The 121990-nt window shown below is 38.4% G+C and overlaps 1 protein-coding gene across 2 annotated transcripts; it reads left to right on the top strand.

Moving 5' to 3' along the window:
* The first annotated feature begins 14359 nt into the window (after nt 1–14359).
* On the top strand, nt 14360–97662 carry Spata6 (spermatogenesis associated 6). 2 transcript variants are annotated; one of them, NM_134392.2, is given in 13 exon segments: nt 14360–14615; nt 33199–33336; nt 34712–34760; nt 50146–50187; nt 51225–51349; nt 55757–55837; nt 59979–60272; nt 63109–63196; nt 65786–65826; nt 75524–75708; nt 81889–81988; nt 94081–94172; nt 96767–97662. In NM_134392.2, coding segments are annotated over 13 exon segments (1467 nt in total). In that variant the 5' UTR covers nt 14360–14564; the 3' UTR covers nt 96948–97662.
* The last annotated feature ends 24328 nt before the right edge of the window (nt 97663–121990 follow it).

A 121990-nucleotide genomic window follows, 5' to 3' on the forward strand; every position in this document is an offset into this window, starting at 1 on the left:
TGATAAAAGTAAGCAAAGGGTAAAAGATTAGAAATGGTTCTACTTTAAGGTGCATGGAGTTACCAACTTAGATGACAGAAACGTGCTTTCCACAATAGAATTCTATTCAAGTACAAGATAATAAAATCATTTGTACAACATCTGTCCTGTGATAATAATAATAATACAATAATGACTGCAGTCACCATGAGTATGTGGTGTATTTTGTCTCACTTAATTGACACATTTGTTACTGATAATACTAAAATATACAATACTGCATCACTGTGCTATAGCGAACTGAGGACTGTCTTTGAACCAAGACAGTTGCTCTGCCAGCTACTGCCTATGGTCTGGGCAAGCTGATTTGTTTGAACTTTGCTTCCCGCTTTGTTAAATGGGAACACTGAACCCTTACTGAATCATGTGTGATATGTCATCATGTTCCTAATGCGCCTTGCACAGCACCTGATACACAACACCATTGAACAGAGACGATGCCTGTCAATATTGTTTTTACTAATGAAGACAATTGTCGTTACAGCTTAGTTCCCTTATGGATACTGAACACGAAGAATGAGTGTCAGTCACCAACAGAGGTGTTTAAAAATGTCCCCTTGTCTGGCTACTCTGAATTATCATCCTCATTTCAAATAAATGCAGAGTAGAGGGTATAAAAAGAAACTTCTCTCAAAGTGTTCCTTAAATGAGGGAGTGAGGTTAGGATTCACACTTTCCACTGGACTTGCTTCCTAGAAAGTTTCATGCAGTGAAAAAGGAGAAGTTCTGAAGCTGTGCCGTGTCTGTCTTAGTGTTGCCTGCACTAAATCTTCCAGAGGTGTCACTACTAAAAGTACTGCCTCTCACACTGACTCTTTTCCCAAAATTCTATGCTCAGGGTTTGGGGACTAGCACCTGCCTTAAATGCAGTCACAAGAGACAAGTGCTAAAGACCTGGAATCAGTCACAACAAGGGGACAAGAGTGACACACAAAGCCAACTCTGGGCTGAGGCAGGGATGCTCCTGTCCTTGGCTGAAGGCTGACTCAAAGAATTCAAACTGAACCTGGTGGCCTTCAGAAGACTTCTGACCTGGATGGTGCTGACCTGAGAATAGAAAGGAGATGTTTTGCCCATGTTGTCTGTCCTGAGGCTGCTGTTTCCTGCTGTCACGGACATGGTACTTTTCATTTGACATGTGAGGTGGGTTGAATATAGTGAATGAGTGTGAAGCCAGGTAAGGCTGGCCGGTGGCAAAGGTAGTAACAGTCCCATGTTAGGTTGAATTTAAGGGCCGAAGTTTAAGAGGACCATGGGAATCAAAGACCCCACTCAAAAGTCTGCTGACTCAACACATTTGCAATTCAGCACATTTTGCATGCAAACTTTTTCAATACAAACAAAACAAAAAGAAAGCTAAGTTTCCACTGCTACCCAGTAGGCATTTATAATCTTGGGACAAGATCTAGGCCAAGTTAACTTGATCTCTAAGTGCATTTTCTCTTCCTCTGAACTGTAAAGCAAGACAATTAGACTATTTTGAAACATCAGAAGATTTTTCTCCTCTATGAATATGTTTAAAAGACTATATTGTAAGTAAAATTCCTGTAAAAAAATAACACAATAAAGCATTTAACTCACACTTCAATTAACAGGGAAGTTCTTTTTGCTGTTTAGTGCTTGATTTAACCTTACATAAATCCCATGAGCTAAGCATGGTTATGGTGCCCATTTCACAGTGAGGAAAGTGAGTCCTAAGGAGTGAAGTGATCCAATTAGAGTAGACTTAGAGTCAATAGAATATCACAGCAGAGGTAGAAAACCAAGTCTCCAGAGAGCTACCCCACACCTCTTTCTTATACATTGTTGTTCTAGTTATATATACTTTTGTTGCTGAGGATACATCCTCAAAAACAACTTAGAGAAAGGGCTTGTTTTAGCTCAAAAATCTGGGTTACTATCCATCATTGATAGTCACTGAAGTAAAGATGGCAACTTTAAGTAGCTAACGTTATCCATCCTTAACCAAGAGCAGGGAGAATGAATGTACACATCAAGGCAGTTCAGATCCTTTTTGCTCTCGATATAACTCAGGATCCAAGTCCTAAGGGATGGTGGTGCCCACTTTCAGGCTAGGTCTACCCACATCAACTAACATGATCAAGACAGTTGCCTACAGATATGCCAATTGGCCACAATGTTGCAGACAGTCACTCACTGAGACTCTTCCCATGAGATTCCAAACTGTGTCAAGTAGCCATCACAAACACAACGTGAATTCAGGGTTTTTGGGCCAAGTATCACCATGAACAGAGCAGGAGTTTAATCTTTTAAAATCTTTATTTAGTTTGTTAGGGTTTCACTATGTAGCCCAGTGTGGCCTTGAACTCAAGATCCTCTTGACTCTCTCTCCTGACTGCTGGTATTTAAGGCCTACACCATCATGCTTAGCAAAAGGGACATTTGTGAATTTTAGAAATAATTTGATTTCTTTTATTATGTGGTACAACTTGAATGAAACCTTTTATAGATTTCTTTGATCTCCAAAGCTAGGTGATCAATTGCAAAAAAAGAGGTTAGTGAAGGGTTAAAAAAAATCTAAGCCTAACCATTTAGAGATGCTTAACAGTGTGAATTCTTAGTGTGCTTTATAGCATGCATTACCAAGACAGATTTAACTTAAACACTGGTTTTAAACTTCTGTCTGAAACATGCCACTCATTTAATTTTTAAAAGTTGCCTGTGACCATGTACGCAGGTAAAAGATCTTTAATATAAAGTGAAAATGTTTCTCGTATTTTGCTATCACTCCTCAGACTCAAATAACTGGGATCAGATTAGCTCCCCTGCTTTAAATAATTGTAAACTTAGAAGAAATACACAGAGTGACTGGTCTCGAACACTGGATGACAGGTAGCACAAATATGATCACAACGTGAGTCTTTCTGAGCTGTGGTATGTGTAGAGAGCTGGTATCCAAGCACTACACTCTGGCCCCATTGAGCTGAGGAGGCAAGGTCAGGTTGGTAGTTTGGGATATTGTAATCTTTAGTTCAATGAATCTGAAAAAAAAAAACGAACTGTGAGAGAGAACCCCAGAAAGCTATGAGGGGTGTCCTTGAACACTCAAGGCACGGGGATAAATTTGGTTTCCACAGAGTGGGGCCTTTTGGGGCTTTTCAGGTAGAGGCTGTTACAGGATTGAGATAGCCTAGACATACTTAGAATCAGCTGTGCTAGGGCACAATGGAACTCCAAACAGACAGACTGCCCCCCCAATAATTTGTAAATGTAGAGTTCTTAGGTTTACACAAACCCAACCTTTACAATCCAATGAGACAGATCATTCATAGAAGACACCAGGCAAAGCAAGCTTATTGCGAGTAGATGGGCAGGAAGTATAAGCAGAAATAATCTGGGTCCAGCTTGTCCTCCAGGACCCAGGAAAGTTGCAGCAGAGAGGACGAGGTCTTGCCTATGTGCACCTCACCAAATGATACAGCTTCATCATCCCAGAGTACTCAGCTGGAGTGTTGGGTCATTCTGCTGGAGTCCCTGGCCTCCCCAAGAGCAGGTGGTCTAGGAGAAGAGAAGATATGGCCTAGATTATGAGAATACTTGCCCTTTGTCCAGCATATGGGTCTCTCTTCTGCCCAAGGATTACAAGAAAACTAGGCTAGCCAAGACCATCTATGTAGACCTGTGGTTACTACTACTGGCTAGTAAGCCAAGAAAGCTGGCTTCAGCAATGGAAATCATGTTCCAACACAGTATGGTACACAGTGGACTCATCTCAGGACAGCCTGTAAATAAGCCTGACAAATCCAGAGAAGAACATGACTCAGAAACTAAGTTAATCCTATGAGAGTTAGTGGGGGCTTTCACAATACCATAGGCTCTTCATTAGTAAAGTCAACCATTATACCTACTCGGCTTTAAAATATGCATCCAGTAATTAAACTGCCTGCTAACATAAGAATCAACACTTCAAAGAAAGCAGAGCTCAGTGTTAAACAGTGTGTTATTAAAATATTCAGGAGCCAGTGAGATGACTGATCAGGTAAAAGCACATGTTGTGTAAGGCTGATGACCCATTTGACTTCTGGGACCCATGTAAAGGTAGAAAGAGGCAGGTAAAGGACTCTACATAATTGCCCACTGAACACCATATATATATGGCTTAACACACAAACATGAGAACATGCGTTCAAATCCCCAGCACCCAAGTAAAGGCTGGATGTGGTTGTGTAACTTCTGTATAGACTGAAGAGGTAGGTGGATCCTATGGGCTCACTAACCAGGCAGTGTAGCTGAACAGAGGGCTCCAGATTTAGAGAGAGACCTTGTCTTATAAAACAAGCTGGATAATCATTTGCACTCTACGTATTCCTGGATGGTTGAGCACCAACACATATGAATGCAACACACACACACACACACACACACACACACACACACACACACACACAGAGAGAGAGAGAGAGAGAGAGAGAGAGAGAGAGAGAAAGAGAGAGAGAGAAAGAGAACTTTAAAGCTGTATCTTTTATAATCATGTTTGAGAAATAAAGGTTTTCATTTCATTTTATTTTATTTTTTAGAAATGGGTTCGCTATATAGCCCTGACTGGCCTGTAACTTGCTACCTACACTAGTCTGACCTGGAACTCACAGAGATCCAAGTGCCTGTGCCTCAGCCTCCTGAGTTCTAGGATGAACAGTGTGTACCACCATGCCTGACGTGTTTGAGAATTTAAGAGAAAATACGTTCTGTAGAATAGAAGGGGAAAAAGTTAAAGGATGATGAAAGAATGTTTGCCTCAGGTAGCTGGGGGTTGCACATGGTTGCATCCTTATTTGATCAGACAGGTATAATCTAGAGTCTACAGTCAGGAAGGAGATATGAGAGGAGCACACAGGTGCGTCTGCTTAATACAAATGTGTAAAATCCTAGATTAAACATTGGCCAATATACGTAGCATAAAACAAACTTATAAAATAGAATATTATAGGGGCTATAAGAAATGTATACCATTAGAAAAATAAACGAATGCAATTTACTTCATAAATGGCTACAGCTGGTTATGTGATCACGTCAATAATCTACATAAAGGGTATTTGAATCCACTCAGCATTTGTGTGTGTATATGTCCATCTTTTTGTCTTTCTGTCTGTATGTGTTTGTGTGTGAGTCTACAAGAGTGTACTTGTTCATGGGCTCTACCCACCAGAGATTAATCTTTATTTCTTAAACTTTATTTAAAAAAAAAACAAAACTTGCAAATAAAATAAACACCGTACATCAAAACTGACCATACCCACACTTTATACCTAACAATGAACTTTTATATAGTTAGAATAGGCATTCTGGGAGCTGGAGAGATGGCTCAGTGGTAAAGAGCACTGACTGTTCTTCCAGAGGTCCTGAGTTCAAATCCCAGCAACAACATGGTGGTTCACAACTGTCTGTAATGAGATCTGATGCCCTCTTCTGGTGTGTCTGAAGACAGCAAGTAAGCCTTTTTTAAAACAAGAATAGGGATTCTGAATCTGTAGAGCCTCCCAGTGGATTTTACACATTCACTATTGAACATATTTTACATACTTATCTACCATTAAAAATGAAAAAATAATCCAATATAATTATAACTAGAGAAACAATTAACTTTATGTCCTCTTACAGAACTCAGATCCATCACCTGTATTTAGTCATTCCTTACCCCCCAATATTTAGTCTTTCTTGTTCTTTTTATATGTTATACTGTGCACACGAATATATTATATATACATATTTTATTGTCTAGATTCTGCCAATAATCTCCCCATGTCTTACCCTATCGCTCTCTACCTTGTTTTTGGGGACAAGATCTCTCACTGAATCTGGAACTTGCCACAGAAGCCAGGCTGACTGGCCAACAGGCTGTTTCTGTTCCCTCAGCACTGGGAGTGTAGGAACCACCACAGATGACTTTGTGAGTGCGTGCTGGGGATCCAAACTCAGGGCATCACTTTCCTGACTCAGCAATCTTCTTGGCCATATCTGTTACCTTTTGTATGTTTTAATGTAAGACAAGTCAGAGTAGAAATACAAACAAACAAAACAAACAAACAGACAAACAAACAAACAAACAAAACAGCAGTGTGTGGAGCCCCCACTCATCTCTGGCTGATCTTCAGTCATCACATATTTAGATAATACCTGTCTTTCTACCTTTCCATCAACTGCCATCTCCCATTTTACTGGAGTATTTTATTCTCATTTGCCTCTCTTATTTCTTAGAGAATTTCATATATTCGTTCAAATATCACCCCAACTCTGTCTTTTCCAGTTCCTCTCATATCCCCCATAGTATTTTCACTCATAAATACTTCAAAGTCTGTCACTCTTGAATTCCTGAATAAGGGTTATTTAAAAAAATACTTTAAAAAACATTTTTTGGGGGTCTTAATTATCTGTCTCTGTGTGCGTCTGTGTAAAGATATGTGTATACAACTGCAGGTATCTGTAGAAGCCAGAAGAAGGCATCAGATTCACCGGTGCTGAAGTTACAGGCAGTTTTGAGCCACACCTCGTGAGTGTTGGGAATTGAACTCAGGTTGGGATGAAGAGAAGCAAACACTTGTAACTGCCAGGCTAAAAACTAGCCAGAGCTAAAAAAAAAACAACCAACCAACAACAAACAAGTAAACAAACAAACAAACAAACAAACAAAGCATTGCAACTCCTTGGCTTTTTAAAGACAGCTTTCTCTATTCTTTCTTCACAGGTCAGTTGTTGAAGTCATACTGTGTTTTAACTCTGCTGCTGACATACCTGTGCCTTTGTCTGTCAAGTTATTTTGAATGCTGTTTCCTGTACATTGTTGGCAGATTCAGGTGCTTGGTCAGATGATAGCTTTTGGCATTAAAAGCACCACTCACTCCAAATTTCACCAATTCAGAAGGGACACTCTGTGCAATGTCTCTCCTTTTATGCCAACCTTGAAGTTGTATTCAGTATCAGATTCATCCATCCACTTTGTCATTCTCTATCCTTGATTTAGTTACTTTTCTGTTGCTGTGCTAAAACACCATAGCCAAGGCAACTTACATAAAGAAGGGTTTATCTTAGGTAAACTTCAGCATCCATTACGGTGGGGGAGCATGGCAGCCAACACAGGCATGGTGGAAGGAAGAACTGAGGGCTCACATCTTGAACTTCAAGCAGGAAACAGGAAGAGCAAACTTGAATGGTACAAGTTTTTAAACTGGAAGCCTGTCCTAGTGATATACTGCTAGCAAGGCCATACCCCCTTGGTCTCTCCCAACAGCCAACTGGGGATTAAGTATGCAATGTAGGAGACAACTCTTTCAAACCACAAGAGTCAGCATCTCCATACTTGTTTAGCAGTAATGAATATCCTAATTCTTGATTCCTACCAACAGCTGGGAGTTTTCTATAAAGAAATTTCCCTTGTCAACTTTTTGGTAACTCTGAAGTTTACTGCAAACAAAGCATTCAGGATGAATTCCTCCTTTTATTTGTGACTCTTCGAAACAGATTATTTCTTAAAGTCATCCAGAGCTGACCCACGCTTTCCCTCCCATCCCCGCTTTGAGTCACATTTCCAATGCGAAATTACAACATAATTGATGTGTTTCAGGGCAATTCAGTCACTGTTCTTTTTGGTGTTTGTGCCAGCAGAACAATATCGTGTTCTAAACAGGGTGCTCTAGTTTGCTTTCTAGTGGTAGATAAAATGCCATAACCCAAAGGAACTTGTAGTTTATTTGATCTACAGTGCAGTGTAATGGGGTGCTAAGGTAGGAACTCAAGGCACAAACCTGGAGGCAGGAACTAAAGTAGACACCATGAAAGAACAGTTTCCTGGCTTACTCCTTATGGCTTGCTCAGTCATATATATATATATATATATATATATATATATATATATATATATATATATATATCCCAATTATATCCCTGGGGATGGTATTTCCCACAGTGGGCTGGTTCCTCCCATATCAATCCTTAATCAAGAAAATATTGCTATAGATTAGCTATAGGATAATCTGATGGAGGGATTTTCTCAATTCAGGTCCTGGGGTGACTCTAGTTTGTGTCAAATTGGCAAAAAACTAACCAACACACCAGGATCTGTATATGTCATTTTACATGGACAAGCAAAAATTTGCGTTACAGATTGATTATCTTGCTTGCCGAGATCGAATATAACAAGGTTCTGTGTGTGGGGCAATGGACTGTGCCAGGACCGTGTAGGGTTGAGTGTGTTGGAAGCCCTGTAACCAGAAAAACTTCACCTGCTTCTGACCAGGCCCCTGTCATATCACCACACTCCCTATATAGGAAAGTGACCTACGGTCATATAGATCAGAACAGAGTTCTCAATGCTAATCAGGTATCTAAAGATCCTGAGAGTTAGTCAATAAGCGTCCCTTCCCAAACATTCCTTTCTGCAAAAGGTATTTAATCTCTGGTCCACCCAGAGGTGATATGCACCCATTTTCCATGATGAACAATCAATAAACAGTTTGGAACAGAAGACTGTCCCTCACCAAGAACTATCATGGGGAGCATGGAGGATGCCTTCAGCTACAGAGCAAAGCCATTTAAGTCTCCTGTAGAAGATCCTTCCATGCTTGCTCCCAATCACCACTAAGCTAAGGACAATCACTGATGAGCTAAGCTGGAGTCCAGCCCCACTCTCCTGTTCCTTAGCCCAACTCCGTTCCCAACTTCTTTGTAGCCCAGCTGCATCTGGATGTCCACAGGATCTTCATCCCAGGCCAGTAGATCACTGATCCTCCATTCCAGACTCCTTTGCATGATTTCCAGCAGTGATTGGATGCCCAGGAGTCAGGGAAACCCAGTTTCAGCTTCCTATGTCTTAGGCTGTGCCCCCCCCCCCAATCTCTCTCTCTCTCTCTCTCTCTCTCTCTCTCTCTCTCTCTCTCTCTCTCTCTCTCTCTGTGTGTGTGTGTGTGTGTGTTTGAATTTACTCCCTTTTCTTCTCTCTAATCACTGGCTGCCTTTGTCAGTACTACAGCACCAACACTTGTCATTTGCCATCAGCCCTGAGCCTCATTATGGCTGCCTGCCTCAGTTTATCCTTTGTTGTCAAAGCTGGTCTTTGGCATGTTAGTATCTAGTATCATTACAGATATGTTAATTCCCTGAAATAGCAAGCAAGTTTAATTTATTACAATCAAAATTCCAACTGGACTATCTGAGGAACTCAATACAATAGTTTGCAATAAAAAGAAGTAATAAAATCCACAGATAACTAAATCAAAGCCAGACATCAGGAAGCCAGAGCAGTGAAGCTGCAGACTCAGGACAGGACCTGGGCTGCTGCTCATAACCTTGCTCAGATGTGCTTCTTTTTGCAGTGGGCTACAGTCAATGCAGAAACATATGCATGGTCAACATGCTCAGAAGAAGTGAAATGTTCAGTCTTAAATGGGACATCTTTATTACATACACCCTCCTCCAGGGATCAGGGAAAAGCAAAGCAGAAAAAAAAAAATAAGGGCCTGATGTCAGGGAAGAGTGCCGTGAATGACTCTCTTTAGGACAAGACATGGCTGCCATGTTTGTTAGCTCACAACAGCTTTAGGTAGTTACAAAAGTCTTAATAGCTACCCAAATTCTCTTATAGATGAGCTGATGACTTCCAAGGCCACATGGAATGTGCTATTAGCTGGAATGTGTTACTCCTAGTGAGTTATTAGCAGTTCACAGCTACTGGAAAAGGTAGTATCATTCTTCTCCAAGGAAGTGGCCAATGGTAGGGTTCTTATGATTCAAGGTTTCTCCCCAAATCCATGCATATAAGTTACTTATTGGGATTAGTGAGTTATCAAAACAAACAAAGTGGAGACATGACCTTCTTCAGGAGAGGGGGGAACTGAGGGGGCTATGGAAGGCGTTTCAGGGAAGACGTTGGGGTGTATATGATCACCTTATTGCATACACGTGTGAATTTCTCAAAGAATAAAAATGTAGATTGTTGTCTTTATGCAGGTGAGGGCTGGCACAGGATGAGGCAGGGCCTGTGATTGGGCAGTGAGAAAGTGGGGTGGGGACAGAGTTTTGGTAAGGGGAGAGAGAGGAGAAAGAGGAGGAGAACCCAGATGGAGGCAGAGAAGGACAACCTGAATCTGTGTGGCCTTCAATGGCCACAGTAGTTATGAATATTTCTTAAGGGATGGGTTTTTATAGGTCAATTTAATTTATCTTATCTACGTGGGTGGTTTATATCATTCTCAATTGGTTGTGAGTTTATCGTGTGGACATTTTATGGAGTGTAAATTTACTGAGATAAATCTGATTGCTAAATTACAAGCTTATTGAGTTTTGATTTTAACGGGTTACCAAGACTTGAGACTATGACCACAGGGGGTAGATGCTGGGAATGTGAGCAGAGCTCAGCTGCAGAGAGCCAAGAGGATGGCCACTGCTGGGACAAGAGAAAAGCTAGAGGTAGCTGACTTGGTGCCATAGAACTGGCCACTGCTGAGATGAATATACCCTGCTAATGCCATATGGCTTGACGATGCTGGCTAGTGAGGGAGTGTGGTTATTTGTAATATTTACCGCAACGTAAAAGTACATTAGAAAATAGAACAATCAACAATATATTTTAATGAGTACTGTTTAAACCTTGTGAATAAATACTTTTAATTTAAAATTGAATTAAATAATATATTTAAGTTAAAAAATGAAACCACCACAATAGAAACAAGAATAATAATTCAGTATGGTGCTTTAAAGAGTAACCAGTGTGACACCACAACAGAATATGAAACTCGAAGCTCAAATTTGAGTAGTTAATATATGACAAGGTGGTTTCACCAAGCATGAGGGGGCACTGGACATTTAGTAGGTCCTGTCAGGTGATGCAATTTAGTCTGGTCAGGGAAGAAATTGGATTATGGCTTACTTTAACATTATGTATAAGAAACAAGTTTTGATGTATTCAGTATCAAAATGTGAAAGTAAAATTATGTTTGTGGGAAAAACATATTACATTAAAAAAAAACCCTATGACTGTTGTTTCCTTAAAATGTGAGAAGCTCAAACACCAACTGTGATGGTTTGAAAGCAAAACCCAACAGGCTCATGTTTCTATACTTGGTCACAAGTTAGTGCAACTGTTTTGGAAAAATTAGGAGGCATGTCCTTGTTGGAGGAGGTATGTTCTGCTGGTAGGCTTTGGAGTTTTAAAAGATTCATGCCATTTCTTCACTGTCTGTCTCTGTCTCTGTCTCTGTCTCTGTCTGCCTCTGTATGTCTCTTTCTGTTTCTGTCTCTTTCTCTTTGTCTCTCTTTCTCTTTCTCTCTCTCCTACCTGAGGATATGAGCTCTCACCTGTTTCTGTGGCCATGCCTTTGGTCCACCATAATGATCTTTAAGCCTCTGAAGCCATAAGCCTCAATTAAACACTTCCTTTTATTCACTGCCTTGGTCATGGAGTTTTATCACATCAATAGAAATTAACTAAGAGACACAGATATTGGGCAAAAATGACTTCTAGATTGGTGATAATGAATTTAGATGCTTCTTTCTACCATTAATTAAGAAATATGGGCAAAGCTTATAATTCTATGACAAAGAGACATTTGCAATGTCACAAATGAAATTTATTAATTAATCAGATACACAGAATTACTATGATAAAAATGACCCAATTTTAAAAAATAGAGTACATGAGCAATTTACAGTAAAGATAGAAGAAATTCTTGTACTGATAAAATTATGTGCTAAGACTGATCACTGGTAACCTGACGACATCAAAAGCAAGATGATATCGTCCATGTTGCGACAATCAAGAGAGTTCAACAATGCAATGCTGGGAGGAATGTGGGGCTCTGACCTTTAGATGTCAGTGGAATGGTTCATTTACACTTCAATACTTAATCACTTTTCTGCTCATTACACACACATACACATATTTGCACATGTGAAATTGAGGCTGTGTTCTTCCTCCTAACCTCATGCTTCCAATAATAAGACTTAGACTCAAAATATATTTACAAACACCTTGGCCATATAGCTAGACTCTTCTCTGACTAGATCATAAAGAAAATAACCTGATTATTTTAACCTACATTCTGCCACATGGCTGGTTAGCTGTGCTCAGGTACATGTGTCAATTTCATTATATCTTCTTGGGAAAATCTTCTGGTACCTTGCTCTATCCCAGAATCCCTTTTGCCTCCTGGATATTCCACCCTCTATTTCCTGCCTAAGCCATAGGCCATAGGTTTTTTAAATTGTGAGGTGATGTATCCATATAATACACAAGATATTCTCTCTATATGCACACGAGAAATTAGAGATCAAGCACAAAGAAGGAAGTATGTTTACAACACAGAGAATAGACAAAACAATTATCTGAACATATAAAATTAAAAGGGAAACAGAGAGAGAAACAATTGAATCAAAATGGTTATTGTAGCTACTAGACAGTTTCCAGAGAGTGGATTGCTAATGGAACCATGCACAGGTACTCAAACCCAACAGTAATCAGAGATGCAAAACTAAAGCATAATGAAATACCAGCAATACAAAGCTTAAAAATGCAAACATCCATGGTGGAAAAAACGAACAAGAGCAGTCATATTTTTCTCGATGAAGCAGGAATTGGTGCAGCTTTTGAAGATACTGCTTATTACTCTGCAGATCCCACATTCACAAAGCCTCCACAGGGTCCATTCCAACTCAACACACATATATTAATAGACATATTCTAAAGGTTTAAAAATTCCTTATCTCTGTGTTCCTGTATATGTACACACTTCTTCTGGTAAGAAGTCACACCAAACCTCCTGTAGCTGGAGTTACAGGTAGTTGTAAGCTGCCCAAAGTGGGTACTGGAAATTGACTCCAGTCCTATGGAAGAGCAAGTGCTTTCAATTGCTCACACATGTCTCAAGTGCTAACATTTCAGAACGTTCATAACAGTTTTGTTAATGAGAGCTCAAGTATGAATACAAGTGCTCATCAAAATACATAGGATAAGAAGGTACATTTATAAGTCAATGTACATTTCTGTATTGTAATATTGTCTAATAATGGAAGAAACTTCCAAATACTTGACATCAATATTGGACAGCTCCCATAGCATAACGAGATAAACAAATCCCAGAAGAACATATAAGTATTAAATCTATTTAACATAAAACAAGACACATGGAACAGTAATGTAGTTTAGAAATGCATACAAGACTTACAGTAATGAATGTCATTGTGTCATTGCAGGTTTTCTTTTTCTTTTATTGGATAACCTTTTATTTACATTTCAAATGTTATTCCCTTTCCAGGTTTCCTGGACATAAGCCCCCTATCCTATCCCCCTCTCCTTCTTCTCTAAGGGTGTTCCCCTCCCCATCCATCCCTGCTTCCTGCCCCCCTACCCCGACATTCCCCTACCCTGGGAGTCCAACTTTGGCAGGACCAAGGGTTTCTTCTTCCCTTGGTGCCCTACAAGGCCATCCTCTGCTACATATGCAGCTGGAGCCATGGGTCAGTCCATGTATAGTCTTTGGGTAGTGGTTTAGTCCCTGGGAGCTCTACTTGGTTGGCACTGTTGTTCCTATGGGGTTATTGCAGGGTTTACTACCAGAGAAAAGTCGGTAAGGCAATGCTCAGGGCTTTTTTTTTTTTTTTTTTGGCTCAATAACATCCTGTTTCTCAACTGGGTGATAAAATCGCAGGTACTTTCCCGTCACTACTCTACTCTATAGTTGATGTATTAAAATAACTTTAACATGGACTTTAACTAGACAGTCTTTAAGGTTCTTATCTTTGAAGATCTATGGCTAGGGTCCTCTTTTCTGTGTCTGTTATTGGGAGTTCAGTTTGTGCAACAGGCACTGAGATTCGTGTAGTGGTGACCTAGACAGGAAGTCGTTAAGGGAAATAAGGGCACACGGACAGAGAATCACAAGTGACTAATAAGAGGACCATACTGCTGATTCCAGAGGCATCTAGAATTTTACTTCAGAGATCCCGGGTTCCAGCCCTACGTTTGCCTTTATCTTGGGCAATAATTCCCTATTTCTTATACTGGTTTTGTAAACTGTATCAAAAAATTCAAACTCAAGGAAGATTGCTAATTATAGAATAGTTAGGAAAGCTGAAGTCAAAGGCTGACGCCAGTTGTTCATGGTGCCATCACCGCTTTGGAAGCCAGGGTTCCCAGTTCTCAGCTGAGGCCCATAGCACAGCTTTTACCTTTCCTACAGTTTGCACTCACAGCTTGACATCACAGAAGAGCCGCCCCATCCCACCCACCCGGTCTGTCACACTTCAGGCCCCGCCCACTGTCTCTCGCTCTGGCTAGTCCCGCCTCGGCGTGGCTCTTCCGGCCCCGCCCCTCCAGGCTGCCATGACAACGTGTCCGCGCCCCGCGCTCAGCTGCTGTTCGGGCGGGACCCAGGCTGGACCGCGGGCCCCGGCCTGGGGGCCACAGCTGCCACCTCCGCCGCCACCTCATCTCCTCCCCGTCTCCGTCCCGCCCCGAGTCTTCCCGCCGTAGTCGGGCCGGAGGCCGGGGTCCCTCCCCGCCGTGCCACCCTGCGCGGATGCCGAAGGTGAAGGCGCTGCAATGCGCCCTGGCGCTGGAGATCCGCTCTGTGAGTACCGGCCTTGTCCAGCCTCCGCCTCCAAGTCCGCCGCCCACCCCCAGCCCTGGGGACCTCTCCCACTGCAGCCTCGTGGGGGCCTCACCCCAACTTCCAGTTGGGGTACTTTCGGATCTCTTCCACAACACTTCGGAGTTCCGCTACCGGGGCAGTCGTTCCCTTTGAATTCCGCTTTACTCCTCTGGTGAGGGACTCCTGAACCCTTGCTCCAGTCTGGGGGTGTGTGGCATTTCCGCCATAGCGCTTCGGACTTTCAGAACCTTTCCCAAGCTTCCAGTTAGAGTAGGAACGCCTTTTCAGTTATGGTGGTGGAGTCTGTAACTCCAAAAACAACTTACTTGTGACGTCGTTGCACAAAGTTTTCCTAGTTTCTCCTCTCAGAAAAAACCCAACTCCTCAGAAGCCACTAAAACTCTGCCCTCAAAGACTTCTGACTTTGCATCCTTCAATCCTCCCTAGAAGGATCTGTCAGCTTTTCCGGACAGCTGCTACTTCGAGTTTGTAACTGCACTCAGTTACTCTCAACATTCTTAGAAGGGGACTCTGTCCAGCCTCCTTCAGTAAATCTAGCTGAGGCGGGGAGCCCCACCTGCCCTCCAGTGAGGGGCTGAGGTCTTTCCCAGTGTTGAGAAGCCCCTGCTCCCTTTGATAACTGCAGAGTCTCCTTTTGAGATTTTCGAAGTCCTTCAATGTCATTTCCAAGAGACCCCTCTTTTCCCCTCAGAGGGGAACTCCGCATTCTAGGAGAACCTCTTCAATTTCTTATTCCTCTGCTTTTCACGCCTTTATCCTTGAAGTGCCCTCATTAAGACTCAGCCTACTTGTTGGTGTCACAGCATTAGTAGGGATAGCAGTACATACTCCCTGTCATTTTCTGGGCCTGCCCCAAGGGACCCTCTGGCATTTTATTTTTCACTGTTAGCTTCCAAACTAAGTTTTTCTCTGCACTTACCCCAGGATTGCAGCACTCCTCTCTGGCCTCCCTTTCTTCTCCTTGAGGCTGCAGCAGCACTGAACTTAAACCAGCATAAAAGTCACAAAATCCTTTCGAATCTTTTCTTCAGTCTTAAGGAGAAGCTTGGGTGGGACAGAGTGCTGCAGGGGTGGAGGGCTAGCGAGTTTCAGGGACTCAAACTTCTATTCCAGACTCAGGGACTTTTATTCAGAAACTATACTGTCCCTAGCAGTCTGTGTTTGCATCACAGGTTGGCTTTCTGGGAATTTTTTTTTTTTTTTGCAAAGTAAGATTAATTTACCAAAATAATGCATAATGGTTTCTAAATAATCTAAACTCAGAGCAGTTAGTAAAACAATGAACTCCAGTCTATAACTTTGTTATTGGCTGCTGCTTCCTTTCTTTGTAACCAATGGCTTTGCAGTTTGACAGACTGCAGTTGCCTAACAGGCTGCTTGCCAATCCTTTGCTAAGAGGAAGTACTCTGTTGTGATTGGAGCCGGAGGGAGTCAGAGACATTTCATTTCACTATGCTGCTTTCTTAGTATACAGTTTACTGAAGACAATGGATAACTAGATCTCTGGAAAGTCATGCTACAAATATTCCTACTTTTATAAACATTCGAGTTATAATATTTTATAGTTCCTCAAATCTTCCAAGACATTCCATTTCATCTCTTTAACTATTCTTTGTGCTATGTTTTCTAACCAGCAAGAGCTCTTTAAATGCTTCTCATGCTCAGGAACAAAAAGGACCATTGAAAAGCACACAAGTTAAACAAGATTAATTTGGTTTTAATTGAAGAGAGAAGTCAAATATTGTAAATATCTTTTTAGTTGTAATTTTATGTTTAAATGTTTTATACATTTACATTATATAAAGGTCAAAACTGTAATATGAGAAGCTCTATGTTAACCAGTTTTTCACCTTTACTCATAACTATAGGTAACCATTACTGTTGTCTGGATATAAACAGATATGCACACACTTATTCATGGCTCTCAGTAACCATTGTCTTATACAAACAGATACACACTCTTAAACATAACATATATTTGTTTTCTTGCACATTAGGCAATATATTGCAAAAAATAAACTGTATGCATCCTGGAGATCACCTCTGCATCTGTGAAGAGTACTATCTTGCTTTCTCCCTGGCTATTTAAATTTGGAATTTCAATCATACAGAGTAATTGGAAGACTACTTTAATGAGTAACTCTTGCTTATGACCTGTGTACATTCATTTAGTGTGTCTGTGTATATGTGCATGTGTATTTGTAAAATAGGTTGCATTAAAAATTTGAAAGTAAATTTCTGACACCATGATACCCCTAAATATTTCAACATACATACTCTATGAGGGTACTGTCCATAACCACAATTTTATGATTAACGTTGGGGTAATTAATGGTAATCTTAATATTGTGTACATATTTAGATTTTCTGAGTTATCACAAAGATAATTTTTATAGTTAACTTTTCAAGCCATGATCCAAAATTTATGTAATAAAATTGACTACTTGATCGTTAGTGTTATAGTTCATTTGACTATAGAAAAGCCTTTATTTCTATTATTTTTTTCCTACCAGTGGATTTTGGTAATTTCACATATTCATGTTATCATTGCCCAGATCAATAATTAGAAATGTATATCAATCACTGTATGAAGTTCTTCCATGTCCCTCATTGGAAAGAAACTGATATTCTGATTTCTCAGTTGATCAGTTTGTCGGCACTGGAACTTCATATTGGAGAGATACTGTAACATTTTATGTCAGGTGTCTTTTGCTGATCATGACTTTGCAATTCAATAATGTTGCATGTTTTAGTGGGTTGTTTTTCTAAATTGTAGAGTAATATTCTCTTAAATATGTATATGACAACATTCTCTTGTTTTAAAATGGCAAATAAAAACACGTATGTTCACAGTGTATGAAGTGGTTGTAGTTTATCTTTTTGCTATGACCTGACAGAAGCAGTTAAGAGAGTAGAGAAGTGTATTAGGTGCTTTTGTGATGCTGTGATAAATAAAATACCCTGCTCAAAAACAATGTAAGGGGCAGAGAGTTTATGGCTAGGCAGGGATGGAACCTATCATGGTGGTAAAGGCATGGCTACAGTCAAGGATAGCATGGTGGCAGGAGCAGGAAAATGGCTGAGCCATCTATGAGCATGAAGCAGAGAGAGGAGGAAATGGGATGAGCCTATAAGCCCCTAATGTCTGCCCTAGTGATGTACTTCCTCTGGTAAGGCTTCATCTCAAGGTTCTACCACCCATCCACTCCTAGGCATTGCCACAATTAGAGACCAAATATTTAAACATATGAGGTTATAGAGATGGTTTTTCTTTTAAACCACCCCAAAAGGTTTACTTTGGCTCACAGTTCAGGGGTATAGAAGTCCACCACGGTGAGTAAGGCATGGGAGTAGAGGTGGCTTTGCCCATGATACGGGGACTTTACTTGAGAGCAATTCACATCTTGGCAGATCAAGAAGCAGACAGAGGATCAGAGGCAGGGTCAGACTATAACTCGCACATAATGGCCTATATCTGCTAGCCAAAGCTTGTGTCCTAGAGGTCCTATAACCTACAAAACAACATTGCCGAGTGGAAACCAAGGGTTCAGACACATAAGCAAGTAGGAACATTTCTTACTTAAGCCATAACAATGATGTTTTGATATATGTATACTTTATGAAGTGATTAGATCAAGCAGTTTAACAAATCTATCACATTGCATAATTTTGTGTTGAGAACATTTCAGATTTTTTTTTTGTTAGGAAATTTCAAATTTACAACACATATTTATTAACTGGAATTACCATGCCATGTGCTGTATCCCCAGAGCTTACTTATCCTGCTGAAACTTGGTTTCTTTTAACCAACGTCTCTGTGTTCCCATTCATCATTCCCAGGTCCCTGACAACCAGCATTGCGCTTTGTGTTTATGTGAGTTGACTTTTTAAGATTGTATTTACAAGTGAGACCGTACACACAGTGTTTGTCTTTCTGTGCCTGGTTTATTACGGTTAGTAAAACCCCTCCAGAGTCATACATATTTTGCAAAGCCTAGGTTTTCCTTCATTTTAACCATGTCTCAAATGTTTAGTTCAGTTTAAAAACAATGTTCATCCAGTGATGGACACTTAGGTTGATTCTCTGTCTCCTTGACTTGGAATAATGTTGCAATGAATATGGATGTGCAGACTTGTCTTTCATATACAGATTTTATTCTTTTAGGGTATATATCTGGGAGTGGGGACATATGGTACTTATTATGGTTATTTATTGTATCCTGTTTGTGATTGTCATGGATAATGGTATGAAGAGTCATTCTTATTAAACTCCCTTGCCCGTCTCTTCTGCTCATGTCTACTGTTCACTGCAGCCTGGTGTTAGGGGTGACCTGGGAGGTGTGACGTGTAATACTGTGGTTAGGACTAGAGCAAAACACAGAAGGCAGGAAAGATTGGACTATATCACACAGCATTTTGTGTTGTTCAACAAAGCCACATGACTTGTGAGAAAATATATTGCTAGGAGAAAAATCATGACTTTCTTAAGAACTATTTCAGGAATGACATGCTATGCCAAGTCACATGTTTTAAAAGACCACCTAAAGAATTGTATCCTCTAAGGTTTTTTTTTTTTACATTTTTAGTATTGGATACTTAACTTTGATTGCAAAGGGATACTTTTTCAGTTTCTACTTTGTGATTTTTATTCAATGTTTGTATTTTTTAATAAGAAAGGAAGAAAATAATGCAGAGCTGAAATAAATGATCAAGGAAAGTAGAGAATCTTTTTACTGATAGTTTTGGTTAATTTTATGTAATTCTGACTTTTCATCTCTATATTTACTTCCCCTCATTCCCTAACTCAAGCTAATGACAGCATATAGCAAACAGTGTTGGGTCTTTCTAGGCTCTGCCCATCTAGACACTTCACATTTGTAATTTTTACCCAATCAGACACTGTCATGTTACCATTAGAAACTTTTAATTACAAAATGTTTGAGACTAACAGAAAAAATGTAAGTAGAACACAATATGATTCCTCTCTTCTGCAGTTCTGCGTATTTTCTTGATTGTAATGTCTGCCTAAGGCATTTAACTTGTGAGGCCTGCCTGCCTTTTCAAAAATATTGATAGTACCATTTTTAAATTATTTGGCTTCAAATAGTTGATAATTTTTGTTTTGTTTTCTAATAGTTTATGATCTATTTACGAGTAATTTCCAAATGCATATATTTATATGTCTGTGTGTTATTCATAACTTTCTACTCTACTTCTCACATACATGCAATCCTACATGCATGCTTACATGTACACATACATGCTAGTATTAATTTTTGAGACAGGGTCTCATTATGCAGCTCTTGCAACCTGAACTCACTAGGTAGACCAGGCTAGTCATGAGCTCACAGATTAGCTTTTCTGGACCTGGACTCACTGTTCTAGACCAGGCTGGCTGTGAGCTCCCAGAGTTACTGCTTCTAACTTGCATGAGCTGGGATTAGAGTGAGAATGCACTTGCACATTTGATATAATTCTCTAAACCACCTAGAAATGTAATAGTTTCAGAGAAGAAGGGAAGTATTATTGAAAAGAAGCAATGCATATACCATATACCATATACCATATACCATGTTTGGAAGACATGTCAGGAGTTATCCAGGTTTCACCAAGTGTGTGGACCATAATTGCTTAGCCCAGTGTATTCTCACCTATCAACCCTCCATATTCCACACCCTGATCAAGGAGCAGCAGAACATGAGCTTCCCTGGCAAACCCCTCATGTGCCCAAAACTTTCAACTTGTTTTTCTTCTGGCCAGTCTGCAAACTTTCCAAACCCTTGTGTTTAATTTTTGCTCCCAGTTCTAATAGTAAATCTAGCATAGGGCAACCAGCAATAACCATGCCTTAGTTTGAGAATTTGGTGCCTAGAGATTTCCTTTGCCAAATTAATCTGTTAACTTTGAACTTGACCACCCACAAAAATCTTAAGACATTGAGAAAATGTTGACAATTTCTCTGGATGAATATAACACAGATGACTTCTAGTCCAATTCCCCGTCAAGTCTTTGTTCTCCTCTAAAAGCCTCATGAGTTCTGTCTGTCTTTACTGTCTTGCACCGTGTTCCCATCTTCTGAACTTCCAGAATAATCACCTGTTAAACTCTGCTTATAGAGTGTAAAGCTTTTTCTAGTCTATTTCTCCAAACTTCCAAGTTATTGAATAGACCTCAGTCTACAAAGTCAGACTTAATTGTAAACATGGTTCTGCTTCTCTGTATCCATATGCTTGGCTGTATTAGTTACCTTAGCATCACTGTGACCAAAGATCTGATGGAAACTGGAGACAACTTAAAAGGAGAAATCTTTATTTGGGCTCCTAGGTTCAGAGGATATAGTTCATGGTCAGTCAGCACCATGCTTCTAGACTTGTCTTGTAGAATATCAGAGTGGTGGAAGTATGACCTGGAGGTGCTTCTTCATAGCTTCAATGAATCCAAGGAGAACATTGACCCTAGGCTGGCTTTCACCTTTCAATCTTTTATTGTATCTGTGCCTACAACACAGAGGAGTGGTATTGTCCATTGAAGTGTGGTCTTTCTCCTTAGCAATCAGTCTTCCCTAGAAATTTACCTGCACTATTGTCTCAACAACCTTCTATCTGATTCTAAATCTAGTCAAGTTGACAAAGAAGATTGACCATCACAGGTAGTTTGGTTTTTTGATGCTATTATAAGTGATATTAAAAACCCTCTTAAGTGTAGGTTCATAGAAATACAACTGATTTGAATAAAATGGCCTTATATCCTTTGTCTTCATTCAACTTATTTATTATTTCAAAGCTTATTTTTAATTGAGCAAATTAATGATTTATGTTGTCCTTAATATAGTATTTTATTTCTTTGAACTTGTTTTTTCTTCCATCTAAAATGCCTCTTTTGTTTGTTTGTTTTGTTGTTGTTTCTGTTTCTGTTCTATTGCACTGGATGGGACCTAGAGAGAACCTTGTAATATTTACAGTGGATATTGTCAACTTTTTGCTGATAATGGGCTGTTTGTTGTTAAATTTAGGTTTCCTGATAGATATTTTTATCAGTATGGAAATTCTTTCATTTCCTAGTTTCCTGAGAGCTTTTAGAGGAGTGAGGCTTACATTTTGTTCAGGGCTTCCTGGTAGTAGAAAATGAATTGAAGGAAAATTCCTAATATTCAGCACTACAACATGTCTTTTAGGTACAAATAATAATCTGTTGTGTGGATACTACACTTGCTTATACATTTATTGGTTGACAAATACTTGAATGTATCTACTGTTTGTATATTGCAAACACTATAATGGGGTATACATTTTGATGTGGGATTAAGCTTGCAGTGGGCATGAGAATCCATGAAGCTGATTGCTGGACATTATGCTTAGCTTGTTTGGTTCTTCTGAGGGATGTTCAAACATTTGATTTTTCATAGTAGTTTATGATTTTAATGTGTATTGTTAGCCTATAAAAGTTACAATTTCTTGTTATTGTCCATATTTTATTTTAGCTATCCTACTAACTGGAGGAGACAACCACATTGTGGTTTGTAGGTCTTTTCCTAATCTCAACCAATGTCGAACATGCTTTCAGATTTGCTGATTTACTTTGGAGATGTTCACCTGCATACTTTCCATTATTTACTGCTCTGTTCTATTTGATTATGCTTTCTGTGTCATCTTGATATATTTCTTACTATATCTCTAACTGTTATATAATTAACTGTCTTTCTTTGTCTCTAGTAACAATCTTTGTTCTTTTGGGTATTTGTTTATTAGTGTGGTCAGTATGACTGTGTTTTGGTTATAGTTGGATTGCTATATATTTTCTATCTTTTTATGGCCAATTGTGGCTTTGAGTCTAAATGTTTTTTATATAGATTTATATAACTGGGTAGTAATAGCTTTGTTTTCTATAAACTTTATCATTAAAAAGCTTGCAAAAATATCACACACCAAAATCCAGTACTCCTGAAATCTATACAAATAATGAACTTATATACAGTTAATGGAATCTGTGAAGTTTCATATTAAATTACATAGCTTTAGTAACAAATACATTTTATGTTATTAACTACCCAAACGAAAAAATCTGTAGCAGAATTAGAGGTAGAAAACCAATTAGCTGTATAGCCTCTTTCATAATTTATGTTCATTATTTGCATTTACACTATCTCAGACACAAATAAACCACATGTTCTCTCTAATCAGAATATCTCAGAATAGATAATTATATATGTATATATGTAACCAACTATGCATGTGGATACAGGATAACAAAGAAATGAGAACAAGATAGGCTAAATTTTAGAGGATGCAGAAGGACTAAATGCAGAAAGTGCCTTTTATGTCAGACAGTTTTCTTGTTATATAAAGGAGGAATGTATCAAAGGAGTGTGAGAACTTATAGATTAACATAATTAAATTTATTTGCCCTATTTTACCACTGGGAAAGGGAGAATTGAGAAGTACAGAGAAACAGTTTAAAAATGTATGGGAACTCAGTTGACTTGGAGAATATACAGAGTCCTTGTGAGAATTCTGTTTGGCTCATAGAACAGATGGATTGTAAAGGGGCCTTTCTGGTACTGGTATTAGTTTCTTTAGTGCTGCTGTGACCAAAATACCCGACAGGAACAATTTAATCAAGAAAAGATTTATTTTGGCTTACAGTTTCACATAATTATGACAGGCAAGAAACACATGACAATGTTCATGGCAGTGGGAACAGGATTCCTCACATTGTAGCAGAACAGAAACTGGCAGCTAGATGGGAGCTTAAAGTGGGAATCCCCTTCAGTGGCTTGCTCCACAGGCCCATATCGGAGGTTCTGTAACCTCTTCCAAAACATCACAAGTGCTCAACAGGAAATCAAGTACTGAAAACAGGAAGCTGTAGAGGATAGTCTAGATCTAAAACATGACATCGCATTGAAAGGTCATATGGTCTCATAATGAAAAATATGCTCAGTTAAAGTGTAAGTGTCACCATAGTCTTAACATTGTTCAGACTCAAGGTATTGTGGTTTTCTGCTGTTGTGATAAGAAAATGATGAAAAGCAACTAGGGGGGATGATTTATTTTATCTTACACTTCCAGATCGAAGTTATCTTTCAAGGAAGAGAGATCAGAACTCAAGTCAGGAACCAGAAAGTAGGACCCAGTGAGCAATGCTACTTGCTGCCCATTCTTGTCTTGCTACCCTACCTTTCTTAAACAGTCCAGGCTCACCTGCCTCAGGTAACAACACTTGCTGTGGCTGAGTCCCTCTAAATCAATTAGCAATCAAGACGATATTCCCACTGGCCGACCTCCAACTGGGACTACCTCAGATGTCAAGTTGACAGTTCCATTCCTTGTTAACTTGCCACACCAATATGTCCCTCAAATCATGACTTTTCCTTTTCTTTTTGTCTTCTCCAAATCTCATATTAATATATAGTATTAAAGTCCCATTTCTTAAAAAAGGTTCCAATGAGTTCATGCTATCCTAACTGCTGTGACTCTGTAAAGCTAAAAAACAAACAAACAAACAAACAAACAAAAAAACAATAAAAGCCTGAGAGAGAAGAACCATGTCAGTTGCAGTAAAAACAGCAAAACAAAACAAAACAAAACAAAAAACAAAAAACAAAAAACAAAAAACCCACAATGTACATAGCTCAATGTTTAGGCCTTGAGGTTTAGGACACAATCATGATCTGCTGGGTACCAAAGGGCTTGGATCACTCTTGGATCACTGTCTTCCATTTACAGTACACCTAGCTTGTCTCATAGGCTCGAGTCCTCTCCACACCTGCTTTTGACTTTGCAGATGTCAATCTCAATGATGTTGACATTTTATTGATTACAGCTAATTTTTCATCCTCAGGTAACCAGTATTGTCGTACTCAAGCATAGAGAGTTTTACTTCCAGATTCTTTTTTTTTTTTTAACATTTATTTATTATGTATACATCATACAGCTTTCTGCCTGCATGTATGCAACTACAGGCCAGAAGAGGGCACCAGACTTGATTATAGGTGGTTGTGAGCCACCATGTGGTTGCTGGGAATTAAACTCAGGACCTCTGGAAGAGCAGTCAGTGCTCTTAACCTCTGAGCCATCTCTCCAGCCCTATTTCCAGATTCTTAATTCAAATATATTACTTGAATCACCTTGGTGGAATCTTTGAAGTCAAACTTTCCTCTGAAACTTCACTGCTAGGACACATTTCTATTGCAGTTTTCCTTTTTGTGGCTATCATAGACAACATGACCAAATGAATCTGGAGAGGAAAAAGGGTTTATTTAATATTAAACTTCCAGGTCAAAGTCCATTGAGGGAAATTGGGCAGGAATGTGGAGGTAGGAACCATGGAGGAATTCTATTTACTGTCTAGCTACCTCTGTCTTGCTCAATTAGCTTTCTTTTATATCTCTGTTGTACTTGTCTAGGCACCACCCACAGTGGGATAAGCTTTCCATCAATTGGCAACCAAGAAAAGTCCCACATATATAGTTTTATAGGCCAGATAGATGGAGGCAGTTCCACAATTGGGACTCCCTCAGATACCCAGGGTTGCATCATGTTGACAGCTGAAGCTCACTAGGATACAAGATAATTTTTTTTAAAAAGCGGGCACCCATTTGATATCAAAAGCAAGTTACACATTGTTCATACATAAAGTTACTGGGCAAACATTCCCATTTTTCAAAGGAGGAAATGTATTATAGTAGGAGACCATGAAATCAAAGAAATACCAGAACCAAGCAGGGCTGACATTAAAACTTAGACTCCATGTCCAGCACTGGGGCATGCGCTAGCACCATCTATTGCTCCTGTGGGCTTGGTTATTATTATTATTTTTTTAATATTTAAGAAGCTTAACTTTATTTTATTTTTTTAAAATATTTTTTGTATTGGATTTTTAAATTTACATTTCAAATGTTATCCCCTTTCTTAGTTTCATGTCCATAAACCGCCATACTATCCTCCCTCCCCCTGCTTGTAGAGAGTGTTCCCCCACCCACCCTTTCCTGCCTCTCCACCCTGACATTCCCCTAAACTGGGGCATTGAGCCTTGGCAGGACCAAGGGCTTCTCCTCCCATTGATGCCCAACAAGGCCATTTTCTGCTACATATGCAACTGGAGCCATGGGTCTGTCCATGTGTACTCTTTGGATGGTGGATTAGTCCCTGTGAGCTCTGGTTGTTGGTATTGTTGTTCCTATGGGCTTGCAAACCCCTTCAGCTCCTTCAGTCCTTTCTCTAACTCCTCCAATGGGGACCCCGTTCTCAGTTCAATGGTTGGCTGCAGTCATCCTCCTCTGTATTTGTCATGCTCTGGAAGAGCGTTTCAGGCTATATCAGGTTCCTATAAGTATGCACTTCTTGGCATCAGCAATATGATCTGGGTTTGGTGGCTGTATATGGGCTGAATCCCTATGTGGGCAGTCCCTGGATGGCCATTCCTTCAGTCTCTGCTTAAAACTTTGTCTCCACATTTCCTTTTATGAATATTTTTGTTCCCCCTTTTAAGAAGGACTGAAGCATCCACACTTTGGTCGTTCTTCTTCTGGAGCTTCATGTGGTCTGTAGATTGTATTTTGGGTAATTTGAGCTTTTGGGCTAATATTCACTTCTTAGTGAGTACATACAATGTGTGGTTTTGTGTGTGTGTGTGTGTGTGTGTGTGTGTGTGATTGGGTTATTTCACTCAGGATGATATTTTCTAGTTCAATCCATTTGCTTATGAATTTCATTAAGTCATTGTTTTTAATAATTGAGTAGTACTTCATTGTGTAGATGTACCACATTTTCTGTATCCATTCCTCTGTTGAGGGACATCTGGGTTCTTTCCAGCTTCTGGCTATTATAAATAAGGCTGCTATGAACATAGTGGAGCACGTGTCTTTTTATATGTTGGAGCATCTTCTAGGTATATGCCCAGGAGTGGTATAGCTAGGTCTTCAGGTAGTACTATGTTCAATTTTCTGAGGAACCTCTAGACTGATTTCCAGACTGGTTGTACCAGTTTGCAATCCCACCAACAATGGAGGAGTGTTCCTCTTTCTTCACATCCTCACTAGCATCTGTTGTCACCTGAGTTTTTGATCTTAGCCATTTGACTGGTGTAAGGTGGGAATTCAGGGTTGTTTTGATTTGCAGTTCCCTGATGACTAAGGGAGTTGAACATTTCTTTAGGTGCTTCTTAGCCATTCAATATTCCTTATTTGAGAATTCTTTGTTTAACTCTGTACCCCATTTTTAATAGGGTTAATTGAGTTCTTTGCATATATTGGTATTAGATCTCTCTCAGATGTAGGATTGGTAAAGATAATCAATCTTTTGGTTGCCATTTTGTCTTAATGACAGTGTCCTTTGCCTTACAGAAGCTTTGCAATTTTATGAAGTTCCATTTGTTGAGTCTTGATCTTAGAGCATAAGCCATTGGTGTTCTGTTCAGGAAAATTTCCCCAGTGTCCATGTGTTGGAGGCTCTTCCCCACTTTTTTTCTATTAGTTTGAGTGTATCTGGTTTTATATGGAGGTCCTTTATCTACTTGGACTTGTGCTTTGTACCGGGCTATAAGAATGGATCAACTTGCATTCTTCTACATGCTGACTGCTAGTTGTCAAGAAAGAAAAATTATGGGAACTAAGTCTAAAGTAAGTTGTAGGGCTTTTAATTTTCTTTAGATTAAAATTCTCCATAATATTTCTTGTAGTTCAAAATGCTTTTGTAGTATCATTACACGATCCCAGCAGTAGTCCTTATGTCTTCTATCATTGAGCATGGTTCTATTGAAATCTGTCCATGTTCCACATTTTTCATTTTTTCCTTACTACTGAAATATGTTCTAGAATAGAGACTTTATACCTCATTATAATATTATGATACTTGGTGTCTACCTTTTTCTCTGTGCCCTGTACATATAATCAGAAAAAATAGAAATAGAATTGAGTTTAAACAGTAGAATAGAGGCCATATATAGTTGGATTTTGACATCAGGCCCAAATCACTACTTTCTGGCCCCCAACCTATTCGTGAGTGAGTGAGTGTGTGTGTGTGTGTGTGTGTGTGTGTGTGTGTGTGTGTGTGTGTGTGTGTATACTACGCATGTGGGCGTGTCTGTGGAGGCGATAAGAGTGCTTGGATCTCCTGGTGCTGGAGTTAGAAGTAGACGTGAGCCACCTATGGTAACTGCTGGGAACTGAACTGGAAGAGTGGTATGTGTTCTTCACCACACAGCATCTCTCCAGTCCCTCTGGAGATGTTCGAAGGAGGAATACCTGGAGTGGTGATGCAGTTTCACATGGTGTGAAGAAACTAGTGCTTAGTATATGCTTTCAGGGGTCTGGGTGGTGTGTCTTCCCTCCATCCCCAGGATTTGCTCTAGAACTTCAGAATATGCTTGGATTTACTTCCTTTTGTTTTTCTGTGTGGTTCTTAAACTGCTGTAGTCTTGGGCTTGTATTCATTCATGAGGCTGTTTCTGTAAGTCTGGATCTGCCTAGGGGTTCTTACTGAGCAAGGTGCTATATCTTCCATGTTTCACGGTGAACTGAGTTAATATTGCCTGAGGACCTTCAGTAATTATTGCTGGGAAGGGTCTTGGAGTCTGACATCTTTTAATCAGTGCTTCTGTTTGTTTACCTTCAGTCACAGAAAGCTGGGTGAGAAGTTTGTGGTTTTTTTTTTTTTTTGTTTTGTTTTTTTGTTTTTGTTTTTGTTTTTTCTGGAGCTGAGGACCCAACCCAGGGCCTTGTGCTTGCTAAGCAAGCACTTTACCACTGAGCTAAGTCCCCAGTGCTTGGTTGATAGTTTTTAATTCATCAAGCCTATACCTTTTTACTGGTGTGCCTAGTGAGTTTTTGGTTAATGTACTTGTAGGAAAGACAGAATTACTTCTGCCATTTTGCTACTTCTCTGTGCCTGAGGACTTTGCTTTTTTCCATCATTGCCTTTGTCTTAGTCAAGGTTCTAATGCTGTGAAGAGACACCATGACCATTACAACTCTAATAAAGGGAAGCATTTCACTGGGGCTCACTTACAGTTTCAGAGGTTTAGTCCATTATCTTCACGGTGGCAAGCACAGTGGCACCGAGGCAGACATGGTCCTGGAGAGAGGTAGCTGAGACTTCTACATCTAGATCCTACAAGCAGCAGAGAGAGAGAGAGAACTACTGGGCCAGGCTTGAGCTTTGATACCTCAGAGCCCACCCAGCAGGCAGTGAAATCCTTCCTTCAGCAAGGCCACAAATCCATTCTAATTCTCTCAAATGTGCCACTACCTATGAGCCTAGGGGACCATTTCCATTCAAACCACTATACTGTCCTCCTTTTGTGATATTAGGTTCACAATTAACATTTTAAAAAACTATTTCTTACTGAAAACATTTTATATAATATGTTCTGATCACTCCCTATCCCCAGTTTCTTCCTCTCCTCCTCCTCACCCACCTCCATGCTCTTTCTTTTAGAAACAAACAGGCAAACAAACATCCCCCTCAAATCTCAACAAAAAATACACAAAACAAAATAATACAAACCCTCCCATAAAAACACTAAATCGGAAACTATAATATATAATATTCTTATCTTAAAATTACATCTTTGCTATGTAAAACTTACTTGAGAATTTCATATATGAACACATTAGATTTTGGTCACATTTACCCCCTGTGATTCCTGTTTCCCCTAGCTCCTCCCAGATCTACCCCACCTCCCCAACCCCTCTGAACTTGGCATCTTCGTTTTCTTTAAAAAGAGGTCTTTTCCCACAGCGGTCTATTTGTAGCTGTTTTGTAACTGTTACTTTATGGGATTTTCTCTTCTTGTTTGTTTGTTTTCCGGTTGGTACTGGAGATTGAAATTAGGGCCTCATGCATTGTAGGCAATCGCTCTATCACAAAGCTACTACTGTCCAAGGCTTGCCATTGTTTTGAAATAGGTAGGATTCAAAATGGCAGAAACAAAACAAAACAAAACACCATTCGGCTCTGCTGATCTATATCTTCATGTAGATAGGAGTTCCTGGTTAGTATCCTTTCATGTCTACCTGAAGGACTTTTACTGTTGTGCCAGAGCTCTGTTAGCGATGAGTTATTACCCTTGTTTTTATTGGACAATCTCTTACTTCCCTTCCTTTGTGAAGAACAGTTTTTCTGCTTATTATATTATTTTTGAAAGTTTTCTTCTTTAAGCTAAGCTATTCTACTTATTTTCTAGTTTCATGTTATCTTTTTCTCCTTTTGCTTTTTAAGGTTTGTCTTGAATGTCTAGTGGCTTTTTTTTTTTTCTGAAAATTTGGTTATGGTGATTATACTTTGGATCAAATTCAGGTCAACAGGCTTCTCTCCCCATGAGCCTTGTTGGCTACCACTTTTGTGTATGTTACAAATTGGAAAGGGACTCTAATGAGGACAATATGACAAATTTAGTTTTAATCAGAGTAGGAAATGAAACTAACAGAATGAAATTTGCTGAGAAACTTGATTTTCATGATCAGTTGTTGTTGCTGTAAAATTATAAAAAATGCTGTCTTTTATTCCGCTCTAGGTCTGGCACCATAGTGCTCCAAGATATCTGGTAGACATCTTCATCTCAGTCAGCAAAGCGTCTCACCTACTTTGCTCTGTCCCATATCACACCGCAGATGGCTACTCTCTGAGCCTAGAAACAATCTCTCTACCCATCTAGTTCCCAAGGCAGGTTGCCACCATGCCAGACATATACATCCCAATTCTGCAGTGGCCTAGTGCCTCCAGCAACCACATACTCTCTTGAATTCAATTAAATTACCACATGAAAGAACATACAACACAATAACCTCTGATCCAATTGATAAGATATAATTGCCCACCTAACCATACAAAGCCCTGTATATATCCATCTCTTAAGAACATTCATAACAACCTGTAAATGTGCAGAGAGGAATCTTAACATCAGCCTCCATGTTTTCTCAGCTGTTCCCCTCTCTCACTCTCCTCCTCCTCTCCAAAACTTTTCTCCCACCCATCCTTCCTTCTCGTCCAATGACAGGCCTTGTTCTATCTTGTTCCTGCCTATACCTGCATAATGACATCATCCTACAATTTGTGAATTATTAAGGGAAAAGTAAAGAAATGGAATAGTAGAGAAGAAAAGAGTCAAAATAGCTGGCACAAAAGTATTCTCAACTTTTGTGTACCAAGGCGCATGAGGTTTCAATTGTCTGTTCAGTGTCATCCTTAATGTTGACATGGCAAACTGACAGGGTTTCTTCTTGACTAAGAATGGTATTAGTAACCTTCTCTCCTTGTGGTCTGAAGGAGATAGGAACTACATAGGAAAACCAACAGAGTCAACTAACCTGGACCCTTGGGGCTCTCAGAGTCTGAACCACCAACCAAAGAACATACATGGGCTGAACCTAGGCCTCCCCACACATATGTAGCAGATTTGAAGTTTGGTCTTCATGAGGGTCCTGAGCAATTGGAGCAGGCACTATCCCAAAAACTGTTGCCTGTGTGTAGGTATGTTCTACTAGCTGGGCTACCCTGTCTGTCCTTAATAGAGAGAATATGCCTAGCCTTACAGAGACTTGATGTGCCAGGGTGGGGGATACTAGGAGTGCCCCTACTTGCTCAGAGGAGAAAGGGAGGGGGCTAAGGGAGGGATTGTGAAAGGGGGTGACTGAGAGGGGAACAGTGAGTGGAATGTAGAGTAAATAAGTAAAAAAGAATGGTATTGGTGACTACATTGATGAACTGTCAGGCACTATCCCGAGGGCTATAAATGTACTGACTGAATTTTATCAATCATTTCTTGTGACATTGTTAGTAATCACCTTAACTTTCTTGGGATTCTGATGTTTTCATATATAAAATATCTGCTACTGTAGTAAATAACTTACAGTTTTTAATCCTGAAAATTCATGTTTTTGGCATTAATGATGAGGAAAACAAAAATCTCTGTCAGGGAATTTATAATCAGATTAAAGAGATGAGACATCCATTCCGCTTCCTTAGATATACACAGATAATAGTTTCATTGTAAGAGAATCATACAGGGTTGTTAGAATTTAAATCACATGTGTCTACTATTAGCATTTATAGCACCAGATGTTTGAATGAAATTGAATTATCCTAACTGGTGAGTTAAGATGCTTTGGGTAGGAGATGACAGTTACGTATGACTTGGTGGTGGCAGAAGTAAATGCACATGAGATGGAACAGAAGAGCAAGGAGCCGAATTCCTGTTTCTTACTTTCTATCAAAATTTTATTATGTAAGCAGGAAGAATGTGGGTAAGAAATTGATGTGTATGTTTGGAAAAAAGTAAAAATATCTTCTTTCTTGAGAGAGGGTCTTATTATGTAGCCCAGAATATCCTTGAATTTGTGATCTTCCTGCATCAGTGCTTTGAGTATTAGGATTACTAAAACTTGCTCCTTATATTCTAAGTATAGCGTTGGGGAAGTATTAAATAATATTAAAATGTTGGATTCATGTCTTAAAGATCTTTAATATCCTCTTAATGATATGGCTGAAACATCATACTGGATTCTGTCAGGGGTTGAAGAGACTGGTGTGTGCTGTTTAGAAACTCACTATTTTTCCAATATACTTGGTCTATCATAATGAGTGTTGTGATTTGGTGAGAATGGTCTCCACAGGCTCATACATTTGAATACTTGGGCTCATCCATTGGAATATTTAGGAAGGATTAGGAGGCATGTGACCTTGTTGGAGCAGAGGGCTGGGCTTTAGGTTTCACTGGCCTGAGGGGAGAAGATGAGCAGAGGCAGAGAGCAGGGCTCTTAGGGCTTTAAGTAGGGACATGGATGGGATGACCTCCCCCGATTGCTGCAGGGAGACAAGTCTACTTTATTGTTTTAGAGAAAGTGTATAGAAGGGCATTTTTAGGGTATTGGCTAAATGATCATGACACCAAGTGGACAGAAAGGGCTCATTGGTTTTAGTATAATACCTAATTATCCCGCAGGCAGGAAACCAGGTTGGGATTTACATGCTGAGTTATGCAGCCTTACAGAGAGGTGTACAAAGTCACTTTTCAGACAAGACCAGCCGCCTGTGTCCAGGGACACTTTCCAGACAAAGGCACCCTCCAGACAGAGTCAGAGTCAGAGGCAGGGAAGCCCTGCTAAGAAAGGGAACCCCCCATTTTGCTCTGAGCTCCGAAAGCCATCAGGTCATAGGGACTGCTACCTTAACAGCAAGGTTCCCCAATATGAACCATTCCCACTTACCTTTTTCTGTTTTGTGTTTGTGGATCAAGATGTAATGATTAAGTGGTGTCAAATAGGTTTGTAAGTTTATGTCAGCACTCAGCAGAAAAGGAGAACTAAAGACTGTTTAAAATGATTAAAGTATTAGGGCCTGTCCCCCAAACCAGGATATAGAGTTTTAAATGCGGCACAAATAATCAAATAGAAAATGATAGATTTCAAAGGGGGAAGGAAATGTAAAGGAATCTCACTGAACTCTGTGAGCCTTCCTGGTGAGCAGTGGTTGTTTGCCAGCACACTGGTGGGATAGCTCAGTGAATTACAATGCCTTATAGCCATTTATCTAATTGCTTTCAGGTAACTTGTCCAGGAGTGGTGCTGAAAGACAAGGAGGACATCTATCTTAGTATCTGTGTGTTTGGCCAATACAAAAAGACACAATGTGTCCCAGCCACTTTTCCCCTGGTCTTCAATGCCAGAATGGTGTTTGAAAAGGTGAGTTCAAAAATCAGATCAAATATTTACCAACAAACTTCAGAGTGATTTTGGCTTTGAATAAAATCTGGCAACATAAACTATCATTTCTGACTATGTGCTTTGGTTTAATTCAAAAGGGAAGTTGTAACAAATTTAGACTTTTGAAAATATTCCTTATATTATGCATTGAATCAAGTTTAATTGAATCAAAACACCTTAGTGGGATTCTGTAAAGCATGGCATCTTGACTGCTAAGTAGCAGCTTCTGTAGAAAATGCGGCACAATAGGTAAGCATATGCTGAGCTCTACTTAGGAATGTCTTGTGCTTTTCTGTTTCGCCAAGCCTCCCTCTCTGTTTTCCTTCTAAGGGCCGGCATTATCATTCATATTCCCCTTTCTGTCAGACTTACCTTATCCTTACAGGGTAGTCTCCCCTCCCTCCCTCCCTCCCTCCCTCCCTCCCTCCCTCCCTCTCTTCCTCCGTACCTCCTTTCCTTTTTCTTCCCTACTTTTCCCTTGTCTTCTTTCCTTTGTTCACAAATAAAATAGCCCACTTTCATCTCTGTTCTATGGACTGATTTAGATACTGACATATGATAAGGTAAAACTATTTCTTCCTGTAGCTTAATGCATGTAAATAAAATGAAGGAAGGGTGAGAAAATAGGAGAGATATTTTTTAATTTTCTAAGAAGGCAATACTATTTAAACCAAGCTTGAATGAGACTACTAGTTGTTTGGGGGTCTTGGGGGACAGAATTCTTTTTTTTTTCTTTTTTTTCGGAGCTGGGGACCGAACCCAGGGCCTTGCGCTTGCTAGGCAAGCGCTCTACCACTGAGCTAAATCCCCAACCCGGGGGGGCGGGGGCAGAATTCTAAATAGAGAGTTAATAAAGATAAAGGCTTCCCTTAAGGAGTTAGCTTGCTGCATTGGAACACTAAGGTTGTTGACAGGATCATCCTGAGGAGCACAGGTAAGAGCCCTAGTGGGTGATGTTGGAGAGGGAGGCAGATCCAGTTAGAAATGTATTTGTGAAATCACAGGAAACTGAGAGAAACTGGCCCTTCTCAGTATTGTTGAAGGTTTGTTTGGAGGATTGGTATGGTGATTTATTCCTGCAACTCCAGGATTTGAGGGGCTTTGACAGAAAGATTGAGAGTTCAAAACCAACCTGGGCTATATAATGAATCTTTTTCTCCAAAACCAAACCAAACCAAACCAAACCAAACCAAACCAAACCAAACCAAACCAAACCAAGATTTTTCTTTGGTTGGGCAAGGAAAGACATTTTGGGAAGTGATGGGAAGAGAGACTTACATCCCTCTGCTCTGGCTTCCTCTTCCTGAACTGCCCCTGCTCTGCCCTCACCTGCCCTCTCACCCTCTCACCACAGGTGTTCCCGGAAGCAGTAGACCCTGGAGATGTGGTTGCACAGCTTGAGTGTGAGTTTTTAATTTTTAATTACTACTGAAAACATTTCAGAAATACCATCCTTATTATAATTTGATTTGGGGTTAAATAAAAGTTTAAAAGATCTAGTAGGATTTAAAAATGTGGAGCTGAGACATTTTCATAATTTTTAGAGTTCCAAAGTCGTCCTGAAACGGTTTAAAGCATGTATCTTTTTGCTGTAGATGAACTGAAACCTTTTCCTCTTTCCGTTTTGGTCTATGGCAAATAAAGAATTACTTAGATATTAGTTGGTCAAGGTGTTTTGGAGTGTTCTGATGGAGGGTCATGATAGAACTTCGTCCTGCAAACAAAACTGTTCAGTGTGAGACTCAGGAATGTCAACAGACTCACAAAAACTCAAGGAAGTCTGGCTGGAAACCCAGTGCCTTCACCTCAGTAGGTGTCCATTATTCTGCAGTGCTGGGGTGACTGGGTACTTTCTGTACAGGCCTCAGCTGGAAAAAGCTACACTGACAGCAGCGCTAGGTATACACTTGGGTAAGGTCCATTCAGGACCTGGTAGTGAAAAGGAAGGCTAACGTTTATGCTTAAAAGTAGAAAAGATGGGGGACTATGAAGGGTCACTTGCTCAGAGTAGAAGCGGGGGGTGGTATGGAGAAGGATTCGGGGAGAGGATAACCATGACGGGGACAGTGAGCAGGATGTAAAGTGAGTAAGTTAAAAATAAAATAAACATTTTAAAAATGGGGGAAAAAAGTAAAAACGTCTGAAATTACAGACTAATGTTTACATCTCAAAAGGCCAGCTGTGCAGTGTTGGGCAGTGCCCATGTCTCCTAATGTCCCCCTAACTCCCTGCCCCATGGCACTCCAGCAACTTAGAAACATGGAAACTGGCACTGAGCTTAAATCTGAGGGTTTAAGAGGGTGGGAACGAGCCTGCCTGCTTGTTTTCATGGGAATTGTGGCTTACTGACTTATTTAGAGAATGCTTTGCACCAGGGCCCAGTATCCTGTTATTTCATTTCTGCTCTAGGACCTGACATTATATTTTCCAGTGTGGTAGACAAGTTTAGTGATGATTGTTGCCTATAGGCCTACACACTTAATATTTCCTGAACGTCTTGTTCATTATCTGGGAAACCATATATTAGAAGCATTGGAGATGACCATTTCTCTCATTTTCAATTTTTGAGAGAAAATTAGTGTTTTCCCCACTATTTGGTTAGAAATTTTAGGGTTTCAGATTACTAGTCACTGATGATTGTTATTTGAAAAGTGTCTTGATTTCCCTGACTCACTTTTTTTTGAGCCTCCACTCATAAAGTGGTATTCTGCTTTCTAACACCCCTTTCAGAGTTACCATCTCCCAAATTGTCAAGCAGTGGTATTCTATTGTTCATATCTCTGTACTTTACTTTGCTCTCTTCTTATAGCATAGAATTTGGCTTTGTGTGCTGCTTCTCAGATGACTTTCACAGCAGTCTTGTCCACAAACTCTTTTCTTTTGATTTTCCTTCTTGTTGTTCAGTGTTCTTTGTTCCCTAATGATTTCATATGGAAAATGAAAAATCAGTGGTGAGAATTCTCAGTGGAGCAATGGCTGCCCGGAGGCCTATCACCTGGAGCCAGTAGGCTTTGAGGTTTCATTAATCATAGCCCATGGTCTTGCTGGCCCCTTGCAATATAGTGGACAGTCTAAATGCATATTTTATGTATTGTGTCATTGTGCTACAGATGCATAACAGATGCAGGCTCTATAAAAGAATAGTCACTGTGCTCCTCAATAAAGTCATTTACTTTAGTCCTTCTTCTCATTTCCTCATCTGTCCCCCAAATGTCTTTTTAAAATTAATTTCTTACAATGAGGGTCTTCTCAGGCTTCAGTACTACATTATATGGCTATTTATTTCTTTAGTTTCTTTTTATCTGTAATGGTGTTCTACATTTTCCTGTTTGTTTTTAATGCTGGGAATGAGAAAATGAGATCCTTCACAATGTCCTGTCTCTTATATTGGCTAATTGTGTCCTTACCAAAGCTCTGTTTGGCTTGTTATGCTCGTTTTATATATGCTGCTAATTAGAATGGGAGGAGTTTAGATTCAGGGTATTTCACTTGATTTTGTTATTTTGCAGGAGTTCTTGATAGTTTTTTTATAGTTTTTGATAGTATTTATGCTTATTCTATCATGCCAGGTGACATGAATATCTTGTCCTTAGCAATGTAGAGGTTGGCCATTTTTTGTGTCTAGGCAACAGCATCCTGAAACCTCCCTCATAATTCTCTGATCAGCTAAGAGCGATCTTTTTCATTAGGGGCTAGCAAATAGTTATCTATATAATAAGTCACTCTTTTGTCTTTACTAACTAGAGAGCATGAGACAGAGAGGGGGGAAGGGAGGGAGGAAGGGAGAGAGGAAAGGAGGGAGGGAGGGAGGGAGGGAGGAAAGGAGGGAGGGAGGGAGGGAGGGAGGGAGGGAGGGAGAGAGAGAGAGAGAGAGAGAGAGAGAGAGAGAGAGAGAGAGAGAGAGAGAGAGAAATATGTAGGCTAAAGTATGTATCTGGTATCTTTGGTATCTTCTTGGACCACTCTCCACCTTATATGTTGAGACAGGGTCCCTCACTATATTGAACCTGGAGCTTGCCCTTTAGGCTGATCTGCTAGCCAGCTTGCTTTGGGGGTCTCATGCTGAGATTATAGGCAGAAACCCCCATTCCCATTCCCACAGGCATTTTCCTGGGTTCTGAGTTAACTGCTCTTTAGCTTGTGTGAGAAGTGCTTTGTCTGGTGAACCATCTCTCCAGAGCCTATAAGTTTTCTTTCTTTTTATTTTTTAATTGAAAATATTTTTCTCTACAATATATGCCGATCATAGTTTCCTCTCCAAGTTTCCTCTCCAATTCCTTCCAGCTTTTCCCAACCTTTCCACCAACTCTAAGCATTTAATAAGAAGCACCTCCCCTGCAAAAACAAAACAAAACAAATCAGCAGCAGCAGCAACAGAATAAAAGCAAAAGAAAAAGCAGAAGCACACACACTCCTCTGATGCCTAGAAACAGTCTTTACCTGAGATCCTGTAATTTTTTATCAGTGGTTTAGCAATTTTGAGATACAGTCCCCTAGAGAAGAGGCAGGGCAATGTCTTCTGTTCATTCTTGTTAAATGGCTTCAGCAAAACCCACACATCATAAAATTAATCCCTTGTAACTGCAGTTAAGCTATTTTCAGAGTATTTGTGCAAATGTGAGACACCACCACTATCTGATTTAGTATATTTCTGTCATCCTCAAACAATTCCTGAGGTATATTTATAGTTAACCCCATGTCTGCCCCCACTTTGCAGTAACCACTTGTCTATTTCACTATAGATTGGTCCTCTCTCTCTCTGTCTTCCCCTCCTTCCCCTTTCCTTTCCTTCTCCTCCTCTAGCCTCTTAATTTAGAAAAATGCTTTTGAGACGCATTCATAGTTTTCCACATACAAGATATTTATTCCTTTTTATTGCCAACCATTATTCTGTTATAAATATCATTTAGACTGTTTGGCTATTGTAAATAAATAACAAATCGATGAGTATCTGCTCAATCTTAGGCTAAGTATATGTTTAAAATTTGAATATGTAATCAACATGTTCATAAAAGTCATTATACCAGTTTACACTCTTTCAAGCTCATGAAGGTTTGTTTTTCCATATTGTTCCTGAGACTCAGTATTGTTAGCATTTTGGGACATAGGGTGTATAGACAAATCCAATTAATTGTATTCCAAATTTGCACTTAAATACTAGTGATTTTGAACATCATTTTATATGCTTATTAGCCATTCAGATTTTTCTTGTAAAATACTTATTCAAATATTTTTCCTGTTTTTGAATTGTTTGCTTTCAAAATAAAATATATGGGTTTTAATTTTTAATATTCCAAATGCAAGCCCTATATCAAGTGGACAGTCTTTAAATCCAGAAATCCGTGATTTTTCTCATTATCATAATTGTGTCTTTTGAGGAATGTAGTAAGCTCATTGTGTCATTTTTTTCTTTTCTTTTTATGCTGTTGGTATTCTTTCTATGACATTTTGGTCAACCCAGTGTCATAAAAAATTTCCCTATGCTCTTGAAATTTTACAGTTTTAAGTTCTGAATTTTAGAGCTGTGATACATTCTGAGTTTTGAGATACAGTGTGATGAAGTTAGAGTATACCCTCTTGCCTTTTCTTTCTATGGTTGAATATCCAGTTGCCCCACTGGTTATAACATTATCCTTTCCTGCATTAAATTGATTTTTCTACCTTACTTAAAAGCCGGTTGATTGAGGATGTGAAGATTCCTTTGAACTCTCTGGTCTGTTCCATTCATTCACATATTTATCCTTAAATGAATATTACTATCTCCCTCACTTTAGCCTTACAGAAGCTTTGAAGCAAGACTGTGTAAGTCTTTTGACTTATTTTAGCTATTTTTGTGTTTTTTGCATACTATGTGAGTCAGTGTCAGTTTGACAGTTGTACAAAGCTGAAAGTGGAGCTCATCTGGACATAAACAAGAACAGTTTGGTGGACACAATGCATTGACTTGTTTTTAAATTCTTTCATAACTGTCTATTCTTCACCTTTTCTTTCTGACATGCTCACATTTATTTAGACAGACAGACAGACAGACAGACACACACACACACACACACACATGCACACATCTCCCATACGCCCCATGGATATACAGGCACAAGCACACAGATACACAGACATAGGTAACATGGCTATGACAATTGTACTGCATGAAAATTGCTTCCTACACTAGTTTTTGGTCACAGGTCAAATTTGTCATTATAATCAGACAGGACTTCTTTCCCAGCCTATAGAAGGGGATCCCCACACTTGCCAGTACTTAAGTCTTTGTGCTGTGACCTCATGTGCTGGCTGGGTTGATGCTAGGGTCACTACAGAGGTGGGAACCTCAACTGTGAAAAGGAAATAACCAAGCCTGTTGGTCCTAGGCTTTATGAGAAAGCAGGCTGATGAAGCCATGATGGGCAAGCCTGTAACCAGCACTTCCTGCTTCTGGGTTCCTGCTGAGTTTGAGTTCTCATTCTCACTTTCTTTGATGATGAACAGTGCCAGTGAAGTATAAGCCACAGTTTCCTCCCCAGGCTGCTTAGATCATGATGTTTTATCATAACCCTAACTAGGACACCTTTGAGGCATATTTTTCTACTCTAGAATATTGTAGGAGTGAAAGTTATGGAAATAGTTTGCACCTTTAATACCATACACAAAGTGCCTAGGTCTGTGTTAAAGTCTTGATTTCCAGTGTAACGCTATTGAGAGGCATGCAATATTTAGAAGGAGGGTTGGTCCTACAGGAAGTTCTTAGGTTAATAGTGGTATGGCCTTGAAAGGAATTGTAGGAACTTGGTCTCTTTCCTTGTTCTTCTGCTTCTCAGCACCCAAGGCCATTGTTTTTGTTCTGCAATGATGTATTTTTTTTCCATATGCCCAAGCTAATGAAACTGCTGACCTTGGACTGGAAACTCCAGAATTAGGAACCCAAATAAAGCTTTTCTCTTTATATCTTTGTATTTAATTGCCTCAGTTATTTTGTTAACTAATGGGAGGCTGAATTTGTTGATATTAATTCCAAAGCAAAAAAAAATGTAAAAAGAACACTACTGTAGAAACAAAATACAACAAATGGTTTCTCTCTAGCACTAATATGTAGTTTTTGGTTGTTTTTTTAATAGAATGACAGTATTTTTTTCTTTTATTCTCACTGTGACTCTAGTGAATATAACTACATTCAAAACATACTAGACATTTGATACCTAAGGTATTAAATATAATATAAATACAGCATTTCTCTTTTACACTACTTTATAACTTCTGGAACCATCCTGTTGACCTGTTTGTGTGCTATGATCCTTTCTTCAGGAGAATGTTTTGTGTTTGAGAATTTAAAATAGAAGATCTGTTTCACTGCTAGTGCCTCCAACATTTGATAAAGAGAAGGTGTTACTTATATTTATATTTCAGTCGATTACTAGAACTCACTGAGTTCTGTTGCCTATAGAGAAAAGTAGCATGCTCGTTAGAGCTGGTACCTCTTAGTCTATGGGAACTAGGTGAGGACTTAGGGGCTGAGAATGAGTCCTTCAGAGTCTGTGAATGGGAGTGTCCCGAATTACTCCAAGAGGCTTGTGGCACTCAGGCTTAAATTATTTTTAACTCCACTATATTTGAAGTATACAAGTACATTCTAAAAATGTTGACACTTCTGCTTGATGTAGTTACTGCAGGTTTTTGATTTGCTACATGTGACTAGAATTTCTCCAGTATTGTGATATATTTAATTTGAAACACACACTAACGATATATGTGTAAATGAGAATTTTTAGAGTGGAAGTAGGAATATAGTTCTTAGTTATACAATAAAGGGAGGCTGTAAAATGAGACTAATTGTCCTGCATGTTCCAGGAGATATGTTTATATTAACTTACTGTTGGGCCTCCAGCTGATCATTTCTATATAAAGCTTTCCTTTAATAATTTAATATCTTTCTCCCCACAGTATTTTTAATTGTAATAAAATATATATAACATGAAATTTACCACTTTAATCATTTCATGTGTACAGTCTAGTGGTATTCAGTGCATTTATAATTTTGTGTGGCAATCACCACCATGCATTTCTCTAACTCCCTATTTTATCTCTCAAAACAATATATTCCCCCTTTTTTACTTTTTCTACTTTGTTTTTATGATCATGAAAAAGAAGTCTTTTATCAAAGGGAAACTGGTATTAGTCCTTTCTTTGGGACTGACTCACTTCATATGGAACACTTCAAAGATCATGAAATAGAACATTTGCCCGGTTCTTTGTTGATGGATACTTGGTTTGTTTCCAGCATTTCAATATTGTGAGTAATACTGCTATTACTTTCAGTTCTCCTTTGTATATTGCTTTAGCATTTTTGGAGGAATCAGTCTTTCCATATACCATCCTTACCTACTGCACAAGGGTCCTAATGGGTGTGAGAGCATGTTAGTTTTGATCTAAATTTCCCTAATTGTTAGTGATGTGGTAAAACTTTTAATGTATGTATTGATGATATGTGTGTCTCTTCTGGAAGAATGTTTATTCAAATCTTTTTTTTTCTTTTCTTTTTTTCGGAGCTGGGGACCGAACCCAGGGCCTTGCGCTTGCTAGGCAAGCGCTCTACCACTGAGCTAAATCCCCAACCCCTTCAAATCTTATGATAATTTAAAGTTATCATTATTGTTATTTGTCTATGGATGTTTTGCCTGTGGGTATGTCTGTGAACTACATGTATGCAGTGCCTATGGAGGCCAGATGAAGACACTGGGTTACTTGGGACTCGAATTACTGAGAGCCGAGTTGCTATTTGGGTGCTGGGAATCAAGCAAGGTTCTCAGGAAGAATAGCTAGTGCTTGTAACCATTGAGCCACCTCTCTAACCTCTTGGTCATGTTTTAGTTGAGTTGTTTGCTTTTAATTTTTAAATTATAGATGATTTCTATTTACCTGAAGAGTAAGCTCTTTCAAAAGATTTAATTTGCTAGCACTGCCTTTCTTGTTATTATGCTTAGGCATACAGAAAAATTTATGGTTACTAGCTTTTGTTGTTACCTGTTTCTTTGGAATTTTATCCAAGAAATCATCCCAGACCCAACGTCATGAAGCTCTTTTCTCTTATGATTTTTAACATTTTGAGGCTTACATTTAGTCTTTGGTCATTTTGAGTTGATTTTTTTTTCTTTTTTTCGGGGCTGGGGACCGAACCCAGGACCTTGCGCTTCCTAGGCAAGCACTCTACCACTGAGCCAAATCCCCAACCCCTTGAGTTGATTTTTATATGTGGTATTTTAGGTAGAGGTATGAAGTCATTCTCTTGCATATATGTACACTTTTCCCATTGCCATTTGTTGAAAGATTCTCTTTTCCTTCACTTTATGTTATGGGCACTTTATTAAAATTACTCATTTGGAAAGATTTATTTCTGAGTTCTTTATTCTATCTCACTGGTCTATATGCCTGCTTAAAAGCTAGGCTCACGCTGTGTGAGCACAGCTGACCTCGCTTTGCAGTTTGAACGCCTTTTGTATATTTTTATTGCTGCCTTGCTCTAGCTAGTACTTCTAGTTGAATAGATGTGACACGCGTCCTTGCTTTGTTGCTGCTTGTTTGTTTGTTTAGAAGAGGAGTGTTTAGTTTTTCATCATCGTGCAATGTTTATTACTGGTTTTCTATTAGTGCTTTTTATTATGGTGAGTTAGTTTACTTGTATTCCTAGTGCTTTCAGTTTTCTTCATGAAAGTTTGTTAAATGTTCTTTCTCATTTTCTTAATGAAGTATGTTGTGTTAATTACATTTCATATACTGAACTATCCTTGCCTTCCAGGGACACATCTCGTTTTGTTATTGCATTAGTTCTTTTCCTGTGGCTATGATGGAAGAGTACCCTGACTGATTATGAGACAAGGCTTTGTTTTGGCTTATAGGACTACAGGGGACACAGTCCACTATGGCAGTGAAGGCTTTCAGTAGAGCTTAAGGCTAGGCTGACTGTCAGGGAGCAGAGAGGTAGAGCAGGAAGTGGGGCCAGATTATATGTCCTCAAAGCCTATTCCCAATGATGTACTTCCTCCAGCAAGAAGCCATCTCCTACAGGTTCCGCAGGCTTTCCAAAGAGCACCAAGGGCTTAAATACACGAACTTATGGAGGATACGTCTCATTCAAACTCAGCATTCACTGTGTATAATACTTCTAACGTGTTGCTGAGTTCTGCTTCTAGTATTTAGAGATTTAACACTACAATATTTTTCTATAGATTTCTTGTTTGACTCTGGTTTTAAGGAAATATGTAACGAGTTACAAAATATCACCTCCTCTTCAACTTATTCTAACAAATTTGACAAAGATAGGTATTAATTCTTCAAAATTCCCTTGTGAAAATCAGGTCTTACACTTTATTTCTTGGGGAATTTCTGACCACTGTGAAGTCTTATTATTAGTCAGGAACAGATTTCTTGCTTTCCAAAAATTAGTTTTTATTTATTTGATTTTAAAATTTGTCAATTTTATTTAGGTAATACAGTTTTGCATCAGTTTTCATATTTAAAACCAGCAATAACAATTATATTTAAATATAAAATGTCTGAAAATTCTGTTGAGATTTAGAAAGACAGCTTTTGATTCTACTTATGTCTCCATTATTTTTCTGTTTTACCTTATATTTGTTCTAATATTTAATTTTATTTTTTCTCTAGGTTTGAGTTTAACTTATTCCTTATATGATTTCTTAAGCTGTAAAGCTGTTCATTTGAGATGACTTTTAATTTCTAAATTTACACATCCATAAGTTAGAAATTTCTACCATAGCATGTTGTGGCGTCATTTGTTGTGGTAAAAATAAAAAAGGGCAGAATGGTTCTCGCATGTACCCCTGCAATCTCTTTCTCAATAGTTCTGGCTGGAACTAGTGCTAATTTATCTCAGCAGCTCCACACTGCCCCAAGCATTCTGTGACCCAGGCAGCAATCTCTTTACCCATCTAGTTCCCAAGGCAGGTCGCTATGCCAGTTTCATATAGAGACTGCCTATCTCGAGGCTCTCTTACTGTGGACTCTGTTCACATTTCTAGCATCCACTTGGTCCCAGCCAGGTCTCTCCTCTCATAACTCTGTCGATGTTCTGTTTACATTCCCAACATCCACCCCCTAATAGTTATGGTACAAACTCCCAACAACCCATTAAAGTCAAGACTCAACAAACTGTAACCCAACAATCAGATTTATATGTTAAATTCTCAATCTACAATACATCCACACAATAAACTTGCAACCAATTGATAGGTATAAACCACCCACCTAGAGAAGATAAATTTGCCTACAGAAATTCATCCAACTACCTGGATTATTTAAGACCACCTGGATCTGGGTCATCCTTCTTCGTCTCCATCTTAATTCTCCTTCCTTCTTCCCTCCTGCCTTACAAAAGCTTTGTCTCTGCCTTATTTTTTTTTTTACTGTCCAATCATGGCCTTGACCTAAGTTGTGCCATCCCTCACCTGCATATAGACATCAACCTACAATAGCATTGTTTTTTGAGTCTCATAAGTTTTGATATTCTGTATCTTTCCATTCATCTCAATGTATTTTCAAACTTCCCTTATGATTTCTTGTTTAACTGATTGATTATCCAAGGATGGGCTTTTCCAGGTTATGTTTTGTTACCTGCGTCTGTCCTTCTAAATTTACTGATGCTTAATTTGTACCCTAACATATGGTCTAGCCAGGAAGATGTCCTGTGTGCTCTTAGAAGAACATATGCGCTGTTGTAGAGTGTTATATGGCTGTTTGACTGCTTGGCCTTTTCTTCTGCTTTTTATCATTTTTGTTGAGACAAGGCTCTATCTACTCTAGCCCAGGCTAGTTTAGAACCCATTCTGGCATTGAACTTGTAATTCTCCAATTCAGCCTTCTGAGTGACAAGGTATTAGGAGTGTGCTACCATGCACAGCCAGTAGAGTGTTTTATATGTCTGTTAATTCTCAGGTTTATTGCAGTTGAGTTCTAAGAATTTTTATCTTTTGTCTCATTGTTTTACCAAGTATTAAGAGTCGATCATTTAGTCTTCAGTTACTTTGTTGTACGCTCACTTCCCACTTCTACTAACACTTTTTGTTTCATATAATTTCACGGTCTGCAATTGGGTGTGTAAATGTTAATAACTTCGCTCGTCTTGTCGTGAACCTCTAATTCATGTATGTCCTGCATTGTCTTAAATTTTTTTTAAAGATTTATTTTTATGTATGTGAGTACACTGTAGCTGTCTTCACACACACCAGAAGAGGGCACCAGATCCCATTCAGATGGTTGTGAGCCACCATGTGGTTGCTGGGAATTGAACTCAGGACCTCTGGAAGAGCAGTCAGTGCTCTTAACCGCTGAGCCATCTCTCCAGCCCCTTAAATTTTTTATTTAAAGTATTTTGTTTAAAGTTAGCATAAGTGCTTGTAAATGTTTCTTGCATAGAATGTTTAGTGGTAACAAAATCCCTTAGCTTTTATTTGTCTGGGGACATTTTTCTTAATTAATGTATTCTTTGATAGTTTCACACATGTACACAATGTATACCAGTGACTCTTATTCCTACACTCTCCCATCTTCATACCACTCAGTCCAGTATGCTCTCTTCCTCTCTAACAGATCTCTTTTTCACATTCATGACTGTGTATGCCTGTGATGTGTTAATTTCTCTAATAGTTTCGAAAGACAGTTTTCAAAAACTGGATATGGAATTCTTAAGTGAGCATTTCTTTTAGCATTTTGTAAGTATTAGTATCTGTTCCCCTGGCCCCCAGACTTCCTAGTAACTCTGTTGCCAGAATATTTAAGAGATGCTTTCAAAGTGCTTAGTTGCTCTTCTCATGCTTCCTCAAAGACCCTTTCTTCTATTTCATTGAGCTCATTGGGCATTTATTTTAATGTCATTCATGAAATTTGGGAACCTGTAATATTCTCACTACCTCCTTTTGCTTATCCTCTAGCAGTTGTCTTCAGCAAAATGGTCTTATTGTTCCTATTTGCCTCTCTAAAGTGCCAGCAACTCTAGTAACCCAGCCTGTCCCGACCCTTCTATCCTTGTATTTTTTCCTCTTCTGATGTTCCTATTTTTATACATTACATCTGTTATAGTTGTCCCACAATTCTTAGATACTGTTTTTTGCTTTGTCTTGTTCTCTTTGATGATTTGAAGGTTGTTATTGTAACATCCTGAATCCTATGAGTGTTTTTTTTCCTAGCTATGTGCCACGTACCAGTAAGCCCACACAGGCATTCTTCATTTCAGTTGCAGTATTTTTGATCTATAGCATTTCTTTTTGTTCCTCTCTTAGAATTTCCATCTCTGCATATATGTACATGCATATACACAGACACATATGCATGTATACCTATTTATTTTTGTATACTGCTTACTTTTTATACTAGATCTCTTTGCATTTTATTGTTTTTAAAAATTGGGGAGATACTTTTAGTAATGGGAATTAAACTCAGGGTCTTATATGTGCTTGGCAAGTTTTCTACTCTATCCTATAGTCTCAGCTTAAACTTCTAAAAATTTTTGATTGTATCACTCCAATGTCTCCATTTGTGTGATCTCCACACTGCACTCTTGTTTTTTCCTGTTTAGTTTTCTATGCACCTTGTTGAAAGCCCCTCGGGATATTGAGGAAAGAACTGTGGCAGTTGGTAAAGTCTGAGGAGAAGGCCTTCTATCTTCACTGAGTATAGCTTCTCTTTGATGAGCCCATGCCCTGGCTTGGGAACTCTGCCAGTGTTTCGGGCCCTGTCTCTCCCTAGGACAGCATGGTTGGATAGTTGAGTATCTTCTTTCTCCCATATACAAAAGAGGTGGTGTTGTACTTGAGTATTCCACCTGTTCCCGATAGAAGCTTGGAGTTGGCCAGAATTGGGACTTCCCTTGTACCAGGTTGATTAGGCTCCTTTTATAGAATCTGGAAGATAGAACCTGAGGAAAAGCATTTTTTCCAGAGAGAAGGGCGTGCTACAAAGAATAGAATGATTCAGCATGCTTCCAAATGTTTCCTTTCCCCTGGAAACTACAAACTTTTCTCCAACATTCACAGTGAAGATCCCAAGGCAGAACTCAAAACTCCTCCCTCTGAAGCTGCCGTAGAGGCCTTTGCTTGTATATTTCTGCTCTTCTGTGATTCCGCTCATTCACCTGCTTTGTCTTCCTATGAGTTCACCTTATGTAGGTGTATTAGAGGGTTTGCTCACCCCTGAGTCTTAGGCTGGAATAAATTCTTCCAAACACCTTACATCCTAGATTGTAAGTCCTACAGCACATTTTAAACCTGTTTCTTAAATGATTTGATTAAATTTCTGTTGTAAGTGGCCTAAATGGCATCTTCTGTGTATATAGAATACTTGCTTTCTGGATCTGCTTTTTATTTTCTTAATTTTTAATCTCAATAATATATTTTTCTATATACCTAGAAAAATATTTTTCTAGGTTGATTTTTCTTAGATACCAAATGCTATAAAAGTATAGAAATAATTACTTGTATTATCTCAATTCAGAGTGGATTTGAGATATTTGGCTGTATTTTAGTTTTCCTTTACTTTTAGGTTTTTGTCTTAGTTACTTTTCTACTGCTGTGAAGAGACACCATGACCAAGGCAACTTATGAAAGAAAGCATTTAATTTGGGGCTTGCTTAGTACAGTTTCAGAGGGTGAGTCCTTGAGTATCATGGAAGGGAGCATAACTAGGGACAGACTAGCACTAGAGCAATAGCTGAGAGCTTCAGTTGAGACACCAATCAGGAAGCAGAGAGAGGGACAACTGTAATGGCACGAGCCTTTGAAATTTCAAAGCTCACACTCAGTCATCTATGTATTCCAATAAGGCCACACTTCCTAATCCTCAAATATCTATCTATCTATCTATCTATCTATCTGTCTGTCTGTCTGTCTGTCTGTCTGTCTGTCTATCCATCCATCCATCTGTCTATCTTCTATCTATCTATCTATCTATCTATCTATCTATCTATCTATCTATCTATCTATCTCTATGTATGTATGTATGTATGTATGTATGTATGTATGTATGTATGTATGATGGGTTGTTTCCTTCAAACCAGCACAGATTTAATCTCCTATGAAGAACCAAGCCTGTTCATCTGTCAGGCTACCAGGTCACTGATTTGATTTCCCAGCCTCCTCTTCTTGACTCCCCAAGGCCATGTTTTCCGATGGGACATTTCACTTTCCAAATTTGGCTAGGTTTTTTTTATAATATAGAATACAGTTTAATCAGGGGCTGGGGAGGGGAGTTGGTGGGGGAAGGGCTGAGGGTACAGAGCCGGAGCAGGAAGGTAAGAGCAAGAGAGAGCAAGAGAGCTTGGCTAGGTATTCTAAGGTTCATGTTGTGAGTTTACCAAAAGTCACTGATTAATATGCCTATATGCCTCTTAGCTGTCTGTCAGAATTGTCAGATACCAGAAAGAACGCAAGCAAGCAAGCAAAATAACAGTCCCTAAGGCCTGGCTCATCTCTGGAGTTCCTGTTTATACCAGGTTTCTGTTTTATACACTTTAGTGCTTAGAGTTAGCATTTATTTCCTTAGCTGTCTACCTTTTCCAGTTGATTTTAAAAGGATCCTTGTTCTTGGGTTACCTAGTCTTCTAGACTGTCTTGCTCTGCTGTATTATGGAATGAGACTCTACTCATGTAACACAGTTAAAGGAAGGAAGCAGCTATGCCCTTTAAAGGGCAGTTATGTTGGAAGGTGTTTTGTTGGGGCGAACACATGAAGGAGTGTTTTCCTAAAAGAGAACACAGGTAAGAGACTAAGACAGATTTGTGAAGGAACATTTAGCTAAAGTAGACACAAGAAAAAAGATGTTCTGCTAAAGCATACACATAGAAGGACACGTGAGGAAGGACTCTTTGCTAACAACATACATGTATTGGTCTGCCTTATATTTTGTTGGTGAGCTATATTTGTCACTACTCCATAAGGAGAATGCGCCAAACAGCTTTTGGTTGTGTGTCATAGTCTCTTGTTGCTATTGCAGACTTGGGCTGTTTGGCAGAGTGATGTCAGCTGAGGCAGATGTACACGCTGAGGCAAGACCCGTGAAGGGCAGGTGGAGTTTGGAGAGAGTATAAAAAGGCTCGTTAGACAGTGACAGAGGCAGAGCTTGGCTTGTTTATAAGGTAGCTGTATAGCGCTCGTGGCTCTCACATCTTTGTTGATCTTTGTTTCTCTAGAGAGAGACACAGCTGAGAACCTCTCTTGGTGTCCCTATGGGTCCCTTCTACTGACTTGTGTCGAGGCTGAGGCCTGGCCGTTTCTGCTAGGTTGTACCACTGCTACTGATTTTTGCTTGTTATCCTGACTCTATCAAGCTAGACTGTTGGTATATCGTGAAGTGTTTGAGTGGGTTGAGCTGTCGCTACTAATCTGTAAACTGAATTGTCAATTTCTTTACAAGATCGATAAGAGGTTTTTCTAAAGAGCCTTTTAAAACAGGTCTACTTCTCCATATCCTTTCTTTCCCACTACCTCTGGTGGGCTAAAAGGGATGTTAAAGCATTTAAAAACCATCATTAAAAATAGATTTAAAAAATTAGTTACTGGACCATATTTATTTTTCTCATTGTAGCCTTAATTTATGATGTAAGTAGAGAATTTAATATTTCTTCATAGTTGGAATACATGGGTGGAAGCTTGAAATGAGACTTCCATTCACAGACAGTAGCAGAAGTTAAATAAAGGAAGCAAGCAATTGTGTCTTTGTAATGAAGCAGATCAAAGCAACTTACTCTTACTGACTTTTCAACTTAAGGAAATTTTCCTTCTAACTTTCAGATGATACAGCAGTGTTTGAGTTGATACAGCTAGTTCCACCAGGTATTGTATTACTTATTGATATGTTGTATTACTTATTGATAAGATGACTCTTAATGGCAACTTATCCCAGCAAAATACTTCTAAATATCTCCATTCCCCTCTTCTTACAAATTAACAGCAATGCTTATTTCTTACATAACTGATTCACTATGTATATGACAAAACAGTATATACAGAGAGGTTCATATAAATGCCAATTGACGGCATTGCTCTGAAATTAAATGTGTTAAAATAATTGAAAGTAGAAATAACATCTTTATAATTTTAGAATATTATGTGACATTAATATAAATTGATTTTTTTCAATGTTTGATATTTTATGAATGAAATGACATATTTTTGTTAACTGAGCAGGGGTTTTGTTTTTGTTTTTGTGTGTTGACTACTATTGGGAATGAAGTCGATGGTAGCCTTACCTATACAAAGTGAACACTGGTTACTGAGGAAAGATGTTATCTATTAAAATATAAACACTAGTTTTATTGCTGATACTGATTTATAAGATTATCAAAAAACCTTAGTTAAATCATTATTTTATAGAGCAGATACCTGTATTTTATTAAATGTAAGTGATCCCAGAATTTTCAGTATTAGACATATAAGTCTACAAAATACCTCAATTATTTTTACTGTCCAATTTTATACTCCATGACAGAAGACAGAAAAGACAGAAGACAGGGAACATGCTAAAGATGGTATTTAGCTTTAGATGTATAAATTTAATGCAACTTTATATTTTTAAAGAACTTCCTTTTCTAATAGTTTCTAGGATCTTACTGAGTATATATGAATATATCATTCTTCAAAGGTGTAAGACAGATAATTAGTAATGTATAATGTATTTCTGAAAAATAAAAAAATGTATTAAAGTACTTAATGCATTCCTTATCTTAATTTTCCTTTTATAGAAGATAAGCATTGACTTCAAGCAGGCATACAATAAGGCATCAGGCATTATATATATATTATACTTGATGATTTTGTTTCTAAATAGAATGTTTTGTTATAATTTGAATCATAGGATATCTTTCTTATAGTGGGAGAAACACTGTCTACCTATGATGAAAATACGAGAGATTTCATGTTCCCGGGTCCAAACCAAATTTCTGGACACCATGATTCAAACCGCCAGGTTACCATGAGGAGGATTTCTGGTCTAAGAGTAAGTGTCATCAGTTTTTCAAGTCAGCGCTTACTGCGGGCTCGTGGGTGAGAGCTAGAATGCAGGTCTCTGTACCTTGTATGTAAAACTAACTCAAATTCAACTTGGTTTCAAACTTGTTTTATATAATCATCTTATTTTAAGCATCCTGAATGTTATAAAAGTAATTTAGCAAAACTTTTAAGACATTTATCATCAAAACTAACACAGCTCATATTGGCTGATTCTCATCAGGACTTGCAACTCCTTTCTCCTCTGCATTGTCTGTTCTCACCCCTCTCACCCCCACTCCTGGTCTCTTTGTCACTTTTCTCTGTTTCTGTTTAGGGAAGGTTCAGTGTAACAGTTGAACAATAGCTAGTTTTAACATTTAGGGAAACCAACATTTAAAAAATATTTATTGGGACATAGATGATTTATTGGAAAATATTAACAAATATTATTTACAAATTGAAAACTTTTGTATGCTTGCTGTGTGGATATAAGCTACAAAAAATCAAAACAAAATTATTTAATAAAGACCAAAATTTCTAGTATTTTATCTTCTAGGTGTGGGTCTTAAAATATTCTTACTGGAATACCAAGAGCTCTCTTTCATTGTTTTTACCCATGGTGCTAGAGAGAGAACCTAGGGTCTTCCATCAGCTGACCACTGACCCACACCCTCAGATTGAGATGTTTTTCTTACAGTGTTAAGAGTGATTAAAAAAATAGAAATAACTGAAACATCCAGGACGGATAAAGCTTCACTAGACAAATTATAAAGTGTTCATAGATTATACGCCTAAGTTTAAATGCTACATTAAGGGAGTCTTTCTTTCTGAGTGACAATAATTGTGTGACAAATCAACATGACTAGACCCATACTGCTGCCACATAAGGATCTCCCATTTTCTCCTATAATTCCTCAGATTTAAAAATGTTTGTGAAAATTTGCCTGCTACTCTGAAAAACTCAGACATGCCCATCTTGTTTCAAAAGCAGAGAAGGAAAAGTCATTGATCTTGCACTTACTTGGGCAAGTAGTATTAAAACTAGTTTTGTGGAATCTTAGTGTAAATAAAATGGGTGGCATATGAGCCAATATAGTGAATTAAATATTTTCCTCTATGCCTGGGTTTATGATGAGTTGTGTTCAAAGAGATAGCAAGTCAGTTTACTCAAAGTATAAAAGTTGACTCTGTAGCAATCTATGGAAACCCTTTCTGAGATATTTTTTTATGTCATTAGTCAACTTTTATGGTATAATTGTCTTCAAAGACAATTGTGAGAGTCATGTAGAAGCCCACAAAGGGAAATAAATCATGTTTTAAGTTTATGTTCTCTTTAAGGTAATTTAAGTTGCGGTGTCATACAAAGACAGCAGTACAAAGTCAACTTTGAACTGTTCACAAGAATTTTCCTTTCATCACATAACAAGTTGCTTTTGCATATATTTGAAAGGTGTTTGATTATTGAGGCAAAGATATATACAAATCAGGAATTGCAGTAACAGCTTTGTGAGGAATTTGATAGGTCTTCTGTATATATTAAGCAAATGTGAGGCTGGACAAAGTTATCACAGTCAACACTGGACAGCGAATGCTGACTAACTAGTACAGCAAGCACATGACATTTTTATGCCTGAAAATTGGCTTAAGTTTTAGGTAATATAGCAGGAATTTGGGACTACTTTGCTGTTATGTCCCCCATGCCCTCCTGCTTAGTGACAACTGTATCTTTACCAGCTGAGACTGGGCACAAAGAGCAGCAGCTTTGTCACCAAGGGTTGAGAAATGGGGTGAATGTTTTGGTTCTGTCAGCTAACTATGGTGGATCCTGTTGGTAGCAGATGGAGAAACCTCATAGCTGTACAAGGCCAAGTGCCCCTCTGCTGACTAGGGTCACCGTTTAGGAGGTTGACAGGGAGATCTAGAGGGCTGAGAGAATCTCTCTCTCTCTCTCTCTCTCTCTCTCTCTCTCTCTCTCTCTCTCTCTCTTCTTCAAAAGTTATGTATAAGGAAGGCAGTGGCAGATGGGAAGGAGCCTGAGAAACTAGCCTTAGCTATGGATTTACCTTCTCACCTATTATGGAAACGCAGCAAAGGTGGCTTCTAGAAACAGCTGTCCAATACAGAGGCCTTGAACAGAATGTAAACTGATCATCAAAATTGAGGTATAAATCTACTAATAACTATTTACATATAAGTAAAAAGAAGTGCTCTAGTCAATGGTTTATGATCCTGGCAAGCAACAATGTCTTGTCTTCAGAATTCTTGTCATTCTGAGCTACTATCTGTAAGTCCTATTACTGTGACAAGGATTTATTTATTTGGAATTAAATCATGGCACTCTTAGGGATTTCTTAATAAGCTTGAACAGAGCACAGTAACCTCTAGATAGATTGGGCTCATGGATGGGTTGGTTTAACATTGAGATGATCATATGTTTTAACTGTGGTCGTCGTGCTAGTAGTTATTGGTGTTTCCTCCATAGACTCAGATCTCCACAGCATTCTTTTAACTGTGATCATACTCAGTATCTTATGAAGTGGTATTTAACAGATGCTTCTTGATTGAACCCATCGGTGAATTACTTGCAGAAGAATTCACAGAAAAACTTACATTTAAGATGGTGTGATTTCATTTTGTCAGTTTGGCTAGGCTCTAGTGCCTATGCAGTAATCTGGATGTTACGGTAAAGGAGTTGGATATGATGATTCATAAATGATTGACTTCAAATAAAGATTATAACTTGACAATGCTAGCGGCCTTCATCTCAAGTTGGAGATTGCAGGAACAAACACTAAGTTTTTCTGAGGAAGGAAGCATTGTGCCTCATGGAAACAATAGAAATCCTAACTTTTTCTAATATTCCAACCTTCTCTGTAGGCTTTCATGCTCAGAACTGTGTCGGTTTATTCCTGAGTGTCCACCTTACTAATTTGCCCTTTCTGAATTGTCCCACAATGGTGTGAATTAGTTCCTTAAGGCAAATCTCTCTAGGTCCTGTTACATGCTGGACTTCAAAGAATTGGTAAAAATACTTGCTTAAGTCTTGGGAACTCTCATGCGATGATTAATACTCAGAGAAGTTTAAATTGGGAAGCCATAGGCTTGGTGGTGATAGTACTTCCTGGCGTTTGTACTGGAGTTGGACTACACATACAATGGTGGCTATGGTGTATCCTTAGTTGCACAACAGGCTATACCAACCAGGTTTCTGGAAGTATACATTATAATAGATGGCCCAATGATACAGGATTCAGTCTGGATCTTCATCATGAAGTTCACATGACAGTATTTCCAGAAATGCCTCACTGTCTGGATTTTAGCACTGCTAGGCATCAGTCGTTCTTATCCTCATTTTGCCCCTTTTGAACAGGAATGTCCACAGTGACCGCCCAGTACTTGCTGCACATGTGCACAGTGTGTGCTTGTTGTATAGATAGGTTGCTTGTCTCCCTAGTTCATAGGTCTTTTGACTGTGAAGAACTGTATTCTAGGAGTTGTACTGACACGTAACCAAAGCACCCTTCCTATCTGAGGATTCACTTTACATGCCAACACTGGATTTTAAACTGAGTTTGTAAGGTTATAAAAAAGATTAAGACTTCTTGCTTCTTCTTCTTCTTCTTCTTCTTCTTCTTCTTCTTCTTCTTCTTCTTCTTCTTCTTCTTTTCTCTACTTATCTCAAAATATTTAATCTGATTACTGAAATGTTGATAGAAACTGAATTCAGAGTGATATCTACATCTGAATATAAATAATATTATAGGAGAGGCTCTAGAAAAAATTTCAGAGACCTTCACTGTCTGAAGATTGCACAACTAGGATGCATCGAAATTATTCCATTAAAAAATTAATAGAGAAAAAATAGAGTCAGGATATATAGAAGGAGCTGGAGGGATAAAACAGAATGGAAAAGTAATGCAATTCTATTTTAATCAAAATGCAATAAATAATAAAAAAATTAATGGACAGTTAAGTATTATATATTTATGATAGACAATGGTGTTTTGATGTATGTAGAATTTATGAAATGGCTAAATAAAGCATTTCTTGATTATATAGTTCAATGTTTTAAATATAAATATAAATATAAAGAGTTGAAATCAATTAAATACATTTACATTTATGGCTAACATATCATAATTTAAAATCTTCAAACACTTCGACAAAGAGACAGTTGAAATGAAAACAATTGTTAATTATTCCATAAAAGTAATGTAATTGTTCCTAACAAAATCATTAGCATTGAAACTGCTAATTATTAACATTTATCATTACTATTTTCTTTATGATAATAAACAGATCAAACTAATAAATGCGGTGCTCAGTTTTGACAAATATTTGTTATTTTAAATCCTTTTCTCACCACTATCCTTTTCCTGGCAATATATAATAATACCATTTTTTAATCTCACAGGGAATTGCTCCAAAGCTGGAATTTTCTACAACTTCAGTGATCACCGAATGTCTGATAAGCTCAAGAAAGTGCCGCACTCAGGTTAAAAGACTAACTGCTTAAAGTTCACTGGACTCATGTTGATAGTGTCTGGCAAGCTTTAGCCCTGTGTTCTGGCTACATCTCTTTTCACCTCCCCCTCAATCTGTGGTTTGAGTAAAGTAGGTAACAAGGGACTCAGCAACCTGATTGCCTCTTAGTAAGCAGGACAAGGCCATGCTCAGCCCTGAGGCAGAGAGCACCGCAGTCCCAGCCCTGTGGCAGAGGGCACCATGCACTGTCTGTCTGGTTATTTACTTACTTTACTTCATAGACTTTTAATACAGTAACAGTCAAACTGCCAGAAGGATGTTGAGATTAGGAATTGCCAAAAAAAACTTGGAGTTTTTCATACATTTTGCAGATGTTACAGGTGACTGCACAGAGGGCAGAAGATAGCTTTAAACAAATGTGACTGAGGTTTTAGACGGGGAACTTGAGGCTTATTGAATGTGACTTCTTGAATGTGTCTAACTCCTTAGAGGACTGTTGTTCAATGGAGTGACAATACTGGTCCTGTCAGATCAAAGCAAGCTTGGATGTTCCAGCCTAAACAACTCCTGCATGTGATGGTTTCCTTCAATAAGCTTCTGCACCTGTTATTCCTCTTATTCTAATTGTTACTGGGCCACAGGGCAGTCTTCTGATGGACAAGTGACCTTGCCATGGTCATCTCTTCAGGGCTAGCAGTCATGTAATAGTGAGCTAGCTGTGATGAAGAACCAGTCACATATGAAACTCAGAGGATTCACTTGGGGCAGAACTGGGCCAATTATGGACAGAGTAGAATAATAATTTGCTCTATTACAGTGTTAAAATTAATTTTCTGAAGACAATAACTGTGACCTTGGTTAGGACAGGTACAGCGAGTTCCCAGAGTATTGGAGGAAGCAATATTTTGTTAACAAGATATTCAGGATGCCATAGTCAGTCTGTAGCTATTTATCATTTGGACAAAGATGCTGGAAATCTGACCAGCTGTGCTTCCAGTGTATGGGAAAGTTGACTGACTTGCTTCTGAGATACTCACTGTGTGCATTTGTAAATTGTTAAAAAGGCTTTGCCTAGGATTCAGTTTTTTTTTCTTTCTCTGAACTAGCATATAGCTCATGAATGAAGAGAAAGAAATCTTTTTATTTTTTAATTCTTATGGGACATAAAGCATTCACGAAGAACAGCGTAAACATTCCAATTGTACGTCTCAACACAAGAGCCTTTCTAACTGTAAGGCCCTCCCCATCAGTTAGGGTCACTGCACTTTAAGTACTAATGAACTAACATTTTCTGGAAAAAATACTGTTCTTTTCTTTTTACTTGTTTTGAGTTGTTGCTTGAACTTTACTAAACAAAGATGTAAGAGAGTAAGTTTTTATGTCAGACATTTTTTAAACTAGGTCTATAGATATAGCTTGATATGATTCAATAGGCCATTTGTCCTATCATGCATGAGGTTCAGGGTTCAGTTCCCTGTTAAGGCCAAGGAGGATGGAGATGGGGGAAGAGAGGAGAGAGGAGATGGGAGGAGGGGAGGAGAAAAAAAAAGCAAGGAGGGAAGGCAGGAAGGCCAGAGGAGAGAGGGAAAGAAGGAGGAAAGTATTATTTTCAAACTCAAAGTTTACATTTGTCAGCAACCTACGGGATTCAAAATATTAATTGTATTGATGTGAATTTCCAGGAGAAAAATAATTTTCTAATTCTTTTACCTGTTTCAAAGTAGAATTTGCTGTTACATAGATATTGACATATTGATAGACCTTTTAGTATGATAAGTACTTTATTCCTTAAGTTTTGCTGTAGAACAATCTTTGTTAACTCAATGGTTTAAAGGAGCAAGCACTTCTCAGTTCTGGGGGCTACAGAATGATTTCTTCAGTCCAGATTGACTTGCTAAGCCAGAATGATTTAGGGTGTTTTGCCCACACTTGGAACTTGGCAGAACTTGTATTTGGAGGGGGAATGTTCACCTTTGTCATTGATCGCAGCTGTGGTGATGAGGAAGACTCATCTAGCAGGTTAATAGTCCTGGCTTCTCCACTTGCTGTAGGGAGTATTTCAGAAGAGTTGGCAGCCATTTTTAATAGTGACCTATTGATAAAGTTTTCATAGTTACGGCTAGCATGATCCTGGGGAAGAAACCCAGGGTGTAGGTATAGGAAAGGAAATTATGGAGGTCATTTTGGTAAGAGGATAAGCAGCCAGTATCCTAGTAGTCAAAGCCAGGGGAATTGTGGCATGGGCATGCCTGGACACCATGGGTTGGTAGCCGATGCCTTGATGCTTGTAACTTCATTAAGAAAATGTACGGAAGTAAAAAACTTTACCGCAGACAGATGGTATTTTGAGATTGGATATAATCAGAGATGGGTATGTACAAAACAACTCAACCATGGCTTTAGGAATTTAGCTGTTCCTGGAGGCCAACATTGTATAAAGAACAAGGAGATAGAAGGTCGGAGACTGATGTGACATGGGGATTAATAACAGGCACATTGTAGAAGAAATAGGTTGAGGAAATGAGATTTTTGTGAGGAAGACAACAGATGCAGTGGGTCTGTACAGAGGAGAAATTCAAGTTGTGGTTAACAGATTAAAGTTGGTCCAAATTCTAGGTGTTCGAAGTGCTGCTTGAATGTTTCAGGAAGCTTCAGAGACCCTTTGTGATTCTAGAATGTCTGACTCATGAGAGTCAGTGTGACGTCACAGAGTAGATGAAGGGGAGGAGAGGCCTGCCAGACTCAGTGGGTCACTGACCATCGTGGGAGAAGGTCCTGGAGCACAGCAAGAACCAGAGGAAAATGACCTGATGTACTGGCCTGTATAGCACCCGGGGACTGTTCTCACCAGAAACATTCTGAGTTTTTCCTTTGTGTTACTGACTTGGAAAAACTGGCTCTTATTTTGATTCACATATATATTTTTATCACTTCATGAGTGTACATAAGGAGGGGGTTGAAAAAGTGGAGAACAACTTTGGACTGGTGGTTTTCTAAGGGATGAAGTCAAGAAGTTAAAGATCTTTAGCAGTTTATTTTCCTAACTAAAAATCAGGACTCTAGACAGTGTCTGAAGAAGTGTACGGTTTACTTCCATTCTGTCTAGGGAGGCATTTGTAAGGCAGCTTGTAGCAGAATGATGACCTGAAAAGCAGCAAAGCTGGGGCTATCGGATTCGTTTCATTTTTATCATATTTTATTTTACACAGGGCCTCATTTATTTTGCCCAGCCTGACTTAAAACTCAGAGGCACCGGAAGCTGTCTTGCCTCAGCCTTCCACATAGCTAGATATGTAGTTACATGATGCTGAGCCTGGCTTACATTTATTTTAAACTTCAGACTTTACATTTTTAAATTTCAGATACTTACCATATTTTTAAGAAAATATAAGTATTGGTTATTAAAGTTTACAATCTTTGTTTTATGCATATTTACTTTTATAAAAATATAGAACCAGAAAAAAATTGGTCTTTTTATCTGTTATTGAATTGTCAAGTTATGTCTTGGATCTTACACTGCTCTATATTGTATGTAACTCAAGTGAAACACTTCAGTAAAATAGCTGTCAAGTACTTTACATTCTTGTGTTGTACGTGTGTTCTACATGATTACAGAAGAATGAATAAGACTTATTTTTAGTAGTTTTCTTTATGATTTTAAAATTAGCTAAACAAGTTTACTCTTAGACAGGGTCCTTTGTTGCCCTGGAGCCAACTGCCTTAGCATCCTAGCCAGGGTCAGACATGTGTGAGCACACTGTACTCAGACTCAGTATGGAGTTTTAAAAATTATATTAATTTTAAACTTTATAGCCTATTACTTGAATATGTACTCTAAACAATAAACATTTTTTGTATTCTTAGCTTGCTGAAAAATAAGTTTTTGGCTTATTTTGAAAATAAGTTTATTTCTTGGAACTTTACAAGTGATTAAGCATTGGTCTTTAATTTGTATTAAGCCGGTGTTAGACTTAAGAACTTTATTAACTAGGGGAATATAAATTTGAGTTTTTTCTGTGTCAGCACAGATGATAGATCCAATTGATTTTGTAGCCTTTGTGTACTTTGAGTTACTCTTAAAAGTATCTTCCCATCCGTAGAGTTTTAAAAAGTACCTTCTGTCCACATGAACGTTTATTTTTTATGTTTAGGATAAATTTACTTACCATTCAGCTCCAGTTGAAAAACCCCACGGCAGACTGCAATGTAGAACATCAAGATCACAGAAGAAAAAGTCCAAGTCACCAGAGAGGAGTAAATACTGCATAAACACCAAGAACTACGAACAGCCTACAATTTCTTCAAAGTCACATTCTCCATCTCCCTACACAAAGAGACGAATGTGTGAGCTTTCAGAAGACACCCGGCGGCGGCTGGCCCATTTAAATCTGGGACCCTATGAATTCAAAAAGGAAACAGATAAGCCTCCATTTGTGATTAGACATGTATGTGCTCATAAGCATTTCCACTTGAGACTTATCAAATCTACTCTGCCACTAAAATATTATGCTGAAACGGATTTCAATAAGTAGCTCATATAAATAATTTCCTTTCTTGAACTCTTAGCCACCAGCTAGAGGAAGAAAACTAACATAAAACCAATGAATATGCTTTTTGTTCCCCCTTTATGCCTTTTAATGCTGACAGATTGGGCTCCATTATGAATGCCATATAAACTCTTCCAAGTACCCATTCCTGCTCACCATACACAGTGGGCAGTGTTTTAATTCTGTAGTTGAACACTGATACTAAAATGCTAAAGTAACATTTTAAAGGAGAAAAAAAGTTTCCTATATAAAAGGAACCCATTCCAGCCTTTTAAAGAATGGCAGTGGATGCAGATGTCCTCTGAGAGTAAGTCCTTTGGGAAGGTCTTGGATCCTGAATCTCTGTAGCCAGCCCTTGACCGGTGGGTATGAGTAGGAGGGCCTTTGGAATCATGACAGCCATGGATACATAGTAAAATTCTTTCTCAAAAACAAATTAAAGCAGACAAAAAATCTAATTTTTATTTCAGAAGTTTTCCTCTTAGCTTTTGTGTGAACAAAAATGTCTTGTAAGTAAACATATAAAGATCCCCTATATTCTTGAGTGGCATCGGTTTTAAAGGGAGTTGAGGGACTGTCAACCATTCATGTTTTTGAAGTACTTAGGAAACTGGTAGAAAGAGAGGTTTAATTTTATGCACTCATATGCAAAAACCTTAATGAGATGAACAGGGCATGACTCAAAAGACAGTCCTAGTTAAGAAGGGACTTTCAGAACCCGTTAACAGGCTCAGGATACACTGCTGTGATTGCCTAGGTGAGTTGGCCATCTTTTCTCCTGTGGCTAACATAACCTTTTGCTGGTGTTACACAAATACACACAATTTACCATTCCAACTATCTTAAAGTGTACAACTCAGTGTACCAAGGGGATTCTCATGTGGTACCTTAAGACCTTCCCCATTAGGAACCATATATTCATGAAGTGCTCCCATCCTATCTGCCTCCATCACTCTCAAAGCCTCTAATCTTGTTTCTGTATGGTTGTCTGTTCTGCCTTTTCACCTAAATAGAGTCATACAATCTTAGCACAACTCATTGATGTTGCACACGTTTGCACACAATTTTTCACACTGGGCATTACATTGTATAGCTATGTCTCTCTTTGCTTATATATCTTTTGTTTATATGTCTGTTGATAGAGGCCTGTGTTGCTTATATGCTTGGCTACTACTTAACAATGCTTTAATGAGCAATGTGTGTACAAGTATTTGAATAAATGCTTGTTTTCAGCACTTTTGTGTAAAGACCCAGTCATATCATAATTGTATATTTAGTCTGAAGACTTGCCAAAGTGTTCCTCAGAGTGCCTGTACAGTTTGCATTCCCAGCAGCTGTGTAAGGTGGTGGCAATTCTTACATTCTCATAAGCACCTTCTTTCTGTTTGTCCCCCTCCCTCTCATTTTTCTGTGGTAGTGAGGAATCAAGGACCTCTTGGATACAGGCAAGCATTAGCCTGTATCCAAAATTAAGCCTGCTTAATTTTCTCCATAGTCCTCTTAGCCTGAGTGGCATCTCATTGAAGTTTGATTAGCATTTTTCTAGAGAATGATGATGTTAATCATCTTTTCATGCATTAGTGAATATCTTTTAGAATATCTACTCAAGTCTTTTGCTCATTTTACAATGTTTTTATTGTTGTTGTTGACTTAGAGGAATTCTTCATATGACTTAGGTAATAATTTCTTATCAAATACATGATTGTTGGCGTGCTTTTTGGGTTACTTTATTGGGTTCTATTATCTACAACCCTTCCAACCCTTATTCCACACCAATCCCTCCCAATGCCCCAACACTAAGTAGGAGATAGAAGGGAGGGGAAAGGGGGCCTAGACCTCTTTGGACTACTTCCTGCTGGTTAGGGACATTGGGTTCCTCGGGGCAAGTCCAGTCTCCATCAGGATATCTCCAGCAATCCAGCAATAGCAACAGCAGCAGCAGGAGGAACAGCAGCCACCCCAGGCCCTCTTAGGGCTATCACATCTATTACCCTCTCTAGAGTAACCAAAATCCAAATATAAACCATTTGCAGCTGGCAGAACTACGACCCTTGTAGAGGAAAGGCAATCATAATCAGCAGTTAGCAGCTGTGGACAATCTGAAGCAGTCCCATATCATCACCTGGGATTAAAACAAATATTTTAATATAACATAACTGGGTTTTTAAAGAAGTCAAAATTCTTACAACACATGATCTACATTTTCATTATCCCAAGTTAACCTTTTCCTCGTTTTATTGTTCTTAGATTCACAAAAGATTTTAATTTTGGTCTGTAGCCCATGTTTTTGAGGCATTTACCTCACTGTGACATAGTTATTGTTAGTTAGAAAGTGTAGTTGACCTTATTTGTCAAGTACAAACAGCATAGAAAGGCACTGTTTGAGTTCAGTGTGTTTGCTAAGAAGGTGGGAAATTGGTAAACTCTCTTTAAGGAAGGCAGAGGAGGTCACTATAGGATGGTTTTATTTTTGTGAAACGTTGTAGTTAAAAACAAACTATGAGACAGAGTCATACATTCTTAACTGAAAATTTGTTGTTTTTGGGTGGCATTTAACTTCAGCTTTGTTAAAAATGCATTGTACATGAACGATTAAACTGACTTTGGGACTCAGGCACTGTGGAATTCACCGTGTGTGTTGTGTGCTTTCTAGTTGCTTAGCAATGCAGTAAGATCTAGAATGGAGAGAGAAGGCGGAAGTGCTCATTCACACTGCAAATCCTCTTTCCTCTAGGTTGATCCCCCAAGTCCCAGGGCTGACAATTTTTTTGGATCACCTGGCAGAGACTGTGAACGAGATGGATGGGTCAGGATGCACAGTGGTAAGAGAAAGCTGTATTTTTCCTACTCCAGATGCTTGTGCTAATGTCAGGCCTTACATGGCACTGATTAATGAAAATACATTTTTTTGCTGCATCATTGGATATCATGATAAAGTTTTCTTACAGCTTGTTGGAGACTTATATATGTAGTTGCTAGAAAGAATATGATTTCTGTGCTGTTAAAAGCATTTTATTCTTTGAAATTAAAAGTGAATATTAACTAATTTTATCCTATTGAATACTATACTGCTTTTCAGTAAAATAACTTGAATTGTGTTCTACTCAACATTTTCTACACTAATTTGACTATGAAACACATTTCTCATGTTAACATATGTTAATTTATAGGGTAGATTTTAAGAAATACAATAGTGAATTAACTCAGTTATGGGTTTGAAACACACACACGCGCGCGCGCACACACACACACACAGCTCCATCTTTAAAACCAGTTTTAAAGACCCTGGAGCCAGGGTTTTAAGGGATGCTGTAAAAAATGTTGTAGAATACTTCATTTAATAAGCAAATGACTGTGACATATTCTGCATTTATGGAACTTCAGAAAGCCAAGCCCAAGATGCTGGGAAGATAGCTTATCTTCTACCCTGTCACTGAGTACTCACATGACTTTGTTTAGGGAGGAGGGAGAGGAAAGAGAGCAAGAAAGGGAGTGACTGAGAACAAGGTCCCTGGTATCTCTTCTCCAAGAACAAGGATTGTTTCTTGAGGCCCACCATCATGACCTCATCTAAATGAGATCACCTTCCAGAAAACCATTACACTGGGAGTAAGGGCTTCAACATAGAAATCTTACAGGAGGAGATACAGATACTTAGTTTTTAACATGTTTAATACCATTATTTGATAAGAAGCAATAGCTAAAATTTCAGAACCTTTTCTGCTAGCAGCTATTCTGACTACTTAGATTTCATTGTTTAATTATCATAGAAACTGTATGAAAGTTTAGAGACTTACTATTTCTCAAGTTTCTCCAGGTTTACAAAGCTTTTTTATTGTCTTCAACCTTGAGGGATTACCCTCTGATACATTTTATATCATTAATTGCCTGTACTTTTCCTGTCTAGCCTGCTCTTTTATGCTTCTGTTGTTGAACATTGTACAATGTAACTAAAATAGATTCAGAATTCTTTATGTCCATAGTCTATGATTTTTATCTTCTTTGTCTCCTGCATTTAGAGCTTAGTTGGCTCCTTATTGTTGGTGAACATGATTAAATGTGAACTTTGGGAAACTGAACATCAGAATATAAGCTGAATATGTAAAAAATGAGAGAAAAATATGAGACTGTCAAATTATGCTGACTTTATGAATGGTTTGTGAAAAGCAGAAGGCATATCAATGTGTTAATATGGGAACTGGTGGTATATATTAGTTGCCAGAGAAATGTTACCTCAGTCTTTAACACTTGTGTGTGTGTGTGTGTGTGTGTGTGTGTGTGTACACATGTGTGTGAATTAAACCATGACCTTGTTAGACTTTGATTTCTTCTGCTCTTTGTGGTCATATGTGTATTTGCTTGGAGAGGAGTGAGACTTAGACTATTTTTTTTTAATTTCGAAGAGTAGTTGAAGTAATTTGATTACTATTGATGGTAAGTTGCGACATTAACCTTGTGTGAAGTACATTAACATTTCACTGATATCTAGCATGGTTCAAGACACCAAGGAAACAAACATCTTGTGCTGTAAAAGAAGAAAACATACTGAATATAAACTATCTTGTGTCTTGACACCTGTAGATATTCTGGATAAAGCTGAGAAAATAAAATCTAGAAAGTTTACTAGAATAGGTGATGGAGAATAACCAATTAGGATTCTGACTTGCTCAGTGAAAGTCTAGCAATCTAACAGACTATAATACTTGAAGCTTGAGTCAAGTTGTGAGTTATTTAAGTACTATCCACGCACTCTAGGATGCCATTATTGAGGAGAGGTTTAGGATTTGATCTCAAAGCTACTATTTGGTATATACTGACCTCTCTCACAGGTTATGTAATGTATGTAAGTCTGGATTTTGATTCTGACATAGATAAGCATTGTTTCATCCTTTTGAAATGAGGACTGAATCAGAGATGGAGTATGTAACTTGACTGGAAAAAATGTATCTAAAGTGACAGAATTAGAAAATAAGCCCCAGCTTGCTTGAATTAAAATTTGATGTTGGAATTATTTAATTTTTTGCTTTTAATCATTAGTTAGCAATTTCAGTAATATACAACTTTTAGACAATGTTAAAAGAGATTAGACATCAGACAGATTTGGAATATTGACCTAAAAGTTTAAGGAGAATGATTGGGACCATAGAGTCAGTCTTGGATCTTAAAGGACTGAGTGACAGCCGGTCACCACCGAAGTCTGCATGTTGCATATGCCCTGCTGTAGACATAAGGAACATACCATGATTTATTGACTGCAATCTTACCTTACTATTTTTGGGCAGATTCATTGGTTTACCAAAAAGAATTATTCTTGTGTCTCTGTATAATAATAATTTTCTACTCTAATGAAGCCAATTTCTTGCTTTTCTGATGTTGACCATTGATCCTTTGTTCTGTACAATCTTTTGCAGATCATCCTCATCTTGGCTGCTGCAGAGCCAAGGACTACAAGGTGTGTTAAACCAGTTATATTAGGACAACTTCCCTGGCTTTCAGACAGCATAAGTCTATTTCTGCTATACAAAATCTAGTGGAAGTGATCATTTTCATTTTATAAGATGACATGAAAACAGTAATTGTCAGAGCATGGAATGCCATGGTTTTGGTTTCTGTGCCAAGGTGGTGTAGTGGGCCTTCACTGAGTGTCTTCCTACAGATATGATGTGGGCTTCATTATCTACTTGGACTAATTGTTGAAAGTGTGTGTGTGTGTATGTATGTGTGTGTGTTAGAGAGACAGACAGACAGACAGACAGACAAGAGATATTGAGGGAAGACCCCCATATGCATGTGTGCATGTGTATACAAGCATTGGCTTGTGTAATATGAGTATGTGTATTTAATGCATATGTGTAAAATATGTACTCACAGACACACATGTATTTGCCTATGTGATATGAGTATGTGTTTAATGCATTCATGTAATAAATTATATATATGTACACATATATATGTATTTATATAATATAATATATATATGTAGCATCTACATATACATGCACAGGAGAGATAGCATCATGTCTAATATCCTACATGGAAGAGTGAAGATTTCTTAGTTATCCTAAAGGCAGACTTTTGTCATTTCCTTTAATGTTACACAGTTTATAATTATATATTTATTTTCATCTTTGTTTACAATCTTCCCAATCAATATGTATTAGGATATTGTCCATTTTATTGATTTTGCTTTTTAATAATTGCTATTATTTATCATATTGCTATATAATAGGATATGTATTATATATATGTATATGTGTGTATAATGCAAATCGTGTGAGTAGATTGTTAAAACAAATATGGAAAGAACAGGATAAAATTTTATGACACTAATCTGGCTGTAAGTTGACTAGTTCATTTAAAGATAGATGTCAAGACACTTTTTCTAGTGTGTTCTTCTAAGAACTGTACCTCAGAGCAGCTTTAATCTCCTACCCTCCTCTAGATTCATAACTTTTAGGGATTCCCTTGGGGACAGTGAGTAGGGAGTAATTTCACAGGTGATTTCTCAACCCAGATTGGAGATTTTCATGGAAATGCATTTATTACATTGACTATGGAAAGAATAAAGGATTGTTTTTATGGACAAATAGTAGTTAGTTGATAAATACTCAAGTAGTAGAAAAATAAAGGATTTCATCAGGAAAAGAACTATGAAGTTTGGAGTGTTCCAGAGAGTATCTAGAAAAAGGAATTCTTTTTGAAGTGTCCCCTGGAGACATACAGGAAGAGAGAGACAAGTAAATCTTCAGAAGGAAAGCGACAGGAGGAGGCGTTGGAGTAAGTACAGTGTTCGTTGAGAAAAGAGAAGTTAGCGATGGCTTTGAGTGAATGGTTGTGCTGAGGGACAACTGCATTCTTCTTGAGGCTGCCACACACCTGTTATAGCCTCTGCCTCCTCCTTGACAGTTTCTAGATTTTCAGTCTTGATTTGATCTCTTGAACAAATTAGATTCTCCTTAACGTGGATGCTTACGAATCATCTCTGTTCGTAAGTACTCATTCTTTTAGTCGCATTTTTGTTCTACTGTTTACTCCATCCTTAACCAGTGTCTGCATTTTTCTCATGTGCAGTTGCACATGTCTTGTGTATAGTAGGTATTTATTTAATACATTGGTGCTCATTGGAGAAGACATCTTAAAAACATTTTGAGTATTTACAATGTTATTACAATTGCATAGGGAAAGTGGTTTGAAAGATGCTGAGCTGAACTGACATGTTCTGCAAAGAGTAGGATGATTTGAAACAATGGAGATTTATTTTCTATCATACATGGCTTTCGAGACACGCGGAATGTTAAACAGGTGAAAAGCAGATTGCTAGTTACCAGAACTGAGAGTTTTACATCTACACAAAACCCAGTGATTTACTTTATGATCACAGGAGTGTATGTATACAATTATTTGTTTCTTTAAAACCATATACTGTGATTTTCTTTTATTTTTTTACTTTAATTTTAAAAATTATTCATTTTACATCCCAATCATTACCCCTCTTTCTGGTCCTCCCATCTCACAGTTCCTCCACCTCCCCTTTTCCTCAGAGTGAGTGGAAGTCCCCCTGGGTATCCCCCTACCTTGGGACACCAAGTCTCTGTAGGGTTAGGTGCACCCTCTCCTTCTGAGGCCAAACAAGGGAGCCCAGCTAGAAGAACACATTCTGCAGACATACTTTGCTTTAGGGTTAGGAATAGTCCCCACTCCCGTTGTTCAGGACCCACATGAAGACCGAGCTGCATGTCTGTTACATATTAGAGGAGGGGACTAGGTCCAGCCTGTGTATGCTCTTTGGTTGGTGGTTCACCCTCTGAGAGCCCCTAAGGGTCCAGGCTAGTTGACTTTGTTAGTCTTCCTGCAGAGTTCCTATGCCCTTCAGAGCCCTTTATTCCCCCACCCTCACCCCAACCCCCACACACCCCTTTGGTCTTCCATAAGAGTCCCCAGTCTCCATTCAATGCTGTGGTTCTGCATCTGGTCTAGTTAGCTGCTGGATGGAGTCTCTCAGATGACAGCCATGCTGGACTCCTGACTGCAAGCATAACAATATCATTAATAGTGTCAGGGATTCATGTTTGCCCATAGGATGGGTCTCAAGTTGGGTTGGTCATTGCTGGTCATTCCCTCAGTCTCTGCTCTATCCCCTGTCCCTGCATTTCCTGTATAAAAGATAAAATCTAGGTGAAAAGTTTTGTGGGCAGATTTCTCTATTGGGGGTTCCTATCTGGCTACAGGAGGTGACCTCTTCAGGTTCCATATCTTTGCCTCTGTGAGGCTCAGCTAAGGTCACCCTATTAATTCTTGGGAGTCTCCCCTATCCGAGGTGGTATGTCCTCATGATGTCCCCCATGTGGACCAAAGGGAGAGAACTTTTGGAAGAGGGTATGGGGAGAGGTTTGAGGAGGGTTGAGCATCAGGTATGGAGAGAATGGCTGTAAGAATGAGTGATTTTTAGTTTTTAAATTAATGATGGTGCAATCTATTGTTTTTCCCTAAAGTGTATGTTAAATGTCTTAAAATTAATCTTGGTTGATTCTGCCAAGTTTCAATGCACACGTGCATGCACACAAAATATCTCAAACATTCCACCATGTCATCTCTATTCCTTTAACTATCTGCTTCAAATGAATGCTGCTCTCCTTATGATTACTTTGCAAGTATTTAGGGGAAATAAATTCTATGAGAATTTCAAACCTAAATAAACTAAATAAACTAATAGTAAACCAACTTACTGAAATTGAGAAGCAGCCCAATTTTTTTAAAAAAGGAAGAAAATAAAAGAAAAATATCGTGACTCCACATTATAAGAGAAAAGAACCTCCAAAGATACCATTCATGGACCTACCCTTAACGAATGTTCTGTTTCCCAGTGCGACTCCCTTGGAGAAAACTAATCTTTCACTTGTGAGTGGCTATCAATTGGAGAGAGTGTTAGGGTTAGAGATGGGGGTCATGTGTCCACTTCTTCATTTTATTTTTTTTTCATTCTTTTTTTTTCGGAGCTGGGGACCGAACCCAGGGCCTTGCGCTTCCTAGATAAGCGCTCTACCACTGAGCTAAATCCCAAGCCCCTCACTTCTTCATTTTAAAACCCCATCTGGTGCAGATTCATGCAGTCCCTGTGCATGCTGCCTTAGGCTCTGTGACTTCATGTGTGCACCAGCTTTGTTGAATCTAGAAGACCTTGACTCCTTGGTGGTCCTCTATCACTTCTTGCGCCTGCACTCCTTATCCTCCCTTTCTGCAGTTCCCTGAGCCATGAGGGGGGAAGGGTTGATGGGGAGATTACATTTAGCGCTGGAACGATGTCTGGCTGTGTATCTGCTCCTGTCTGCCGCAAGAGGAAGCTTTTCTGATGAGGATTGAGCAAGGTATCTAAGAGTATAGCAGGAAATCCTTAGGAATTATCTTACTGCCAAGTTCCTTTGGCAGAACAGCAGCAATTGGTCTTCCCCTAGTCCTTGACCTACTTAGTCTCAGGCACTTGGCCACCCAAGCAGTGCTGGGTAGGTATGAGGTCCATCTCAGGCACTGTGTCTTCAGTCATTTTAGATGTTGGTTGGGAACTCTCACCAGCTTTGTGCCACCACTGCACCAGCTTATCTTGTATACAGGTCGCCTGTGCAGACTGAAGGGCTCATGGCTAACCTTTCTTTACCTTTCTTCTCTGATAGCATGATGAGTTCAGGTAGGCAACAATGCAACTTCTCTGTGTTTTAGGTGTTGTTTTCAGGAAAACAGCTTTACTTGTCAGTCTGTGGGGAGCAACCAATAACCTTGGCAATGACTGGATTCTTTGAGGCTTCCCATAGGACCCCTTTGGCCAAGAACTCATTTATATTTAACCCATTCCCAGTCCTTTAAGCTTCATTTGGTTATGAAAGATGTCTAATTGGGGCTTTGTCTCCCCTTTCATTTGGTGATTTCATTTAGATCACCTTCATGTATATATATTTTACTATTACTGCAATGTTTCCATATGACCCCTCAAATGGCTCTTAGTTTTAGTGATCCCTACCAGTATTCCCTTATTTCTGCCTTTACCCTTCCTGTTACTCGTCTGATCCTCTCTTCTAGGTACCACCCCTGGCCATCTATAATTATCTGTTCCAATGGTTTTCAATTTGTGGGTCATGATCCCTTTATACGTCACATATCAGATATCCTGCACATTATAATTTTTTTTGCTAAGAATAGCAAAATTACAACTACGATATAGCAACAAAGTAATTTTATGGTTGGGGGTCACCACAATATGAAGAATTATATTAAAGAGTCACAGGATTAGGAAGGTTGAGATCAACTGATCTATTCTATTTCTTTCTTAGGATCCATTTTCTGCCTATCCCCAGTCCTTCTATACATACTCTATAGTCATATGGGTTATAGTTTGCTTATTAAAGCAAACACTTAACACTAACATCTACCACATGCAAGTGAATTCATGCCATGATTTTATTTCTGTCTACCTTATTGAGTGATTTTTTTCCAAGTTCCATACACTTACCTGCAAATATTATTTTCTGTTTTAATGGCTGAGTAAATGTACCATGGTTACTTTACCCATTCATTTGTTGACAGACACCTAGATTTTTCCAATTTCTGGCTATTATAAATAGAGCAGCAGTGAACATGATTGGACAAGTGTCTCTGTGGTAGGATGAGTGTCCTTTGGGTACATCCCCAAGAAAGGTACAGCTGGATCTTGAGGTAGATCGATTCTCATCTTCCTGAGGAACTGTCACACTGATTTTCATAGCGGCTGCACAGGTTTGCACTCCCAGCAGCAGTGGATGAGTGTTGCCCTTATTCCACATCCTTTCCAGCATGAGCTGTCACTGTTTTATTGATCTTGGCCATTCTGGCTAGTATAAGGTGAAATCTCAAAATAGGCTTGATTTGCATTTCTAACATAATGTGACATAGCATTCCTAACATAATTTCTAACGTAACAACTAAGGATGTTGAGCCTTTAAGTGCTGCTTAGCCATTTGTGTTTCCTCTTTCTGAGAATTCTCTGTTCCCCATTTTCAAATTCTTTTTGATGTCCAGCATATATCAATCAATCTTCAGTATTAGCCCCTATCAGATGTGCAGTCGGCACAAATCCTCCTTTACTATTGTTAGCTACTTTTTCCGAATCACAGGGTCCTTTGCTTTTCATTTTCATTGCTTTGCATTTATTAATTCATCTTCGTGCTAGTGTTAATAGCATTCTGTTCAGAAAGTATTTTCCTGTAGAGCAACCTCTTAACCTGACTTTTTTTTTAGTCTCTCTGTTTAATGGAAAAGCTTTAATGTTTTGTTTCTGTTTTAATGCTCAAATCATTTTTGCATCTTAACCTTATACCATTTTTAACTTTTTCTGACTTGTATCTCTTAATTTCTATTCTCAAAACAGTTCTTTCCTAACAACATCACTTTCTTCCTATAACTCCTCAGTTTCTAAAGTGTAAATGGCAAAATTTTATGTTTTATGTACAGAATTTATATCTTATGCACATATTTATATTAGAGCATGTGTGTATATCCATGTACACATGTGATTAGATATACATAACATCTATTATCTTACACCTTCTTGATGAGAACATTTAAAGTCTTAGCATTTTCACACATTTAACTGTAGTCACTATGTTGTACAATAGATCTTTGCACTTTTGGCCAAAGGCCTCCCCACTGTGGCCCTTGACAGTCTCCACTTTACACCTCCTTCTAGGAATTGTTTTTCAGATTCTACAGGTAAGTGAGGTCATAGTCATTTCTTTCTGTGTCTGGCTTATTTATCAAAACAACTTCTGGAATCATGCATTTAATTGCAAATAGCAGGGCTTCCTCACTTTTTAAGGTCACATAATATTCCATTATATTTATCACATTTTCTCATTTTTCATCTCTCGATGGACACAGATTGATTTCATATGAGCTCATTACTTCTTGAGAGCTGTTGCTAAATGCAGATAAGACCCAGGGCTGCTCATGTTTCTTCCCTGCTGTTTCCTTAGAGACATAAGCTTGGAAGTTATGTGGTCTATTTTCCAACCTATTTTAGGCAAGAGTTTTATTAAAAATTTTTGCTGCCGTTTTACATGAATCTTAACTTCTCTATCCCCAAATATCTGTTCCCTTGCTGCCTGCTCCCAAGGAATGCATAAATGAATATTTAGCTTTATGTTAGGGATAGTATATTAAAATACCAGTTCTGAATTGCTTAGGGTAATGCTATTTGTTGTACAAATAAGACTTTTAACTTCAGAGGCTAAATATAGTAGAGATTTACATTTTGATCATTTAACAACTAGAAGGTGCTTCTGAACTCCTGTTTCATCCTATGCATTAACCCATTTGTGGCTCTTCTTAATCTTTGACTTCACAGGTACCTGTGTAGGCATGGAGAAGGCTGTTTCTTAAGAGCCTGGTCTTGGAATGGGCACTTGTTTATGTTTGGTTGCCAAGAACTGACCACCGTGCCTCTCCTCAGGCAAAGGTTGCTCCTTAGCAATATCTACTCTGGAGGAGGACAAATGAGTTGTGATAGATGTCTAGTGGTTTCTGTGGTATTCTAGATTTGAACTTCTTTCCTGCCCCTTGACAAGGATTTTATGACTGAAACTGTCATGCTGGAAATAAAAATGGAACACAAGTGGAAATCATCTCTATTGTTGTTGGTATTCCATAGTAAGATGGATGTTCATAGCGTCCACCATCGAAGATGAGCGAGTTTGGTCCATAAGAAATGCCAGGGATAATATGCACAGTGCTTTGGTGTTATGCTCCTCACCCCCCCATTAATTCAAACGTTTTTAGGCTTATTTTATTTGGCATGTATTTTGCCTGTATGTGTACCATTTGCATGCTTTATGCTCATGAAGGTCAGAAGAGGGCATCAGACACTGTAGAATTGGAGGTCAGGGTATTTTAGACCTTCTATTTGGCTCCACTCTCAATTTTTCTACCAGCTTCTGATGGATTCTTTCTGAGGATTAAACTTCTATCACATGGGTCTTTGTACATCATGTAAAAACCAGACTATAGCAGTTAAAATACAAAGGATTTAACATGACCAAGAACTGTAAGGCATCTTGAGTACCTTCGGGTCTGCTTCTAATGAATCATTGGTGAAATTATGTCATTTAAAAATGAGCAGAGAATTGATTATTATCAATATTAAATAAATAGTCTACAGCATAAAAGCCTTATTTCATATGAAAAATTTAAATCTGGCTTGAACAAGCATATAACAAACTGAAAAAAGCCCATGAAAGTCTGTCAGTGCTGGCTATGTTTGGAATTCAACCAGATAATTTCAAATTTAGGACTTGAATCTATGATTCTAAAAGTCAGAGGCGAGCTCTCCAGGAGGCAGTTCACCTGTGAGGAAGCAAGCAGGCAAACAACAGCAAATTCCAAAATGTGAATCAAAACACACAATCAGAGAAGTAACCCAGTGTGCTGTTGGAATGAGAACAGCTAAAGCTCTCCTTCCCCGGGCAGCTCAAAGATGAGTTTAGCAATTTATAGTTGTTCATGTACATGAAACTTCCTCCTATAAACTCATACAAAATACCAGACAGTTATATTGTAGAATCATTAGCAAGGCATTACCAGTTTTCAAGTCTAATGAACACATGAAAATATCAGATATCATTAAGAGGGTTCTGCAGTCCTGGAAGATTGTGAACTTGGTTTAACAAACCACTACAAGAGTTATTTTACCATGGCAGCTAGAGAGACACCTGAGAAGGGAAGCTGAGGGGATCTTAGAGGATCATAGAGGAAGGTGCTATTTACACACTGAGGGTTTTATCGGTGTCTAAGATCTTTGCATCTATATACTTTACTGGGCTCAGAGTTGTCAACAGCTAATTCACTAGACGTCTTTCCCAACTGTATGCTCTGTTGATCTTAAGGGAAGCTTTTTAGGGCATAATGCAGAGGCGGGGAGGGGGGCACCACCTTGACAATAGTGTCTCTGAAAGTGAAAGGTTAAGTGATGATATTTATAGAGTTTGGAACATTTTAATGGGGGGCCTTTCAGTATGAGAATGTAACAACATTTTTATATAAAAGCTTAGGGTTAATAAACACAGAGGCTAGAGGCTTAGCAAGTCATAATAGTGGAGCAATAGAGAAGGTATTCATCAGTTCTGAGAAGGGAATTGCTTGTTCACACAAAGAGAAGAATCAGTATTGTTTTGAGAAGGGAACCCTTCTCAGGAGAAGTCATGTGGAATGAAGGTGGTTAAATCATATGGATGTAGGTCTTCTGGGCTCTCCTATTTCACTAAGTTAAATATTTTTTCTTTAACATGTTACACATCATTAGATTTGTTGAACTCAACATGACAAACTTTAGTTGTATCCGTTTCTTCAAATGATGTAACTTTGTGTTTTTATCTGAATGAAACTCTTATTGTGTATATGTACGACGATATCTCTCTTCACTTATCCGTCTGTTGATGGACAGATTCCCTAATGTGGCCATTGTATCTTCACATCCTTAGTATGATGCTCTCTTTACTGTGTTGTACCTGTCAACTGCTCCCTTTAAAATAAGTCCTTGTCATCTACTTCCATTCCACTCTAGCACTTCTGATCTCCTTTCTTGTTTTACTTTCTTTGGTGGAACTTAATACTTCTTGGAATGCTCCATGTTTTACATATGTTTCATGTTCTATGTTTATGTCTTAAAGCTACTTCTCCTTAATAGAATTCTACAAGTACCACAGTAGCTAAACTGAGCAACAATCTGTGGTTCATTCATATGTGCTCGTTATTTTACATACACCAATGTAGATAATTGTCCCACTCCTACTCAAAAGTGTTGAGTTAATGAAATTTTATCATGTTATGACTGTCTAAACCTGGCCTGGACAAGAACAATAGATATGCTTAAGTGGACAGAGGAAAGCCCAGGTGGCCCCAATCATACACAAAGAACTACAAGCAACTTAATATTGCTGAGAGTAGGAGAAATAGTTTTACTCACAGAAGAGCACACCAGTTGATTAGCCAGGGGTCAACAGACTGAGCAAGTTTTTTATGTATATTTCTCATTAAATAAAAATAAATAATTCAAAATTATATAAGTATATATGTATATATATATGTATATATACATGTATGTATAAATAGATACACATGTTTTTAAACAGGTTATCAGGTCACCACATGGGAGAGACTTCGAGGATCCCTTTGAAAGATGTGAGGACTATTTGAGCCCAAGGACATGCAGCAAGCCCCAGCATTCAGCAAGGACCTTACTAGTCCATTCAGCACCTTCAACAACTCCAAAGCATTGTGCAAGCCCTGTGCTAAACAGAGCCTCTCTCAGGGAAAGGTGAGTGCAGTTTCTGTTTCCCTCATCTTTCCATTTTGAGCAGAAAGATCATGGGTTCCAGCACAGCCTGCGCTATACCTATCATTTATTGAATATTCAGCACTACAGACAATACAGCATATTCATATGAAATGATTATAAAATTAGATTTTGATTTTGAGACTTAAATTTTTTGTTTCAAGTATATTATATATTGTGCTAGTATTTCTCACTAGCACAATTTACTTGACATGAACTTGTTAGCCAGCTCTGGCTCTTTATTTCTTAATTAGTTAATATAATTTATTAAAGGTGAAAAACTGAGTGTGATAGGTTGTTTTAGTAGACCCCCTGGTGATTTATTGTAATTGGTTTGCCTTTAAGTATACAAATAGTCTACACTGAATTTTCTGATTAGTCTCAATGGTAAAACACGCATTGTTGTATGTGGTGGTATCTGGCTTCTCATTTACCTCCTGCCAGCCACGAAGAAGAATTTAAATCATGGGAAGAGTCAAGCTTTCTAAGAATGTTTGCATCCCAATCAGAAGGATTCTTGTATGTGGGCATGGGAAAAAAAGCCCACCCCTTTACATAAAACTATTCTTTTCTCATTAAAATCATTTAGGCTATTTTTCTTTTTTTACATAAAAACTGAAACAAAAGAGATAAAATTTTAACACCTTGACTCACATCCCACGTTTATGTATGGCATAAAAAAGTAGCCACTCAATTCTTAAAACATATTAAGTTCATTCATCAACAAATACTTAATTATCTGTAGAGACTCTATCAATAGTCCAGCTGAAAACAGCTATTTTGAACAAGATTCTGACAGCTGTACTAAAACACCCTGCTCTGAACAGATACATTTATCTGTTTCCTCATCAACTTTGTAAGCATTTGGACTGAGGGAGGGGGAAGGGAGAGGGAGGTAACATGAGTATGTGTGTGATACTGGACACTTGATACTGACATACAGAATATTTTTAATTTAAATTTGTTTTTTGAGGATTTCGTGCTTGAGTGCTATATTTACAGCATTCTCCTATCCTCCCTCCTTACAAGTCCCTGTTGTAGTAAATATTTCATCTTAAATTGGGGTTTCTACTCCACCTTTGCACATTCAGTTCCCAGATAAAAGACACACAACTTTTATATTTATACTAAGCCTTAATCAACAATAAAGCTGGGCAGCTATCTACCCTCTAAGCTATTACTTTCTGTTTCCCCATCAATAACCCTGAGTTATAACTAGGCATTTCCATCTGGGCCACTCCTCATGGTCATGTTTTCATGGCTTTCCCAACCCCATAGCATCTTTTCCCCTTTCCATCTTCCTCCTCCACTTCCTCTTCCTTCCCCAACCCCTCCTCCTCATGCTCACTTCCTTAGACCTCAAGCCCGAGAACTCAAACCCTGCTTCTCTTCTTCTGTCCAGCTATAGGCTGTAGGCATCTTTATTCACCAGTCAGGAATAACTTCTGGGCAAGGTTTCTAGCATCACTTGGGTCTACTTGTGGGTTCCCTCATCCCTGGGAGCAACCAGGCCTTGGGGTCCTGTATTTAGCATTGCAATACACAGCAAAAGACTAAACATCAGCAACTCCCCTTGTCTTCTCTCCCCCCTCTTAAACTCATGACCTCTTCTAATAATTATTGTTATACATGCATGTATGTATATACACCTACTAAATGCATTTAGTGTTGCTCATATGTACATGTTCTTGGGCTAACCGTTTAAGGTTATATAATCTATAGTGGTATCTTCCCTGGAGAAGTCTGATTCTTCTTCCCATTAGTGGCCACTGACTTCCTGTAGCTTTTCATGTAGGGTTGGGACCTTGGGAAATTTTTCTAATCCATATAAATATGTCACCTGGTACTGTCAATATATAGATCTTGTTTATGCAACCATATTGTTGAGAGTTCATGGGTGCATCCGCCCTTTATGACTACAAGACACTATCTTGCAGGATGCATACTGGTCATCTGACTTGTAAGATCTTCCCACTCCCCCTTCTGTCATATTCCCTGAGTCTTCAGGGTAAGGTTATGTTGTACATGTACCAATTAGAGCTGGACACCTTGCCATCACTTTCTGGATCTTGACCAGTTGTGGAGTGAGACACAGAATTTTGACTGATGCCATTTCTAGTTCAGTAGAATCATGCCTAGTGATTGGCATTGGGATAAAGGAGTGCTCTCATGGTGTGTGCACACACATGCATGCACTCCCTTACTTTAGAAGTTGATTAGAAACTCTTAGAGAGTTTCTGAAGAAGTCTGATGACTTGAATCTCACTATCGGGGCTTTTCTTGACTTCTGCATTTGCTAAGATGTTCAGATGTTCAGTGAATATATCTGTTAAGCCTTCCATAAGACTTATATGTTACTGTGGTTTTGTTTTGATACTTGCCAGATATACAGGTTTTCAAGAATGCCTTTACTTATATTGTAAATATTTTAAAATATTGTTTTGTTATCTTCCATCTTTTTAAAAGTATTTTGTAAAATTCTCCAATTCTACATATACTACAATAGCACAGGCTCTTGAGAAGTTATTTTATCTGTATTTACAGTTTGAATGTCTGTGAAGTCTTTATCGAATATAGTTAAAATTAACTTTTCAGTAATATTTCAGTGGGAGAAATAATTTCAGAGTAAACATTACTTTTTGTATTCTCTCTCTTTCACCATGCCCCAAGTTTTATGAGACCTTATTTCATTCAGTAATCCCTACTGATAGAAAATTGTTATGTAGACCGACTTGTGCTGATCCACCTGTGTGTCTACCTCAGGAGGGTTAGGACACTTATTTCCTGATGAATAAATGTTCTTAAGCTTTTTGCTAAAATAAACTGAGCATCTTTAATATTCAACATTGCCTGTTTTACTTTTGATTGGGTGAAATGCTTAAGCTTTTTGCTAAAACAAAATGAGTGTCTTAAATATTCAGATTGCCTGTTTTACTTTTGATTGGATGATTAGGTGAAAGTGAATTTGAACTCACCAAGATGAGTTAAAATTTTATTAATGTATTGTTTGTGGCAAGCATAATAGTTTTTCCCCATCAACATTTAACAGCTCTATTTCAATGCATTTAATAAAGAAGGGCTTTCTCCTAATGTTCAACTCATTATTAGGGGCAAGTACATTTTATTCTCTTCAGGACTCATTAAATAGATGGCGGTCTTGAGTTTGGTGTTTCTAGGTCACTAGTAATATATTTGCAGCTTTTTACAGAATCCGTTGAAGTCATGAAGCAGTATAAATTGATGTAAATGTATATTGTATGTCCCAGGAAAAATTAGATTTTTTTCAAGCAGATGTATGTCAGAGACACAGCTGCAAAAGTTTTTATGTACAGTATTCATTGAAATTACATTTTCTCTAAGACTGAAATAAGATGGTAACCCTTTGATCATGTTTTTAATAAACAGATTAAAAAATCTTTATCAGTTTTAGCCAATGAATTCTTATTTTAGTGAACGTACTGTTTTACTCATTAAATGCTTCCAGAAGTTCCCATGCCATAACATGGTTTCAAGTTTGCTTATAAGTATTTCAGAAACACATCTTTAAGTAAAAATATTAATATTATAACTCCAGATTTGTTTTACACTTTACATTGTTACTAAAATAAGGCCTGAATATTAGCATACCTAATTAAGAAGGAATTGGTACCCTTTTAAAATCATGCTTAAGTCTTTTTCTTTTGTAAGTCATATTAACGCTTCTTAGGCAAGCATTTCTTATACCATAGCACAGACTAGTGGACCCATTCATAGTGTCTTTGGGGAGGCCCTGGAGTTGCACAGTTGCATCTCAGATTTCCACAATGGGCTTCGTGTGCTGAAATAATTGTTCTGTCAATCCACTTGCATAGGTGCCCCTACTCTTCCTTTTATTATGCGACAGATTAAGTTTGGGGTTATTTATTAAATTTATTGTCTATTTATTTCTCTAAAGTAGATCCTTTAAACCATTTACTTATTTAATGATCTGTACTTTGTATAATAATGTAATACTCTAATTGTGTTAGAACAAGCTGAGAATGAGAAAGGGACAAATTTAAGTAATACTTTAACATTTCTTTATAGGGGAATTATCAATATCACTTCAAATATATGCTATAATTATGAAGTCTGGAAATTTTCATGATGACCTGAATAAAATAAAATAGCTTAATTATGTGAATGTCAATTTTGAATTAAAGAAGAGAATGAGAAGAAATAGATGCTTTATTTCTTTTCTGACATTTTAAATCCCAATATGCAGACTCTAATTAAAGTCATGCTTTTCTCATCTATATTTTAATATTTCACTTTTAAAAATACAGTTCTCTTAGTGCACAGAGAGGTGACATCACCTTTGTTAAGAAGGGGCCATTTTCCAAAAAGCACCTAAAGAAATGTTCAACATCCTTAGTCATCAGGGAAATGCAAATCAAAACAACCCTGAGATTCCACCTCACACCAGTGAGAATGGCTAAGATAAAAACCTCAGGTAACAGCAGATGCTGACGAGGATGTGGAGAAAGAGGAACACTTCTCCATTGTTGGTGGGATTGCAGACTGGTACAACCATTCTGGAAATCAGTCTGGAGGTTTCTCAGAAAATTGGACATTACACTACCTGAGGACCCAGCTATACCTCTTTTGGGCGTATACCCAAAAGATGCCTTAACATATAACAAAGACACATATTCCACTATGTTTATAGCAGCCTTATTTATAGTAGCCAGAAGCTGGAAAGAACCCAGATGCCCTTCAACAGAGGAATGGATTAAAAAAATGTGGTACATTTACACAATGGAGTACTACTCAGCTATCAAAAACAGTGACTTCATGGAATTCATAGACAAATGGAATGAACTAGAAAATATCATCCTGAGTGAGGTTACTCAATCACAGAAAAACACACTTGGTATGCACTCATTGATAAGTGGATATTAGCCAAAAAGCTCAAATTACCCAAGATGCAATCTACAGACCACAGGAAGCTCAAGAAGAAGAATGACCAAAATGCAGATGCTCCCACTCCTTCTTAAAAGGGGGGAAATATCTATAGGAGGGGATATGGAAGCAAAGTTTAGAACAGCGACTCAAGGAAAGGCCATTCAGAGCCTGCCCCACATGTGGCCCATATATATACAGCCACCAAAACTAGATAAGATTGATGAAGCTAAAAAAAGCATGCAGAAAGGGACAGGATATAGATCTCTCCTGAGAGACACATCCAGAGCATGTCCAATACAGAGGTCAATGCTAGCAGCAAACCACTGAACTGAGAAGTGGACCCCCTTGGGGGGAATTAGAGGAAAGAGTTGAAGGAGCTTGCAACCCCATAAAAACAACAATGCCAACCAACCAGAGCTTCTAGGGACTAAACTACTACTGAAAGACTATACATGGACTGACCAAGGGCTCCAACTGCATATGTAGCAGAGAATAGCCTTGTTGGGGCACCAGGGGAAGGGGAAGCCCTTGATCCTGCCAAGGTTGGACCCCCAGTGCGGGAGAATATGGGAGAGGGCAATAAGGGGGAAGTATAGGGGGAATAACCATATGAGGGAGGGAGAGGGGAGGGAATGGGGGCTTATGGACAGAAACCCGGGAAGGGGAATAACCTTTGAAATGTAAGTAAAGAAATAAATAATAAAAATTTTTAAAAAGAGGGACATTTTATTCACATTCCAAAGGAATGGAAATATGAGTGGATTTTAAGTTGTATTTTCATCTCTTATTTATAAGATATTGCTTATATTATAAAGCTTATATATTGAGTGTAGCTTCCTGTTTGTTCCACATAGTTTCAAAGTATATTAAATTATTAGAGAACAAATGCTAATTTTAAGGACATGGTACATGGAATTATTGTTTTGATGTGAAAGTTTACATGTTTATTTAGAGATAAGTGCTAAAGAATCATGTGCCAATATTCTTAGTGATCAGATATGTAGGGATAGGCTCCCAAGATACATGTCAAAATTAACTATTAAGACTAATTTTTTAACATTATAGTTAATAGTGTAGCGGAGAATATGTGTCTAAATGTGTTATTTTTCCTCATATTTGGCCAAAAGAAAAATTACATTATTTTAAGCTCATAAAGTTGGGGAAAATTTTTTTCTTTCCTGGCCTTAACTGTTATTCTTTCTTTCTTTCTTTCTTTCTTTTTTTTTAATGTGCTCACAGATTCCATTCTGATTGGTGTTCACCTCCAAACTGTGATGAGATCCATGACCGGGTAAAAGATGTCTTGAAATCACATCAAGCTCATGGAAGACATTTATGTGTTAGTTTCTAAAATTTTTTCTTTATTGAAGACATTTTAATAGGCTCCTCAAACAAGCTAAGGTGGTTACAGATTGTAGTTCTTAGTTGTGGAGAAGGAAAATGTATTCTGTGAAGGAGTCCCCAGGTTTCCTATGAGCATTTATATGTATATGTTTTGTGTGTGTGTGTGTGTGTGTGTGTGTGTGTGTGTGTGTGTGTACATGTACACATGTGCTGTGACACATGTGGATGTCAGTGAACAATATTGCTGGAATCAGTTTATCAGTTCTGTCCTTGTACCATGTGTTTCCTGGGGATCAAAATTAGGTCATGAAAGACTGTAAAGCAAGTGCCTTCACTGGTAGAGTCGTCTTGGGGTCCTAGGCTTTTGTTGATGTTTCATGTTTCAACATTAGATATTTACCATTGATCAAAAGCTATAAGCATTTTTCGTCATGATCGCATAAAAAGTCACTAGAGTTACTTCATAATAATCATTTTGAGCCTTCGTTTAGTGCATTTGGTGAAAGTGCATTTGATTCTGTAGGTAGGCCTGAGGTGGGGGCTGTGTGGAGGGCCTCTTTTGAAGTCAGTTGTTGGGCTAATTTACATGTCAATAAGTACAGGAAAGAAAGCAGAGCAGGCCAGATTTATTTTATGGAAGAGCAATATATAACATTTTCAGAGAGAAAGTAAATACAGTTATGTTTGTGGTAACTTGGAATCATAACAGTATACTATTTTTGTATTAGGTTTTTAAATTTCATTCATTAATTTGAAACAATTTGTTGTCATAGTTTGTATCTTTCAAGTCCTATCAATCTTCTTTTACATAAATAAAAATCTAGCATTTTAATGGTTTGTTTAAATTAAAATTTATAACCTGTTTCCCTTTTTACTATTTTAATTATTCTAGTTTAAAAACTATTCTGTTATTTCTTTTTTTTTTTTTTTTTTTTTTTTTTGGTTCTTTTTTTTCGGAGCTGGGGACCGAACCCAGGGCCTTGTGCTTCCTAGGTAAGCGCTCTACCACTGAGCTAAATCCCCAGCCCCTATTCTGTTATTTCTTGGCCCATTGCTCCAACATATATAAATTGCAAATTATTTCTTTGGTGACCTTTCTAATAGTATTGAGGCATGAGAACCTTTAACTTTTTGTATGTTTACTATCAGGTACTTTATTTCCATATATATAAAGTTGTTGTTCCTAAATTAACAATTATCTGCTTTAGGCTCATATATCAGTGAGAAATTGTGATTTTTACATTGGAATCCACAGTAGTTCCTGTAGTATCAAACTGAAGTGCTTAGGTATAATTTTAGCAAAATATTTGTGGGCTGTGTGTGGTGTGAAGGGGCAAACACAGATACAGTTTGTCAGGCCGACAGATGGAGGACTTGGTATTTGAAACTTTGGTGATCTCTAGATCCCATGACGTCAGATTTAGCTTCTTTTCAGTGCTGAGAATGAAAACCAGAGTCCTGTGCATGTTAGGCAGTGGCAGTGAACTATATATATAGCCAGATCATTTGATGTTAACTTTTTGTAAAAAATATTTTTATCTTAAATGTAAAAATATTTCATCTGAATGTATGTATTTATGCCATGCGTATGCCTGGTGCCCATGGATAGCAGAAACAGACACTGAATACCTTGGACCTAGAGCTACAGATGGTTGTAGGCCACAGTCTGGGTGCTGGGACCTAAACTAGGTCCCCCAGTGAGAGAAGCAAGTGCTTTTAACTGTTGAGCCATGTCTCCAGCTACTTTTTGATGTTGTCTTAATCAAAACCCCAGCTTACTTTAAAAAACCAAACATTGGAGGGCATATTCTGAAAGACACATAAAACACAAAGGAACTTCAAAGATGAAAAGAAAGGTTAATGAGATGGCTCAGCAAGTAAGGGTGCTGACAACCTGACCCCAGAGTTCAATCCCTGGGAAGTCACGGAGTTGCGGGGAAGAGACTGCTAAGAGTTGTCCTTTGACTTCCATCTCATGTGTACTTATGTACATACAGATACATAGGCACACATACATGCAATGAATAAATATAATGAAATTAAAATAAATATAATGAAATTAAAATTTATAACCTGTTTCCCTTTTTAGTATTTTAATTATTCTAGTTTAAAAACTATTCTGTTATTTCTTGGCCCATTGCTCCAACATATATAAAATTATGCATACTTTCCACTTTTTTTCTTTCTCCACTTTCCCACAGTTTTGATTGTATGTCCGATGAGATTCCTACACACTCTTCTTCACAATCCTCATTTAGAGTGCTGAATATTGTGAAATATTCTATTCACAATTGATTTTTATTTTGATGTCTTTTCCAGTCATTTTAGTTGCCTGAAGTGTTTTAAGAGATTGCTATAGATGGATACATTGGGCCAGTGTTTGTGAGTTTGGTATTTTATCTATAGCTTTTATGCCATTAGTTTAGGTGCATATAAAATTCCTAGGCTACTTTTAAAACACACAACTGTTTCCACAGAGAATTTCCCTGAAGAAATTTTGACCTCCCTGTAATTTTTTTTTATCGCATGTGTTGGGGGGCAGCGAGAGAGAGAGAGAGAGAGAGAGAGAGAGAGAGAGAGAGAGAGTTTGAAGCTTATTAATCATACTCAAAGACGTGCTATTTTTTATTGAGGATTGTTATATGTTTTATTATATATTTAAAATTTTGTGAACATATTTATAATTCTTTTTTCATATTTATAATTTTTCTGCTTCCTGCCCTTCGAATTCTTTTTCAGGAACTCGTGTGACATATATGTTGGGTCTAATTTTCACGTATGCTGCACAGTTTTCGAGAACTTAAAATCTAGAGTTATCTGGGAAGGGGAAATCTCAACAGAGGCATTGCCTCCTCTGCCAGCTTGGCCTGGACATGGCTGTAAGGCATTTTCTTGACATAAGAAGAGCCAGCCTAATGTGGGCATGTGAGCTCCTCCCTTGGCTTCCATCAATGATAGACAGTAATGTGGACACCAAATACACACTTTCTTCCTCATGTTGTTTTTAGTCAGTGTTTATCACAGCAAAAGAGAAGCAAACTGGACACCAGTTGATACAAGAGAATGGGATTTTTATGTAATGGATACGATCATGTGATGCTTTTGTCTTGGAATGTTTTATGGGAGGAAGGTAGAGGATTTTGATGAGTTCGACTCAAATATTCAGTCAGTGCTCCAAGCCTAGTGAGTTGTTATGGTAACTGGAAGATAATGCACAGGGAACTGAAGGTCTGCTTTGTGATCTTTAAGAGAGAATCTTTTGGGCTGTTCTTATGGTATTTTTGACCATGAATCTAAGGAACTAAAAATCTTTGTTCCACTGGGACAATTGATGCTACTTAGCTTAGGCTAAGAAATAAACTGTGACAAACAAGGGAACGTTATCACTGATGTGACATTTCTAAGAACTTTCCCCCAGAATTCAGTGCACAGAACTTGTGGTCTAGAGGGAATTTAGATTGCATTTCAAGCTGACAGCTGAACTTGGTACATAATTTGTAAGAGTCTCCCACCTGCTACTGATTTTGAAGGCATGAAGGGATCTGGGAGAGCAGCTGAGGCTTGACATCCTTGGCAGGGTCAGTGTCCCTGTTGAGAGGTCAGAAGGTCATCAGTGAAGATTCATTGCATCATCAGGATTGGAAGGATGTTGACTTTTTGTTTGCTGTCTTTTCCTCTCTAACCAGCTCACAGTCTTTCTTTATAAAATTATTTCTTCCTAAAATTTTTGTCCCTCACGCATATAGATAAGCATATTTTTATCAATACTTTTCTGAAGTTTCAGAGACAAAATATAATTTAGTGTAATTAGTAAGATATGTAGCCTGTAATTTTTTTAAATCATTTTTCCCTCCCCAAATACACAGCATAGTTTCTTGGCTTTCTTTCACTTGCCATTTGCATTGAATTTTCAATTTTCTTTCCTCCTATTGCTCTGTTTAATTTGGAGTCTGTCCCAGGTGTTATTTTACTGTGCGATTTTATGAAGAGAAGAAACTTTGCCCGTTAGTTTTGAGAGTTAATGGTTCCCAGGTGGCTCTAGCTCCTGTGGAATTTTCTGTGAGTCTCTGTGCTCGCTCACTGCTGGAGGAGTTGGAAACATCTGCCTTTGGTGGCTGCCCACAAGCTGATGCAGTGAGCTTCTGAGACGTTTGAAGTCATCAGGTGGATGCCACCTGGTTTTCCCCTGTCCTTTCCTTCACAAGTGTCTGCACCAGCCTCCTTTGTTAGTTAAGGTGCTGTGCTAACAGGCTGTCTTGTCACATCATTTCATTGTATGTGTTTTCCATGGATTTTTGGTACTGATTTTTTTGGGTAGTTTAAAATTTTTACTTCCTTGGTATGTATTTTATTCCTTTGTTCAATAGAATGAATATTAACAAAGTGTATGATGTGTAAAGCAGCATCCAGGTCAGTTGCAACATTATCGGTACCCCAGTTACCCTGGGGTAGTGCCTTAGGGTCCTTTCCAGCAGACACCAAAGTATTCTAATATAGGACAGTATCTAGATTAGTTTGATGTGGCTTTGAACATTGAAAATCACATATAATTTTATGTCCAGTTTCTATAGCTGATCATTGTGTATATAACATGCATGTCTTTACTTTTTTTCTATGTTCACAGATTCAGCAAACTATGCTCCCCAAGCAAATTCTTAGGATCTAGATATGTTCACTCATTTACATGCTATCAATGGGCACAATAGCAGAATTAAGAATTGACCTTTTACAAAAGGATACCTCAATCTACTGTATTTCTAATTTGAGGCTAATGCTTACTTATGTATTGCTACATGCAGTGTTTTAATGTGTATGTGGTGTTTTTATGTACACATCCTACACTGAAATGTAACTAAGTAGGAATTGTTGAGGGACAAGGTATTTGGATATTCATGAGTTAACCACAGTGTGTGTGTGTGTGTGTGTGTGTGTGTGTGTGTGTGTGTGTATTCCTATATATAACACACACACATACACAACTTTATATATGGAGAAATGAGAAAAAGGACAGAGCATAGGAGAATGGGAAGGAGGGATCTTGGGGATGAGATGAACTTTGCATGAACCTCATTTATGTTTCACAGACACCTAAATATACCGAGCACCTAAAGATTATTGTATAAAAGAATTTAAGTACTTTTAAAATTTTGACTCCTATTTTGATTTGACCCATTTTACGAGGACAGTGTAGAATTTTCTGTTTGTGAAGTCTTTGCTGACACTCAGATAATTTGGATCTGGAAGCATTTTGAATTTTGGATTAGGACTATGCCTTTTGATTCTGAATTCTTGACTTTCTTATCCGTGTTGTCAACGCTGAGCTTAGGCGCTAAGCCAGCTCAGCACACTCAACCAGGGCTTGCTTAGTATTCTAGCTCATTATTTCCTCAAGCATGCCTTAGAAGAATACTGTAATTTCTTACTTTTTGAATGTTGGACTTTATTTTTAGATCTTTTGATTCTGTCTCACAGGTTTCTTAGCCTGTTTTTAAAGTTTTAGTGTTATTTTAGTATTTCACCTTCATATTTGTCCGTGCATCACTGCACCAGGTACCTGCTGAAGCCAGAATAGGGTGTTAGATTCCCAGGAACTGGAGTTTCAGATACATGTGAGCCAATGTGCATTCTGAGAACTGAACTTTGGTCCTCTGGAAGAGCAGCCAGTGCTCTTAACTGCTGAGCCATCTCGAGTTCTGGACTTTTTGTATTTATCATTTTGCTTGCTTTTATTATAGCTATTTATTTTGAAACTTAAATTAATTCTGATTTTTACTGATTTCAGTGTGCTGTTATACTTCCCTGCTAAGTTGGTTATTTCAGTAACTATGTTTTTAATTCTAAATCTTTTATTCATCTTCCTGGACTCATATCTGAAAGTCTTAAAAATGCATGTCATTTTTCAACATCCCATACATTTTCTTGATTATATTAATCACAAACAATAATTTAAAGTGCCTGTCTTCTATAATTCAGCATTTAGAATGTACTTACATTTGTATCTTTGTCTTTTTTTTTTTTTACTCTTTCCTTTTAGCAGTGATGGTATCCAGGCCCTAGGTGCCCTGTTTATTTTTAGATACAGTTCTGGATATGTTTAAAATGCTTTTGATTTTCTTCATGAAGAAAGGGTTTTGTTTTCTCTTTTAGGCAGGTAGGTAGCATTAAGGGTTAATAACTCTGATCCAAAAGGGACCTGGTTTCGGGCTACATTGAGTTTTGATAAATTCCGGTTATCTTTAGGGTCCTTCCTGACCAATCCCAGCTCATTTCTCACATATGGCATTAGCTCCCCCTTTAAATTACAAGCATTAGGCCTTTGCCAATACAACATGGAATTCCATGCTTATGAGAGGTGAATTGGCATTGACCATTAGAGAACCATGGACCCAGGGGATGACTCTGGAGAACAGAAGCTTCCTTCTTTACATCTCAAGCTAAGATGGTTTTGCCATGGCGATGTTTCAGTCAGTGTTGTCCTGCAACATCACCTGATAATGTCGCAGCTGCCTTACTTGAAGAAGGATATACAGTAAAATAAACTTATGATGCATTTTCTCAACATAATGCTAAGTAACACCTTTTGCATGGCTAGTTCAATGTTTGCCGTCTTCTCCGTTCAGCAGCTGCTGCTGTGACTGAGACCAGCTGCGGACTGCTCTCTGACGGCAGGTGTCTGAGGCGCATGCTCCTTGCAAAGAGTCAGGTGTCAGTTAAACATGGCTTTTGAGGACGTTAGTGCTTATCTGCTTCCTATCAATCCGTCTGGTAAATGTTTCTATTAGGTACCCCGATTATAGGGCATGTTTTCTTTGATATTCAGACATTTTGGGGGTTAGCATATTTGTTCCCGGTCTGTTCAACTTCAGAAGCCAACAAATATCTGGACAATTTGTATGTTTGAGAACTTTCTAGGCTTCAATTTTAATCCTCTTTGTCTGTGGGTCCCCATCTGAAGAAAATAGTCTCTCTTTCTCTCATAATCAGTTTCAGTGGGGACACTGAAGTGTCAACAGTACTGAAAGGGTCTGTTTCTTGTGTCTGCAGTGCTTAACCCTGTGATCCCCATCTCTAAGCAATGCAAAACTGAAGGAGACTCACTCTGCTTTCCAGATGTTTTCATTTAGCTTTATTCCCTGATGTCTCGGGAAGCTTTGAGAGTCAATACATGACATGTTTTGGAAACTGATGCATTTAAAAGATGCTATAGAATTTAAATGTTGTCTTCTACCTTGTACAATCATAAGAGAGCCTTTGTAATATTTGTTTCTAGCACTGAGCTTTTGTCAAACGTTAGCTGTTCCAACCCAGCCTCTAGTCCATACACAGATCTTCAAATGCTTCAGGAAAAAAAGAGGTGTGCACTGTGGGTCCATTTTTGAAAGGATTACCTCTCACATAGCTTAACATCTGCAGCCTTCATTGGTTTTGCTTCTAATATCCTAAAAATTATTTTTTTGTCAGCTTTCCTAGTTTGCAACAGAAGTAGCTGTCTACTATAACATCTAACTCCCAACAATTTTGATATATTTTACTAGGGGGTTTGTACCTCTTTTTTTCTATTGATATCATATTTTCATAACTTTATTTGCTCGAATGGATAATTTTATCTTTCTGTAGATTAGAGGTCTAACAATGGCCATATCTGACTAAATTCAAAGTAACTGTTTTATGCTTGTCTCCCTTTCCCCAGTTCATAGTTGCTAGGTGTTCAAGTGGCCTTTCTGAGCACACTTTCTAGTCAGATGCTCTGTAAACATGAAATAATTCTTCCTATTTGTATTCTGATCAGTAATGCAGTCTGTCTTTTTTCTTGGGTCAGGTTTCCCCACCGTGCCTTCCTTGATCCAGATGGGCAGTGTTCTGCTGAATGTTGTTAGTATGCTCACTCCCCTTAGGACAGCCCTCCCACTTATCTCTTGTCCATCTTTCTAACGTGGCTCGATGGCAGTCAAAAAGATCTGATGGAAAATTTGAAAATAAACGATTAAATATTGATCATTTGGGCACTAACTAAAAGAAAACTAATTTAACTCTTTTAATAGTAGACAAAAATGTTAGGGGAAAAGAAAGTGCCAGTAGAAACATATGGGATTATTCATAATGGCAAGACCTAAAAGTCTAAACAACTAAAATTATATGTACATATTCCAAAATGGTTTAACTTGCTTGTTTATCATTCACTGGTATTTTGACAATGAATGTGTTATCTTACCTGAAGTGGATGGGTCCTTCCTCTATCAATGCTGTTCCTTGTGGGTTTCATTGTTTTGTTTTATTTGCATTCCAAATGTTATCCCCTTTCCTGGTTTTCCCCTCCTGAAACCCCCTATACCATCCCTCCTCTCCCTGCTTCTATAAGGGTGCTCCTCCACCCACCAACCCACTCTCTCCCACCTCCTCATCCTGGCATTCCCCTAGACTGGGGCATCAAACTTCACAGGACCAAGGTCCTCTCTTCCCATTGATGCTACATATGCAGCTGGAGCCATGGGTCTCTCCATGTGTACTCTTTGGTTGGTGGTTTAGTCCGTGGGAGCTCAGAGGTGGGGGTGGGGTGTTGGTTGGTTGATATTGTTGTTGTTCATATGGGGTTGCAAATCCCTTAAACTCCTACAGTCCTTTCTCTAGCTCCTCTATTGGGGACCCTGTTCTCAGTCCATTGGTTGGCTGTGAGCATCCACTTCTGTATTTGTCAGGCTCTAGCAGGGTCTCTCAGGAGACAGCTATATCAGGCTCCTGTCAGCAAGCACTCCTGCATCTGCAATAGTGTCTGCATTTGGTGACTATATAGGAATGGCCTTTTTTTTTTTTTTTTTTTTTTGCAAAGCCCTTTAATTAATTCTTTTTTTCCATCTTTATTAACTTGGGTATTTCTTATTTACATTTTGATTGTTATTCCCTTTCCCGGTTTCCAGGCCAACATCCCCCAGCCTCTCCCCTTCCCCTTACATATGGGTGTTCCCCTCCCCACCCTCCCCCCATTACCGCCCTCCCCCCAACAATCACGTTCACTGGGGGTTCAGTCTTGGCAGGACCAAGGGCTTCCCCTTCCACTGGTGCTCTTACTAGGCTATTCATTGCTACCTATGAGGTCAGAGTCCAGGGTCAGTCCATGTATAGTCTTTGGGTAGTGGCTTAGTCCCTGGAAGCTCTGGTTGATTGGCATTGTTGTTCATATGGGGTCTCAAGCCCCTTCAAGCTCTTTCAGTCCTTTCTAAGATTCCTTCAATGGGGGTCCCGTTCTCAGTTCAGTGGTTTGCTGCTGGCATTCGCCTATGTATTTGCTGTATTCTGGCTGTGCCACTCAGGAGAGATCTACATCCAGTTCCTGTCAGCCTGTGCCTCTTTGCTTCATCCATCTTATCTAATTGGGTGGCTGTATATGTATGGGCCACATGTTGAATGGCCTTTTCTTTAGTCTGGTCCACACTTTTTCCTCTATATTTTCTCCTGTGAATATTTTGTTCCCCTTTCTAAGGAGGACTGAAGCATCCACAATTTGGTCTTCCTTCTTCTTGAGCTTCATGTGGTCTATGAATTGTATCTTGGGTATTCCAAGCTTTTTGGCTAATATTCACTTATCAGTGAGACCATAGCATGTGTGGTTTTCTGTGATTGGGTTACCTCACTCAGGATGATATTTTCCAGTTCCCTCCATTTGCCTATGAATTTCATAAAGTCATTGTTTTTGATAGCTGAGTAATATTCCATTGTGTAGATATACCACATTTTCTGTGTCCATTCCTCTGTTGAAGGACATTGGGATTCTTTCCAGCTTCTGGCTATTATAAATAAGGCTGCTATGAACATAGTGGAGCACGTGTCTTTGTTATATGTTGGGGCATCTTTTGGGCATATGCCCAGGAGTGGTATATCTGGGTTCTCAGGTAGTACTATGTCCAATTTTTTGAGGAACCACCAGACTGATTTCCAGAGTGGTTGTACCAGTTTGCAATCCCACCAACAATGGAGGAATGTTCCTCTTTCTCCACATCCTCGACAGCATCTGCTGTTACCTGATTTTTTATCTTAGCCATTCTGACTGGTGTGAGGTGGAATCTCAGGATTGTTTTGATATGCATACCCTGATGATTAAGGATGCTTTAGGTGCTTCTTGGCCATTCAGTATTCCTCCATTGAGAATTCTTTGTTTTGCTCTGTACCCTGTTTTTTAATAAGGTTATTTGATTCTCTGAAGTCTAACTTCTTGAGTTTTTTTGTATATATTGGATATTAGTCCTCTGTTGGTTGTAGAATTTGTAAAGATCTTGATCTTTGGCAAAGGAGCTAAAACCACCCAGTGGAAAAAAGATAGCATTTTCAACAAATGGTCCTGGTTCAACTGGCAGTCAGCATGTAGAAGAATACAAATTGGTTCATTCTTATCACCCTGTACAAAGTTCAAATCCATATAGATCAAGGACCTCCACATAAAATCAGATACACTCAAACTAATAGAAGAAAAAGTAGGCAAGAGTCTCGACCACGTGGGCACTGGGGAAAATTTCCTGAACAGAACACCAATGACTTATGCTCTAAGATCAACAATAGACAAATGGGACCTCATGCATTTGCAAAGTTCCTGTAAGGCAAAGGACACTGTCAATAGGACAAAACGACAACCAACAGATGGGAAGAGATCTCTACCAATCCTACATCTGATAGAGGTTTAATGTCTTTGTAGGTTTCTGTTACCTGCTTTCGTTACTGTTGTTCATGTTGAGTGAGTTCATGAGGAGTGAGAGGTGATAGCTAAAGTTAGACCAGTACTTACTAAGAAAGTCTAGGAAACACATGAATTTACTGTGACAATGCAGCTTGCAAAACTACCTCAGATCACCATGTTTCCAACCCTCTAAAGTAAGAGTGCAAACTTTGGGTATGTACCTTTATACAAATTAGTTCACTCAAAACCATCGACTATCTCTTTTTGGGATCCACCATGGGGAACCATAGAGAAGGCTTTAGCCTACACAGCTGCAGTCTAGTCTCCTATAGGAGGCCTCTTTGAGCTCCCAGCTGAGGCAGCCACCAAGTCCAAGCTTACTACCACCATGCCATCCAGCCAAAGACTCTGTCCTGCAGGACCAGCTGGAGTCCCGTTGCTTTACCCCCTCAGCCCTGGGCTAGATCCAACCCAGCCAGACCACACTCTGTTCTCAGCTCTTCTGCTGTATCCCAGCGGCTCCTGGATGTCCAAGATCCTGAGACCCCGATGGCCCTGGTCTCCTTCAGGCCCGTGGCCTCTGAGCCATCTCTGAATGTGTCCCGCTCTCAGACTGTGCTTCCTCGTCCCGGGAGTATCTGGGGGCTTCTCACAGCCAGACATCTGCTGGGTGGCTTCATGCAGTAGGTCAAGGTCAAGCTCCCTGTGTCCTGCCTCCCCAAGAGGCCTGAGCACTGTGGTGGAGCTAACATGGGACCCCCACAATAACCCTACAAAGGGTGCCAGTTATAGACCTACATTTCAGGTTTTTTTCTGGTTTATTATTTTGTCTTATCATTATCAATAAATCATTTCTTTTGCAAGTCATGAATACATGCTTGCATCTGTGTAATTTTCTAAGGTATTGGCATTTAGGTCTCAAAAGATAAAAGTATATATAAAATGTGTAGCTTCATTAATTTACATATCTTGTTACATCTCCTACCATTTATTCCATGTTTATAAAGTATTTACTGCATAGATAGTCTTCGCTAACTAATACCAATCAAATTATAATGTGCTCTTCTGAAACATGTATATCAATAAACTATTCAGATTGAGCAGGTTATATTTAGGAATATGTGTGCATATACATAGATACATGTACCAATTAGTAATCAAAATGTGTGTGTGGTTTTGAAAGAGAACAAAGATGTGTATGTGGGAGGATGTGGAGGGAAAAAAAGGAAAAATGATATAATGATATTATAATCTCAAAATATTATTGAGAGATATGCATTCTCAACAGTTTGTTTCTTTTCTCAGATGTCCTAGGACTTGCTCAGCCTTGTAGGGGGAGGCAGGAGAGACACATTTACCACAGATTCATTACTACTATTGGAAGAAATGAGAAAATTAATGGAAATCTTTTAATTTTTCAGGAAGAGCGAGACCCAGAGAAAGAAGACGAACTGGAACTGAAAAGAAGTCTTTTATATAGAGACTCCGCCTATGACAGTGACCCTGAATATAGGTATGGGCTTGTTTCTATGTGTGGAGATCTTTTTTATAGCTAGCATAAAAATGACCATTTCTTTTTTTTTTACATTTAACTTCTATTTTCTTAATTAACAGTATGTATGTCTGTATGTGGATGCGTGTATGTGAGCGCAGATACCTTTGAGTTTGGAGACATGAGATCTCCCAGGAGCTGTAGTTTCAGGTGGCTGTAAGGCACCTAACACTGTTTCTGAGAACTAAACCTGGGCACTCTTAACCAGCCCAGTTCAATCTTTTCATTACTGAAGCTTTTCAATAAAAACACATTTAAGGGCTAGGGAGATGGCCTGGCAAAGTGCTTACAGTGCAAGCACGAGGACCTGCGTTTTCACTCCTCGGTCCCCATGCTGGGGCATAAAACAGAAGCAGCTGTGCACTTGTGTTTGCTATCCCAGCACTGCAGAAGCAGAGGCAGAAGATCCCTAGGGCCTGTTGAAAAGGTAGTATGGCTGAATGATGAACTCCAGATTCAGTGACAGATCTTTTCTCCAAAAATAAGGTGGAAAAAAATTGAGAGATTCCACACATTGACTTCTGCCTCTACACACACGTTTATCCATTTGCACACATGTACACACACACACACACACACACACACACACACACACACACACAAATACCCAACTGGTGATGATTCATTTCTTCCTGTGTAGGATTTATTTGACTGACCAGCAAATCCATATATTTCCTGATACATTTATTATAAACAAAACAGTTTTTATAATTTTATACAAGTAAATCTTTTCAAAATAATGTTAGAGAAAATCTGTTTTTTTTCATTTCAGGGATATTAGAAATAAAAATATTTTTGAAAGATTATTCTAGTAAATTTTATTGTGAAAGTTTTGTGCCAATGGCTAGAAGATGCAGAATTAAAAACCATGAATCATGGGTAGTTGCAGTCGTCATTGCTGCTATACCATGGAGTACTGTCTGAATTTTTCTTCATGAAATTCCTTAGGGACTGTGCTACATAATTGATTTCTTTCTAGCTGAAGTTTGCACCAAAATGTTTTTAAAAAGTAATTCAGTTGTTTACAATTTATTAGACATTCTGACTGCCTCAAAGAAGTAATGCTATTTAGTTAGGATTGTGACGTTTGTGGTTGCGCCTCTTCATAGACTACATATTAAGACTCATTGTGCTTAGAGATGTATTTCACAAGGAGGACTTTGACTTGTTTCTTTGTTTTAAAATTTTGAGAATTTCATTCATATATGCAATGTGTTTTGAACAAATCTACCCCTATTCCCTTCCCTCCTATTTCCTATCCCCCACATCCACTAAAAATAATATAATAGATATGGTCCTTTTTGTTTAGGTAATCATAGTTGTTGACAGGGAACATAACAGCCATATCCTGTCCAATAATCAGCTCTCCTCTCTGGGTTCCAACTTTTTATCCTTTCTGCTTCAACACTTGTGATATTGACTGAGCCTTGGATGGCAGGGTTGGGGAGGGGTTTGTTTGATACCATGCACAGCTAAGCACTCAGTTACTTATTCTCAGTACTTCTGACCAGTTATCACTCTGCACTAACCTGTATCCACTGCAAAAAGAAGATTCTCAAACCAACACTGACAAGAACAGAAGCCTATAAGCATAAATATTTGAAGGGCAGTTTGACAATATGACTAGATAGCAAGACAGTAACAGTATTTTTCCCCCTAAGGCCTGTGGCCTTCACAGTTAAGAATTTTTTTTAGATTTGCAGTACTAGGCATGAAATTATTCTCATGGAAGGGACCTCATATCTAATCAGAAAGCAGTTAGTTGCATCTATAACCATCATGCCCCTTTGCACCAGTGAGTACACTAGGCATGCAGGTTGGTATTGTAGCATTCAGAGTCCAGTGCTGGACTAGAACTTGGTGTCTTCTCCCCCAGCATCCTGCATTGCACCTTATGTATGTCTGCTAGCCAGTGGGGAGTTTCCTAGTCAGCTGAGATGGGTTTATTGATATCCTGAATTTTACTGTCTTGTTATGGTATTGTGAGATTGCTGGGCACAATGAAATTATTTATCTCAATGCATCATAATCACTTCTTTATTCCAAATAAGCACTTTATATGTATTCTCTTGAATTGTACAATTTTATAAAAACATAATTAAGGAGGAAAAACTAAAACATTAATAACTAAAGGTTCCTGAGTATACAAAGAACTCTAGCTTTAGAAGTTCTATCATACTGACCATGCCACTTTACCTGCGTTGTTTCATTTTCATTTTTGTTTTTACTATAAGGTCTCTCCATGTAGACCAGGCTGGCCTTGAATTTACAGAGACATGACTACCTTTGCCTCCCAAGTTCTGGGATTAAAAGTTTGTGCCACTGTGCCTGCGTTCTGTGTTGTTTTTGCCTTGCTTTTAACTCTTAACACAATTTCTTTTTCTACATAAGTTCATATTAACAGTTTAGATTTCCCTTATAGAAAGTCAATCTTGTCTCAGTGTGTTTTGTTTCTCACAGCCACAACAGATTATCACATATCTAGAAGTACTTAGTAAATGTTTGAACTTTTAACTTCCTTTCACTCTTTTAACTTTTTTTAAATCTTTTCTCAGCTCCTTTCAGCGGCCGCGTGGCTCTTTCCATTTGGATGATGGTGAATGCTGGTCCAACAGAGCAGCCTCTTGTAAAGGGAAATCCCACCGACCCGTCTTTGAGAACAGCATGGACAAGATGTACAGGAACTTATACAAAAAAGCCTGTAGTTCTGTTTCTCATACACAGGAAAGCTTCTGAGACCATCTTCCGTACACTGTATAAGCGTCCATGTCAACCTCTCAATGAAAGCGTTTGATGTCATCTGTATTTGTATGCCTTTCTTTATAACAGATGTTCACTGAGTAACAGACTTGAACCCAGCATATTTCTTCAAATGGTAACTTATCACAGCCAAGCCTTTATTACAGAAGAATGTGCTGCTTCCAATGTCAAAACTCTACAATATAGTCACAACTTCCAGTTTGTGACAAGGCTATCCTGCCACGATCCTGTCACCATTGACAAACTGAAGAATAGGTTCTTTCTAGAATGTTCTTCCACTATTACTCTCTTAACTTTCCACCTGCTTGGCTAATTATCTTATCTGGGTAATATTTAATATCAGCTTCCTGTTCTTAGTAATGAGCAAAACAACATTCTCTGCAGAAACAAATTTTAAGAATTTGAACCTGTGCTAACAAATATTATCTACTTTTTCACCTTAGAAGAGGCTATTGTATTTCTTAGGTCCTAAAAACCAGTTTTCTTTGTAAAGCTCACATATGCACTCACTCCTTCTCTAGAAAACCAGTTGAGTTACCGCAACAACTATGTAGCTAATATTTTAGTCTTGAATTATTTGCAATATTTTCTTCTTGAGAAATACATTTTGATGCAAACAATAAGTGAAGCAGTCTGTGTTAGTAAGCATGTAGAAACTAAAAATAAACAATTGAAAATAAAAGAATTGTAATCTTACCTCTGGTATTTTCATAGGTATCACATGACCAAGGAAACTAGCACCCACACTTTAAAGGGAACATGGAGGGGTGAAAGTAACCCAGTCTTTAACACTTATAAACCTAGTGATGCATTGATAAAATGTGTGTCTCTTCCCCTACCCACTCCCATGAAGCCAGTTGCACTTAAAAGTGCAGAGGAAGTGATTAGCATCGACCCACAGTGAGGGAAGGTAAAGTGGAAATGAGAGAACTAGGACTCAGAAGAAGCTCCAGGAGCTGACTACAAGGCAGTGCTTTCTCCTTGACTCGATCACTTGTTAATTCAACGTTTTTGATTTATAAAGAAAGTCAGAACTCGGACTCACATTCTGTTTAGCTCTGAGATTAGAGTGTGACATAGCCTTATGTCATAACATAATAGAACCCTTAAACATGTTAAGACATCTCAGCTTGGCAATCTGCACTACGTCAAAAATAGCATCATGGGCAAGCACATTTCATCTAGGCTCCCGTCTCACCTCTGCCACTTCCTAGCTGAGTCTCTTGAATAATGTTTTTAGTTTCCCTTGCTGCTGTAGGAAGAATGTGGAGTAGCCCCCAAACCATGTCCTATGGATGGGAACCAAAATTCTATGAGATGGGTATAGGAACATAGATGTATTTTATTGCCCATGTCTGCTTGCCACACACACACACACACACACACACACGCTCAGAGCCATTGGGAATAGAGAGTGCTGAAGATGTGGAAAAAGTGCTTGTAAATTCACCCTGGGAATAGGCTCCCACACTTACAAGGAGCATTATATGTTAGATGCTTTAGTGCCCATGATGTGCTCTAGCAGAAATTTGGATGCTCAATTGATGTTTTGTAATCATTTAGTGAGTTAACTCAGCATTTTCTAACCTAAGAACATTTAGTGTAGTGGCCACTCCCACCTCTGCTGTTCTGTACCACGTTTCCAAATGCCATTCTCAGATGTGTTTGGACATAGGCTAACAAAACATTGCAGCGTGTGAGCACTGAATTCCTTGACATAGGTTATATTATGATTTGGACAACATGTTTTAAAGGTTAACATGAATAATCTTTTTAAAATTCATGTTGGGAGACTGGAGAGATCAGTTGGTAGAGTTCTTGATATGTGAGCAGGGGACAGAGTTCAGACCCCCAACATGCATGAAAAGGCTGGTGCAGCAGTTTTCCTCTGTAACCCCAGTGCTGGGGCGGGAAGACCTCTCAAGCTCACTGGCCACCAAGGGCTACACAGTGATACTTTGTCTTAAAAAGGAAAAAGTTTGATGGGAAGGAAAACATTTCATTTAAAAATGTTCTATTTTATAGAAATACCCAAACAAATAAGCTCTTGCTGCCCTTGTGGTGACTTTAGATATGATGAGGACAGACAAAGATAGTGCTCCAAAGGGAGCTTCTGAAACGTATTCTGGAAGATATTTGCTGTGGGGTGAAATTGGCATCTCTCTGAAGGATGAGGGAAAATTCCTAGTTAGTAGCATCTTTGATGATTGTCTGTCTGCCTGTCTCTGTTCCCTGGGGAAGGATAGTTCATTACCCCATGGCTCTGGGTCCTTAAGCTGTATCATGTTTACAGAGGAATGCCTTCAGAGACTAATAGTATTTTATCATTTATAGAACGTTATTGTATTTTATAAAGATCTAAAATCATTAGGCTCAATTTGAAAGAAAAACTAGATTTTTCTCTTTTTGTGATAAAATCTTTTTTATTGTATTTATTTACATTCTAAATGTTGCCCCCCTTCCAAGTTCTTTCTCTCTAATGTATTTCTTTCCCATTTAAAGTTAAAGGGAGGGAGCAGAGATAGGAGGACCTCTAAGTTTGAGGCCAGTCTGGGCAACAGAGTGAGACCCTGTCTCAAAACAAAACCCTAGGCAATTTAGGAAAGAATATGTTAAAGTCAATGGAGAAATAAAATCCCTTGTCCTAGTTATAATTTCAAGTTATATAATCTTGCTCATGTTTGAATTTTCAGACATGTGGTGATAAAGGGATTAACTTAAAATAGTCTTCTGCTCTCTGTAATTATTTAATGAATTAATGTGAATAACCAGGAAGTCCCTGCAGGAGAGATGCACTCTGACTTCAGGGATTAAAAGCCAGGAGCAAATACGGAGGTCTGGTAATGTACTTAATTATTAAATAGATTTACTGAGATGCAGCCTTTTGAAAGTTCAGTAGTTTTTACACTGTTCCCGGAGCTTTGCAACCGTAACTACTAAATTCAGATATTTTATCATCCCAGAACAATTCCTGTAAGTGAATAGTAACCATTTCCTAACCATTTCTGGCTTCCCTTTGCCCCCAATTCTTGGAAAGCACCAATCTACACACACACACACACACACACACACACACACACACACACTCTCTCTCTCTCTCTCTCTCTCTCTCTCTCTCTCTCTCTCCTCTCTCTTTCTCTCTCTCTCCTCTCTTCTCTCTTCTCTCCCCTCTCTGCTTCATCCACATACATCATATAAATGGAATTATACTATGTGCTCCTTGCCTTGTCTGGGTTCTTTCAAGTAGCGTGATGCTTTCAAGGTCTGCCCATGTGTGTAACTTGTTTCAGTATGTATTCCTTTTTACTAAGTAATCCAATGGGGACCAGTTTTTTGTTTATCCCTTCTGTTGATTGACAGCAAAGCTTTCCCACTTTTGATGTATTTTGAATATGTGAATGTTTTTGTAGGTATGCAGTTTCACACATTTTGTTAGTCATATACTTAGGGTTTGAATTGCTGTCATATGGGCACCAGTGCCACCATGTTGTACACTCACCTACCTCTTAAGGGGACTCTATTAGTCTTTTCCACAGAAACCCTCAAGATTTCTCCCCATTGCTATGAGTTCCTATGATTTTGGTATTAGCCATTATGGATCCTAGGTGCCTTGGCCCCTGTATCCCTCACTCGAATTACTCTGTTTATGACCTTTTTTAAAAAAAGATATTTTACTGAGTTTTTATATCTACCACCTTTCCAACCTTTATTCTGCCCTAATACCTTCTAAAAAGGGTGCAATGCTGGGTAGGAGAGAAAGGTTAGAGGTAAAATGATTTTTCCCTGATGATTAGGGGTGTTAGGTCCTTGGGGCAAGTCCAATCTTAATCACCAGGATATCCAGTTTCTTCTTGTCTCTTTGCTCATGACCACTTGAGAAACTGGAACAGCACCAATCAGCAGTGGGAGCAACAGCCACCCCCAGGCTGTCTCAGGACTTCCCCATTTATGCTTTCTCCAGAGGACCCAGAAACTGTCTGCAGCTGGCAAGAATCATGTTCCTCCTAGAGCACAAGGCAATCATAGGTAACAGCTGTGGACAAACTGAAGCAGCCCATATCCCACACGTGGAATCAAAACAAACATTCATATAACATAACTGGGAGTTTTAAAGAAATCAACTCTCAATATCTCCAATTCCAATCCCAGGCTTCATCCCAATCCCAATTTTCTATCCTTGCTATGCCTCATGGCTTTGTGCATGGGGACATTAAAAGAATCATACATTGCAACCAAGTGATATATATCCATTGATCTATATCAGTTTGGAATAAAATCAGCTACTATGATGGACCACAGAATCAGAATGGAACTCAAAAGCAAGTGATCACTCAATACATGCAAAGTATTTGTCAAACTTCAGCAGCTTTTCATAATAAAATAGAAACACAAGGGACGTGTGTCCATGAAAAACCTTATCTCCCATTTCCTATAACAAAGTGTATAGGCAATGACTTTAAAACAGCAAAGGTTCATAAAGGTTCCAGCCTATGGGATATTGATCCTTGCTTCTGGGCCTGTGATGAGGCAGCATGTGACAGAGCAAAGCCGATTAACTTCCTACCTATGTGAGAAAGACAGCGGAAGAGATTGTCCCACAGCTCCTTTAAGGAGCTCAGACATCACATTAGATCCAAATTTTTGTTCCCACTATTTCCCAAGAGTTGAGCTCTGGGAAACAGTAAGTTAAAATGCTTAGCCCTTTTGGAGACTTTAGACACAAAGTATAATTATGATGTAACCAGAGGTGAAAGCTGAGAACATTTCCTGTAAGATCTGGAATGAGGCAAGATGACTACTCTCCCCTGTTAGGATCAGCATCCTCCTGAAAGTCGTAGTAAAAGTTTAAATGTGCTCGATGTTAGAGTGAAATGTAAGGTTGGGGTGACATGATCCTATACATAGGAAATAATAAAGATCTGTTCAGAAACTCTTAGATGGAACTATTGCGTTCAAAGAAGTTGCAAAAAACTATACAAATATCTGTGTCATTTTAGATATGACAGTGACCTAAACAGGAAATTTTAAACAAGTAATACCACTTACATTTGTAATAAGAATAAATATACAGTTATTAAAGAGATGAAAAACTACATGAAAATTATGAAACTGATAAATTTAAGGATGGGGATCAACAGACATATAAATTTGGGGTTTGGAAATGTTTACATTGTTAAATGACTACCACCCTAAGCAACGTCCATAATCAAAACAGCCTTCCTCAGAACTCTAATAGCAATGTCTAAATACAGTTTTACATGGAACCATTAATATCTTCAAATAACCAAAGCAATTGAGCAAGAAGAAAGCTGGAAGTACTTACCCTTTCAGATTTCAATTACATTTGAAAGCTATAGTATAACACCATGCATTCGCACAAAAATCAAACACTGACAAAAGGAACAGAGTGGAGAGCTCAGAAGTGGACCACACGATTGGTTAGCCTTCAGCAAAGATGTCAAGTCTTGGAAATGGCAAATCAGCTCTTTGTAAATTAGTTTGGCAAGTTAGATTAAATTCAGACACAAAATAAAATTAGATCCTATTCTGTTTACACAAATCAACCTGAAACTAAGATTTTCAGAAGTTCCTTGAAATTGAGCTGCTTTGCAGCAGATTGATACACTCAACACACAAGCAATAAGAGCAAAAATATGAAAAATCAGCACAGTGAAAACTGAATCATCTAAAAGCACAAAACACCCAAACTACCTTATAATCTAATATTCCCCACTTGGGTTACATACATGCAGAAGAATCAGAATCACAGAGTTCTGCTTTCATATATTCTCCACTATATTATAATAGCAAAGGGACGAGACCACCATCATATGTGCCTGTCAACATGAAATATATACATATTTTTCAATACATGTTATTTCAATATATTTTACATATTAATATATATGTAATATATTTTGACATCTATTAATATGTAGAGTAATATACTACATCTATTTAAAATGTAATTCTGCATATTCAATGTATATTATATATTCAATATATAAATATATACTGTATAAAGCATAGCACAAATATATTTATTTGTATAAAACTGGTTGTATCATACAGTAACCTTTAACAAGAAGCTTTACTATTTCTGACCTCATAAATGATGAGAAATAAGACAGAAAAATACTGCATGATCTCACATATGGGCATCCAAAATAGTTAAAAGGAGAAAGTAGGAAAGTGATTGACATAGGCTAGAAGAAGTGTGTAATAGCGATCAAAGGGTACAAAGTTTCAGCCATTTGGGGCATTAATGCACAGCCTGGTGATGATAATCTGTTATCTAATATTTGCTAAGAATTTATAAAGTTCAACACAAATATGTTAACAATGTAGAGAAAGTTCATTATTTAACTTGACTTATATGCTCATTTATGGTGTATGTTTTGTGTTTATAACAGGATAAAGAGAGGAAGGATTATGTTCTATGCAGGTGTGGTGAAGTATGGGAAAGGGGGTGTCTCACCTGAGACATCTCTTCCCCCCGAGGGACCAGCCACAGGATGGGGATGGTGTATTATAGAGTTTATTCAGGGCATAGGGAAGGGAGTTAAGAGGGTAGAAGGGGCAGAGAGAGAGGGGGGGAGGGGGAGGGAAGAGGAGAGGGGAGAGGAGAGAAGGAGAGGAGAGAGGAGAGAAGGAGAGAAGGAGAGAAGGAGAGAAGGAGAAGAATAGAGGCTTTCCATGAGCACGTGGAGAGAAGGGGGAGGGGAATGGGGAGAGAAGGGCAAAGGGGGAGAGGGGAAGAGAGAGAACAAGAGAACAAGAGGGAGCAAGAGAGTGATGAGGGGGCAAGCAGCCCCTTTTAGAGTGTCAGGCATGCCTGGCTGTTGCCAGGTAACGGTGGGGGTGGAGCTTAGAATGCTAACAGTATGCCTATACATCTAAAATACATATAATTTTATTTTAACTGGACTCAATTGTTTGAATGAATAAGAAAGAAATGTTGCTATATTAGTAGATTACTTCAATGAAAGTGCTAAACATGAGCCTCAGTATAGTAGTTTAGAGTTCATGAAATTAAGAAACTTACTCTATATATTAATATGGAACAGAAAAATTAAAACGGTAATATAATATCTAAAAATTGATCTACGATTTACATATTCCATGTGGACTCTTCTCTCATGAGCAATTTTCTTCATCTTTGTATTCCCATTTCCACAAACTGGTCATATCTTAATATATACAAACTGAACTATGAATTCATCTCTTTCTAACTGGTCGATTTTGTCAGGGCTTGTAGTTCTCTATTCCATGGCTCAGTAAAATGACTACATAAAAGACAAAACTAGATGAAGGGCCAGTAATAGCCAGGCAAATCCTAAATTCCCTCTGGATTTGAGATGAGAAATTCTGACAAATGCTGTCATCCAGTACATCTATGCTTGTATGTTGCCATTCCAAGAGAGAAACGGAAAAGATACAGGGAAAATCTTGGTTGAAGATCATATTCCCAAACAAGAAAGCAATGGTCCCTCTTTTTCAGAGAGCTGTTTATACAGTTTTTTTTTAAAGATGCATAAGCTTCCATTGTTTTATAGAGGTTTCATAGTATGCCTTGTTTTGTTTTGACTTTCCCACTCATTGCTTGGCAAGCCAAGACTCTCAGAGCTCATTTAAGGACGCTCTATGAAGCTCTAACAAAGGCCAGCTGCTAAACCTTTGTTGCAAGGGGCATAAAGTAAGTCCAGTGGAATGCAGCAGACTCAGGATGAAGGGCTTGGGATTGTTTGAGGAGCTTCTGTACCAATAGAATTTAACTCCCTTCCATAAAATGCAAATTTTTTAGTTCCTGGAATGAAACTGAAAATGACTTCTTTCCCCAGTGTGGTAGCTTATCTTTGTTCACTTACAATGCAGTTCATTTTTTTCCATTTATTGAAAGTAGGTATTTTGATTCCCTGGGAATTCAGGTCTCTCTAACCAAGGAAGTAAATAGTCTAAAAGCTGATCTTTATTTCTTCCTTTCTCAAATCCACTCCTCCAGTTTCAACCCCATTTCTGTTAACAGACCACCTGCTGCACATTTCCTGCCTCCTGACCCCCATGTCTAATGGATCACACAGATCTTTACCTCAAAACTTTCCTCCAACTCTGCCTATTATCCCAGTTCCCAACTCCAGCAGACATTATGTGGGAACCATGGGCCACTCAGATCAGGGAAACAAGTAGCCTGTGTGTCTCCACTTTTTCCTCTACTCCTCCAAATCCAATCCCCCAGTCTCAACTCTCTGGCCTATTCTCTAGCAGATCTGGCAGATCTTCTGCTCTAACCTCCCTTCCTGATTCCAGCCACCAATGATAGGTTTTGTCTGACAAAGAAATAAGCCAATTCGGCCAAACTAAAAGTCTAAAAAAGGCAGATTTATTTGGGGATGGGCTCCCGACTTAGTTGATCAATCTCAGGAGGTGAAAATGGAAGAAATCGCAGGAAGATTATGGTTTGGGAACCGTTTATTGATTGGGTGAGGGGAGGACACTTGGATGGCTTGTGACTTCAGGTGAGCGGGTTGGGACACCTGTCAGGAACGCGGGATTTGACTTTTTTGCACCTTTTCTGCTCAGAGGCTTTTCTGAGTAGGTGGGATTGGAAGGAGAGGGAGGAAATGGAATTTGCTGGACCATACGTGGGAGGGGACAAGCCAAGGACTCTATCTGAAGACCCAAACTAGTAGACATTCCCAGGGAATCCAGCAGTCGAGCCTGCAAAAGAAGCAAGTAGGCCAGTAGGCCAGTAGGCATGTAGGCGAACTTCAAATTTTCATTTTCCTCCTCTGCTTCAAATCCAACCCCACAGTCTCAATCTCAGCTTTGTAGCAGATTACCTATCGTGGTCTCTCCCCACATTCTGTCCCCATTCCCAGGGAACTAAGCACATCCTGGTGGAGCATCCTGATTGGGATCCTGTGAACACCCTCAGCTCCCACCCCATTTCTATTAAGGATAAGCTCCCAATGCCTAGAAACACATGAAACCTGGAACCTCCAGTGGTCACACCTTTCAGGATCCCAGGATTTGCTAGCAGGCAACCCACAGCCACCATGTTCTCCTAAGAATGAGAGAGGGCAACAGAAACAAAGGAACAGAATAACCACCCAACAAAGGCAGGACTAGATAGTAGAACGTGGATGCCTGGATTCAGCATAAAAACAGTAACAGCCAGGACAGTGTCTCCACTAGAGCACAGAAATCCTTCTACAGTAGGCTGAGAGAGTCTCAACACAGCCGAAGCACAAAAGACCTTAAAATATCCTTTATGAATATGCTAGAGGTCATTAAAGAAGACATGAATAAATCACTTCAGGAAATCTGTGAAGCACAGTGGAAGGAAATGCATAAAGCAGTTCAAGACTTTCAAGTAGAAATAGAATCAATAAAGAAAACCCAAACTAAGGGAAATCTGGAATGAAAGATTTGGAAAATCCAACAGGAATCTCAGAGGACAGCTTCAGCAACAAAACACAAGAGAGGAAAGAATTTTAGGCATTGAAAACAATAGAAGAAATGGATAGCTTTGTCAAAGAAAAGGTTAAATCTCAAATTATTCCAACACAAAACATTTAGGAAATCTGGGGTACTAAGAATAATAGAAACAGAGGGAGGAAAAGAATGGCCAAGGGCACAGAAAGTATTTTCTTCTATGACTATTCCAGAAAAATGAAGTACTATTGGCACATAATAGTCAAACACTAAACACATAGAACAAAGAAAGATTATTAAAAACTGCAAGGGGAAAAGACCAGAACTGTTAAAATAACACTTGACTTCTCAGTGGAGACTCTAAAATATAGAAAGGCTGTATAGATGTTATACAGACTTGCAGAGGCCACAGAGACCCCAGCAAAACTATCAATCACAATAGATTAAGAAAATAAGATATTTTATGATAAAACAAAATTTAAGTAACATCTATCTACAAATCTAGCCCTACAGAAAGTGCTAGAAGGAAAACTCCAACCTAGAGAAGTTAACCACACCTAAGAAAACAAAATGAATAATAACTCAAGACCAGCAATAATAAAATAATAACCAACAAATTTTGCATATTGATGATCTCTCAACATCAATGGTCTCAATTCCTCTATTAAATGATACAGACTAACAGAATAAATGTGATCACATGATCCATCTTTCTACTGCTTCTAAGCAATACACCATAATAACATCAAGGGTAGACATCACCTCAGGGTGAAAGGATGGAAAAATATATTTCAGTGAAATGGACCTAAGAAGCAAACTTATGTAGCCATTTTAATATGAGAAAGACTTCAAAAAAACTTATCAAGGTAGGGAAGGATATTACATACTAAAAGAGAAAATACACCAAAAGGACATTGTAATTTTTAACACTTGTATACCAAACAGAAAGTCACTTAAGTTCATAAACATTATTACAGTTAAAATTCATATATCGATCCTCACACACTAATAGGAGACTTCAATGCCTCATTCTCACCAATAGACAGGCCATTCAGACAAAGCTAAGCAGAAAAATGCTGGTGTTAGTATACATTATAACTCAAATGGACCTAGCATATTTTTAGAGCATTTCACTAGAACACTAAAGAGCATACCTTCTTCTCATCAGATGATGGAACTTTCTACAAAATGACCACATACTCAGACACAAAAGCAAGGCTCAACAGATATAAGAAACTTGAGATAACACCTTGCATCCCATCTGACCACCACAGGTTAAAGCTGGTAATTAACAACAGAAACAAAATTTACAAACTCATGCAGACTGAACAAATCACTATGAAATGAAAAATGGGTCAAGAGTGAAAGACTTCCTAGAAGCCAATGAAAATGAATGCACAAGATACCCAAGGTTGGGACACAGTAGATGGTAGTTACTAAATGCAAGTTCATAGCACTAAGTACCTACAGTAAAAAAAAAGGTGGAAAGAGCTCATATTAGCAACTTAACAGCACAACTAAAATTTGTAGAAGAAATCATGTCTAAAAGGAGTAGACAGCAAGAAATAAACAGTACTGAAATTAATAAAATACGAATAATGAAACAGGTTTTTTTGGGTGAAAATTAAGAAGATTGATAAACCCTATTCCAAATTAACTAAAAGGCAGAGAGAAGATCCAAATCAAAATCAGAGGTTAAAGGAGGGTGGGGTACAACAACTGGCAATGAAAAAATTCAGAGAGTCATAAGAATATACTTTAAAAACCCACACTCTACCAAATTGAAAAACATAAAAGAAATAGATAATTTACTCAATACATATGACTTATCACAAGATCATAATATAAATAAGTTAAATAGAACTATAGTTCCTAGTAAAATAGAAGCAGCAATTAAAATCTAGCAATAAAAAATAAATGCCAAATCCAGATGTTTTTCTACCCAAATTTCAAAGAAGATTTAATGGTAATATTTCTCAAATTATTTTGTAAATAGAAGCAAGAAGAACACTGTCAACCTCATTTTATGAAGCCACAATCACCCTGATACTCAAACCAAATAGAGACCCAACAGAGATTACAAACCATTTCCCCTTATGAACATAGATGTAAACATTCTCAAAAAAAATACTTGCAAACTAAATCCAAGAACTCATCATAGGCATTATCCACCATGATCAAATAGGCTTCATCCCAGAGATACAGGTATGATTCAACTTATGTAAATCAATATATGTAATCTATCATATAAACAGACTGAAAAACATCATCTATTTAGATGGAGAAACGGTCTTGCACAAATATCCAACACCCCTTCTTGACAAAAGTCTTGGAGAGATTAAGTGTACAAGGGACATACCTAAACATAACCAAGCAGTCTGCAGCAAGCCCATAGATAATAGAAATTCAAAGCAATTAGGAACAAGACAGGGTTGTCCACTCTCTCCATACTCGTAGTATTTAACGTCTATTTCTAGTGAAAGATAACTAGAAGAGATCAAAGTTACACAAATTAGAAAGGGAGAAGTCAAAGTATCTTTTATTTGCAAATAATATGATTGTATATACAAGCGACCTAAAAATTCCATCAGTAAACTCCTATGACTGATACTTTCAAAGTTAACTCACAAAAAGCAGCATCCTTCTACATAAAAATGACAAACAGACTGAAAAGAAATCTTGGAGAAATAACATCATTCACAATAGCCTCAAATAATATAAAATATCTTGGTGTAACTATAGCCAAGCAAGTGAAAGATTTGCATGATAAAAACTTTTAAGAGATTGAAGAAGATCACAGAAGGTGCACCCTGTGAAGGCTCTGAGAGTTTACATTTGTGCCAGCACTGTTATGTCTAGGTGTCTTGCTTGCTTCCTGTCCTCCATACCTCTTGCTCTTACATTTGACCCTTCTTCTGCAGAGTTTAATGATCCCTGGCAGGTGAGAATTTGATGGAGACATTCCATTTAGGGCAGAGTGTTCCAAGCTCTCTCACTTTCGGCATAATGTCTGGTTGTGGGTCTCTATAATGGTTTCTGTCTACTGGAGGAGGGAGCTTCTTTGATGTTGATTGAACAAGGTACTGATGTTCTATGAGTATATCAAACTGCCATTAGAAGTCACTTATTGCTATGCTCATTTAGTGGAACAGTAGTAATTTCCCTCTGGGTCCCTGGACTGTCTAATCTCAACTTCTTGGCCACCCAAGCAGCATCACTCTGAGCTTCATCTCGTGGAGTGAGTCTCAAGTCAAATCAGATATTGGTTGGTTACTCCCACAAGCTTTATGCCACTATTGCATTAGGTACCATCGGCATTGCATATAGAAAGGTTTGTAGCTGGGTTAGTATTTACATTTCTCTTCTGGTAACATACAAAGCACTTTTACTTCTATGAACACTCGTTTGTAGAGGTGAAGGCTCTAGATAGGCAACAGCTCATCTTCTCTGTTCAATGGGTTGTACACAGAGAAGACAATGGCATTATTTTCAGCAATAGGGCCTTATTGTCAGTTTATGGAAAGAAACCAATACCCTTAGCAATAACCTAGGTTGTTTGAATGTCCTCATAAAACTCCTTTGGCCAATGACTCAAATTTAGCCCAGTTGCAGCACTGGAAGCTTCATTTGGTGACAAGAGAAGTCCAGTTGGGGCTCTGTCTTCTCCACTACTTTGGCAATTTCATTTAGATTGCCTTCAAATATGTATATATTTTGGAAGTTTCTATTGTTTTAAGTTTCCATAATCGCTCTCGCATTGCTCTAGGTTTTAAATGCCCCTTCCTTTTTTCCCTCCTTCACCTCTCTTCCCATTCCCATTTGATCCATCTGAAGGCATCTGATGAAGAAAGAAGTGTGTGCTTATTTCTTTTATTCTTTTACACACTTCTTATACACCATGGCATATTATTTAAAGTTCTGAAACCAAGAATATTCAGTTTATATTAAGGGTCCCTATTTGTACTTAGTATTTGTGCACATAATCTCACATTGTTACATACCTGTGGGCTAAAGGAGACATGTAATCTCAACCTTACAGATTAGAAATTGAGGACCAAACTGCTCTGACTCATTTGTATAAGTTCAGACACAAAACGGCGAACCTTAAACTTTAACCTCCACTTGTTCTTCTTCCTATGTTTCAAATAGTAGAGCCAGTATCTCTTCAGGAAGAACTTTAATGGATTAAAGTAGAAGTGAGTTCATAATAATATGTTAAAATCTAGGGCAAGCTTCTAACATCCAAATGCTCAGAAGGGATCAAGCCATCAACTAAGGAAGAGGAAATGTCTGTATGGAATGTCAGCAGAGACACATTTTTACTACTCGAGAGTTCACAGAGAACATCCCTGATAAAGGACCTGGGTATTTCCTGGGACACTCAGTCGTCCTCTTCAGCTACATTGAGCATTGCTACATTTCTCTGGGTATATGAATGTATAAAAGTTTGGTTTTCATGGCTTTTATATTGTTCGGAGAAAAGAGAAAAGCCTTTTATGAAAGACAATATCATAGAACACAAGTTAAAAGAATTGAAAATAGATACATCTGTAACTTTAATTTTTTTGAAACTTATTTTTAAAGGTAGAACGATAGTTCTTAAATATTTTAACCTCTCTTTTTGCTCACCACCCACCACAGGTGGTGGGAAAGAAAGGATACAGGGTTAGGAGTGGGGAGGTAGACCTGTTTAGAAAGGTTCTTTGGAACAACTCCCATCTGTGTTGTTTGAAATTGGCAATTCAGTTCACAGGTTAGCTCAATTCACTTGCAAATATTTCAGGGATATACCAGGAGACCAGTTCGGTAGAGTAAAGATAGCAAGCATGAATCAGCAATGGTAGCACTACTAGCAGAGAGTGCCAGGCCTCAGCCTCAGCTCAGTCAGCAGGAGGGACCAGGAGAAACTCCAGGAGAAACGCCTCTCTCAGGGAAGCAAAGAACAGCACAGACTCAAGACCCACAAGCATTGCACAGCTGGCTCTACAAGTAAGCCGAGCTCAGCTTCTGGCACTGTCCTGTAAGTCCTTTTTAGATCCTCCAAACATCACGTGTATTCCACTGGTCTTGCCTCAGTTGACACCACTCTGCCAACCAGCCTAAGTCTGAAGAGGTGGCAAGAAAGTGCCACACGCCACCAGATGTTTTTGGTATGTTTCTTTCTATGGAGTCCCAACAAATGCAGCCCAACTATGCAATGTAACATGGACCAATACATGCATGTTGTTAACAAAGTATCCTTCATGTGTCCTTTCAGTACTTGTTAAAAAAAAAAAGAAAAAGCAGAGCCTCCTTTCTCCTGTTTTAGGTTTTGAATAAGAGCTAGTGAAGGCAGGCCCAATATCAGTCTTTATCTGTTTGGAACCTGCTAAGAGCTAGACCAAAGTTATTTATCAGCATCACCACCACCACCACCATCATCACTACCACCACCATCACCACCACTACCATCATCATCAAATTGGCAACTTGTTAGGTTCATTTAAAAATGCTTATTTTAAAATAATCTCTTACTATATCTCCTTCCAGCATTCATGAATAAATTATGTTATTTAATAGAAAGTTATTTTGTAAGGGAATCCACCATTTCACATAACATAGCCATTTAAAAATATTTTTAAAATTTCCAAAGAATAGAAAAACCAAAAACAAAACCCAAACTAACAACTATGCTTTCCCTGTTCTCTTCTGTGTTCTATCAGTGACTCACATACGATTCATTTCTACAGTTGTCTTGCATAAGGACTGTGTGTTGGCATGGAGGGTGCAAAGTTTGGAAAGATTTTCTTGATAATCTTAAACAGAAAACAGTCAAAACCATCTTGGTTCTATTGGAAACAGAGAGGAGATCTGTTTTTAGTTTTTTACTATTGTTTGTTTGGTGTGTGTGTGTGTGTGTGTGTGTGTGTGTGTGTGTGTGTGAGAGAGAGAGAGAGAGAGAGAGAGAGAGAGAGAGAGAGAGAGAGAGAGAGAAAGAGAGAGAGAGCCAAAAAAAGAGGAAAGATGCCCATTTCTGAGTTACAAAGTATTTTCAAGTGTTTATGTTGGGAGCATGGAACAAAGAGAATATTTGACTCTAGTGGATTCTTACCTATCAACACTGAGTGACTTGGAAGGCCTATTTCTGCTTAAGGTTTATAGTTTATAAGAACTTAGGTTTTATATAGTCTGTATATTCATTACTCATACTTGTGATAGAGTATCTGATAAGAAGGGACTTAAGGGAAAAGAGGTTTGTCTGCATAATTCTTCTAGGGGACACAGTTCATCACAGTGGGGGAACATGGTGGCAAAAGCTAGAGGTTGCTGACCACATTTCACAAATGTTGAACCCTATAACACTTGAACTTTGTATTTTTTTCAAAAACCATCTTGGGAAATTTAAACAATGCCATCTTCAGGGAGTAGAGGGAGCATAAGAAGTAAGACTGGGTCAAAAAATGTTGAGGTTCATCCCCTGGGACTCACTCCTCCATCTCCAGATCAAGGCCCATTGTCATCTGAGGGATAAGTAGCTCAAAATACAAGCACATAGAAGACATTTCACACTTAGATCACGGCCTTCTGTCCCTGGCCCCAAAAGCTCATGGCCATCTTATAATGCACAATGCATTTATTCCTCTTTCATAGCTCCACACAGCTTCAGTAGTTTCAGTATGTAGAATGATGTCATTATGCAGGTGAAGGCAGGTACAAGAGAGAATGAGACCTGCCATTGGACAAGAAGAAAAGATGGGTGGGAGAAAAGTTTTAGAGGAGGAAGATACTGGAGGGAGGAGGGAGAAGCAGGTGAGAGAGCATGGAGGCAGATGTGTAGATTCCTCTCTGCACATTTACAGGTTGTTATGAATATTCTTATGGGATGGATGTGTACAGGGCTTTGTATGTCTAGGTGGGCAATTATATCTTATCAACTGGATCAGAGGTTACTGTGTTGTGTGTTCTTTCATGTGATGATTTAATTGATATCAATAGAGTGTGTGGTAGCTGGACACACTGGGCTGTCACGGAATTGGGGTGTATATGTCTGGTATGGTGGCAAGCTGCCTTGGGAACTAGATGGGTAGAGAGATTGTTGCCAGGCTCAGAGAGTAGCCATTGGCAGTGTGATATGGGATGGAGCAAAGTGGGGGAGACGCTTTGCTGCCTGAGATGAAAATATCTAATAGATGTCTTGGGGCATTACAGAGCTGGACCTAGTGCAGGATAAAAGAAATCATTTATTTTATTTTACAGCCAAATCAGTACTGTTTAAAATCTTTCTCTTGAGGCTCAAGGCAATCTTTAACAATGAGTGCCTGCACAATAAGACAAAAGACAAGATAAGCATCCAGCACACAGTGGCATAGTAGACATTCTCAGTGCAAAAGGAAGGAATTGGAGCATGAACAGGAAAGACTGGACAGCTTATAGATGGACAAGCTACACTGACCAGCTCATCTGCCTCCACCCAAGCTCACTTGAGAGACAAAGCTTCCATCAGTCTGAAAGACCCCACTTTCCCCACATCGGTAACATGTAGCTACCCTAAGTGGTAAATGCTGTAGTGGATATCTCCACATCCATACCAGCACAGGAGTCCCTGGTTAAACCTCATGGATCACAAAAAAACCAGGGGACTTGTTGAGAGAGGTAGGGGGGTTGGGCCATTAGGGAGGGGGCTAAGGAATGGGATTGAATAGGACCAGAATGTATTATGCAACTGTATGAACTTTTCAAAGAATAATTTTATAAAGGTTAAAAACCATGGGTATATATAACATGGACAATGCATGTTGAAGATGTTTAGGTGGATGCTTTAGGTGAGGACCACAGATGGTACCATTTTCTTAGTGAATGAAAAAATTAGAGAGTCAGCCCTTCATCCTTAAGGATGATTTTATCAGAGAGGAGGGGCAGGGTTTTAGAGTTTGCTTAGAGTCACAAAGAAACACAGTGTCTTCAGAAACTGAGAATGTAGAGTATGTTAGAGGACAAGGGCAAATGGTGATATTGAATCCAAGGGTTGTAATGTTTGCTGGATTCCATCCAAATCTTTTACTTTGATTCTTATAACACTTGAACTTGGAATTTATTTTCAAAAAACATCTTTGGACATTTAAACAATGCTATTTGATTCTCATAGTATTATTTAGGTGTACCTGAATCCCAAAGAACATAGTAAAGCCAAGGTTAGAAGTTTTATGGTTTGTGAATGTGGGTGACAAGCTGATCCCTTATCTGAAGTTTCATATGAAGAAAAATGTCAAAGAGTATTCACAATCAGTATAGCTTCTGAATGAATGGAACTTCTAAAAGCCTTTGTGTGTGTACTTCTGGAATTGACTTTTAATCTATCTTTAAAAATAAATCTAAAAAAATAAACTTAAAACTTAAATTTAATTAAAATATCTAAAGTAATAAAAAGCCTCAAACTTCAAGTGCACTTTTGAGAATAAATACTGGTAATATAAAAAGTATTTTCTGGCAATAAACCCTGAAATTATTGCCAGAGATTTTTCAGCTGAAACTCTTGCTATTTGAATGCACAGGAAAGACTTTTGATAGTTCTTTATATTTGGTGTAAACTTTTTTTCTTTCAAGAAGAAAAGAATGGCATACCTAGTTATTGTCACCGTATTATCTGTAAGGTGCCTGTATTTTTAGTGAACAGAATATATTGTTCACTGTGTATAGCCTGATACCTTTAGGTTTGCATTCTTCTTGCTTCTGGTCCAAGACTGAAATCATATGAATAATAGGCACCATTTCTTAGACCCTAACATTAGTAAAAACTCTTTCTGATATATGTGTTACTATTTTCTAAATAAATATTTAATCTTCAGTTGTACTTTTGAGGAACTTCATGGTGCAGCTTCCATGAGGCCATTAGCTCTGACGCACATTCTGGTGATGTCCTATTTGGGTGACAGCAACCGTGCTGAAGATGTGGGTGAGTCTCTGAAGATGGAGAAGACAAACCTTCACAAATGACTGAGATGGGTCTATAGCAAGGGCTTTCAATGATCTAAAAGTCATTGTAAAGAATTACTAAGTGAGCTTCCAAGGAAGATGGGAGATTAGAACTCTCATTGATGCCTCCAGCCTCTGTCCCTACAAAGGATTATAGCTATGAATTAATTTATCAAGCCAGGTGAGATCTGAGCAAGTAGGCAGCTAGGGGCAACTGGGAACTGGTATATGGAATCCAGCATGACGGTTGGAACCATTGAGAAGTTCCTCCCTTCACATGTCTTTACAGCAAAGCTGCAGAACAGTCATCTGGGCCACCAAAGATGGATACCCAATTGGTGGGACTACATGGGAGCTGAAACTTTGAAGCAGACCATGGATATGGCTGATGTCCCCAAGAAGCACCTGACAATGGCTTATACCTTCTTCTCCTCCTCAATACACCAGGACCACAGAACAGGCTGAGGAAGAGCTATAAGCTCTGAGCGGTGGAACCGAGGTCACTATACACCTCTGTGGGCATAAAGCAAGGGGCCTTGAGTGTGACACTGGGAAGTTGGGGCAGGTTTCCTCCTAAGGCTATTGCAGAGGTCAGCAAGAACCCTCCAAAAGGGAATTCTCCCTCTCATACAGTGGGGTTTGAACTAGACTAAGTTGGGAACTGAGAGCTACACTGTTGATTCAGTGCAGTCCTGACACAAACAACTCAAAGGGTAAGCAGTCAAAGCTCCATTGGAGCAATATGTATCCCAGTCTGGTGTAGATGGTTTGAGGTGAATGTAAAATTATATGCACACTACTGTCATCACAGTTCACTACTTAAAACATCACACGGAGAGAATAAAACATCACAGGGAGAGAAGGTAAAACCTATCCCACCATGGAAGAAATGTTGGTTGAAATAACTTTTAAAGTCTAATATATTTGTCCTTATTTTTTAATTTTTAAAATTATACGTAATAAATAAACATATAATATATAAATTTATAATAAACTATACTTATATAAAGCAATATAAATATAAAATACATAATATAAATAATATGTAATAACATAATATATAATTATATATACATATGTGTTTTATTTAGAATCTTTCTTCTTGCACAATAATCTCACAGTAGTCTTGAGTTAATATATATGTTGCCCCCTTAGGGTGTATGATGATGATGGTTCTGTCTGGTTCCCCCATTCTTCTGCTGAGTACTGTTGTGACAGATACGTGTCCTGGAGAGATGTGACATACACTTATATATTTACCCTGAAAAGGAAATTAAGAATAGGCCAAAGTCCAGCTTGATGAACTAATGACCTTCATTGGGGTTACTTGTAGGAGTATGGACCGCAGGCTACTTACAAGAGCAGAAATGACTCAAAGACAGCTGCATCTATCGGCAGATGCCATGCAACAGGAGCTGCAGTGGTCAGGTGAGCTTCCTGGACAAGGCCCACTCTGTTGGGCAATTTTTGTGCAGATCAATATGAAGATGACATCCATAAAATAATATTGTTTAGATGAATTAGTGATTTTACAGAATTCTTGATTTGATTTAAATACTTTTGGGAAGTTAGGGTAACTGATAGGAAGTTTAAGGAGATCATTTAATATAATAAAATTATAATTAGGACTAGAATGTGCCTCCTCCTTTGTAGTGAGAATAAGTTAGAAATGGAGTACCATGAGTTCTCATGTGTTACAAGTGTGTAAATATAGTAGGAAGAGAAAAATAGACTTGGGACAAGTGAATATTCAAAGAAAACATTCATTGTAGGTTGGTCTGAGTTCCTGGATCTTGTGATTTAGGGGTATGGCCATAGGTTTCAGGGTGCACCATGAAAAGACAGGGCTATAGATAAAATAAAGTGTAAATAATTCTATTACGAGTGCAAGAGAAGAAGGTAGTTGATTAGCTAGTTTAGCAGAACAAGACTTCAAAAATAAGATGTAAGACAGATGATGATCTGGTTTTTGGTAAATACTAATTGTCATCAGCTTAGCAAAGAAAAAACTTGCTACTGTAGACTGGCTTGCTTAAACTTTGTATATTAATGACAAAAGAACTATTGCTTTGTGGCTAGGATGAACTTGTGGAGAGAAAAGTAGACAGGAAATGTTTTGAACACTAGGTAAGTGTTTCAAAATAAGAATACAAAATCAATAATTCTGTTGCAATTTCCTTTTGTGTAATGATTTTAATCTGTTTTTGAAGAATATGTTTTCATGGTGATTGTTTTTAGAGAATATGTAACTTGTGGCTACGAGGTAATCTTTTCCGTACATAGAGAACTTTGTCTTAGATGCTATAAAAAGTCCAAGAGGAAGAATAAAGTTGTTGTAGTTTGCTCCCTCCAAATGTGTGTGTGTGTGTGTGTGTGTGCCTGTGTGTGTGTGTGTGTGTGTTTATAGATGAAAATTTTCATATATGTATGAAAATTGTTGGAACCTGCTCCATGGAGCTTTATGCCATCCACCCAATATGTACATATGCATCTGTGTATATGTGCATATGTATTAAATTTGGTTGGAGCTTTGTTCCATCCACTCAATGTATGAATATGTATGTGTGTCTGTGTGTGTATGTATTTATGTATGTTTGTATATGTATGTATGTACATATGTGTGAAATTGTTGGAGCTTGCCTTGCTTCATCAGTGTGTGTGTGTGTGTGTGTGTGTGTATAGATGAAAATTTTCATATATGTATGAAAATTGTTAGAGCCTGCTCAATGGAGCTTTATGCCATCCACTCAATATGTACATATGCATCTGTGTATATGTGCATATGTATAAAATTTGGTTGGAGCTTCGCTCCATCCACTCAATGTGTGAATATGTATGTGTATCTGTGTATGTATATATGTATGTGTATGTATGTTTGTATGTGTATGTATGTATGTATGTATGTATGTATGTATGTGTGAAATTGTTGAAGCTTGCCTTGCTTCATCAGTGTGTGTGTATGTGTGTGTGTGTGTGTGTGTTTGTGTATGTTTTCTTTCCCTTTTTTATTTTTCTCTAGTCACTACCTGCTATCTGTGCTGATCTGAAGTCACTAACTCTGTGCCCTGCCTCAGCTTGTCCTATGGTGTTGAAGCTGGCTTTTCATACTCTTGCATGAGTTGAGAGCCCACCAAAGCTGAAAACTAGAAGCAGTTCAACAGTTTGAAGAGTGTCCTCTCCCTGGCAGCTCAGCTGGACTTTGTTTCTTCCAAGCAGTTTGCCTTGTCTTTGTTTCTTTCAGGCTGCTTGGCTGGTCCAAGAGTCTTCTTAGCAGCTTGTCTCCTCTGAGAGTGACTCAGCAGCCTTTTCTGTTTACATTCCTCTGGGGATGGTGAACCCCTGTGAATTTGCTCAGATTCAGGTATTTCCTGAAACTATTTTGTAGTGTTTACTTTCTATTTTAATGAAACTTCCCTGCAAGAGAAGGGTGTCACCTTACTCCAGAACAGTAGTTTTCAACCTTCCTAATGCTGTGTCCCCTTTAATACAGTTACTCATGTTATGGTGACCCCCCAACCATAAAATTATTTTCATTTCTGCTTTCTAATTTTGACATCATTAAGAATCATACTGTAATTACCTTTTATGCAGGATATATGATATGCGACCCCAGTGAAAGGGTTTGACCCCCAACGTATCACAACCTACAGACTGAGAACCACTGTCTTAGAACACCCTCTTGCTTAACCTCCTTATAAACATTACATTCTAAGATACCATCTTGGTTCATTTTCTCTTTACAGTTTATGTCTTAGGATATTTCCCTTCAAAAAGGAAGGCTTAACCTTTTAGGAAACTGCTATACAGCTATATTATTTCTATTCTTCCTACATACAGTATTTATTAGTGCGGGTTCTCTTGAAAAGCAGAATTGACAAATTGAGTACAAAGGTATTTATTAGATTAGTTTACATAATGCAAGTTGAGTAATCTAAAAGTGTCTGCATTCCAGAAGACTGAGAACCCAGAAACTGCTCAGTCCACAAGGCTAGGTGCATTGCCAGTGTCCATCTGGTTTTGAAGGACTTCTGGGTTGCTGGTATCTGCATCTATTTCAGGCTGCATCCTCCTAAAGTTAGGGAATATTCTAGAGCTCTGAGTTACATGCTTTTTCAAATGATACTGGGGTTTGTGGAGCACCAGGCCTCACACTGTGCTTCTCAGAGAACTCCAGCATCTCAGGTAGCCAAACAGAACTGATTGTATTCATAAGAACACATTAACTGCAAAATAAAAGGCAGAATTTATGCTGGTAGAGTCTCTCAGAGGACAGCCATGCTCCTGTCATGCAGGAGACTTTTGGGTCTGGGTTACCTCATTCAGGATGATACTTTCTAGTTCCATCCAATTTGCCTATAAAATTCATGATGTTCTCATCCTTAATAGTTGAATAGTACTCCACTGTATAAATGAACCACATTTTCTGTATCCATTCTTCAGTTGAGGGACATCTGGGTTGTTTCTAGCTTCTAGCTATTATGAATAAGGCTTGTTATGAACATAGTGGAGCACATGTCCTTGTGGTATGGTGGAACATTTTTGGGGGGTATATGCCCATGAGCTCCATCTACAGGTAGAACTATTTCCAATTGCTTTTCAGAGTGGTTGTACCAGTTTGCAATTCTACCAGCCATGGAGGAAAAACATAAACCTTAGGAGATACTAAATTAACAACTTAATGATGTATTTTAGGGCCTCAGAAAACAAGAACAAACCAAACTTCAAAATAAGCAAAATAAAAGGAACAATTAAGATCAGTGAAGAAACTAGTAAACATGAAAACAAAGAAACAAAAAACAGTGGATGTAATTTGAAGAAATTAAATTTTTTTCACAATTCTATATATTGCTACAAAATTCCCTTTTTGCAAATATTGTGTCTTACCATTTTAATGTAATATTCATTTTCATATATTCTTTATTTTTCTAAAATAATATGAGAATTTTGTCTTGGCTCTCTGCTTTTGCCTTGATATATCACAACGTAATTTAACAATTAATCATTGTTGGCTACTTGTATCATGTAATTTTAAAAATCCATGCTAAATCCTGCTAGGTGCAGGCAATGGCGGTCTTCTGTTCCCAGACCTTGACCGCCTCCCGGCCTGTTCCTCCTACCAGTGCCTCTCCCACAAACTCTGGCTTTGCCTCTCAAGAGCTTGGAGATCGCTCTCCAGCCAACCACCCCACGACCAGCTCTGCCAGTGTCTGTCCCAGTCTGGCTCAGATCCCTATTGCCAAACGGCCCACCTTAATCATGGTGAATGGAAACACCAATCTTAATTTTAAAATTAACCAGAATGAAACAACCACAGGGCACGGATATAAAATTACAAAATTCAGTTTTCTTTTTGAAGATATTATATCCTACTGTTTTAATGTAATATTCATTTTCATATATTGTTTATTTTCCAAAAATAATAATAATTGTCTTAATCCTCTGCTATTGCCTTGATATATCACAACCTAATTTAACAATTAAACATTTTGTTGGCGACTAGGTTGTTTCCTCGTTCCTTTAGTATATGTTTAAACTTCTAAAAACGCATGTCTGCAACAAATGTGAGTCACATGACCAGCTTATGCAGGGTGCATGCAGTAAGTGGCTGACAGAAGGGTGGCTGTTCCTTCCTTGTTTGTTTGTTCCAGAACTTTCTAGTGTTTACATACATTCTAGCCTTGATGCCATCTTCAGAAGCTTTATTTACCTCACGTTCCTTTTTTGGTTTGGATAAGGCTTAAATTAAAAAAAAAAAAGAAAAAACCCATCTGTGAAGCATATTGCATATACACATTGAAGGCTAGAAACTCATTTTCAATTAAAACTTTATTCAGTACTCACAGTTCACTTTGTCCTGCTTTTATTATGAAACACTTCAGTCTTCTCCCCAAAACACATATGTCTGGAGCATTTCAAGATGTTCCTTGTTGTTCGAGTGGGACTAGTTTCGGTACGCTGTCAGTTCACTGCCATATGTCCCGGCTGTTCATTTTGTTTCCTTCCTGGCGTTTATGGAGACAGCATCTTGTATGCAACGTACGTTCGTCTTGTTCCAGCCTCATTTGTGAAGCTTGTCGGCTGGTGTGTCAGCGGACCGGAGACTGCAGCACACTTGCGTGTTAGGTGACCAGAGAATCAGAGGACGCTGCGGACTTTCAGAAGCTCCGATGTGTGCGTGTTATGTGTTGAATGAGACCTCAATTCTTGCTCCATGTGGATGGTTATGAGGCGGTCACGATTTGGTGGTGTTTAGTCACAACACAGGTGGCAGAAATTGCAGTTCTTTAATATAACTATTAAAGTCCAGGCTGGGGCTTGGGAGGGTGTAAGGATCCACCGCCCCTGTATTCTCAGCAATGATGCCTTGCTCATGCTCTCTCGAAGTCTCTACACGATCGCCCACGCTGTCACACATGTTTTTAAGAAAAACTGTTAGGCCTCAGTCGGGGCAAATTAAGAGAAGTTGAGCTGGCTGAAAAGCACTGATGTTTCTGTTGAATCTGGAAAAGGCAATTTTTAACCTACATTAGGAGGCTTTCTTGCCTTTGAAGAAAAATATTTGTCAGAATAGGCTTTGAGCTCTGTGTAATATAAATTCACAAAGCACTAAACTGTCTGTTATGTGACCTCTA

This window comes from Rattus norvegicus, chromosome 5 (genome assembly GCF_021556685.1).
Source record: "Rattus norvegicus strain SHRSP/BbbUtx chromosome 5, alternate assembly SHRSP_T2T, whole genome shotgun sequence".
In the NCBI taxonomy this organism is placed as follows: Eukaryota; Metazoa; Chordata; class Mammalia; order Rodentia; family Muridae; genus Rattus; species Rattus norvegicus.

What these genes read in the sequence shown, in the direction of transcription:
- Spata6 (XM_087660232.1), top strand. Translation starts at nt 60,168, where the DNA reads ATGTGTGAGCTTTCAGAAGACACCCGGCGGCGGCTGGCCCATTTAAAT. An exon ending in AGAGCCTCTCTCAGGGAAAG is followed by an intron (nt 75,709 to 81,888) that starts GTGAGTGCAGTT and finishes ATGTGCTCACAG; the next exon opens with ATTCCATTCTGATTGGTGTT. An exon ending in CTCATGGAAGACATTTATGT is followed by an intron (nt 81,989 to 94,080) that starts GTTAGTTTCTAA and finishes TTAATTTTTCAG; the next exon opens with GAAGAGCGAGACCCAGAGAA.